The 101692-nt window shown below is 42.5% G+C and overlaps 5 protein-coding genes and 2 long non-coding RNA genes across 17 annotated transcripts; 3 read left to right on the top strand and 4 right to left on the bottom strand.

Moving 5' to 3' along the window:
* Positions 1-6217: 6217 nt before the first annotated feature.
* ap3s2 (adaptor related protein complex 3 subunit sigma 2) lies at positions 6218-23779 on the bottom strand. Its single transcript, XM_006628877.3, has 6 exons — positions 23618-23779; positions 22928-23019; positions 20535-20646; positions 13682-13753; positions 11983-12090; positions 6218-9582 (listed from the first exon to the last, which is right to left on the bottom strand). The coding sequence occupies exons 1-6, from the start codon at positions 23684-23686 to the stop codon at positions 9454-9456; spliced, it is 582 nt and encodes a 193-aa protein (XP_006628940.1). The 5' UTR covers positions 23687-23779; the 3' UTR covers positions 6218-9453.
* On the top strand, positions 23005-27256 carry LOC102685308 (uncharacterized). 4 transcript variants are annotated; one of them, XM_006628876.3, is made up of 2 exons: positions 23005-23147; positions 25362-27256. In XM_006628876.3, exon 2 carries the CDS (start codon positions 25811-25813, stop codon positions 26939-26941), a length of 1131 nt encoding a protein of 376 aa, XP_006628939.1. In that variant the 5' UTR covers positions 23005-23147; positions 25362-25810; the 3' UTR covers positions 26942-27256. The 4 variants fall into 4 exon arrangements, with proteins under 4 accessions (XP_006628939.1, XP_015198965.1, XP_015198966.1 ...); XM_015343479.2 differs by lacking the exon at positions 23005-23147 and adding an exon at positions 23766-24131; XM_015343480.2 differs by lacking the exon at positions 23005-23147 and adding an exon at positions 24419-24451.
* Positions 27257-36583: 9327 nt separating this feature from the next.
* Positions 36584-58988, top strand: LOC102691074 (aminopeptidase N-like). Its single transcript, XM_006628998.3, has 20 exons — positions 36584-37730; positions 39196-39335; positions 39499-39620; positions 42113-42233; positions 42867-43021; positions 43654-43767; positions 44870-45013; positions 45883-45948; positions 46441-46506; positions 47820-47992; positions 49735-49808; positions 50129-50262; positions 51023-51078; positions 51793-51940; positions 52754-52845; positions 54137-54247; positions 54385-54552; positions 55768-55908; positions 56355-56436; positions 57670-58988. The coding sequence occupies exons 1-20, from the start codon at positions 37156-37158 to the stop codon at positions 57826-57828; spliced, it is 2841 nt and encodes a 946-aa protein (XP_006629061.2). The 5' UTR covers positions 36584-37155; the 3' UTR covers positions 57829-58988.
* On the bottom strand, positions 46784-48772 carry LOC138239239 (uncharacterized). Its single transcript, XR_011189719.1, has 3 exons — positions 48619-48772; positions 47790-48008; positions 46784-47280 (listed from the first exon to the last, which is right to left on the bottom strand). It is a non-coding gene; the product is annotated as an uncharacterized lncRNA (long non-coding RNA).
* A 997-nt stretch (positions 58989-59985) lies between the features above and the next one.
* On the bottom strand, positions 59986-66259 carry arpin (actin related protein 2/3 complex inhibitor). Its single transcript, XM_006628997.3, has 6 exons — positions 66168-66259; positions 65607-65682; positions 63576-63708; positions 62838-63044; positions 62251-62414; positions 59986-61812 (listed from the first exon to the last, which is right to left on the bottom strand). Exons 1-6 carry the CDS (start codon positions 66257-66259, stop codon positions 61804-61806), a joined length of 681 nt encoding a protein of 226 aa, XP_006629060.1. The 3' UTR covers positions 59986-61803.
* Positions 66260-66424: 165 nt separating this feature from the next.
* Positions 66425-76064, bottom strand: fam169b (family with sequence similarity 169 member B). 5 transcript variants are annotated; one of them, XR_011189721.1, is made up of 10 exons: positions 75372-76064; positions 74282-74418; positions 73541-73643; positions 73362-73447; positions 72262-72436; positions 70828-71010; positions 69468-69596; positions 68489-68580; positions 67617-67873; positions 66425-66507 (listed from the first exon to the last, which is right to left on the bottom strand). XR_011189721.1 is itself a non-coding variant. In XM_069190652.1 (9 exons), exons 1-9 carry the CDS (start codon positions 75475-75477, stop codon positions 67739-67741), a joined length of 1146 nt encoding a protein of 381 aa, XP_069046753.1. In that variant the 5' UTR covers positions 75478-76064; the 3' UTR covers positions 67524-67738. The 5 variants fall into 5 exon arrangements, 3 of the variants coding, with proteins under 3 accessions (XP_069046753.1, XP_069046754.1, XP_069046755.1); XR_011189720.1 differs by lacking the exon at positions 66425-66507 and adding an exon at positions 66515-67460; XM_069190652.1 differs by lacking the exon at positions 66425-66507 and having other exon boundaries at positions 67524-67873.
* Positions 74899-92927, top strand: LOC107076951 (uncharacterized). Of its 4 annotated transcripts, none has more exons than XR_001478070.2 (5): positions 74906-74930; positions 86931-86985; positions 88038-88093; positions 88378-88485; positions 90758-92927. It is a non-coding gene; the product is annotated as an uncharacterized lncRNA (long non-coding RNA). The 4 variants fall into 4 exon arrangements; XR_001478069.2 differs by lacking the exon at positions 74906-74930 and adding an exon at positions 85551-86471; XR_011189722.1 differs by lacking the exon at positions 88038-88093 and having other exon boundaries at positions 74899-74930.
* Positions 92928-101692: the final 8765 nt, after the last annotated feature.

Genomic DNA, 101692 nt, shown 5'->3' with positions numbered 1-101692 from the left:
AGAACTGCAGTTTCCTGGTTTGAGAAATAACCTTTCCTACTATTCACTAGGGGGAAGCTGTGTTCAATTAATTTAGAAAAGATGTGATGACTAAAGTGAAATGTCTCAAATCAAAGGTGTATGGAGACACGCTGGGGATCTAGTCCAGGTGTGACTGTATGGAAACAGGCTCGGGATCTAGTGCAGATGTGACTACATGGAAACACGCTGGGGATCTACTCCAGGTATGACTGTATGGAAACACGCTGGGGATCTAGTCCAGGTGTGACTGTATGGAGACACGCTGAGGATCTAGTCCAGGTGTGTTTGTATGAAGACACGCTTGGGATCTAGTCCAGGTGTGACAATATTATGACATGCTATGGAAACAGGCTGGGGATCTAGTGCAGATCTGACTACATGAGACATACTGGGGATCTAGTCCAGGTGTGACTGTATGGAGACACACTGGGGATCTAGTCTAGGTGTGACTGTATGAAGACACGCTGTGACATTAGGGTTGAAGAAGCGGACCACTATTTCTGTTGCTAAGCAACAGCACTTGGAATGCACTGGGCAGAAGCTGAGCTCATGGAGGAGTTAACGCCTTGGAGAGGTCTATCTTATTCTAGTTTCACTCACAGGCCTCATCTCAAATCACATGACTAAATAACTTTGTACACACCACTGCAAGGCTGCCCTTATAAAGCCTTGCAATTCTTAGTTTCCCTGAGAACACTCTTTACACAACATACAGTGAGAGGGTGGTCTCCTGGCGCCACAGTAAAGCTGATCAATTCCACTCCGCTGTCTGTGGTGGCTTTGTGGCCTGGCCTACACAGCCTCTCTTCAGGACCTAATCCAGATGTGACTGTACAGATATGATCTACAGCGACTCGCTGAGGACCTAATCCACTATATACTGTCGATACATTGTGGGGTCCTAATCCAGATGTGACTGTACTGTTATGTTGACCTGGACTCCAGAAGAGTTAATAAACTCCGTCAGTGGAAACAAAGTTGGTTGGAGAAGATTAGACAGATTTCTATCAGCTTCTCTTTACAGAAATCAAGTACAACCCTAAAAACCACTATAGCCTTTCACTGATTTTATCAAATAATTACACAAAAAACTCCCCTAATGTCTCCGCAGCATGCCTTGGGTCATAAACCCAAACTAGACATAAAATAAGACCTGTGAATGTTTATGTGTGGGTCAGCTTTAAGGCTAATATTTCTGCAGCATCAACAGATTTTTTCATTTACTTGTTCTACATGAAAAGTATATGCTTCACCTGATTTGTGTTAGAAAACATAATAGCTAAATATCATACCATCAGTAAAGCTGTCTGAAGCCTGTTGCTATGGAACTGACACATCTGAAAAACTGAAACCAAGATGCCATTTATCAGCAAAATAAAACCAGTTGTTGTGTAGAACTGTGTGAAGTATCTTTGCGTGTTAGGTTAATAATTATGTAAAAAACCTAGCTAGAAATGCTGTTCGTCTAACAAACTGTCCAGATTCTAATTATTAGAAAATACCACCAAGAATACAATAAAAATCTTATTATTGCCCGTAACTCAGTACTAGTTATTGCTCAGTCAACGTATTTAAAAATATGTTTATATGTATTTATATATATACAGAAATATCCAAAACACAAATTACTTTACTGTAAAGCAAATTAAAAAATCTTGACTTTCCTGTCCCAGTACTTTTCCACAGCACATTAAGAAGTCTTCCAAAGAAAAGTACAAAACCCCTTTTGTGTCATTTTGACCGCTAAACATCTGGAATTACTAATTAACTTCTAAAAAATCCTACCAAAAGGCTTGTACTCCTTCTAAGCAAGTAACCTTCCCGTCACTCAGAATTCCACTTGGGTTCATTTAAAGGAAGGGATTTGCTGATCCCTGGTGCTTGTGTTTAATTTGTGTATTAGTGTTGATCCTTTTCAACAGAGAATTCTACTGGAAGAGGGCTAAGTAGAGGGTACTTCTGTGCTTTTCAGAAAAAGAAAAGAAAAAACAAACAGAACAGACTCAGTAAATCTGTAATCAACACATTTGCACAAAACAGGGATCACATGTAAATATACAGTATATATTATATATAAATTTGTATATTCTTAATTTATTTGAATGAATTCACTGCAGACTTAGCAGGTATATTGTATATACGGAGCATGAACAGACACAATTTATAACTGTAACAAATACAAAAAATGCAAAAATTATCAAGAAAATTAAAAACCGAATGTACATTTGTCACAGAGATGACATCTAGATAAATTCATTGTGCCGATTAACCTGTCATAACCAGGGTTAACCAAAGCTGTCTTGTGGGGCTCTGTTCTGTTCCGCTCATCGAGCCTGTTTGCTGGGCCCTGAGCCCCACGTGCCACACGGCATCCCAGCCCAACCCACAGAGGTTCAATGGGGCAAGCAGGACACCCAGTGTTGCTCTATTATCTCATCATAAAGCTGTTGTTACCTGAGCAACAAAAAATACCCATCGCCCTGCTGGAATATTGCCACATCAGGACGAGCCCACAGGACAAAGCCAGCAGGTGAGGTCTCAGGACTTGCTCCGTTTTGCAGAGAGTGCAGTCAGGTCGTCCGCGATCGCTCCACGTGGTTTGTGACACTCGTACCCAGACCATCACTCTTGGGCCTCCCCGTGGGCTGGCCTGTTGTCAGCTTACCGTTCTGCACGTCTGCACCACTCGTGCTGACGCCCATCAGGAATGCTCTGCTCAAGACCATGAGCCATCATTACAGAAGACTTCCTTTATTCTTCTCCGCCGGGCTTGACAATCAAGGGGCTAAATCCCTTTTCACTAATGAAGTAAGTGAACACTTGCGCATCAATCATAATCATTCGGTGAATCACGGTCAGCCACAAATGATCCATTGATCAAAATGATGACAAAAACATGTAATAACTATCCAAAATCTATACAATTTATTTTAAATAAAAATGTAATGTAAAAAAAATGTTTCTTTTGATGTTCAGTCTGTATATACCATATTCACCATGATAATCGCAAACACAAGTGGACTGAAAATGAAATATTTATATCCTGTATGTTCAAGCCAGGAAACCTTAAGCCATTTCTCAGAACTGTTGTTCTAACTTTGCTTCTAGCTGAGTGCACTGTGATTAATTGCTTCTGCACAACAAACCTCAAACCAACAGATAATAAATAGTGCCATTTCCTGAACAGGGTATTAATTTTTAGAGCGCTGTGGGTTTAGATGGAGACTCTTGTCTGAACTACATTCCCCAGAAGGCTGTGGGGACTGTCCTGCCATCCTAAGTAAGGTGACACTTAAAGCCAGGAAGCTGAGGCTAGAAAGCCAACAGAGCCTCCATTAAGCAAATACACTAAAGAGATAAGTTAGCAGAGAAGGAAACAACACACTGCTGTACCAACAGAGTTGTGAAAGTGTAAGGTTGTTTTGGTCTAAGAGTCAGATGTTTGGGAGCCAGTAAGCAGCAGTTAAGCAGCCTGGTTGTATTTACAAGGACTAAATAATTCTTGCTCGAAGCTCATTGAAGAACTAGACTTTTATGTTATTTCTTAGAAAAATGTGAATAAAGCCCCATTTTCTACATCCTTATGAAGTGGAGTTTTATCTTGTGCATAGGTCTCCGATTCATGCTACCAGAAATGAGCATCTCTCACAGTTTGTACAGTTTTTGCAGTATTTCAAATCCAGTTATGTTCAGCATAAATGCTCACCACATCAAAAATATTTTTCCACCTTGCCTGGTTTAGACAGCTAAAAACCTTCTGCAATCCTACAGATTTTCAAAATATACGTCATGTCATTTGCCAAACCGCTCTGTACCACACGGTGTTGTGGGAAGCCGGAGCCTACCTGGAAAGCAACGAGCGCAAGGCAGGGTACACCCTGGACAGGACACCAGTCCACCGCAGGGCAACTGCAAGTCAATCACACACTATGTGGAGGCCATGGTAAAGGCCGAGGGGGGGAATTTGGCCCGGACACCGGGATAACTCCCTGCTCTTATTGAGAAATGCCCGGGGAGTTTTAATGACCACTGAGAGTCAGGACCTTGGTTTAACGTCACAGAAAGACAGCGCCCACTACAGTATAGTACCCCCACCACTATACTGGGGCATTAGGACCAACATAGACTGCAGGGTGGGCACCCCCGCTGGTCCCACTAGCTGGTCCCACTGGTCCCACTGGTCCAGCAGCAACCATAGCTTCCCAGGAGGTCTCCCATCCAGGTACTGGCCAGGCTCAACCCTGCTTAGCTTCAGTGGGTTGCCAGTTGAGAGCTGCAGGGTGATATGGCTGCTGGCAGTTTCAAAATATACATCCTGAACAATTTCTCTTAACAACTCAAGTTCTGTGAATGTTTGCATTATTTTCCAGGGCTGCAGTAACAAGAGAAATATACTGGAGAATTGTGAGATTTTAGGTCTATAAAAAGGGAAATGTGTCTCCCTTTTTATACACAAGTGTCTTCATTCCTACAAGCAGCATAAATTATAAATTACAAAGCCCAGCCTAGCTGGAACCCAGACGTCACCCACTGCCACAGCTCACGATGACTGCAACCCCCCAAAAAAGTCTAACTCAAGAAGTCACACTCTGCTCTCCAAATCACACAGCTCTCGTGGCAAATGTGGAATACCAAGAGCTTTTTCGCTCAAAGCTGGGCCTCGACCTGCAAACACTATACAATAGCAGCAAAGGACAAATGAAGTTGCAGCATCATGTAACATTTTAAGATTCTACAGTTCACTTGAAATGAATAATGAGTGTAAAAGCACTTATCCTACCACATCCCCTTCTAGGAACTTTCTGTACCCACTGGAGATAGCAGAACCCAAACCCTCTCCTTTCACACAACTTTCATGCAATATAGCTTACATACCAGGGTATCGGAGGGCTACATTCAAATCCACAGAAGCCCCAGCTGCAATGATTTAGTTTGAGTTAAAACACATGCTGCCCATTTGCACTCCCTTCCGTAAGAGGTTGTGGTGGGTGGGAGCCGATTTTTCTATAACACCAAAAGCAGCAATTTGGAAAAAAAAACAAACCTAAATACAGTACTTACAAACCTGCTGAAAGGGTGAAAGAGCTGTACTTGTGTGAGAGAAATGGACACCGTGAGGAAACTGCAGAAAATCCACAAAACTTGAAGACTGCACCCTACCAGACAGCGTGCCGGGAGCGTGCAGACCTAGAGACTAAGCTCATTCCCAAGGTTGTATTTGCACAGGGAAAAAAGCAGCTGGAAAAAACCATCCTTGCCCAGAGTGGTGATTACAAAGCAACACTCCCAGAACTAAACCACAGAGAGTGGCTTATCACACTGTTACGAGTTGTTTTCTTTTAAATGCTTTATAGTTAGTCACTTATGTTATAGCCCTTCAAGTGCTGGCTACTCTCTAACAACTCTCTAGCCAGAATCCATGTTTTGATTAAAGGTGTACAAAGATGATGATCTTCAATGATCTGGTAAGGGTTCCAGGAATATATAGCAGAAACAAATAACACAACACCTTTAATTTTAAAATATGAAAGTCTCCTGGACCTCTAATAGCAGTTTTTCAATGAATTCTTAGATTCTGAGATGCAAAAGGGCATGATAGCTGACTGCATAGCAAAACATCCTACATAGCATTGCAGTTGTACTCTTACAACCCCTCCCAGGAGCTTGAAGAAATTCACAGCAGACTGACCTGAGAAATATGAGTTTGCTTCCTGACCAGCTGCCACAAGATATCATGCGGAGGACAGCTGAGAAATCCCAGGTCATCGTGCCACACGCCATAGGGGTTGGCACACATTGCTGAGGACACCTGCTCAAGAGGGCCAGTGAAGGCAGAAGGCATCTGAAGATTCTTCATGAGCAGTTATTTGAGAAGGCATCTGAAGATTCTTCATGAGCAGTTATTTGAGAAAAACAAGCCCAGTCAAGAGGACTGTCATGGTGACACACTCAAGGAGCCCAGTTTATCCCTCACAAATCTGGACCATCAACTGCACCAACTCAGATTTGTTTTTTAAATCTGCATGGAGCATCAGCACATGTGAGGAAGGAGTCAGCTTAGCGGCTACATTTTTTCCCCAGAAACTAAAGCCATTTTTTGAAACAAAAACTCTGCAATGGAATAAAGAAAACTTGCAGGTTTAACCCAAATTCTTAAGATTCTCATTTCGAACACAAAGAAGGCGAAAACAAGCAATGCCTTTCGTAGCCTTTAATAAACAGTAGTTCAGAAGTCCAATTCATGTTTTATGCAAGTGGTTCACTTTCCCAAAACCATTTTCCATTACATTTTCTTAAACTTTCCAAGTTCTCTACAGGAGTCGGAGGGTTTCTTTTTAGGATGGTTACCAAAACAAAAATGCCTCGAGTCACCCTACTGTATATGCAAACCACTGCCAATCTATTCCAACTCTTTTCCTGAAGTCACACCTGCATCTGGTTGTTCAGTGATATTCCCTCTCCTCCAGCTGGAGGTATACTCTCTTCTCTCCTTTTTGGCTTTTTTTCCCCCATCAGAATGAACACATTTATTGGACAGAAACACTTAACAAAAGGAGAAAAACAAAATAATAAAATTACTACAAGTTTTAAATTAGAAAAAATACAAAGATTTACATCTATATTAACCCTGAGTCATGATTCTCAGAGCATGATTCAGTCACAAACCTGCAGTTTTTGTTTAATAAATATGTATAGCATACTTGTTTAAACAATACACAAAAACATTGGTATTTTGCACAAAGAAGTCATGCTGTCAGTAACTTGGTGACATGAGACTATGGCTTGATCACCACAAAGTCACACACTAATCCACACATCACCATTAGAGGAAACCAGACAAGTCCGAAACAGTTTTCCAAAACATGTTATTCATTAACCATGTACTGTGAAAAAGAAACGCCATTGCATTCGTTTTTAAGACAAAGCCTGAATCACAAGACAGTCGGACCTTCTAGCACAGAAATGTCTTTGCTACACCCTCCTAAAACAGCTCCTGCTATTTTTATTTTTTTCTGAGGGATGAGAGATACAGCTGCACACCACAAAAGCTATTTTCACATGCCTGACTAGTGCTCGAGCTTAGTTTGGAATTGCAGGGCTTCGGGGGCCTGGAAAGGCAGTCAAACCCACAGACAGGATGGGTTGGGGAGAGAGCTGACAGGGGAAGTAGGTCCAACAGAAACATTCCCACCAGGAACGATTCACTTATTTGCCCTCTGTTCTGGCACATGTGGTACACAAATGCAGCGCAGCCCAGGAAGACAGTTCATTGCAGAAACAGAAGTGAAATGTCAAAGGATCACACAGCACCTATATCAGCATGCAGCAGCAATTTTCTTGGTATAAAGCCTGCCACATCTACTAATTTGCACTGCAGTCATTGCCAGCTAAGAAAAGTTACCACATGTACTTCACTGTGTCTTTGTTTATGGAATGTAGAAAAGCCCTTTTTTTACTTATTAATCTGGAATAAGAGTTTTCCCTTTCTCCTGAGGGAAATAATCATGAAATGTCTCCAGTTTTCACAGTACTATCATTTAGCCTCAATTGTTTCTATTCAAAGGAATACGCAGCCAGGAACTCCGGTCTATATGCATCACTTTACATTGTTACTAGCACTTTCAGCTGCTACAAACATGGTATATTCTGACTGAAGCTTGTCTGTTATTCATCAGTATAATAAAAGACTTCACTGTAACTGCTTCTTTTATATTTCTCCTTTCCCTTCACATGAATCATGGAAAATAACTTTGCCAGAACATAACATCATGTACATGAGATTCCAAAATCCAACAGCAGAACACAAGCGATCTTGTTCTTCACACTGGAAAGTCACTTTCTTGCATTCTGTAAGAGATGAGTGGCTCTTACGGGATGCAGACCAGGGCGTTTTCTCCCCAAAGCTCAACTGCAGTACAGCATTTCAACGTCTAAACAAATACTTCATCTTTAACAGCTCACATCCTCCTTCATCTAAGAAACAAATTACACTTCAGGGTAAAAATAAAAAGTATGAAGAGAAATACTTTCTATCAAACTGCTTTCCTTTAATATTCTGTACATTGCGTTCAGTTACAGATGAGAGTGTTACTTTTTAAAATTCAGCATAAAAGAGGAGTGACAACTAGGTCCAGCATACTGGGGACACAAACAGGAAGCTACAGCTCATAGCCTTGGAACACGGGTCTGTGGGCTCTGTCATACTCATTAAGGTCTTGGAATGATGAGCAAAAAATACGCTTACAGTATCTTTTCCCCAGACCCAAAGGAAGCTACTGCCTAGACGTCCATCTGGCAGCTTAACAAGAAAAAAAAATGAATAGCATGATTCACACACACACTACTGGAACATCAATAATAATTACAGAATCAAAACTCAACCACATGAACTATGTGCTCATACTTTCATGACCTGTGACTTCTTCGAGCACAGGTAGGTTCCTGTGCAGACATCACCAGCTCAAACCAGGTCATGTCAAGCCACCTGTGTGCCCGGGGTTACGTCTGGCATTAACCCACCAGTCAGAGCGACCTGATTCACAGAGCCACCCGGCACTGCGCAGCTGAAAGAAGAGCAGCTCTGAAGGGCCGGCAGGCTGGAGGAGCCACATACACCCCCAACATTAAAAGTAACAAAGAATCAGAACCGAATGGGACTTTCATGATTTTCATGGTGTCTGAAATACACCAGGGCAGCTCGAGACCAGATTCGTGAGTTTGACTCAAACTGCAGTGTTGGCTTAGGACAGAAAAGCGCTCAGGACACACTGGCACTGCAAGACCCTGGGAAGCTCAAATCCAGTTCTTACTGAACACAGGAAACAAAGGAGGATAATTAGTTCTCCGCTCTTCAGGAAGTACGCAAGTTAACCAAGAAAGAAACATCACCGACTTATCAGGTGTCTGTCATACAGCGCTACAGCGCCTTTAGACGTTAAATAAGTCTTTCAATGAATGACTACACTACAGCCTTTTAATCAGCTGTGCCTTCTGTAGAAAAAGAAAAAATTTTCTAAACCAAAAAATATATTTCAAACACTGTAATCACAAAAGACTTAGTTGTCTTGATTTTTGTTTCCCAACAGACATTTATGAAGAAAAGACACTTCTAGCTAAATCTGCTCTGAAATTCCTTTATGCAGTTTAATTCTCAGTTGTGCGTTTGCGTGAATGAGATAAGCAGATCTAGATATTGCTGTATCTGTATTTGTGGTTCCCGTTTAACACATTTTGATAGTGGTGGAGAAGTACATTCGGCAGCGAGCCTCCCAGCTCTGACTCGTTTCCAGTGTGACTGAAAGGACTAGGACTGTAACTAAAATCTGTGATAAAACGATTAAACGTCAGCAGCGCAATAATGACGCTTGGCCGTGTACGGTGAAGATCTGGCAGATGCAGCTGCGACTCCTGGCCACCGAGCAGGCGGCGTGCTCAGACGAACGGGGAGAGGTTGGGCACTTTGATGTTGATGTCCCCGATGTTGATGTTCCGGGGGATCTCGGGGAGGTTCATGTTCTTCACGGCCGACACAGCGCGGGCCGGCGCCGCCGAAAGGCCACCCTGAAAAACCACAGCAGACGAAAGCGCCTCAGACACGGGAAACGTTCTGCTGGCAGAGGCGAGGCAAACAGCCCTCGCATGACAGCCTGGCTTCCACATCAGTACCGATGGAGGCCCATCGAGAAAAGCAGAGGCCAAAACCAACACCTCCCAGTCAAGCCTAATTGCACTTCTCAGTTCTGAGGGTTACCCGGAAAGTTAGTTCCCCCGTTCAAACATCTCCATCACGAAAGCTGCACTGTGAAGCAATGAAACTGGAATGAAAGCAATGGAAGAGGGACGGAGGCGAACCTGTTCCCATGGCACTGTGTGATGGGCAGTGACAAGACTCAGGGTACGGACAGACTCAAGCAGTCACGCACCCTGGCCTCCATCACCCACGCATGGAAGTCGGGGTGCTGTGCATCATCACTGCCCGTAACAATGTATTACACATGATCCCAGCAGTACAGTTGTATGCAAAAGTTTGGGCACCCCTGGCCAAATCACATGTTTTGTTGACATATTTCTGCAAATTTTAATGCAGAGTTTAACACTGAATTTAACACTTTGAAAAAAGTAAAACAGTAAATGTGGCATGTGCAAAAGTGTGGGCACCAGTGTTATTTTCTTGCAAGGTCTTAGAACTAAATTCGCAGAAATATGTCAAGTTTAAGTTGGTTCACTGCAGAGGTTGTCTTAACTTCTTTTCACTTAGAAAATCAATATAATATGTAATCTGGCTAAAAAAGTACAAACATGTATTTTATTGCATACCACTGTATACTCCCAACTGCTCCACAGTGCACAAAACTCAGCTTTCTGAATTCTTAAAATTCCTATTCACCTCCCTAGATGCAAGCTCCCTAGATGGTCATATGAAATCCTAACAGCTCCAGAGCTTTCTAGAGTCAGTAGACTAACCCAGGCTGCAGATGCTTTGACACATTCAACTCTGGGCTTTTTGGTCACATGATCAGCTAATCTGGCTCCTCCAGAGCACAGCTGGTCAGAAACAATTAAACAACTATCAAACTAAACCAGAGATACGATCTTATTACAAATTGTGTAAATCAGAGAACATTAAAACTGAGTTTTGTAAACTGTAAAATCAGTTGTAAATGTTGAACTGATGAAAATTTAAACCAAATTAGCAACAGTCTATTCTAAAGATAGAAATGTGTATCCATGCAATAGCACCCTGTGGTTTAAAATGACTGTGAGTTACAATTACTAGAGAAGTGCCTCCCTATCTAATCTGGCCATGGAGCACTTTTGAGCAGGGAATATTTTGGCAAAACTCATACATGGTGTGGGAGATTTATAGATGCAGATGTTTTTCGGTATTGCTCAGGAGATGATTTGAAACATTTCCTTGTTTTGAATTGTACAAGGAACAAAATATGAAAGCAGGAAGAAAAAAAAACATGACAAACTGTTCTTTTGATAGGAGGTTAGACTAACTCTAGATTTAACTATAAAAATTGAAAAATGAAGCAAAAAAACTTAAAACAACACACTAATATAACAATCGAAAAAAAAGGATGTCCATCTTGCATATAAAAAGAGGAAGGCCAAATTTGTTCAAAAAAGGACTGTTATTTCTTAGCTTAAATGTTTGTAAAAAATAAACATAATTTAGGTAGGTAAAAATCTCTACATTTTGTGTTTTCACAAATTTGTTCTTTTCCCAGAAAACACAATGAAGTAACACTTGAAAATTTTTCAGATTTGCACCTATTCTGATTGTAAGGTCTATAAATATCAAAACCAGGGCTGGAGAGTTTCTCCACGCTGGCCAGCGGGTCCTCACAGGAATACGCTGAACAGGACTGATGCCGGGAGAACCCTGGTTTCAGGAAGAATCACTTCATACTGTACCAGCTCTCCCATTACGAACATATTATAAGTATAACGTACGTGCAACCTAAATACTGTTCAAACATCTTAGTATGTTTATTTCAAATTAAAAACTTGAGCAACATTTTCACAAATGTTGCTAGGATCCCTTTATTTTAACAGGGCAACTATTCTTTTCAAACAGAACAGAGTTTGGCAAAAACAGTCTACTGGAACATCTTAATCAGTACCTGGTGTGATGAACAAGTATTTATTCAACTGACAGGAATTCAAAAACAACACATACTGTATATTTTAACACACTGTTTGCCACCACAGTAAATGAGAGGGTATCTGCGTTTCAGATACAAGGCACCTCTGCCACAGCCAGGAGTCTTATCCTGTGTGTGATAGTGGAGGGGACAGTTAAACTGGCCCAGCCATTGTTATGTGCTTTTGAGTAGCCACATTATGCAGATGTAATGTCTAGCTGAGGCTGGGACTATAGGGAAGAGGTGTTTTGCCTTCTTAGAAGAGCAAACCCACATTCTCGGTGATGTCAGAGGGGAATAATGTGCTTACCTCTGACTTCTCCAGGCGAGTCTGATTCTCCACCTGAGCCACAATCTCATTCATGTTGGTCTCCAGCACCATCCCTCCCATCACCACCTCCTGCAGGATATAGTGGACCTGCAAGACGAAAAGCACACAGATCACCACCACTCACCTCCAGCTGCGTTTGCCTTGTTTTCACCATAGTTGGTCCATCTTTATTTTTAGCATAATTTGTATTGTAAAGCACTTCGAGAACAGTGCTTTTAAAGGTACTATCTAAAATAAAGCCTATTATCTGCAACAGACCTGGTTTTTCTTGCTCACAGGGATAAGATATGAGAAGGGAAGGGCATATAGCCGACTCTTGATCTTTAGAGAAACTCAGAAATTATGTGATAGGCTGCCAAGTAGAGAACTTATAAACCTCAATCAAACCCAACAGCACAAAACAAGACAATGTTACTTTCTGCAATCATCACAGCATTTGGAAAAAAACTCTAAGCATAACCAGAGCATCTTGTGTCAAATCACACAATTCATTCAATTCCCTACAGCCGTGGGCCACCTCTGTGTTAAGCTTGTTCGGGACACCCATAAAGCTTTGTGTAAAGAAGCTTTCATATTCTGTACCCTAAATAAATTGCCTTTTAGTTTCTAGCTGTGACCCTGTGTCCTTGTTTCACTATGGAGTCTAATGTAGTACCCAGGATTCAGACTGTGAACTGGCAATTCCAAACCGGGTGGGTATGATGAAAACAACTGGTGATTCAAAATGTATGAAAAACAAAAACTGGACATAGATTTCACAGAATACATAAAGGACCATTTTTTAAACATCTCTTATCTGAGCCTTTTCACCTCCAATCCCTTAAGAGAGTTCACAAGCTCTTCCCAGAATACCACAGCCTGCAAAGCTCAACTGATAACGCTGAAACTGCCAAAAAGGAATTGTATTATCCAAAGAGGAAATATAAACAACAAACCATTCTCTGGCTCTCATGTCATAACCACACCTGCGCATATCACATGTTAATTAATGCAGGTGGTAATAAAAGGCAATAAAAGGTAAGATAAGGGGTAAAGTTCCATCTGTGAAATGGCTCATTTTCTCTGCCCTCAGTTTCCTTTGAAACCCCCTGTACTTTATCAATTTCCAAGAAACACCTGTGGGGTCAAAAGCAGAGACACAACAAGAAAAGGGCAATAAATCCCTTTGCAACCAAGATACAACCTTATTAAGATTTTAAACTTTGAAATTCTAAGACTAAAGTCAGTTTACGTGTTGAAACATCCCGAAGTCTAAGTAACTCACCACCTCTAATGGGATCTGGTACCAAAAAGATGGCACAGGGATGCCATGGACTAGCTTTGTGAATACCAGACCTTGGAAGAGGGAGTGGCAAACACCCACAGTGCCATGAGTCTGACATTACACACAAAATTCCTGGGGAGACACTTGGAAAATGATAAAAGCAAACTGATCGGCATGGATTCTGAGTGCAGGAAACTATCGCAAGAGGATCCTGGGTGTGTAGACTCTTCATCAAGACCTTGGACCCTTGACATCTGAAGAGTAATGAAATGGCAGTTTAACTTGTCCTTGAATTAACTGAACAAGGGTTGATTGCCTGATTGATTCCAGGACAAGGGTTGAGAGTAGAAGCATTTTGCAGTGAACCTGCAGAACACCACACCTGCATGTCAACAGCCTGATGAGTGCCATTACCTTATCCATGTGGAAAATGAGATCCAGTTCACAGACGTTTTCAAAGCATTTATCAAGGGTTTCCACAAAGACCTGCAACACAGAGAGGATTAATCTGAGTTCATTCGAACATGGACAGTTTTGTTTGAGTTGGGGAACTGAAACAGTCCAGCCCAAGACTGAAAAACACATTCTCTTTCTTGTATATACTTCCACAGATCTAAAACGAATCCACCATTTAACCACAGAGAACTGTGAATTATGCTAAAAAGGGAATGTCACGAGTGTTAGTGGACTTCAGACCATAGAATATCAAGCCTTCCCCAGACACAGAGCAATGTTTCAGGAAGCTTCAGACTCCCTGGACTTCTATAGCTTAACAGAATTTAGTGCACTACACAACTCACGGGTGCTGCTCAAGAGCATCTCTCTGGGGCCAACAGTAATGTTACCCAACAATACATATCACACACATAAAAACTTGTTTTAATCAACGTCAGCATATCAGAACGCTTAACAAAGGAGAAAATTGCAGATTAACTCAATATTAGAAGCTGTATAATTTAACATCACTAAGCCATGTCACTTGATGTCAACCCTATATTGAAAATCACAGCCAACAACCTATCTCTCAGAACCTGTCATTCATCAACAGAGGCAGTGGCAGACCCAAGAGAGGCACAGTTCCCAGTACATCCAACAAGAGTGTACTTACTTCTTCCGATGGAGAAAGTGAAACGTTTTCATTTGAAACAAAAATCATAAAAAACAGAAATATAAAGGCAAACCTTTCTCTCCAGGAGGTTCTTTAGCAAGGCAGAGGTATGGCTAGCAACAAACTAAAGCTTGGCTTTTTTTTTTTTTACACACATAATGCATCTGAGGAGCCCATATTCAGGCAGGCACCTTTCAATTCTAGTGTGACCCATTGCTACATTTTTCAAAGATATTAATGAACTCAGTTCACATTAGTGAGACCCGGGCAAAGCCACAGGAAAAAAAATGATCTCCATTTTTAATTAGAGCTCATTTAGAGTTACATTATCTCCAGCAGAGTGAAATAGCACTCCTCACTCAAGTATGCAAAATGCATACATTTTGTGTTGGTACTGGACTGCTAAAGTTTGATTAATACAAATCTTTAAGCCTTCTGGATTACATCATTTTTATTTTATTAACTTAATAAAGTGAACCAATGGTTCAGGTGTAGGCTTGGCAGGGATAAAACCTCACTCCCTAGGAAAAGAGTTTGATGGCCACAAGAAAGATGCATTAGATCTAAATCCTTTCAGGTGTGTGACAAGGGAGGGAAATGGGAGAAATGGGGAAAATTTAGTATCGCCTGATGTATTAGAACAATGGCTGTCCTTGGAAGAGTAATTTCAACAGAGCAACTGCTGCAATTGCACAAGAACACGATAAGACATGGGAATTAGCTTCTTCTTTCAACAGCTAAGCATACATACTGTACCTTAATCTAAATTAAATGTCAAGATCAAAAGATCAACTTCCCTGGCCAAGTGCAATACCATCTCCCAGACAGCACTGCACACTAAAGTTCGGAGACTTTTGGGATTAGTCATCTCATCCCTTTGGCAACAAGGTGAATTCATTTTTTTTAATTAAAAATTTTTAAAACATTTAAAGACAGAAATTGTCTAAGAACGAGTAGAAAGGCTGTGATGTTTTGGCAGGGCGGAGCGGTGGCTCTGTGGTTCAGGATCTGTGCCCGTGGCTGGAAGGTTGCCGGTTCAGATCCTGTGGCCGGCAGAGGAATCCTACTCTGTTGGGCCCCTGAGCAGGGCCCTTAACCCCAACTGCTCCAGGGGTGCTGCATAAATGGCTGACCCTGCGCTCTGACCCCAAGCTTCTCTCCCTGTCTTTGTGTCTCATGGAGAGCAAGCTGGGGTAGGCGAAAAGACAGATTCCTAATGCAAGAAATGTATATGGCCAATAAAGTGATCTTATCTTATCTATACTCTGTAGCTCACAGGCAGCTTGTTGAGTAAGGCTGTAGAATCCTCATACCTGTACCCCACACGTACAAAGGGCTATTATCCCGAGCTAAAAAAACCCTGCCCCCTGCCCCCTGCCCCCACCCCAACAAGATGAAGGGAAAAGGTGGGGACAGACCCCAGATTTCGTTTAAATGTGTAAATGCACAATTGTAGACGTATATACAGCAGTTCATGTATTCTGTTTATACACTGACCAGAAGGAAGCAGTTCTCTGAAAACCACACAGCCCTCTTGCCTGGTATATATTTTTCAATACATGTACTACTAGTAGACACTGTCATTAAAATGATCACAACCAGGAGGAGCAGGTCAAGTTATTAAAAACCACACCACACCAAACAACACTGAAGATGTGTTGAGGACAGTGGTGTGGGTGGTGACACTGCGCATTCTACCTGTTTTCACCTGGTCTCAGATCTGAATCACCTGGATTTTTCCAGCCAGCAAAGATGATGTAAGTCTGCTGCTCATCAGTTCAACCATACACTGACAGCCTCCCAGAGTCTAGTCATTTGATGAGGTGTTCTAATATGTTGACAATGGTGTGTGGGTGTATATATATATATAAACAGTGTTCAAGAATAAAGGTATATTGATCAAATCTATCTAAAATAAACATTTAATCATTTTTCATCATTTTTACAGAAATTCAATTTTTTTACTGGCTTATATGAAATTCAACAAAGAGCTTCCTTCATAGATGTGTAACAGAAAAAAGCAATAACAAATCAGAACTAAAACTTTATCTTAAGGTAACTGAACTATCAGACAAGTTGTATGTGTTAAAAGACAAGTACATACTGTATCTGTTAACAGAGATTACAAGTTTTATCTTATCATCTCAAAAAATTTAACAACCTTGTAGGAACAATCTATTCTATATACAGCTTTCAGAGCTAATAATAATTAGAACAATAAACAGTACGATGATGTCTCAATTCCATGAAACACATAAAGGGCTTTGCTTTCTTTAAAACCCATTTTCTGTTTGCTCTTCACCTGCTGTCTAAATGTGCATGCAGGATTCATTATCATTGGCACTCAAATATACATTTTATTTACACCTAACGACAACTTGTCAATTGTGACTTTAGCTTACTGCATTAATGAAGTAAAATCAAGGATGTGTGAAAACGTTTTGTCACTCAACTCTGATAAAACTGAGGTTCTGTTGTTTGGAGGTAACAGTACAGATAGGACTGCTATAACCTCAGGTACCCAACTCTGAGGGTTTCAAATTTTCCCTCCAAGATTCGGCACATAATCTAGGCGTCATCTTAGACGCAAGGCTCACATTTAACTCTCATGTTAATGCAGTATCGAAGGCATGCTTCCTACAGTTAAGAAATATTGCAAAACTAAGGCATTTTCTCTCCAATCAGGCCACAGAGAGACTAATACACGCTTCTGTATACAGCAGATTAGATTACTGTAATGCCCTACTATCAGGCAGCACCTATCGCACTTTCAACACCTTACAGCAAATTCAAAATGCAGCAGCTAGAATTGTTACCAGGAGTAGAAAATACAACCACATAACGCCTATACTTAGCTCTCTTCATTGGCTTCCTGTCAGGTACAGGGCAGACTTCAAAATTCTTCTACTTACTTATAAGGCTCTCAGAGATCAGGCACTTGTCTATCTAATTGAGCTTATTAATGTATACAATTCAAGCCACCCACTTAAATCACTGAACGCAGGTCTTCTTCTTATTTCACATAACAGCTGGTGGTAAAGCCTAAAGCTACAGGGCCCCTAGTTTATGGAACAGTCTGCCAGCCTACGTACAGGATGCCGAGTCAATCACTGCATTGCAACTACGGCTGCTGGGGCTGTACATGCCATTGTGTGTCTCAGTGTTGGCCTAGGGTAGATCCAAGAGGGACATCGTGAATACAGCTATCGTTTAGGAGGATTTGCTGGTCAAAGAGATCTGCATGGAGTACTGGTACACAGAAGGACTATGACAGAAGGCTAAATACTCCACACTTAGTACTTTTCTTTAACTGTATGATGTTAGCATGCCCAGAGGGGTTGGGCAGCCAGTTGACCTTGGACCCCTAGAGGTTTTTTTTTCTCCTTCCTGACAAGTTTCCAGTTCCTCTCCTGTGTTGTCTTCTGGATTGTTCTCTGTGTTGTAATGTCATGTAGTGTCACATAGCTTTGTTATGTGGCCCAGTGTTGAACACTCCACTTGCTGAGACTGATGGTGATGTGACTGCAAGGCACTACATCAGTCAGGACCTGGGACCACACCTGCTGCCCCTCCTGCACACTCATACTGTTATAAGCGGATGCACTGCTTGCCAGACCCGTGTCTTCCAGGGCAGAGCTTTCCAAACTGTGTGCCCTGACAAGGTTATGAAATCAGAAAAGATTGTGCTTGAAAAGTGAGGATCAGGAGCTCTGTGGAGCTCATGCCAGCTTTAAATAAAATAATAATTTAACTAAACTCAAATGTGTCTCATTACAATTGTAGTCTGAACTCAAAATAAATGTTATGTCTCGCTGTATTAAAACTTACCGTAAATAATCATTTGACGAACGATGAATGGTTTGCAACAATAAATGTGCTGCAAGCTTAAAAAGTTATAAGGTATCATATTGTGAAAACACAGAAGTCACTTTCATCATGGAAGATAAAGAGGTAGAAACTGAGACACCTATTATTTTCCATTTGTTTGAGTAAGCAAGGCTATTAATATCTGATAACAGAAGCTTGCAAATAAGACCTTTAATCTCAAATAAAGTTTGAATGCCATTCCATTATATAAACTTTACAGGAACAGGCTGTTTGGCAGAAGACAGCAGGTTTTAAATTATGCAGGTTTTCCCTCACCGCTTTGTTTTGAGATCACATTTCGCTCCTGAATTGAAAACATGTTCAGATATTTTGTTGAATTACAAATTGAAAATAAAAAAAACAGATGCGCGCCTATTTAAATGGAATATTTTTCATCAAAACTAGAATACTCATACATGATGCTTTTAACACTTTCAAGAAGTTAAATATAACCTAGAACAGCAAAAGAGAATCAGAAACTAAATGATTGCGTAAGCATTCACCCCCTAAGCTATGGCAAATATGTTCAACGTGCATCCCAGAGTCATAAAATGACAATGCAAACGCAGGGCAAAGAGCTTTCTGGTCTGAATCAAAAGCGTTTAGTTCTGGCACAAACCCAACACCGCACATCACCCAGTCCACAGCTTCCCTCCTGCCAAGCATTCTGGGGGCAACGCAGGGTTGGAAACAGGCGAGTTCCCCAGGGGGGGGGGGGTCATTTAGGAGAACCACATTCTCCAGAATCCCACGGGAAAGGACCGAATTGGCGGCACCTGGAGGCTTTAGCTCCTAGGCCAGTCAGAGGCTGTCTTTTCACAGACCCTCGCGGTTTAGTGAGACAGGGAGTATTCAAAAAGACAACTCAGAGATAAAGGTTTTTGGTAAGCACTACAAGCCAGAGGGGATAATGGCGGGATAAAACTGGTAGCAGCCTCGGCCGTTTTCCGGGCCAGGACCCTGCGAAATAAGAAGAGGGTTAACGAGCGCAGCTGGCCAAGCGGAATCAACCGAGAAAGGTTATTGCCGCTGCTATCCAGGGAAGACAATACGGTTCAAGTGGAGACCCCCTGCCACGCTCTCAGAAAGGGCACTATGTCATCGTTCTGCTTCTCATCAGCAGAGACCAGAAAACTTTCGGGTTTCGGGGGAAAACCGCAAAGAAAAACTGAACCTCAGAGGAAAACCTGATACTGAGAGTCTGGTGAAAAGCTGGCAGCAGCTCATTCACAACTCGCTGATGCTGCGTCTCCACCTAGAACTGACTCAGGGCGGGAACACTTACGAAATCTTCTTTGCCCCCTAAGAGAGGTCAGTGTGAGTATTCACAATTTGATTAGAAACATTCTCTTTAAAAAATGTACATTCAGCAAAATGAGACATCATTGGAAGCGGGTGCACACTTTTGCTTGAATGGATTCATATCCGCCATATCAAGGTATGTTATACAGGAAGGGATGTCTGAAACATGTCTGAAAGAACGCAGATCTCACATTATAGGGAAGACTCATGAAGAAGCTAATTACAGTTATCACAGCTGGTCATTCGATCGGTACGGTATATGTTTTTTTTACCTTGTGAAGCTTTTTACCTTCTGCATGACAAGTGGCTTTATTTAATCAGGCGGCATTACTTCATGTCTTTAAAAAGAATTCGCCCTGTCCAAAAATAAAACTGCAACTACTGCACATCCTGTTCTCAGTCAGTCTTACTGGTGTTGCTGCTTTATAAGAACAGTAATAATCATTTAGCATCTCATAAAGCACAATAACCCTACAGTTTATTGTTCACAGGAATTGCACAAGAGACCTTTTTCCAAGGTTGCACTGTTCTGCTGACAGTAATCCTTCTTTCACTGCAGCTCTAGGGAAGCAACAGCAAATAATAAATCTGAAAAGGTCTTTTCCAGTAACTAATCAAAATACTGCTTATGTAATTGCGCCACCTTGTGGTTATGCAGGGAACACGAGTTGTTAAGGATTTTTATAACACCCAATTAACTTCTTTTTTAAAACTGTTTGAGTGAATTATTATCCTTTCTCATTAAATTTGATTATTTTAAAACTTTTGCAGCTATTCGTCACTTGGGAGCAAAAAACTTTAAAACACTGTCTGATAAGATGTTAAGCAACTTGTTTAACTAGGAATCTTAGCAGTTATTACTTTAAAACCTAATGAAGGTGAACAAGAGGAAAAAATATAACAAGGCTTATTAGCCCTCTCCTGTCCTCACAGATGGGAAGTCTGTATTCAAAGCTCACCAGGATGAACAGCTAAAAGTATCATTCATACCTGTATCAGATCGAGAATCCCGAGTTCACTTTCCGAGGAGTCCACACAAAAGACGAAATACAGTGTGGCATAGTGTCTGTAGATCAACTTGTAATCAGAGCCACCTATCAAACTGCAAATCGAAACAAAAAACAAATTCACATTGCTGCCGTACATCATAGAAACGTCCAGTTTGATTTAGCCAAAAACAGAACAATTCAGACATTTTTCCATAATGGCTATCAACATTTAATCTAAACTTACATTGAAAATATTGTTTAGAAACTTTAAACCAAAACAGAGAACATGGCAAAGCTAACTCACACCAGATACACTTACAAAATACTGGTAAAATCTGATTAGGCGGGGTTTGCCATGGATGCTGAACACCAAAATTGCCTTCATCATCTTTCTTTTTTTAATTTATTTTGAATGATACAGCCAAAGCTAATCTAATCTCAATGTAGTGGCAACTACACTTGGTAGGCTGGTGGTGCATACAGGACTGACAATATAACTTCTTTCAAAACCCATTCACAGAAATATTCTGGAGAATAAATCAGTCTGAACATTAAGTATTATTTTAATTAGTGTAAGCTATTATACAAAGTAACCTATATACAGTGCCTATAGAAAGTCTACACCCCCCTTGGACTTTTTCCACATTTTATTGTGTTACAGCATGGAACCATGACGTATTTAACTGAGAATTTTAGTCACTCGTTAACACAAAATACTCTATAATATCAGTTTAAAAAACACTTTACTAAGTTAGTTAAAAATGAAAAACAGAAAATTATTGAATGCATAAGTATTTACGCCCCCGCCAGAGTTAATACTTGGTAAGACCACCTTTGGCTGCAATTATAGCTGTGAGTCTCTTTGGGTAAGTCTCTATCAGCATTGCACATCCTGATACTGGAAATTTTGCCCATTCTTCTTGACAAAATTGCTCAAGCTCCATCAAGTTGGATGGGGACTGTTTGTGAACAGCAATTTGTAAGTCATCTCACAGATGCTCAATTGGACTGAGGGCTGGGCTTTGACTGGGCCACTCCAGGACATTAACCTTTTTGGTTTTAAGCCACTCCAGTGTGGCTTTTGCTGTATGTTTCGGGTCACTGTCCTGTTGGAAAATTAATCATCTTCCAAATCCCAGTGCTCTTGTAGATTGCAGCATGCTTTCCTCTAGGATTTTCCTGTACTTAGCTCCATCCATTTTTTCTTCTATCTTTATGGTCCTTTAGTCCTTGCCGCAGAGAGGTCTCCCCAAAGCATGATGCTGCCACCACTAGGGATGGTGCTCTCAGTGTGATGTGCTGTGTTAGGTTTGTGCCAAACAAAGTTCAATTTGGGTCTCATCAGACCATAGAATCTTCCTCCGAATTGTTGAATCTTTCACATGTCTTTTGGCAAACTCCAGTCAAGATGTGATATGAGTTTTTTCCCCAACAGAGGCTTTCCTCTTGCCACCCTTCCATACAAGCCAGATTTATGAAGTGTGCGTGCTGCTGTTGTCTCCTGCACAGTTTCATGGAGGACTAACTCCTTCAGAGCTGCCGTAGGCCTCTTGGTGGCCTCCCTTACTATGTCTCTTCTTGCCTGGACACCTATGCGGAGGACGGCCAGTTCTGGGCAGATTTACAGTTGTTCCATATTTTCTCACCTTTTTAATGATGGACTTCACTGTGCTTTTAAGTATATTCAATGCCTTGGAAATTTTCTTATATCCTTGCCCCGACTGGTATTTTCCAAGAACCTTGTCTCGGATCTGCTTGGAATGTTCCTTGGTGTTCATGGGTAGTGTTTCCTTGGAAATGCACAAAGTGGGGAAGCTCCCAGACCTTAACTGCCCACAGGCAGACTCCAGTCAAGTAATTATGTGACTTGGAGAAGAGATCTGGTTACTTCAGAGGTAATTTAGGTGTGTCAAACCAGGGAGGTGAATACTAATGCATTCAATTAATTTCTGTTTTTTATTTTAAATTTATTTAGTAAAATGTCCAGCTTTTTTTTTTTTACTTTGACATTATAAAGTACTTTCTCTTAATTCTCAGTTGAATAAATCCTGGTTCCATGCTGTAACACAATAAATGTGAAAAAGTCCAAGAGGGTGAAGACTTTCTATAGGCACTGTACAAGACAATTAATGAACTAGAAAAATAACAGTTTAAAAATAGTTCTCATTTTCTGTATGGAACTTACAAAAAAACTGACAATATTATAAAGGTCATAGCGCTGTTATCTAAAGCTGACTTGCACGTGAACAGATAGAAGGAGGTTGAGACACTACAAGTGAAACAACACAAGGTATAGAAATGACTGTATAAATTCTTCATCGTATAAAAAGCGCAGGTCTTGCAGCAAGAACCCAGCGCCCATGTTTACTTACGCACGCCCCAGACAACACACACCTTCCTCCTTCCAAGAAGTTGCACACGTTGTCGTCCCGCTTGGACACCAGGTGGAAGGTTTCCCTGATGATCTGCTGCTGCATGTCTTCAGGCTGCAGAAAGCACGTAAAGGCATTCCAAAGAATACAGAACAACGACAGCACCGAGCACTTTAAACGCTGCCATATAACGCACTCAAACAACAAAACTGTCTTCGGGTTGGTATTCTTGCTGTTTTAAGGTAAGATGCCACCTGGTTGCACTAAGCAAACGCCCAGGCCTCTCCTACCCTCCAGCATCTGGGATACAGGCACTACGGTTGGACTTCTGCCTCAGCTTTTAAAACCTCGACAGTGATTTAACTATCATTTTGGAAGGATATGAAGTTCGACCTTAAGATCAGAGAAATGAAGCCAAAACAGTTCATTTACCCGTTTTTAACAGACAGAAAGCTGTTGAGATAGAGGCTACATTTGACATTGCAGCAGGTCAGCTTGAATATCCTGTCTTAAAATTATAACGGAGCTAAATATTATACAAAGAAGCGATTTCACCAAAATCAGAAAAATATATCATTGGGGATGTGTTTTCCATCTTGGCTATCTGCATTTATTCTTAACTTAAACGGCAAACGGTTTTTAGAAACTTTAAACCAAAAACAGAGAAGACAACACAAAAAAAAACGATTTAAGACTGATCAGATCCACTTACAAAATACTGGTAAAATCTGATGAGGCGTGGTTTGCCGTGATTATTGAACACCAAAATTGCCTTAATCATCTTTTCTTGTTTCAACGACTTCTGATATATATATTGACGAGAAAAATAAACACATCCACCGCACAGCGGATATCCGTCCCCAACACAACGGTGTCATGTAAAGTGTGTCCGACTAGAAACACTACCGGCAAAGCACAAAAGCAGCGATTGCTCGCAAGTTTAGATTTACGCTAAACCAATCCTTCTATTTTTAAATATGTTTCATAATCTGCTCTGTATATTAAACATATATTATTTTCTATATCTAGTATGACGTCGCTTAATAATAAGGAATGAAACTCCTATCGATGTTAGTCTTATAAAATATTAAGTAGTTTCATTTCTTGTTGAAAGGTTATTCCAAAACATTGTTACATCGTGGACTGTTCTGACGGTGGTTTGGTAAAAGGGAGCTTTTGAATTATTTGTAAAAAGTAGTTTAATCATAAAACTATCGTAAGTGAAGGTGGGTTGAGATCAGCGATTATGCCGGTATAATGAAAGGAAAGTTATCGGGGCCGCGATCGAATACGTCACAATAAATAACTTGTATTTTTTATAGTTATACCGAAGAAAACTATAGAAGAAAAAGAAAAATATGGAAACTCATAAAAGTGTTTGATTTTGTTTAGATTTGATAACGTAGATTACATATATCGTGACGTAGGACCTTGGTTGGTTTCAAAGTTTAAAAACCAATGGAAAACACTAATAAATTCATACTCTGCATTGCTTTTTTAATGTTGTGTTTAATTGTGCCCACTAATTACACTAGGTAGCCAAAAGGTAAGTGTTTCAATATCGATAACTTAATTACATTTAATATTTTAACATCCTCTATTTTTTCTTGTTTGCTTGCCGTTCGCTGACTGCTGTCAAGATTATCGACACAGGGCGGGTTATTTATTCTAAACTCAATTTTATAAAGAATAGTATTTTTCTGTAATTTCAACAGTATGAAAAGGGATTTAATATCTGTTTATTTCACATAGATCATTACATCAATAATGTCGTTTATATAGTGGCTTTTAATCCAAAGGATCCTAAAGCACTTTACATGTAGAAGGGAACCCACTTCATCCCCCACCTACACCTAGATCAAATGTGGCAGCAATCGTCCTCTTGCACAGCAGATCAGCTGGTGAGAAAATTTTCGACTGAATTAAGAGGGAACTCTAGGGAGATTGTCCAGATTGTATGAACCCAGAAAGGAATTTAGTCAGGACATCGATGTTGACACCCCTGCCGTGGCGGCTTTAATGATCCAGTAGCCAGGACCTGGTCCGGCTAAACACTTGATAAGAGGGAGGAGAACTGCTACAGCGCAGTGTCCCTGGTCACTGTGAGCAGTGCTTTGGGAATCCTGGTTTAAAGAAAAGTACACCAACTACTGGTCCACCACCAGTCTCTATACAGTGGTATCTCCAGCACTGACCAGGTCCAGCCTTGTTAAACAGCTGAGATCTGACAGGTTCCAGCTTGAAAGTGGAAAAGCTGAATGAAATAGACATTAATACAGACATCGATACCGAAGCCTTTTGTATTCTTTTTAACAAATATTAGCTGTGTTTTGATATATATTGTATTTTAACCAAATTAAAAACCATGCTTTTTAAATAGTCATTATTGTGTGTGAATGCACAGAACCAAATACTGGACCTACAATTTTGATTTTCTTCTTTTGTTTTCACTTAAGGATCTTCAGACCCATGACCAGTGATGAATTTTAAGAAGGATAATAAGTTGCTCTGCATCAGCCCATGTTTTTCTCGCGACACTCCCCTTTAAACACCGAGCCGCACAGCGTGATGAGAAAGAAATCCCTCAAGAACCATTTGAAATTCAGTTCCTGATTTTGATCAATCACTGTCATGCAATCCATTCATGGCTGAATAACCGATAGCACTCCTCTCAGTTATTATGCCCAGAGTCTCCTCGTTCAGAAGCAAAGTCACACAGCGCACCCTGGGACGAGCCTACAGCTGTTCACCATCCAGGTTCAAGACAGAAGAGAAGTGCCTTCAGTGAAGAGATTGCACAACACCTGAAACCTCTCTGAAGGGTTCAGCGAAGCCCTTTCTGCTCCTGAAGGGAGGTTCAGGTGTCTAAACTGGACCTGCTGACAGACGCAGCCACTTGCATGTCATGCCTCCCAGGAAAAGAGCTCTGCGCCCCGTCGGCCGAAGCCGAATGCCCAAGCCTGAGCCCAGCTTCTTCCCTTTCGACCTGCTGCCGCTGGAGTGCCAGGTGCACGTGCTGTCCTTCCTCGGCGAGGTGGACAAGTGCAGCGCGGCGCTGGTGTGCTTCAGCTGGAGCTGCGTCGTGCGCTCGGGGAAGCTGTGGAGGGTGGCGGACTTCTCCCGGCGGGGGGCTTTCCACGCGGGCCAGGAGGGGCTGCTGGTGTCCAGCCGCGAGTTTGAGCGGTGGAAGGCGTGGGTCCACCACTATGCCCACCACCTGATCTCCCGGGGGGCCAGCCTGCTCACCCTCAAGGCAAGTTTCGACCTGGGGGACCAGCACCACAAATGGGGCGACTTGCTGTCCAACCTTCTGGAGAGCATCCACTGCAGAGACCTGAGCCAGGTGGACCTCAACTGGACGTTCACCCTGCTGGAGCCCCTGGATCTCCGCCTGCAGCCCGCGTCCGGGTCCAGCTCGCATCTGGAGAGCGTCACAAAGGCGGACCAGGTCAATAACTTCCAGGTCCTGCTCGCACAGCTCGCCCACAGCTGCCCCCGCATCACGAAGATGCGCCTGCAGTTTGACTGGTCCGACACCTCGGTCTCGCTGTTGACCCGGTTTCAGCACCTGCGCGTCCTGGAGCTCAAGTACTTCTGGGTTTTCAAAGGGGTCAGCCATAGCTCTCTGGAGACGCTGAGCAAGTCACTGCCCAACCTGAAGTCCCTGACGCTGCACGTGTTGGTGCCCCTCAGGAGCCTGGGTGTCTCCTACAAGCTGGAGTCCCTGTCCCTGGAGTTCCTGGACGTGACTCAGAGCCGGGGCCTGGTCTTCTCTTGCCTCAACCTGCCCGCGCTGCGGGAGTTTCGTGCCAAGAAGATCGTGCGGGGCATCACTCTGGACCGTCGGACCAGGCTGAGGATACAGAGCCGGTGGCCGTGTCTGTACCAGGTGCTGCGCGAGGGCGCGCCGAAGCTGCAGGCCCTCAACAACGAACGGCTGCTGCCCAGCTGGAAGGAACAGAGTTACCGGGAGCTGGCCTCCCTTCTCCAGCAGTGCTGCTACTGCCCGCAGCACCTGGACAGTTGGCTGTGGTGACCAGACCTCCCTGGGAAATCACTGGGGCCGCAAGGCCATTGCAGTCATTCGCTGACAGCTACTACCGGCCTGGCGAGCTCGCCTGGCTGCACTGTGACGATCTGACATTTCATTAATCAAGTCTCATTTAATTCCATCTTAAAGATGGAAAATCGTTTTTTTTTCCTCCTTTTTTTGCCATGTTTTACTTTGAAAAACAGAGTGTTGAAAATAGTATTTTTGATAATACTGAAAGATCGGTTTGCCCGGCATTATTCCTGTTTTTGCAAACACTGTATTTCATGTTAATAAAATTCTGCTGAAGTTTTACTGGAACACACAGTGTGTCATTCCAAGGCCTGTGAGCACACTACGCACTACACGCTACGCATTTAGCAGTATTCAGATTTACCATCCTACAGATCGCTTCTCCAGACAGTGTCCCATGTGAATAAATGAGAAAATCAAAACAGTCTCGTAATTATATTGTTACGTTAAACCACAGAGTGATTCATGTAACACAGTGATTGAAAACAATGTTTTCCGAAATTCCTTTCCTAAAAGTTTTCTCAGGAACCTGAGATCCCCCTTTGGGTGCCAGCATCCTATTGCCATATTGCATTTGTATTGTTAAAATTTTTTCGCACGTTTCCCTGCTTTGTCATTATAAAAAGTGGTTTTCTGGAATGAAAGGCTTTACTTTGTTTACTGGGGCAGTCTAAACGTAGTGCCTTAGTTAAGCGTACAATATCAGTACCTCACCTCAAACTGAGCTTCCAGTGAGGAGTCCTGGGCTTAACCTCCACCCTGCACTGCTACCTCAACAGTGCACTGGGCTGCTGCCAGATTGTTGAGAGCAGTCACATTTAGTCTATATGACCCAAATGCCATCCAACACAGTACTGTTCTTAACCTGAGTGTTCCTCTGCTTTTAATTTTTTTTTCCCTTAACATTATCCTTGTGCCTAAAAGGTTTGGTCTGGCGTCAAGCAATGTGCAGAGTAATCCAAAGTAAACGGACAAGGAAACCTATTGCTGGAGTTTTAGACAAGTTTGTGTTTTAGAAGTGTGGATGCTTCAGTTATTTGTAATATATACGCACTCGATTCGGAATTAACAAATGTTTCAAGACTTGGCTGTCTGGGCAGCGGGTCCTACCTGTGCTGTGTCCAAAGAGGGACAGCTAGGGCCTGCAGACAACCCCCAGCAGGACCACTCATCTTGATCCACTGTGAGCTCCAGTGCACATGACAGGAGAGGCTATGGCATCACTGCAATCCTGAAAGCCACCTGTAGGTGTCACTGCTGTGCCCAGAGGAGCCTGACTAATAACTCACATTACCAGACTTCTGCCACTCATTCTCTGGCATTTGGTCACAATCACCAGTGACATGACCCAGGCTCGGCTGAGCCACATCTGGGCATTAGAGTGAATCAGGGCTGCGAGAAGGAGCGGCTACTGCTTGAGCCACTTGAATGGGAGTCCCATCAAATTCAACAACCTAGAAAAATGTTGTTTTTCTGCAGTTCGCCTACCGGTCACACCTGGGAGTGGAGGATGCAGTCATCTATCTGCTACACAGAGCTAACTCTCACCTGGAGAAGACGGGGAGCATTGTGAGAGTTATGTTCTTTGACTTCTCCAGTGCCTTTAACACCATCCATCCACCTTTACTGAGAGATAAGCTAAGGGCGGCGCAGGTGGACACTCCCCTGCTGTCCTGGATTATAGACTATCTGACCTGCAGGCCACAGTATGTACGGCTACAGAGCTGTGTGTCCAACAGGTTGTTAGCAGTACTGGGGCTCCACAGGGGACTGTCCTTGCTCCATTCCTGTTCACCTTTTACACCTCTGACTTCAGGTACAACTCTGAGACATGTCATCTGCAGAAGTTTTCGGATGACTCTGCAATTGTGGGGTGTATTAGAGAGGGGAGGGAGGAGTAAATTAGGAGCTTGATTACCAATTTTGTGGAGTGGTGTCATCTTAACCACCTCCAGCTTAACACCAGCAAGACCAAAGAAATGATCTTCAACTTTCGAAGGAATAAGTCTCCGCTGAACCCTGTTTCCATCCATGGTGAGGACATAGAGGGCGTACATTCCTACAAGTACTTAGGGGTACACCTGGATGATAAGTTGGAGTGGCCTGGTAACACTGATGCCCTGTACAAGAAAGGTCAGAGCCAACTCTATTTTCTTAGGAGACTCAGGTCCTTTGGTGTGTGCGGAACACTGCTACACATTTTTTATGAATCAGTGGTGGCGGCGGCCATCTTCTATGCTGTTGTGTCCTGGGGCAGCAGCATCATGACAAAAGATGCAAATAGGCTCAATAAACTCATCAAGATGGCTGGCTCTGTGTTGGGGATGAGCCTTGACCCCATGGAGGTGGTGGCGGAGAGGAGAATGCTGACCAAGCTCACAGCCATCATGAACAACACCTCTCATCCGCTTCATGGGACTGTTACTGGGCAGCGGAGCACATTTAGCAACAGACTGCTCCAGCTACGGTGTTCAAGGGAACGTTTCCGCAGGTCTTTCCTCCCGGCGGCTGTCAGGGTGTATAACACTGCCCTAGGCTAGGACTGTTAGCCCTTAATCTGCTCCTCTATGGACAGCATGTTTACTCCATTATACTTTTTGGACAATCAGTCTATATAAACCTATGCACATTTTGCACATATTTTATTGTTTTTACGGTGACTATGATCAGCACATTTTGCACACACCTATGTATTTATTTATTTGTATTTATTTTGTTGTCTTTTGTTTCATAACTATTCTGATGTCTGTTTTGCTTGTCTTGGGCTGGACTGCTGTAACACATCAATTTCCCTACGGGATTAATAAAGTATTATCTATCTATCTAAATGGAGGGGAGTCTTGTTTTCAGATGCTAAAGATCTGATACAGAGAAACTGACCAGTGATGCCACTGACGTTTTATGGAAGTATATGGAAAAACATCTGGACTGTGTAGAACATGAGTGGGAAAACTCCTCCAAAAAAAGAAGTGTGTACCAGCTTGCAAGGAATCTCACTTGAATTCTGTGAAGTGCAAAAACAATGTGAGTAGGCCCTGTAGCAGCTGTCCTTTCCAAGTCCAAGGTCTTCAGATCTCATTGAATTCAGGTTAAGCAATGTCATGATTGCACTCTTTTTCTACCAAAAGATTTACATCAGCTGGGCAATAAAATGGTTGATAAACAAAATCCTGGTACTCCACAGACATAGTGCAATACCAGATTCAAGTGAAGAGCTTGTTTCTCCACGTTGTCCCTAACGCAATTTTCTCACACCCATCGCAACGTCGCAAAGGGGGCGGGTGCAGACATTGCAGAGAGCCCCCCTGTGGAACATCTCCATGTTCTCTTCACTGCCAGCCTGACCGCATATGCTCCGTGTGCGTGGTGTAGTACCACATGTCACCACCAGAGGTCTCCCGTCTCATCCTTTTTTAGAAGAAGAGAGGCAGATTCGAGTAAGGTATAAACCGGCACTTACAGTATCAAGGCGTCTGTTTCTGCAGATTTATTATATCCTTTTTGCATAGCTTACCCTTTAACCTATCACAGCTGAATAGCTCGTTTAACGTTCCGCGTTTGTGACTCATCAGGAGACGAGAAGCCAAAGACTCCCGTATTTATCAAGGTATTTACCGGCACTCCCATAAACCTGTAAAGAGAGGCATTGCTTTATCGACAAAGCTAAGCGCTAGCTTCACCAGAACACACACATACCTTCATGATTCGGTAATAATCAATTAAAAAGGCATCTAAGAGGCACCAGCACTGAAACATCACAGAGTCCTGTTTTAAAATGAATGGTTTATTTCCAAATGTAGCTGGTAGGGTATTGTAGAAATCTGACTCTGGGCTGGGGTCATTAGTCCAATTCCTGACCTGACTTAAGTGCATTTTAAACCCACACCTTCTGTATGTGACAGGTCAGAAATAACTGGTGTAGGTGACACATCAGGAGTAACTGGATGGCATTATCAGGAATATCCACTGTGCCATGGTGCCAAGTGGAAATATTTTCTAGGAGTACAATGCGGTTTGTAATTGTAACTCATAAACCCCCAATCACGGTAAAAAGACAGGGTGGCCATCGCCATACACGGACTTTAAGACTCTCTGTAACAGCTGGAATTCAGGACATTGGTGGCAGATACACCCTATGCTCTCACTGTGCTGTGATACCTTGCATCGCTGCAGGGTTAAAAATATATATAAGCATTTTTTCCCAGTTTCAGCTAGGGTGGCACATAGCTAAAATGCAAAGAGACTTCCACGCGACTTCATAGGTCTTTCAAGAACAGTTCAAAGTATTATTAGAAGAAATAATTGCTAGAAACCGGAAGACTTCTCAGATTGATCTGCATAATTTCTGAGTGGCATGTTTTGAAGAAACCATAAAATTTTGTTCTAATCTCGCAAAAATAGACTCAGCACATATAGCTCACGAAAGGGCATTTTGAATGTATTTTTTTTTCCAGAAACTCATATTTTACTGAATAATATATCCATTATTAAACATAGTTGCACAGATGTCGATGTTTCATAGAGGTAGAGACTTAAGTGCATAGTCCAAAGAAGGAAAAAATGCAGTCAAGCCCTTAAAATGAACACTTGAAAAGAAAAAACATGAACACGAGATCATTTTCAGATTGAGTAAAAAATAGCAAGCTGATGAGCTAAGAAAGAGGTTCACACGATCTGCTTATGCAAACACCCAACAACAGAAAACCTTCAGCCTGAATCACATCACATACAGTATTAAATGATCAGTTTCACATGACATCTGTAGAACTACATCAAAAATCAATTAAATATTCACCAATTAGCACACACCAGCATGATTTGAAGGTTCACAACAAGCTGCTTGAACCATAAAAATTAACTTAGAAAAGGGATAATCCTATAGCCAGCAACCATATCACCCTGGAACTCACAACTGGCACCCCACTGCAACTAAGCAAGCAAACTATGTGTGAGCCTGGTCAGTACCTGGATGGGAGACCTCCTGGGAAAAACTAAGGTTGCTGCTGGAAGAGGTGTTAGTGGGGCCCACAGGGGGCGCTCACCCTGCGGTCCATGTGGGTCCTAATGCCCCAGTATGGACACTATACCGTAAACAAGCGCCGTCCTTCGGATGAGACGTAAAACCGAGATCCTGACTCTCTGCAGTCATTAAAAATCCCAGGGCATTTCTCGAAAAAGTTTCGGGTCCTGGCCAAATTTCCCATTGGCCTTTACCAATCATGGCCTCCTAATAATCCCCATCTATGAATTGGCTTCATCACTCTGTTCTCCTCCCCACTGATAGCTGATGTGTGGTGAGTGTACTGGTGCACTATGGCTGCTGTCGCATCATCCAGGTGGGGCTGCACATTGGTGGGTGTGGAGGGGATCCCCCTTCCCTGTAAAGCGCTTTGAGTGGAGTGTCCAGAAAAGCGCTATATAAGTCTAAGCAATTATTATTAATTTGAAAGGTTTAATTTTAAGGAACATTAATTCGGCAATTAGAAATCAAGCACTAATCATTTTGCATTTCCCGTATTCTCTTCAAATTCCTTGATTTTTACAAAAATAAATATTGTGGCAGGATGGGAGGAGGAGGGCTTCTGGCCAGCGCGGCTTGACCTTCCGGCTTCTGGTGCGGTTGCGCATTGTTGTGGGCTGTTGGGTTGTCATGTAAATAGTTACAAGTAATAGGTTTATTCCATGCTGAAAAAAAGAAGAAAGAAAACACAACGTTTCGGCCGTGGGGCCTTCTTCAGGTGTGTGTATGTAAATAGTTATACCCAGTTTACTACCTTTTATACCTGTATCCACTTAACCACCCTATACTGGACAGTGTGTACCTGTACCCCAAGTGGCCCTAGTGTGTTAAACTCACGGCGCGCTGTCTTTGTCTGCTGTTGTCTTTGCTGCTGTGCCGGCAGTAAAGAGCCGATTCCAGCCTGAACTGCTGTCTGCATCCTCGCCGACCCTGTGTCGCTTCAGTATATTTGTTCAAGAAATCAAAGTAGGCAGCTGCGTCAACATGTGAAGGCTGCGAAGCAGCAGGTAATGGTTTATTCCATGCTGAAAGGAAAAAAAACAGATACAACGTTTCGGTAGCCGTTTCTCCCCATGTTACAGAGTGGTAAAACTAGATAAGATCGATACATAAGCCCTTGACACAACTCTTCCAGCAGCTGCTCGAGAGATGGGGGGGTTGTACCCAGGGTAGATGATATCTACTGTCGTGCCCATCAATAAGAAGGTTGAGAAAACTGAACTTGGTAATTATAGACCAAAAACTCTGACTTCTATTATATATGAGATTATGGAAACAATTATTAGACTCAGACTAGGAGATCACCTATTTGTATGTAGGATCCTAGGAAACAGTCAGCGTGTGTTTAGAAAAGGTAGGGATTGCTTAACAGGCTGATTAGAGTTCTTTGAACAAGTGTAATTAGTGGAGTGTCATAGGGACCAGTACTCTTCCTAATTAAATCCGTTAAGGAAATTCTAGTCAAGTTATTAAATCAATCAAATTTACAGAAAATACCAAAACAGGAGGATCGACAACACTATATTGGAACAGAAAATAAAATTTAAAAATATATAGATAAACATCACACTTTGGAAACACCTGGCAGATGTCCGTTAATGTAGTGAAGTGGAGGGTTTCGCTTGCCTAAGCAAGAACGAAAACTAAATACAATCTGGGAAACGCTGAAATAGAAGAAGCTCCTCATGAAAAAGCCTCGGGCGGCGTTAATGTTAACATTTTGTTCACATCTTCCTCATATTGTCTAGAAAGAAGTAATCAAATAAAGCCATACAACATGTTAAGATAGATAAAGGTGTAGGATTTAAATCAGGTGATGTTATGTTGAAATTGTATCATACACTAGTAAGACCTTGTGGAGAATATTGTGTATATTTGTGGTCACCATGTGTAGGAAACAATGTCGCTCTGGAATCAGTCCAGACAAGCACAACAGATACATTCTGGGGGATTAAGGGGCTGAACTACACGGACAGGCTGAAAGAACTGAACGTTTCCAGAACTGAATACAGAAGAAGAAGAGACCTAATACAAGTATTCAAAATCCCAAAGACCTTTCAAAGCGGGCACAGCAGGCACCTTCAAAAAAGAATCATGAACCTTGAGACACAAGTGGAAAACATAAGGTACAAGTTTATTAGAAATTAAGAACGGGAGACTCCTTTTTACTCAGAGTCATGAGAACACAACTGTTCTTATGTTCTTATTTCTATGAACTGGGTATTTTACTGGAGGAATCTGAGTCAAGTACTTTGCTTAAGTAGATGTTTTTATAAACAAAGTAATTTTGGTTGGTTTATAGTTCATTAAGAATTAAGTAATCTAAATAATTTTGCCACTTAATATGTTGGAAAAAAAACAAACCTAAAAAATTGGTAAGATAAAAAATGTAAACTTTAATATGAACTTCTTAGGGACTCAAAAGAAAAAGTGGTATTTCAGGACTTCTGATCGTGCTACATTACCTCTGCTATTTTGGACATCAAGCCTGGAGACTTCCCAGCCCCCAGTACAATATAAGCCGTCTCCAGAGAGCTGTATCATGGAATGCCATTTTCTGACGTTTTTGTTTTAACAAACCTCACTTTTTGTCCGCTGCGATACGGCCCGACTAAAGCAAATATCATACGTACATTTAGTCAGTGGTTTGTAATCTGAACCCTGCTTTTAACTGTGTTACTTTGGGTTGAGCATTGCACCATTCTTATTTCGCAAATTCAGATTTGAAAAAGGACTAAACTGTTAACTTTTAACATTTAATGTTACATTCAGTGTGGTGGAAAATAGTGGATTCAAACACCCATTAAAAAGCATAATTACAAATCTTGTATTTGCACCATCTTATTTAAGTTACCTTTTCAGGTGATATTTAAGATTAATGGAAATGAACCTGCAAAAACAAGCATGTTGACCATTGAAAGCCTTGATTTGTCATGTTCAAAATGGTAAATGCGGGTCGTCGGTCTTTGATTTGGTCTTGATGCTAACGGGCTAAATCTACATTTGTCGTTCTTTGCTGCAAATTTCCAGTGTTCCACAAAAGGGTATAGAATCATACAGGGCCTCTGAAGTTTAGATGATGGCTGATGTTAATTTCCTTAGTACACGATTTGGTTTAGAATCACTGTCTCTGCCACTGGACAGCTTTGCGTGACATTTTTCTATGTCACTGTGTGTCTGTAATTAAATAATAGATCATCATGATTAAATCATAAAGGAACACTGGCTTCCCAAAAGAAAGAGCTTATGGTTTCTCACAAGTCCTATTATTTGTTTTAACTGGCATATTTTGTTGTATAAACTATTTAAGAAAGAAAAAGACACATTCAAAACATGTAACGGAGCAAATGACAAAATTGCTTGTCTTAACAAGATGCAGACTTGCTTTTAAAAGACTGTTATATTACTGCTTTGGGCTTTTAACACTGAACAGGACTTAAGCTGGGATGTATTAAACATTTATTGTCATTTTTCAGGAAAACGAATCTGTCTTTTAAAATTATGAAAAATAATACTGAATTGACATTTACCCCTTTGAAAAACAGATTCTTTCATATGAATTTTTTTAATTCATATTATTTTAATTTTATAACCACAAGATTAAATAGGTCAATATATTCCAAAGGCATTTCTAGAAACTGCATACATTTTTTTAATTGTTATTTAATTTAAAATCACATTCAATTTTAGCTTACAAAACCAAAATAGATACTACTTAAGATGGAAAAAGGAACTTAATGCACTGAGAAAATTTATTTGAAACATAATGTTTCAAATATATAGTGGAAGATTCCAGATCCTGTCACGGGACATACTGTAGGAGCCACCAAATTCTTGAAATTATAGATGCACAAAAAAAGACACGTTTAATGCAAAACTTTTTTCCCCAAAAGTTAATGCATGTGAAAAGGAAATACTTCCTCCACTTTATTTTTTAGTGCAAAGTACTAATGCTTTTTAAACTTTGCACTTCAGATATTAAGCAGTAAATTGCTACTGGAAACGGCAATAAACATAAATGGCAAAGCAATTCATCAGGCACAGCTCTTGCAGTAAAAACCAAAAGGGATGAAAAACCATGACACACGTGATATTATCAAGGGTCTCACAGCATAAGGTATTTCTTTCAGAGTTAATGGAATTTTAATAAATCGTGGTCCTGTATAAAACAGTTAGGAGTATAACATTTCCATTGTGAAGAACAATTTGGATTACAATGATAAACTTTCAAGCGCTGAAAGGGATTTATCACAGACTGGATCTAAAAGCTAAATGTTGAACATATTAACTAAACATGAATAAAATGATCAGTTATTTTTGTAAACTTCAAGCAATTTTAGTTGGGTAGGAGCAGTGGACAAATTGGTGAATTTGCCATGTGTTACACAATTTTCATTATTATTAAAGAATGTTTTGTCATTTTTTTGCCACGGTATTTTCCTACTAATCTCCACTTCGCAGCACTGTGAAAAAACAGGTTGCTTTTTTTCTAGTTGAAAAGAAAGACATTTTTTCAAACAGCTGTTATCTGTTTAGTTTTCTTTCCCAGCAAAAAAAAAAATAACAGCAACTATGAAACTCTCTCTTCTGACTTTGTGGTCGTTAATGAAAACACATGCTCCTCATTTTCAAATACAGAGAAATAGACAGGGACCTTTCATCGTTCATAACTGGCCTGTTGTTCACATAAAGTCGTGTTTCCTGTGAAGATGTTCGGAGGAAAGTCTGAAGTGGCCAATTCTAGCTTTCCTGGAAAAAAGAGATCTCTAGAACTGGAAGGAACACAAGAAGCAATTTTCCCTCTTCCCTCCTCCTTTGAGAGGGGTGGTAATTAAAAGATGAAAATGCGTTTGAGCTCCTTTTGAAAGATGGCAGAAGGGATGGGGTGAGGGTCTTTACTTTTTTCACCTCACCCAGGATTGGTGGAAGAAAAGCAAACTGCTTCCAGATGTGGGAAAACCCAAGAGCCGCTCTCACTTCAGCTAGTCCTGGTTTCCTCCTTAACCCAGCGGCCTCCTACAGTTAATGCCTAATCTATTAACAATAGCACACATACATATGTGTTTATGGGAGGTCAGCGCCCGGGACTCCAAGGTACAAAGCCAGCTGCACAGCCAAGCCTTGCTCCAGTTCAGGGCTCATCTTCAGAGGAAGCAGGGACGCAGACATGTCCAAAGGATTCTACATCTCCAAGGCCTTTGCTGTCGCTGGTCTGGTGGTGACGGCCTCAGCGGCCGCCTCCATTGTTGTCATGGTGATAGTGTTCCAGCAGCAAATCCTCAGAAGGCCGCCCACACCTCCCAGCTTTCCGGCCACCACCAGGGCCCCCACAGTGGACACGAGGGACATGATGCGACTGCCCAGCAGTCTGAGGCCCGAGAGCTACAGGGTGGTCCTGCAGGTCCACCTGTTTCCGGATTCCAACAGCACGTTTCACTTCACGGGGAACTCCACCGTGCAGTTCAGGTGCCTCCAGCCTACCAGGCAGATTGTCCTCCACAGCCACAAGCTGAACCTGACCCAGCTGGCCAGCCAATACGCGCTGCTGACTGGCCACACGGCCAACACACCCAGGGTGGTGCAGAGCATCCTGAGACCTGAAACCCAGTTCCTGGAGATTTTGCTGGACAGGGAACTGGAAGAAGGGAAGACCTACGAACTCTACACTCAGTTTGCAGGAGATCTGGCGGATGATTTAACAGGCTTCTATCGGAGTGAATACACGGAGAATGGAGAACAGAGGTAAGTTCTTCTGTTGTGGTAAGCGGGTAGAAGTTGTTTTCCATTTGCTTCTAAAGATTAATTTTGCCTTGCCAGTTAATTGCCTTACTTCCCCATCTTGAAGGTGGTGGTGGTGGAGAAAGAAAACAGTCTCTAAATGGTTTTCAGAATAGAGACTTCATGAATTGCAATTTGTGTGCTCCATATGATCTTATAATTGAACATTTTATTTCATACTGGTTTCATTTTTGCACCTCTGTAGAGCTGCCACAAGGAACTGTATTTCTGATATAATACAATAATAACATAAAATGTATACTTCATAATCTTTTATCTTAGGTGTATATAAGGTCTTTCATATAATTTTCCAATATAATTTACTGTTTTATGTTACTTCTCAAAAATGTCAAAAATTGTGTGTCAAAAATACACAAATAAGCTTTTGATTTTTACTATGAAACCACTTTTCAAGCAAGAGTTTCCAATGTAGTTGCAGTCTAAATGTAGTTTACACATGAAACTATGCAATAAACCTGACGGTAAGTGTCACAATACTGCTAGGTATTGTGTGACTGGGCTTAATGCCGGCACGTTTGTTTCAGCTGACAGATTTGCTGCTTTGAAAATCCTACAATCTATTGTAAAGAATTTCAACTGTTTCAAGGAAAGGTAAACACACACACAGTAAAGGATTAAAACGTTTTTCCATTTTATACAGGACCCTTTATTGTATTTTTTTTTTTAATTTGTATTAGCATTCCTGTATGATGATGATAATGATGATGATGTGTAATTAAAATCTAGTTGAAATGGGTAATTCGCACAGTGGATGCCTTTCTTGCTGAAATTTATCCTCACTCATATTTTTTCCAGTTCTGGGTTTGTGTCAAGTGTTATGGGTATCGTTTTCTTTAAAATATTAAATTGTTCATAATAATGATGTTTGGAATTATGATGTTACTTTTTAACGGCAAGGCACACTTTTTGGCACTCAAGGTTTTATTTTATTTAACGTGATTCATAAGCCAGGCCGTTAGAATTTAGGATAAGAGAAATTTGTCTTTATTCTCAGGAATTGCAGCCTCAGCTGTAATTAAACCCCCTTTCTTCAAGAAAGAAGGAAGTAGGTTCTTTTTTAAAAAAAAGCAGCTGTATACCTGTTTAGTCTGGTGAACATTTTTTTGTATAATCTATCTGTTCATTTTCATTTTCAAAATAGTATTTTTTGACAATTGCAGTGCTATTTTTCCATTAAACAAACCCACGCAAACGGTTAATTTTAGTCTAATTAAGTGAGCTATCAAAGACTAAAGGAAAATTAAATTGCAAACCAAACGACCAGAGCTGAGCAAATGACACCAGTTCCATGAATTTTAATCTCCTATGATGATCTACGCAGTTGTTATTTTTCGTTCTTGTACACTGTCATGAAATGAATTAATGGACAAAGTAATAAACTCATCCAAACGTATTCTCTTTTCTCTAGGTATATTGCTGCAACCCAGATGCAGCCCACTGACGCCAGGAGAGTCTTTCCCTGCTTTGATGAACCCGCAATGAAAGCCGTGTTCAATATCACCCTAATTCACCCGAAAGAGACTAAGGCGCTCTCAAACACTGCCAGCCGTAAGATAATGAAACAGAATGCCTTATTCCATTCTGCTGTGCCAAAAAAGAAATATGGATTTGGGATTAAACCAATACTTATCAAACAAAAATACACCCTAATTTAATTTGCATCATGAATTAAAAATCCTTATTTTTCTCTTTTTTTTCCCGAATTTTACAGAGACAACGCAAAACAATGACTATTTCATCACAGAATTTATACCAACACCTAGAATGTCGACTTACCTCCTAGCATTTGTGGTCTGTGATTTTGATTATTTTGAGATTGGACCTAATATGAAGGTAATGTGTCTTTATTACCTACCTTTCTTCATTGTCTTGTTATAATGAGTGAAGCTTGCTTAATTGACTATAAACCCAGCCCTGGTAAAGGTCTCCTGGAGTTTGTTCTACAGAAGACCCCCGGTTGCTTAATTGAACTTCAATGCCTAATTTTAACATACTTACTAAATCTTAACCAGTTGATGTAGAGGCGAATGCTGCCCCTTAATGATTTCAGTTCTGCACCACAGTAACATTAGAGTATTTACATACACTCAGCACTGTGGGAAATAATATATACAGCATATAATAGTACAATACACAAGAATGGTATTCTTGTAATTACTACATCAATGTTTTACTTATTTTTTGTAATGTATGCTCAAAGTGAGTCTCAGCATGTAACTATGTACCCCGGTGTAGGTGTACAATCGTTAAGGTACAAAAGCAGAAAAACACTTAATGAAAAAGTGAAGTAGACGAGAGCTGTAGTATGATTTCTGAGATCTAATGAGAGATTATTTGTCATCTAGTGCACAGAGCCCTTAAAAGCATTCCACAGCACTTTACAAACATAAAATGAGTTAAAGAATATGAATCATGCGATATGTGAATGTTAATCAGCTTTGATTGTCTCACAATAATAGAAAGCAGAGCCAGTATAATTCTGCCATAGTAAACAGGCCACAGACGTATGTCTTTCCCTTATTAGAAAACAGAATATATATAGAGAGAGAGCTTTTGTTTTCAGCTTGCTGTAAACAGGAACTAAGGAAGCATTAAAAAGTCATCTAAAGAGCTAATCTGCTGCTCAGTTTGGGGGTTTCTGTAGTTCATGGACATTGGACAGCTCTGGTGCACTCTACTGCTGAATGAACGGTTTGATACTCAAGTTTACTCTCCTGGCACGTTTCCCATTTCCTAAACACGCTCACAATTTTGTAGTGCGTGTAAGGAGCTCATGGTGTAGTGCTGTCTGTGCTTTTTATCAGATAAAAAATCTATAGGTTGTAAGTTTCTGTTGGTTTTATTTAATTTTCAACAGAAATCACTCTGAAGCAAACAGACGCAGTGTAGCATTCCTAACCTCCAGCACTGCGGTGTCTTCTGCTTCTCTCGCCACAGTTTGTCCCCACAGAGTCTGGTTTCAAGCAGCTCCTTAAACACTGGGAACAAAGGAGCGAAACAGATTGCTGCTGTTCTGAAATAAATCAATAAGTCTTTCTTCAGATGAATGTGATTTGATCTCGTGAAGCGCAAGAGTTCAACCACCATACTTACCCAGTGTTTAGGTTTTTAGGCAAATACAAACAGAAGTATTAGTATTCACTAAGACACAAATGCTATCAACACAGAACTCTTTTCCTCCTCAGGAAATTAGAAGAGAAAGTCAGACCGTCTGCTCAGTTGTAGGAATGTTGTATGTTATATACAGTAAATGTATGTATGCATATATACACATACACACATTAAATCCCTTAGTAATGGGGCAATAGAAAACAAAAATAAGAAAACTCTGCGTCTGTTTTGCAGCATGTAAAGTACTATTGGCTGGGTCCCTTCTTGACAAGATGGGATTTCCATACAAAATTCTTGCCTTTGAATAAAGTGAACCATACTTCACTTGGACACTTTTACCAGCAGAGCTGTGGTAACACAATACACTCTGCTTACAGATCACACTTAAGGTCTGCGTTAAAATAAGCAGATGAGAAGAAATAGTAGCTACACCAGGAACAAGAAAGGGATCCCAATACAGCTGGACACGTTTCCCCAGACACCACCTGCTCGTTGACTGTCGAATGTAATGGACACAGCCACGCGCTGAGGCTCCACGTTGTACTTTGGTTTCGGTTGTTCTCAGTAACTGCTCTCTTCTCCTCGTAGGCCAGACTTCCCTGAGCTTGACTTCTTAATTAACATCCCTAAATACGCTTTCCTATTGGATGTTGTTATTCTTTGTAAAACTGTCTAAACCGGGTCCTTCTGATTAGATAGAAAACCTTGCAGAAAAACAATGTGTTTAATAAACTGACAGTTCATCTGACAGATAGTTATAAATTGATAATATACTTAATAAGAGCAGATACAGAGCTCTGATGGATTTACACATCACAATGCAGAGTAATATGACCTTCCAGGAGATCATAATGCATACCTTCCCATAGACGTTTTTGGTCATTTGGATTATTTTGCTTTAACATTCAAAATTTTAAGCATTTTAATGCTTTATTTTCTAAGTCCAAAATCAGTATATTAGGCCTTGAGTGCAGATTGTGTTTGTGGCATGCAAAACAAACAACAGGCCCATTTTTGTCTGCAGTTTAGTGATGTTAAGTGAGGCTGAGTCTTGTGGGTTTAGAGTAACAATTCATTTTCTTGAGAATATTCTTCTCCTTAAGCCCTCTGTATAAAATAGAACTGCTGTGAGATTTCGGGGCTCAGTTATATTACTTCAAGATGCTTCAGATACATAGATACAATGAACTGAGTTTCTGTCCATTGTGTTAAAGATCTGGGCTCGACCTGATGCGATAAATGCAGGCCATGCTGCCTATGCTGGGAACATCACTTTGAAAATCGTGGAGTTCTTTGAAGATTACTATGGCGTACCTATCCCTCTGTCCAAATTAGGTACGTTTTTGTAAAAGAAACTGAGTATATGGGCTCATTTTGAGAGTATTAAACTCTACAATGAAAATGTGAGAAGAGTATACTAATGATGCTGATCTATCGCAAAATAACTGACTGACATGTTGAAAACCCACTCTGCAGGCAAGGAAACTTTTTGCCTTAATACAGTAAAATAAGTCCACAAATCTCTAAACAATATTATTTTTAGAAGACGCAGGTCAACAGGTTTTTGAAGGGTACCAGAGATTCTTTACTTCAAAAATGATAATTTGTAAATTCCACACATTTGAAAGCTCACAATTATTTTTACAAGTTTGATGACGATGTGCTGTACCAGATGCACGCAGGTACACAGAAGGAATTATACCAACTGGTCAAGGGTGAGCTTTAACACCTTGGCTTAATAACGTGTCATAATACATCAAAACATCTTGAGCAGTCATTTACTCGTGTACTCTAAATTCAAATAGCCAGTCTGACTTTGTATCACTAGCTGTGAAGGAGTTTATTTACAGCCTAGTTACATTCACTAATTGCAGTAAATTTACTAAATGGAACAAATAATTAACTGGGTGATAGTGTCTTGTTTTCATGTTTCTTTTCCCTCATTTCTGTGTCCTGAAATGCCTGCAGATCAGATTGCTCTGCCAGACTTCGGAGCAGGAGCCATGGAGAACTGGGGTCTGATCACATACCGCGAGACAGCTCTGTTGTATGACCCAGAGGTCTCCTCTACAGGAAACAAGGAGTGGATTGCCACAGTAATATCGCACGAACTGGCCCACCAGGTACATCAGCACATGTCCTCTGCTTCGTGTTTCACCTGTGGTTCTGAAGAAGTCTATTGAGCCGAAGTAGTCAATGCCCTTGAGGGATCTTCATACTGGAGTCAAGACTTTCCTTTCAGTCCAGGAATGTACCTGATTTCTGCTCACTGATTCCAGAGCAATAATGTCTAACACAGTGACCAGAATTGTACACAATGTTCCATCTGAGGTCTTACTAGTGCAATGTACAATTTCAAATCACATCCCACAATTTAAATCCTACATTTTAACTGTGTTCTAACATTCTTTTTGCCTTTTTTGCCTCTTTTTTAACTACCTTCTATCCAGCAGTATTTTTCAGCATGGGTTTACTTGACTCTCTTGAGTTTGCCTGTTTTTTTCTGTAGTTTATGACTTTTTTGTTACTATCAGTAAATCTTAATACAGTCTGTTTCTAAATGAATAATGTTTTTGGAAGTGATAGCTTCAACAATGTGGCTGAGCAGTTCCAGACTCCCACAACTCTTTGTGCGTGCTGCTTAGTTCCTGTGTCCCTCCTCCGGCCCATGTCTCACTGTCGATCCTAAAGATGAGCCCTGGGCTGACCTCGGCTCTGTTACTATTCTAACGCTGCTGTTATTTTCCTTTTGCAGTGGTTTGGAAACCTTGTTACAATGAAGTGGTGGAATGATCTCTGGCTGAATGAAGGTTTTGCCACATACGTCTCATACCTTGGAGCGAATCACATCGAACCCACCTGGAATATTGTATGTGATTCCTTCTCTCTTACACTGACAATGCAAGCAGTGTTGGTACAGATGTGTATGCAGAATCTCTTACATTTCTTTCCATCTGAGGAATTTGTTCAGAGAGCCAATTTTATTTTTCTGTGCTCAATTATTTCTTACCACTAGATAGTCTATTGAGTAGCACAGTCGTAAGTTGGTCAGTACAGCAGCCTCTTGTGTCTGGGGTCAGTTCTGGCACAGGGAGTCTTCTGTGGAGAGAATGCCTGTTCTATTCTCTTCTCCACAAGGCGCTCAGGATTCCTCCTTGCAAAAAAATGCTGGCTGTGTTCACTGGTATCTCCTGAAGGTCTCCATTTGCTTGTGTGTGTGAGCAGACAATGATGGACTTTACTCCTGTACTCCCTGTGCCTCTAGTATAGACTCCAGGTTGCCCTGAACAGGAATGAACAGATTTCTGCTAATGAACACACGGATATCATCTTATTGCTGAACTAGTCCCTGATTCTCATTTTCCTTGCTCCTTCATTTTATTTTGTTCATGTTGGTCCCATGGTGCCTCTGTTCAGAATGAGGTAGGGCTGTGTGAGGGAGTGTCTTGGTGCAGAGATTCTTCAGGTGTGTCCGCACTAATGCCTCTGTAGCATAAGAGAAAATAGTACTCCTCCCTCATTCCCTAATGGAAGAGCTACTCAGCTTATTTTTGTTTCTTCATATTTTAAACTTTATTTAACCAAAAATGACCTGGCCAAGAGGTTCACACAACAGCAACCTGATAACATGAAACCAAGACAGTGAAATTAAAAGATTAGTTTAAAATAACTGTAAGCAGTTGTACATTTTGCTCAATGGTTAATGTAACCCTGTAACTCATGAGACCTTTGGATACGAGGTTGCATAGTTTTAGTTAACTTCAGCAGCTTCAACAGGTCACAGGCAAGCAGGGGGAAGCCAGTTGTTTCTGGGGAGTAGGCTGGATCTGACAAAACACAACATAAATACAGCACTCGCACAACAATGTCACCTGCAGACACTTCAGCCAGGCAGTTGCTTTTGTTACAGCAAGTGGAACCGTTGTTTTTCTCCGGTCCCAAGCCTTTTTGCTTCCTTCCTTGGTTTCCAGAAAGACCTGATGGTGCTGAATGAAATACAGAGTGTATTCCAAGTGGACTCCCTGGCAACCTCCCACCCCTTGAGCTCCAGAGAAGTGGATGTCAACACCCCTGACGAAATCTCCGAGCTTTTTGACTCCATCACCTACAGCAAGGTCATGCTCAGCTGGTCCAGTTACAGTTAATTGTATTACCAGGGGGTTTTGTGTTAAATGAGATTGCATCACTAATTGAGGCTTGTCTTTTGGGCCTGTGCACTGCTCTTCCACATATGCAGTGTTTTAGGTCACTGGACTCAGACCTCAGAACACAGTAATTAGCTGACAGACCAATCGAACCGCAAAACAACATTCTCCAGCGATGAAATCAATTCCCTGGTCTCTTTGCCACCACCTCGCACGCTGCCTGTCAGGCAAAAGGTCATGGTTTTGATGCTTGACTGGCAAGATGTTTCCCTGAATTGCCTCCAAGCATGCAAATGACTTCTGTGAAGGTGGCGCTTTGCTGTCGTCCCTCTGGGGTGCAGATGGTTTCTTCCCGAGGTGCTGCGGTCTGAAACTGGTTCCAGACGTGCTCCAGGCCAGTGCCACAGTGCTGGCAGATGTGGGTGCACTCTGTATTCCCAGACAGGGCGGGCTTCTTGGCTGGACAAGTCTGCTGGGTGTTGAGAGTATCTCATTCCCATGACCGTTTTCCCTGCCAGACAGGCCCCCTGCAAACTGTGTTGACAATAGTTTCTTCAGTCTTATTTTCTCCTCAGCTCTTGTCTGAGTTAAAACCATGGCTTTTGGAGACCTTAAACATACAGTAAATTACAATGTTATTGTAAATTAATTAGAGTTAACCACACTTACTCTGTGAAACAGTAACACAACCAAACAATTAGTCACAGGACTCAATATGCCGCTATAATGTACATATTAAATATGTTATTTATCACCCTTCCTTGGTTGTTAGTGAGTCAAGGTCGGATGCCATGTTTTCATTCTGTAGATGTACAATAAATTGTGTTTTGGCTCTGCAGGGAGCCGCGTTGTTGAGGATGATGTCTGAGTTTTTATCGGAAAAGGTCTTCAGAGCTGGGACAAAGGTGAGACTGAGTGTGTGTCATATCCCAGAGTTCAATTTATGGGCAGCATTACACAACACCACTTGTTTCCCTTTGAAGTGTGGCCAGCGTTCAATATCCTACATGCACTAATGTAAACGTAGCATACTTATGCCACGTATTATTACAGCTACTTGAAATTATTAGTTTTTCCAGTTTTGCACAGACTGAATGATGAAGATTCTGCTGTGAATGTCAAGGATATACAGTACCTGCACCAATATTTTATTGCTAAAATATGTGTATCTCCCACAGAATGAGCTGCATACTATATATTACTAGTATGTTATATAATATATATGCTGCTGTTTTGGGTTTAAATAAATTCCTTTGGACACTCATCTGATTCAAGGGGAGATAAGTGAGGCTGCAAAATGTCAAATTCGCCGGAGACTAAGCTGTGATTTCTTGATTATGTATGTTTATTTTTCAGACACCTTATTGAATGTTCACACATAATATTTATCTTTGCAGACATACCTAGAGGCTTTTAAGTACAATACCACAGTTAACAAAAACCTTTGGGAACACCTACAGAAGGTAAGTTTAAACAAGGACACACTTGAAAAGTGTCTGTAAATAAAGTCTCACACTTCACAAATAAAAAGTGACACTAGTTTGGACACATAAAAAAAGATTTTCTGAGCACAGACGTTTGCAAAACATTATATGTATATTGTAAGGAGATTGCATTCAATAATAACTGTTAGCATTCGTAAAATGTGGGAGCAGTTGATTTTTTATTAAAAATATGCTTATTTATATTTTAATAAAGAACTACATTTAGAGCACATAGTATGAATAAACAAGCTTTTAAACCATTATGATCCACTGGTGTCCCACCCACGGCGTAGCCTGCCATGTGCCCGTTGCTTGCAGGGATAGGCTCTGGCTCCCCACGACCCCGATTTGGATAAAGCAGTGAGAAAATGGATAGCTGGATGGAGGGATTTTAAACAATTCAAGTAAAATTCACATGGGCTAATGACAAAGAGTTACTAATGTAGAGCCCATAGCACAACCCCAGTGTTTACTAAACTTGTATTCCTAGAATATTGCTCAGTGATTGACTGCTTGATAATTGCTGCCTTTCATCCCCCCTCCCCTCAAAATCTGTCTCCGAGGGCCCCCCTTTTTTACAGCCATTCTCTTCTCTTCTTTTCTGTTTTCTCACCCCTCTGTGTCCTCCCCCTCCCTCCTCCGGCTCTCCTCCCCAGGCTTCAAGAGGCTCCACAGCTCTTCTCTCCTGCTTTCTTCTGCTCAGCCGGGAATTAACCTCTGCTTGCACCCCGAGTCTGCTGCCTATGTTAACCTCTGCCGAATAAAACATATGTATAAATACACGTTTTCTTTCTTTCATATTTTTATTATTGTTTAATTCGACATGTAGTTTTAAATCACTTTAGACACCTGGCGATTGCAGGAAATACACAGTACGTTCGCTTGTAGATGTGCAGTACTATGATTATAACGTTCAATACTTCTGCTACATTTACTGCTAATGCTACTACAGCTGGTAGCAATGTAGAGGTATGTAAAATAATACAATAATATCTGTTTCAGTGCCATGTGTAAAAGATGTTTGATTTTATTATATAGGACTGTACTTATAGTCGATATGCTATAAGCATATCATTCCTTACATCTTTTAATCCAACTTGATTGGTGAAATGGAAAAGGGCCTGAGGGTTTTTTCCACAGTGGACTATATTCATTTAGAGCTCTTCGTCTTCTGCGTACAAGCAGTTGCACCAAGTCAGACTTTAGCTGTGGTATTGCAAGGTGTCTCTTCAAAGGGGCACGTGTAACGCGCAGACACTCACTGCAGCTCTTTCTGATTTCTCTGCTCCAAGGCAGCAGACGAGCACAAGTTGCAGCTGAAGGTTGGGGTGGAGGCCATCATGAGGACCTGGACTGAGCAGATGGGCTACCCCGTGGTCACCATCAACACCACCGATGGAAGAGCCTCTCAGCAGCACTTTCTCATCGACCCAGAAACCGCTCCTCCACAGCCATCCAAAGCTGGGTAAATATTGCATTTCCTGAGCAACACAGAAAGCGAACAGCTTGTTTCAAGCCAACGTGCTGCAGGCCAGAACTGGAGTTCTGTCCCTGTCAGTCCCAGGTCTCCCCGGATCCCTGCCTCACTCTATCTACAAGGCCCCATGCTCAGCAGATTCAAGAGTTAAAGTGGAATAAAAGGTGAGCAGCACTAAGTCAGGCCTTGGAAACGTATTAAATCTGTGAAAGGGGGTTATTTCTTTGCTGGTGAGCTGTAAGTAAAGTGACCCTTCTCCACAGTCCTGCTCATGATTCACGGCTGCAGCAGGCACAACTCTGGGATTTGTAGAATAAAGGCTGTGTTTGTCCCCCATCTGTTGGTAAGCACTGTCCTGCCTGGTTGTTAGATGCTCATCCCAGAGGTTCACTGTGCAGCCGAGAGAATGGAGAGAATGGAGCCGATGAGCAAATTGCTTTGCTAAGGGAAAAGTTAATTCAGTCAAACTGGAAAAGTCCAAGGTGGGAATTTATTGAAAGAGAGGACTTCCTGATCACTCTACTGGGACTTTGTTGCAGACTTTCTAATCAGGAGAAGGACTGACAGTGAACTTGACCTGATCCCAAAACAAAAAAAAAAAAGGTTTGGTTTACCAGACAAGTCTCGTGTGTTGACTGTCTTCGCCTCTGTCGCCTCTGTTAGATGGGGGGGCATCTCGACCTCTTCATCTTCCGCAGTGGAGGTCAGGGGTCACAGTTTGGAGAAAAGGGTCCCGCTTCTCAATTCCTACACATTGTTAAAATGTAAAAAAAATCTTGGGCAGAAATAAAAAAAACACTGGACTATTTCCTACAGACTGTCATGGAAATATAACTGTCAAGGAAGCCACAAGAGAGAGTCCTTACCTGAGTAAGGTCTTTATTTCAATATTGCAATATTGGGAGCCCTGCTGCCACTTTGCAAAGTGCAACCAGAGACTCAATTTGTTACAAGCAGTACAGGGTTTTTATAAGACATTGCGCTGTAAAAAAGCTCAGCGCTTTGTCCCTTCAAAAACTTCCCCTTTCCCTAAGACAAAACAGATTACATCATAGAGCGAGAGAAGAAGCACTAGATTTGTTATTCAAAGCTAATCAGTTACTTTTGGCTAATTCTAACGACCCAGACAGCATATATTGTTTTGGTACATTGTCTTCTAAAATAACCTAAACAGTGTACTTTGTTGATGCACTGTTTTCTAAAATTCTGCACGTACTGTAGCACAGCAATTACATCCTTGAAATATACTGTATTATCTAAAAGCACCAATATATTTTTTGCAAAGCTCTCTACATTTTAAGAATCAATTTACTTATTAGATTTCCACTTCAAGACTTTCCATACTTTTACTGAGTTATACTCTACAACGCAGTGATGAGGACAGCATGGTTACCACAACAGCTTATATAGTAGCATTCAACACTTGTTGTGTGACCCTTCTGAATCTGATCTAGTGTAGTTCTAGTGTACTGAAATATGGGGAAAGGAAATGTCCAAGGAAACTGAACTCAGTTAACTTTAACAAGGCCTCAGTCCAGGGTGAAAAAAGCACCCTTTCCAAATGTGAGTTGCTTCTGTCATCTTCTGTGAGACTAAAGCCGTCATCAGTTGGTGAAGGGGTGATCATAGTTTCTTTTGGAGGTTGCCTTATTGCCCGGGTGTGTGCTCAGACAAATAACGGTATCACTGTAGCTGTTCTCATGGTGATTTGATCTCTTGCTCTCTCACAGTTACAAATGGCACATTCCCATGACATTGATGAAGTCAAGAAAACAAGGACAGAAAATGTTGTTTTATGAAACAGGTTAGAATTTTCTCTCCGACCTTTATTTCTCTGTGTAAGACCAAACCCCTTTCTGCTTTCATCACCTCCACACTTGACAGAAATAATGCAAACGGAGGATTTGTCTCTGATGAAGTTCATTTTTATAACAGAGTGATGATCCTTCACCTGGAAGAGAGGAATCATTGGAAATTTCCCTAATCCCCTAATTCCCACAACCTCATATATAAAAGAAATAGGGCTTCTTACTGATTTTTTTTCTTGCCCTTTTCATGGGTAGGTGTTACATTAGCAATTGGAGTTTTTTTTAATTGTTGTTCTGGTTTGTTTCTCTGTGTCAGGCTCATTTCCAGACTTTCAGTGCAAAGACACCGAGTGGCTCCTAGCGAACATCGATTGCGCTGGTTATTACAGAGTTAACTACGACTCCAACAACTGGAACAAGCTGCTTCAACAGCTGGAGAACAGTCACACAGTAAACAGCCTTAATGTTTTTGATGTGTATTGAGTGCATATGCTGAGTATCAGATGTACAGCTATGGAGATCCTGTTGTACATTTGAGGAGTTTTGTTTCAGTGGAATAAAAGAGAAAATGATGCATCATATTTTGGAATCCATTTTCAGATATATTGCAATATTTTACAAATGGCAGAGGACTTGCAGATGGAACCAATATGTGCTTAATGTCCATTCCGATCCAAGTAAACATATTAGAGCTATCCTTTTGTCTGTACTGTACGTCTCATTCTGTATTGTAGAAAGTATATCAATATATTTTTGCAACCAATATTTCATATTGCCATATAGCGTATATCTAAAATACGTTTAGAGATGTATGTCTTTTCACAGGGCTGAGCTCACAGAGATAACATGACAGAGTTAAAGCACTTTCGTTTATTTCGTTTTGAACCCTGTGTGATTTTTTTTATAAACACCATTGAAGTCCCCTTTGGTTTGCAATATTTCCAGCTTCAAATAAAACATAAACAAAATTCTTCTTTCTCATGATATAGTTGACCAGATTGGTCTAAGTTCATCGCACAAAACAGGCTTCCTTTATGAATTCAGCTTCCCAGAATTTCAAGCTCTCAAACACAACTGACTAGGCTTAGCACAGTTTATTTTTGAAAACTTTATCCCGAACAGCTGCACAGAACAGCACTTGTGATCATGCTTTTAGCCACTTCTGTTTCCTCTCCATATTTAACCCATCTCATTTTTATACCTTTTTCAGGTAATACCAGTCATCAACAGGGCCCAGCTAATTGATGATGCCTTTAATCTTGCGAGGTAAGTTAAGTTCTTTTGTCAAAAGAAGCTCAGTAACAATAACAGTAGCTACACTTTGACAAACAGCTCATATCTCCGCAAGGTTCAGGTTCCCTTGAGTTCCCACCTGAAAAGGCTCCTGTCACTCAGTCATCACATTGCCCTGTTGCCCTCCCTAAAGTTATTCAGTGGTACCAACGGGTCATGAGTGTCTGGAACAAGCTCTCCAGCCGTGTTAATGAAGATAATATACTGATATTCTGCAAGAAGCAACCCTGCTTCCAATTTATATTTACAATAACAGTTACCAGAAGTTCACTATTATGGTCTGTTATTAATCTGAAAAGACAATTTATACCGTATTTGCAAAAAAAGCATCCAAAATTGGGCAGAGTTACAACCCTTGTAAGTCCAAAAGTCATTTCATTCCTTAAATGTTTTAAGCTCCTTTTTCATTTAAAATGAGAAAATGTGTTACAGGAACAGAGCTAAGCTATTCACCCTTAATGACTCTGGAATTGAAACTGACCAGCTTTTAATTGCAGTGTGATTACATTTCTGAGGGAAGGCTTATTTTGCTTCATTATAAAGTGTTTATGCTTTCAGAAAATTGAAGAAGCATGCAAAAGACCTCACTGGTGGGATAAAAACTCCAGAAATCCTATTGGGAAAACTATCACAGCTGCTTTTTTTAAAATGATTAATGAATATTTGTTTTTTTTGTCCTTTATAAAGAGCAAAGCACATCAATACCACCCTTGCCCTGGACACAACCAAGTTCCTCTCTAATGAGACAGAGTACATCCCTTGGCAGTCAGCTTTGAATAATCTGGATTATTTCTTCCTCATGTTTGATCGCTCTGAAGTTTATGGGCCACTGCAGGTTAGTTGTTTTCTTTTTGTTTTTATGAGTGATCAACAGTATATATTGTAGACCATTGTGCCATTAAGATCCCAGACACTGAGGGCGATATTGGACTTGGATGGCATTTCCATGACCTGCAGAAGACCTCACAAACAAAAGGCGCATGTTCTTTGAAGAATCTGGAATCTGACATTTCTCTCTTTATATCAAACCCAGAATGTCGTGATGGGATTATTATTTTATTCATTATGCTTGTGCACTTTTTTTATTAGTTTTTATTAGTTTCCCCCCTGCTTGAGTGAATATAAATCAGTTTTACTGTATGCCAAACTAGTTTAATATGACCACAATACCCAAGTGTGCCAGGGCTTGTCTTAATAATTCGACATACATCAGTACATGTCTCCATTAATAATCCTCACAGTAATACCTGGGTTATTGAATTGACATCCAGGAAATAACTGTACTCAGCACAAAATATAAAACATATGTACACTTACAGACGCATAGTTATTCACTAATTCAAGCATATTAAATATTGTCTGTGAAACCATACTTAGCAGCAGTTCCTCCAGAATGTTAATTGAACACTCATTCATCATAGCTTGGGTTATTGGCACTTTTGTTAGATACTGTACGGTGCTTAACCTCTGAATCCTGTGGAGGACGGATTCTAAAATGGCCTTTGATGTTTTTCAAGAGTGTTTACACAAATGAACTTGATTCCAATTTCAGATCATATTGAATGTTTACAATCCATTTAGTAACCAAAGGAGTATGGTCTGTATCTGCTCTACCCATTCTGTTTTTTTCTGCTTAATTATTCTGCAGGCATACATAAGGAAGCAAGTTATCCCTTTGTACAACTACTTTGAAAACATCACTGCTAATTGGACAAGAATTCCAGATAATCACATTGACCAGTAAGTGACATTATTTCCTTTATATAAAGGACAAGACGTTCAAAAATGAGAGGCTCCATTTTAATTGCAGACAAAACTAGTCTTGCAGCACAGAGCATAGCAATGGATCAGATCAACACTGTGCCACTCATCTGTGGACTAAAAGTCTCAACTTCAAAACCGGAACAGGCAAAAGAATTGATGTTTGTGTTTTAATTTTCTAATCCCTGAAACAGGGCTTCTGAATGACTCAGTCAGCAGAGGCACTCGAACAGAACACATATAGTCAAGACAACTCCGCTCTAAGCCTGTTCCATCGGGCTGCAGTGTCCACACAACTGGCGCACAGCCATACCCCCGCAGTACTGGGGGCCTTGGCTGCCCCTGCACGAGGGAGTCCCTTGACCTGTTGGTCACCTGTGAGTCTGCAGTGATGTCACTGGGAGCCGCATCTCTCCTCCAATCAGTGTTAACTCACCTGTAAGACACTGTGGAGCTCAAGTGCAAGAACTGGGGAGCCTTGGCTCCTTGCCCTCCCTCCACCATATACAATTTCTTGTATTAGGAATTTGTCTTTTCACATACCCCAACTTGCTCTCCATGTGACACACAGACAGGGAGAGAAGCTTGTGTCAGAGCATAGGGCCAGCCATTTATACAGCACCCCTGGAGCAGTTGGGGTTAAGGGCCTTGCTCAGGGGCCCAACGGAGTAGGATTCCTCTGCCAGCTGCGGGATTCGAACCTTCCAGCCACAGGCACACATCCTTAGCCTCAGAGCCACTGAACCACCCCACAAGCGCTCTACAAGCACTATAGCCATGAGCCAAAGTCATGAGAAATGTCTGATTCCAAATTGGGTATAAATAAATCGCTGATTCCAAATTGGAGGCTGATGTTTAGTCTGTAACAGCCTACGGCAACTTTGGATCTTTCGGGATCATGAACAATTCAATTCTGTGTTTGTCACACAGATCGGAGAGGCGATCGTTAAAGTCTAAGTTCCATCAGCTTCACACTTTTTTAAAACACTTGTGCAGAACAACCTATCAGTGTCACCTCGACACAGGAAGTGTGAGAACCTGCTCCACAACCGCCCCTGTGAAGTCACACATTCAACCATCACTCAACCCATTTCCCTTCTGCCTGCCTAACACTTTCTCTCAGGGTTGTGGTCTTGGCTTTGCTGCCTGGAGAAAAAACAAATGCAGAATGAAACTAGAATACTATACCGTGCTACTTAAAAACACTACTTCACATGTGTTTCAGAACATAAGAAAATTGTAGTAACTGTCTTTTTGTTCTTCATCTCAGGTACAACCAGGTGAATGCTATCTCCGTCGCGTGCAGCAACGGGGTGCCTGAGTGCCAGGAGATGGCCTCTGGTCTCTTCAAACAGTGGATGATGAACTCCAGCGCCAACCCGTGAGTCTGCTTCCGCTTCAGTTTCGATGCTCTTCTCTCTGTCCCGCCTTGCTCGGAGCTGGTGTTTTCAAAGCGCTTCCATTTGTCTCCTCCCAAATGCTTCCCAAACCCTGCCACCTGCCGCTGGCCGGCGCCAGGATTCACCCCAACCTGAAGAGCTCAGTCTACTGCAGTGCCATTGCCGCGGGGGGAGAGAGGGAATGGAACTTTGCCTGGGAGATGTTTCAGAACACAACCGTGGCCTCGGAGAGGGACAAGCTGAGATACGCGCTGTCCTGCTCCAGGAAGATCTGGATCTTGAGCAGGTTAGAGGAAGGGAAATAAAACAATCCTGCCATTCTGCAGCTCCCTGCATACATCCCAAAGACACGTTCTCTTTTCCATTGAATGCATGGGTCGGGTGGGAACAGCAGAATCATATTGTTTTTCCGTGTCTGCAAATCACAGCAATGACATGTTTTCTGGCCATAGAAAAAGAACAATAAATCTATATAGGTTACGTCAAATCACCACACACAAAGACAAAACGCCAAAAATGATTTACTGCTAGAACAGAAATATAATTTCCTTACATTTGCACTGTCTTAAGCAGTCTTAAAAGGAAAGCACTGTTCAATTTCTGAACATGTCTCAGCTAGAGAGCTATTAAAAGACCCCCACCCAACACACACACTTCAGTTTTTCTTTATGAGGACCTCCCAGTGTATTTTGATTTTCTTTTCTCGACTCTGCCAGAGATGACTCTAGACTGAGGTCAAAAGCAGACCCCAAACAAATAACTTTAGCTCTAACAGAATTAAAAGGCAAAGTAATTTATGGAGACATATCATTGTGTTTATCCACAGTTAATATCATTATGAGGTAATTCGTTTAGATTATGTATCCAGTTTAATACTTAAACATGCTCACAAGGACATTATATCCTCATTAGTTCTGTGCTTTTGTCTTCTATGAGTCTTCAGCTGTTTTTCTGCCTTCTTAGCTTGCTGGAGAAAGGACTTAAATTTAAGAGTGGGTTTAATAACACTAATGATTATACATTTTTTAAACTAAGTCCTAAAATGACTTAAAAATAAAGACTTTTTGTACAGCAGATCATAGGCTCATGAGACATTTCATCTTTTATGTTTTAAAATATAGATAAACTAAAATGTCTAAAACAACTTACAGTGAGTACATGTTTATGGTTCAATTAAACTGTGGTGCAGAATACTGTGCTGATCTGTTTATTGGAATGTGACCTTTCTGCCCATTTTTCCTTTTCCTTGGAAAATTCAGTATGCCCCACAGATTCCAGTGGTTTTAAAAATCAAATCAAAGAAATGATAAAAGGCAATCATATTCTGGGAATGACACAACGGAAAGGAAAAAAAGGCTAATCAAATTTCTTTCTTATTACTTTTTGGAAACCTCCTACACATGACAAATATCCACTGAACAGAAGGAAAAACATGACAGAAAAACTTACTGAGGTTGTAAAGAGGTGTTGTGCTCATGTAATCTCTGAACCTGTGCTGCAGATACCTGGAGTACACCCTGGACCCGGAAAAGATCAGGAAAATGGATACCACTTCGACCATCAACTACATTGCCAGAAATGTAGCAGGGCAGTCCTTAGCTTGGGACTTTGTCCGAGCCAAGTGGTCCTTCCTACACGGAGAGTGAGTCTGCCTCGTTTTTCCCATCATTTCGTTATAGGAATAGGAGAGATAGAAAGCTAAATCACGAGCTAACAAATACTTAAGATCATACCCTAACATGGACGTAATACATGATGTATTTGTATTTGTACATCTAAACTAGCACTGTAGGCAAGTAATTTCAGTTGTTAGATTGCAGTTGTAAAGTGTATCATCGAAAGATAAATGCTCGGTTATATTCTGAACAAGCTCAGTCACACCTATCTGGGAAGATACAAGAAGGCAGCAAGCATACCTGACTCCCTTATAGGAGGCAGTATTTTTTATGACTCCCCTTTCTTAAGGAAGCCCAGCTACAGTAACTATTATTTTGATTGTCGTGAGCTAGAAGGTACAGTAAACATGCAGCAATGTAAATAGTTTGGAAGCTGTTTGTAGACTCGGTGCTGTGCTGTTCCTCGTTGCAGATACGGAGGAGGAATAATGTCTTTCGGCAGCCTGATCGATGGCGTGACCCAGCGGTTTTCTACGGAGTTCGAACTCGAAGAGGTAAAGCGACAGGAGAGTCTTAACGCAGCACAGCACGCAAAGTGATCTGTCCGCCCCTGTGAAACTCACACGGGAGATATCTCCTGTGTAAACCCAGCCTCCTGCGAATAACGAGCGAGGCACACTCACAGCTCACACACGGACAAAAATCTGGGAGCAAAAAACAGGATGAAAATATCTATTTATCCAAGTGTTACAGTTATTGTAGGTCCACCAAGCTCATTGGAATGACTGAGCACCATGTAAATGTGTAGCTCAAAAGTCAAACTTTGCTCTTCTTTGAAACTGCACAAGGTTCAAATGCACCCCTAAGGATTTCACCCCTAGCACGACTTTGTTTTAGAGGTACCTACTCACACATGGCCTTATTTCATTATAAGTGCTGTCTTCTCACACACACCCAGATAAACACATCGCAGAGTAGATTCCCTGCCTGTATGTTTCTAACGGTCAGACACAACTTGTTACACATGTGAATGGATTGCCCTGTGAGACAGCCCACTCTGAAGACCATTACAGGTCAGAAAGGTGGAGCTGCCTGCTCCCTTTGTATTTGACAGGTTCAGTATTAGTGCTGCCCTAGTGCAGCTGTGAACTGGGCTCTTGTATTTGCTGCCCTGTGCCTTTAGACTGTGCCTTTCTCCAGCTCTCACCTTTCGGATAAGGGATGGGTGGACAAAATGTTCCATATGTGTGAAGGTTTGTTTCTTAAAAAACAAGGACAGTGAACACAAATCTGAACTAATTCTTGCCCAGTATGCCAGGTCAATAAGATCATTCCTGACCCCATCCCAGATATCGCAGAATTAAACCTTGTATGTACTGCGATGTAAAATTATTTTTTTTTCCAATTAGATCAAGCTGGGTTTTTTTCCCTCTAGGCAGGTGTACAGATTTGTTTCACCTTTGCTGTACCCCTCTGAAAAAAAAAACCTCCAGCTGCAAGCACAGAACATAACAGCCTCCCCAGCTATTGAAGCAGATCCTTCACTGGCAGGGCACCTTCAGTCTGGCCAAAGAGGCCACTTCGAGAAGAACGAGGAAAGCAAAAGAGCCTTATAAAAGAAATGACTCACAACTGTGAGAATCGTTTCTAGTAAATGAAATGGGAAATAAAACCTTAGCGAATGAGTAAGTTAAACCCGGCTCAGGACTGTACCTGGACTGGGCCGCTCTGTGAGGCTCTCTCAGGGGTTTTCTAATCGCACTCCCTTCCCCCCGTGTCCCCGGCAGCTGGAGAACTTCAAGAGACAGCACGAAGAGACGGGCTTCGGCTCGGCCGCGCGCGCCCTGGAGCAGGCCCTGGAAAGGACCAAGGCCAACATCAGATGGGTGAAGCAGACCAAGGCCTCCGTGCTGGCGTGGTTCCGCAGAGAGTCTGGGGACTACTGAGTCACACAGGTCCTCGCCACACAGGCTCCTCTGGACGGAAAGCAGGACCACACTCCAAAGCTGTGTCTTCTGGGGAGCTTTCAGAGCTGCCACTGGGTGAAATTTAAGCGTCTAGGGGGAAAAAAATCACTGAAAATATTAGTTATTTCATGAACTCTACAAGAAATAGGAGAAGTGAGAAGTACACAGAGACACAAGTCACTGTTGTCACTTCAACAGACTTAGAGGATCTTTGATTGTGTTTGGTAATCCGCAACATCACTGGAAGGGGGTGAATATTTCCGCAGGGCGCTATATACATCCGAGCTGTTCTCCCAAATGCCAGCTTTCCAAGGTCAGTCCCTTTCCTTGTTTTTTTCTTTTAAAATCTTACTGAAATGTTCTAAAATCGTGCTTTAAATAGGAAACATTTAATCTATTCATCTAAATCTTTTTTTTAAAGACATGGCCTTAGAGCAGAGGGTGTTCATAGACGCTCCTGGCAATTCTGGTCCTCAAGTCTGATGTTATCAAAAATCCATGAAGAACGGATTGTTTATTTTTTATTGCCTTAAAATGGGACTAATTTAACAGAAGATGCACTTTAACTACCAGTAAAGGAACAAATATTAAATCATGACCGGCACACAGAAATAGTACTGTTCAGCTGCAGTCTTAAATTCCTTCTATTTTATTCTGCAATTGAATATGCTTTTGTTCTGTTTAAACTAATGGTTTTCCATTTCTGAAACGGATTTCCTGTAATTCACTCATTCAGCAGGGTATATCTTACTCCATCTTCGCTACAAATATTGAACTTTCAAAAGAGTTCATGGCAAATCTTCGAACCTAATTGCATGATTTGCCACAATCTGAAAATGGCGTGCAAATAAAAATTGTCAGAACCCATCTTATTCTCTTTGGAATAGATGCCAAAACTGTATAGATAACTATTATATTTAAGATAAATATATATCTCTAGAGATATACATCTCTTAAGTCTGAAATCCTTCATGCTGACAGTTATATTTTTCTGACGTTTCTCAGTACTTATTTTTGCACTCCCTGTTTATGGTTATTAAATGTATATAAAAAGTTGTAAACATATATATTTGCAATGATTTTTAGATACAGCTTCTATCTGCAGCTTTTCGGAGAAAATAAAGAATTATAATGGTCTTTGTTGCAGTCTATATTTTCATTTGTGAATAAACTGTACATGTTTTTTGTTATATTGAGAAATATGTAATGCCACTATTTAACCACAGCACCGCCCTGATAGCCACATTAGGTCCCAGGAGGAGTAGAAGTCATAATCGGTGATTTGACCGATACTGAAGATTCACAGGACTCTGAACAGGAGGTCCTGAGCCGGCAGGGGTGAGGATGAAACCCAGGGGTCAGCAGACCCTGCACCAGGAAGATACGATGCCCTAAACCTTGTGTGAGGGCTGGCACAGATGCTCAGTAAATAATAATAATAATAATAATAATAATAATGTTTCTTTATCAGCCCTATACAATTTCTTGCATTAGGAATTCATCTTTTCGCATACCCCAGCTTTTCTCCATGGAGACACAGACACACAGACAGGGAGAGAAGCTTGGGGTCAGAGCGCAGGGTCTGCCATTGTACGGCGCCCCTGGAGCAGTTGGGGTTAAGGGCCTTGCTCAGGGGCCCAATGGAGTAGGATTCCTCTGCCGGCCACGGGATTTGAACTGGCAACCCTCCAGCCCCAGGCACAGATCCTGAGCCACAGAGCCACCACTCCGCCCCCAAACATGCTGTAACCATGGAGCTGCGTTTCATTTAGAGATGGGGAAGGACTACTTTCTTTCTGACAACACCCTTAAGCAAGCTGATAAGTTCGTCTGTCTGACGAACAGTGCTAGGTTTTCAGACATTAATAACAATCACCACGATATACAGCAAATGGGTACAAAGTTGCCAAGGCTGACTTGGCAAAACACAAGAGAGAAAATGTGAAGGGATCACTTTAATAGATTTTGGAAACGTTTCTCTGTAAACTGTACATGCCGTGAGACTAATTAAACTCTTCCTATAGAACTAAGAACAGGAGGAAGTGATTGTGAGTTTCACCTTCCTTAGAGACAGACAGGGAGTGATGTACAAATTCTCTCATAAAAGCTAACACAACAAAGTCCTGGAGCAAAGACTAAAGGTAAAAATTAAGTGTTTAATTCACAAAACTCAGCAATACCATGGTGAGAGTTTACACATTGTAACTGAAATATAAGCATTTATGATGAGCAACTTCAAGGAGGTGCCTTGAAGATTCACCTTCTTCAGAAGAAATTTCCACGGGACTGAATTCCCAAGGCCCGTCTTTGAAAACGCTCTAAAACATCCTTCTAAAAAAGTACAGATTGACATATAGGGTGCTTGGGAAAAATAGCTGGTCTGGGATTCTGCCTTGCTAAGTGATGGCATCTGCTGCACATACAGTACAGCAGTGACCATGGCCAAGACCAGCACACTGTCCTGCTGTCTGTCAAGGCTGGGTGTGTGGAAAGACATGGCCAACAGCCGCAGGAAGCTGCTTAGTGTCCAAGTTGGCTTTGTCTGGGAACATGTTCCCCATGGTTCCATTTTCCACCAAGCCCCACAACTCCACTGTGCCATCTTAGCAGCCAACTTAATTTCTAAACATCCTGTATAAAAACAAGAATCTCACATTTGCTTGAATTTAACTGTGATGTGCTGCAGTCATTTATAGCAGTTTAAAGGACAGCTTGACACTCAGATGATTCTCCATGAAAGTATAGAGGTAAACATTTATTTATTCTGAAGCATCATTAAATACGGTTGTAGAAGTATACATAATCTTGTGTCCTTAAGAGTTACAAGCACTGTTATTCTCCCTCAGATAAGCAGTAAGCATAAACATTTCTAGTAGTCTGCAGCAGATGTGTATTACACAAAATAAATTTGTTTCAGACAGTCCTTAGTAAATTGTTTCATTAATCCATTTATGATCCAATACAATGATATTAACAGAAAATCATTTTCCAATAAAGTAAAGACAGCATGAAAAATCAGCAAAACACCAAGATGGAAAACTTTATTGTGAAGATGAATAAAACTGGTTGTAGGGCGGAATGCATTCTGTAATACTGAGGTGACTTCACTGAGTTTAACGTATTTTACTGAGAGAGCATGTGGTTAAAACTGAACTCCAAGCTTTTAAAGTTTAATTACACCAATATGCTATTAAATGGTCATATTTTACAGATTCAATAAAATGAAAACTCCACAGACACAAGAGCAGCAAAGACTTTCCCTGCTGGAATATTAATAATAATAATTGCTTACACTTATAAAGCACTTTTCTGGACACTCCACTCAAAGTGCTTTACAGGTAATAGGGATCCCATCCACCACCACCAATGTGCAGCATCCACCTGGATGATGCGACAGCAGCCATAGTGCGCCAGAACGCTCACCACGCATCAGCTCTCAGTGGGGAGGAGAGCAGAGTGATGAAGCCAATTCATAGATGGGGATTATTAGGAGGCCATGATTGGTAAGGGACAATGGGAAATTTGGCCAGCACGCCGGGGTTACACCCCTATGATATTGGCTGTTGGCTACTGGTAGCCCAGGAGAGGAGCTGCTGCTTTCTTCAGACATTAGCAGTGTCCATGATTTGGGATCCATGAGTTCAGACACCAGGACTATGAGAGTGACCCATTTATTTGTGATCATGTGCCAGAAATTTTGTGCCGAGGGGATGCTGTCTGAGGGTAATGTCTTAAATTTTACTGGCTGTATTTAGAGACTCCAGAAGACAATTCTTATCACTCAGCAGTTCAAAAAAATATCCTTGATTTGTGTTATCATGATAAGCGTTATCATAGAAGAAACCTGGTGATTTTGTCAGGTTATAAACTGACAAATGTAACAGCTGTTGGAACACGCACGTGTCTGATACAGGCCTGCTGAAACGGAGCACCTACAAACTTCTGCCATCCACATCAATCCTCCTGAAAAACAAAATCAAAGATGGAATGAAACCCTGAAAAGTGTGTTCAGTAACACACATTTAAAACGTGGCTTAATCACTTTTCCTCTTGGTGGAATATTTCTTTTGGATATTTGGTGATAAGGAAAGAAATCATTTTGCTCTCAGTGAGGATGAAACTGGAAAAATCCTACCACCCCTCATCCAACATTTTATCGTTTCTCGCCCTCATGAGTTACACCAAAAATAAATACGAAACAACGTATATGCAGGTGTTGCTGCCTAAGAAAAAACACAGACTGCACTCCAAGTGTATTTACCACCAGGAAGAAGACTTCCAGAAATGCACATAGAAATGAAACTCCCTTTAGGATCTACAGTAGATTAGTATGTCAAGAATAAACAAGAAGATGTTGGTATGCCCCAAAAACGTCACCAACAATAAAACAGTACTCCTTACCCACTCATCGTCCTCCGCGCCCTCACCCGGCCCTCTGTCTTTCACAGCCACGCCCACCCCTGCTTTGTTAGACATGATCTTGTCCGTCCAGGAGGCCCCTGTCTTTCCATCACCGGCAAAGTTGCACTTGGTCACTGAGCCACCATCCAGCTTGGCTAAAGAATCTGCAACACATTCACACTTAAAGGTTAAAGTGTAAAGTTGAATGGTAGATGGAAAAAAACAGGTTTAGTCCAAACCACACCATGCTGAAAATGTATACATTTTAATTTTAATCTACAGTACAGACACAATGCACATGCACTGCACTTTCAGTCATTTGAAAACCTACTTACCTGAGCAGGAAGAAGGCCACCAAAGCAGGGCTTCAGTTTAAATTTCATCACATTTCAGCATGTATATCCGTGCTCACAAATGAAAATCACATTTTAATTTTGCTGACTTGAACAACTAAACCTGACATTTCTCATTTCCTTCACCTACTAAGAAGTATCGTGCTTCTTTTCATTCCCAAACTGTGTTCTTCAGGAGTTCCTCTCATGGCAGCACAGTTAAAGAATCAGGTCTTCCGCCGGTCGGACACTTACAGATGAACGGCCCGTCCCCCTCGGTTTTCAATCGGATTTCCTGGCCCTGCTCCAGCTCAATCATCTCCATCTCTCCCTCTGGGATCCAGAAGGCCAGAGACTGGCTGGGTGTGTGCTTCTCTGTCACCTTCACCAGCTCTGCCTTGTTAATCAGAGCCCTCAGCTCCTCGTCTGACAGCCGGTCTGTCACCCCTTTTGCCTCCACCTCTGGAAATCAAAGACATTCCTTTCATCCCTCTAACATCAGCTCTCCTCTGCTTCAGAGTGTAGATACAGGTATACAGCTCTGCAGTCTGCTAGCATCTTCCATTTTCCATGCTGATGTGCTACTATTCTGCTCCCCCTCACATACAGTATTTGCAGACGATGATTTTATTGGCCTCTATCTGAAACAGGGACGTTCGTTTATGTAGTAATTCAATACAACCCCATACAAAAGTAATTATTATTGAACGCGATCTCGGTCTCAATCTGCAAACCAGACATTTTTACAGTCTAGACCGCACATCGCTGAATTGAATTTTCTTTTAATCCACACATTTCACAGATCAAATGCATGTGTTAAACAGATGCAGCAGTGTTTTCAAACCGGCACAAGATGCACGCTCTTTGAAAGTCGCCCACCAGTGCTCAGGCATGACAGAAAGGGTCCGGAAGAGGCTCACAGAAACCTACAGATGTCACGCTTTGAGTGCCTGATGGGAATGAGGAATGAGTGCAGGAGTGAGGAAGACTTACTGTAGGATGACATGAGGTAGCCCGTGTTCACTTTCTGGCTTTCACTGAAATTTGGTTCAATTTCATTTCCCTTTGCATCAAACTTCCTCCTGTGGGCTTGGCTGGGTTGGATGTATAGAACATAGTAGCGATCCTGCACACATCAAGCAGGGAGAGGCATCAGCGTGTGCACGGCCTTCAGTCACTTCAGTGATAACTTATTCTTATTTAGCTACTGCTGATACATTCCAGCTCCGCAACCACTGACTGCTCAACAGCTACCGGTCCGAACTTCAGCACCGAGCGTCTGATCTTTACGTTACTTGCTTCAGGTGGGAAAGTAAGTATGGAAGCCCAGATGGGAAATTTGCTTTGCAGACAGGTAAAGACATAACACATCACACAATACATCTAACATACAATGCACTTAACAGATGTATGGTGAGAAAGGAAACAAATATAAAGTAAATGTACAGTCAATTGTCCAAATTCAAGCAGGGTTGAATGCTGTGGGAATAAAAGATGACTTATTTCTATTACAACAGCCACTGTCTTTTTTTTACATTTGTCAGATCTTCCTCCAACACTGGGACCACACCAATTAACTGGAAACACACAAAATCGACATTACTTACTACACGTAATCCACAACAAACTTATCACTTGACTCATGTCAGGTTGACTCATATACAGTACAGGTGACCGTAACCTGTGCTGGTCTACTCATGTGGAGAGTGCTTGCTCCAAAGTTCAGCAGCGCTTATATTTCCTGCGAAGACCAAGAGTGTTTGGGGTTCGACAGGAAGTAATGCTACTCTGCTACCGTGCTGTAATCGAGAGCATAATCAGGTATGGCGTTTCAGTGTGATTTGGTTTGGTCATCCATCTGTTCATTTTAAATCGCAAATTACCTGCCTCATCCAGACAGCTTCGAAAGTCATGGGAGTGAAACAGCTCCCCTCCCTGCAGACAATCTTTGAAAAATCCCTAATCAAACAGGCAGGAAAAATTATATCAGATCCTTCCCACATCCTCAACTCTGAATATCAACTTCTTCCTTCTGCAAACGTTTCGGGGTTCCCAAATGTAAGTCAAACAGATACGAACATTCCTGTGTTCCACTATCCATTAAAGCTGTCGACGTAAATGTCAAGGATAAACACAATTCTTACAACCCACTTGAGTGCAATATGTTTTTGTGAGGTGTTATAAATGTTACATGTTGTTATGTGTTATACTGTACACGTGCAATAGAATGACATGCAATGTTTTTCTGTTTTTTTTGTAATAGTATAAAGTGCAATGTTTTTCTTAATTTTTGTAATAGTAAAATGTGCAATGTTTTTCTTCTCTCTTTTTTTTGCATTCTATTCTATTTAAATGTACATTTATGTGTCCCAAAAAATGTTTCCCTCAGGGGACAATAAAATCTTATCTCTTATCTCTATCTCTGACACAGCATCCCACCGCTGTTAAAATCCAATAGGCAGACAGCTCTTTTTTACTCATCTGAGTATGATAAGCCTTCAACACTTTACACATCGAATCAGGATCACAGATTTTCTAAAAGAAGTTGGGAATTCACGTTCTCTATATCTGGCAATAAAAAGCTCAAACGCTGTTCCAGACGGAGTCCACCTGTGCGAGTCAAGAAGTGGAGTTTGTGAAAGACCCTCAGCCGAGAGGGAATTTTCAATCGACTGAAGCGTCTGGAGTCCGCGATGCACTGTCCTCTCAGAAACATCTTCCATGTCTAGGCACGAGTGTCGCCTGATCTTTAGGGAGTTTTAGCAGGGAGAGACTACCTTAAAACACATTATTTCAACCCTTTCACGTCTGAGGATCTAAAGGTAGCAAAAAGGGTTTTTTCGTTCCCAGCTGACTCCACAAGTAAGGGGGAATAGTGAGCGTGTTTGAAAACGGGATATAACCTTCCAGACTCGAAGGATGATTTACATTTATATCCCATGTCCCCTGCTTACGAACATCATGACGTTAAAGCTATGTTGCAAGACTGGAAAAAAAAAACTACACATGGACAGTCATACATACCTTTCGGCCACCGGCGTCCGAGATGACGTGACGGGACACATCAACCAACTTCCCTTCCAGAATCACACCAGCCCCCCTGGGGAGATCAAGACAGCACTGACCCGCCAGAAAGCCACCGCTGCAGTTTATTAAACGTGTCGGTGCGACAGTGTAGCCTCGGTTGCTACATCGCAATCGGACTGCGCAGTCTTCGATGCAGACACACCTTTTTAGCACCTGAACTAAAACGCAAAACAAAGACAAAATAACTTACGATTTAATGCATCGCTTCCTGTACGAGTCTGCCTGAAAACTACTTTTTTAAATCCGATATGGTGCCGCACTGAAAATGTTTTTTTTTTCATTTTCTTGCAAAACTGAGGTGAATTAAGATTTTCTGCAATTGCTTTCATCCTATTTCAAAAAAGACGGCAACTCACGATTCAACACCAATTACGGTATACCTCCACGCAACTCACGACGTAAATCTGAGCCCCCGTTGTCTAGTCTAGTCGATATTGATGATGGGGGGAAAAGTTTGCTGGAGCCTATTTACAGTATACAGCACTGTAGTGGGTTTACCTTTGATAAGTGGAAGGCTGCCACACACTAGTTAGCTTCTCATTGTTGACGGGTTTGTTCTGCAACGCCGTGTTGTGATAAATGCGACTCATGGTACAAATATTATTTTTAACTATGTAAGAAAGCAAAAGACTATATTTTCCCTGTATTTTGTCTTCCCACACCTAACTTAACATCACGCCCCGTTCCTCCTACAAAGGGAACAGACGCGTAAGGCCTTAAGGGGTGGCGGGTATCGTGCCGCCTTCACATCTACACCTGGTTGCGACTGTTTCAGTTAAATCGCGTTTCCCCTTTTCCCCTCAATTCACAGATCCAGAATGGCAAGCTCACAGGATTTCTGGAAAACAAATAAAAACAACCAGTGAATACTAATTTAATTAGTCCCCCTCCCCCTTTAATATGGTATGCTCCAATGAACGAGTCGCCATTCTCCGAAAATTTAAAGACACATTTCTGTAAAGCGTTTCTACCTGTCATGCTTGACCAGAACGATACCCAATAGAACTATTGTATGTCGTTATTTATTATTAATATTATATAAGTGAATTATTGACAACATTTTAAGAATGCCCCACTTATGCATATCTAATCAATATAAAAAGGGTGTAGAAAAACATTTTTATACAAAAAATAGTTAAAAAATCCATGCAGCTCTAGATGTATTTATTCCAATGTGTTTCCTGCATAAAAGAGCTACTCATATGCATGAACAGTAAAACCTCAGAAATTAGACAATTGCTTCTGATCCTTGTCTTTTTGTCCTCATTTCTCCCTCTCAGGAATTTCTCTTATCTGGTCAGATCTCAGCTGCTAAGCAAGGCTGGGCCTGGTCAGTCCTGGGCTGGGGGGCCTCTAGGGAAGACCAGGCTGCTGCTGTAGTGCTGTTGGTGGACCAGTAGGTGGCACTCTTTCACATTCCCTCTTCCCTGGATCAGGATTTCAAAACTTGCATCCCAGTATGGTAAAAGGGGACACTGTACTGAAAGAGGTGCTGTCCTCTGAGTTCCTTATAAGTTGGTCATTAAAGATCCCCAGGCCCTGTTCAAAAGAGTAGGGGTGTTGACCACTGTGTTTTGGCTACATTCCACACTAGGCTGTACAGTCTGGCCTCCCTGAAGTCCACCTCGATTCCACTGGTGAAGCGGTTTCTCACCTCTTCCCAGTGTGCTGTGATGCGAGGCTGCTGGTGCAGAACAGCAGATTCACTGACCCGGTGTAGGGCTGCACGTCAGTTGGGGTTGATGTGAGTAAAGGGATATGGCTTCCTTTGGGGTGAACAGTGCTGTGTAACTGTGTGGAATGGAGTTCTTATTATCATCTGACAAGCAGTCAACAGTTCCCACGGGCAAACTAGAATAGTATTGTTTATTAAAAATGCCAGACATGTTTCAGACTAGTGAATAGGGAAGAAAACAGAATCAGGGCTCAATTTGCTTCATGTTTTACCTTCAGAGGAGCAAACCAAAGGATTGCTGGTGTTTCTGGCTGCATTTGTCTTGGGCCCGATCATGTTTCTTCTCATCAAGCTCGGATTATTAAAGCCCATCAGACCCCCTGTATCCCAGCTCCTACTCTGATTTCTTGGCTCTTTTGGAGACTGTGTTTCCTGTAGCATCGGGCCCTGTCCGTTTGTGACCCCTGCCTCTCGGGGTTTCACACCCAGCACTGCCAGCTCTGGGTAACGGTTGGTCAGATTCAATCTGCTGGAATTTGTTTGAAAAAAAAATGGAAATATATTATCTCAGTAATTGTATTTTTATAATATGATAAAATAATAATAATAGTACATGATATAAAATATAATTTTTTCCTGGCAAGAATGTATCAAGCTGGTTGTAGAAATTCTTCCTATTTTATAACTGAGCTGTGTTACTAGTTTTTGTTATTGTTTACATAAACCTCTGTAAAATGGTACTTAACAGTGCTTGTGCTAATCTTTAGTTTTCATAGGAAAATAAGAAAACTCTGTTAAACCTACTTATGACTCATTCATAATGATCAATACACTGTAACTATAATAATCAAATAATCTAATGTTATCTAATTAACTGGTTTCAAGGACAAAGAGACACAGTTACTCCATTAAGAAACCCAGGTGTTCTCCCAGTTTCACAGTGTTTACTAGAAATGTCAGTATTTTATATGATTGAGCTTCCTCATTACTTTCTGTAGCATAACTGTAAAGAGGCAAAGTTCAGCTTATTGAGGAAATTAAAATGTTACATGAACACAAGACTGGGTTGGAAAACTTGCACCTATGCTCTCCACCTCAGCAGCTGTGCAGGAACTTAAAAAAACTACAAAGACCTAGACTACACCTTTGTCAGCTTGACCACAGCAGTTTGCTCTCCATCATCCAATTTCAACGGGCGGCTCCCAGATGGATCAGCATTCAGCACCTCAGCACTTCCTGGTGAAGGCAAAGTACAGATTCACTCATCAAGTGGGATTATTTTAACTGTTAGGAAGAAGGAAGAAGCAGATATGTCGCACACACCTCAGTTATTGTTCTTGTACTAGGGTCTTGAAACCTTTAACCATTTTTGAAAGGTGGCAAGATGATGCACAGAGGAATTGACAATAAGCAAGCCAAGTTGCCTCCTTGATTAAAGTGTAGCACCCTAGAATACTGCCTGTACAGATCTACATTCACAGAGTAAAAGCACATGGACTTCTGATGGTAGAGAATTACCAGAGGCTTCCTCAGCCTGATGGCTGTTGTGCTTGAAAAATATAGTTTACAATAAACAAGTTACTAAGGCAATTTGTTTTATGTGTAATTTAAAAATGTGTAACTGAAAATTATTTATTTTGAAAGAAACATGCACATATTGACAATTTAGACACAATGCATGGATAAGAAAGAAAACTGGCACAGCCAGACTGATCCGGAGGTAACCACGGACTTCTGTCTTGCTCAGAAATGTTCCAAACAAAATCAAAGTGCTTAAATTTTACAGCTTATCAAAATGAGAATGATCTGTTCCTCTAAAAAAGAGGAGTAAATTATCTCTCAATCTACCATAAATGGTCCATAATATGAAAAAGTTGAATATTAATTATATTGCTGTTTGAGATCCTTTGATGGGATAAATAATAGTAACCACAAGGGTCTAAGGGCCTCTAAACCCAGCCACACCTCAATATCAGCATCCCCGCAGCCACTAAGACAGCTTACTGTATGTTTTTGATCTTTCTTTTACATTTCTAAGCTTTCATGGACCCGCGGTGGTCCTGAGCAGGCATTCTGGTCTCGCCTGCGCTAGAGGTGATCTTGTGCACGGGTGCGAGCCTCACGGTGTGCAGCTGTCCCCTCGGGCCGGGCCCGTAGCCACACGCTGCTCCTCTGGCTCCAGCCCCCAGGGGCCTCCACCTCGAACAGGCGGTCCCGCAGCTCCTCGTGGGCCAGGAGGAACTTCCTGCACACTGCGGGACACACAGACCGGTCAGGACAGGGCAGCAGGCTCTCTCATAGAGCCTCAGGGACGGCATCAGACAGCTGTTGTTTGCTGTTGTTTTTTGACCAGTTTGTCCAAGTACTTTAAAATATTTTATTACATTAAGAAAATACAGTGCACTGCATTCGGCGTATGTCACCACAATAACAACATCCTGATGAATCTCAGCCCTACCCTGTACAAATGTCATGCATTAGCAGTGACCACTGCTGTGATGAGAGATACATTGTTTTCTCAATCTCGGAGGCGTCATAGAGAGTTTGCGGTTCTATTTCACTTCTACAGGAAATCACCTTGAATTCTGTTATTAAAGTACTGTGTACTGAGTGTAGCACACAGTAGGCTAAGATGTTCTTTGTCAAGATGTTTTCACAGCTCTGAATTGTAAGCAGCTTTTGGATTGAGTCTCACCACAAATGTCTCTGACAATTATGTTCACAGTTTGCTTATTGAGTCACTTCTTGAATGGATGGTACTCTTATGATCTTAAGACTGCAAGCCAGAAGAAACTGAGTAAGGAGAAGAACAGGAGGCACTGCTTTAAACAAAGGCCTCTGGAAATATGGAACAAGCCTCCCAGCCATGTTGATGAAACCGATAACATGGCATCTTTCAAGGAAACAGCTGGATGAGATACTGGACTCTAGTAGGTGCAGAAAAACAAACAAGAGGCTGAATGGCCTCTTGTTTAAAAACCTCCCATTAATAAAATGGAAAGACTAAAGGTCCAACTCTAAGTCTAAGGCCTTAACACAGCTGTTGCCTTTATTATACTCCTTAAACAGTGTCAACATAGTTGAACGAAAAGTAATAATTACGAGTGCTGCCCCCATCCCACCTATCTGTTATAAGCAGGACATTAAAACCCCAGTATGGGCTATCTGTGCTGGTGCTAAGAAGGTCTAGAGAGGATGCATCACTATCTATATCTGCCCTTGAGACAATTTACTGAACAAGCACGCAATTTCACAGCCGATCAAATTTCATGAACCACCCTCTGCAATGCAAACGAAATATCAGAATTACCATCAGAGTTGGCACCCAAGCAGCCAGCTACAGGCATGGGGGAGAAGGCTTTGCTTCTGAGCTGCTGCAGACATGGCTAAAACCCATTCCAGAATTCACCAGAGGCCGAGGGCTGTCAGATCCTGTCAGCACAGAATAGCTTTACCATCTACCATGAATTACGAGCGATTTACCCTGATACATGCTGGCAGAAATCGGACAGCTGATCCCCAGGGCTTCCTCGCTGGCAAAGGAGCTACAGAAGTCCTCCAGCATGCCCAGGGCCAGGCCTGCCCTGCGCCACCGTCTCCTCACAAACAGGGTGTCCAAGACGGGGAGCGTGTAGCTCTGGCTGGTGCAGCTGTCACACAGGCTGCCTGGAGAATAGGAGGTGTGTGTTTGGAAGACAGGAATAACAACTGCAGGGGGACGTGAAGAAGACATCAGTGACGTGAGAGGCGTGCACTGCTGAACTCTGCTAAGCTGCACAGCTTAAAAAGGAAAAGGAGGAGGCTGCGAGGATTGGTCTTTTTCACCCAAGTATACAGATTTACTTCTAAAGAGGAATCTCTTATCTGGACTGGGAATGTAAGGTATTTATTCCTACTGTTTTCACTGGGAGCATACAGTACATCTACCCTCTGTATCTGACAAGGCGTAGAACAAATCTTGTCAGCAGGATTTATATTATATATCCCTCAGGCATCCAAAAGTATGAGAAAAAGACTTTGAGCTGCCAAGTTCTGGTTTATGAATGAAGGGAAATCTGAGATCAGCCAAACTTGTCTTGTTTTCCTAAGCTATCGGAGTTCTCCCCTGGTCCTTGGGTTTCCTTCCCCCTGGACTCTTAACCACTGTATTTGAATCACCTCTTCACTTGATTAGTCTTGATTACCACTGTTACCAGGTCTTCACTTACCTGCAGGTTTCCAGGACCAGGAATGCGTATCAGTGATCTAAGCCCTGCTATACATGTTCGCTACAGACCCAACCTGTCACGATCGTCATCCCTCCTCTTAAGGGCTCTCTGACCCTTTCGTATTTCACTTGATTATGTGCACCTGCCCCCTGTTTTGTCTGCCAATATATAAGCCTGGCGCTCCCCCTATTCCAGGCTCAGCATTGGAAGATGGACGCCCAGAAGCCCGTCTACCAGCGGGTCCAAGAGAGACCTGATGGCATAGACTTCATCACGGCCTCCTGACCATCTGAGTGTGGGGCTCGGAGCACCCGGCCTCATTACCCTGTTTTTAATTCCCTGTTCCTTTTCCGGATCCCATTCCGGATTTTAACCTTGTTTGTCTTGGATGGTTCTCCCGGCACCTGGACCCTGGACTGCGCCCCGGTTTGCCATTTTGGACAGTTTGGACTTGTTTGCCTGCGCCACGCCCCCCAAGCACCGGATCACTGTCATCACGCCCCCATGTCCGTCATCCTGTCCCGATCCCCATTGTGTTTTCCCTGTTGTCTTTCTCCAGTTATTTCTGGATCATACCGTCTGCATAGGGTCCTAACTACGCACTTCACGGGAGCCTGGACCGGCTCCCGTTACACAACCGAAACTAACTAACCCAGCCTTACTGCTGTCATCTGTGATCAACTGTTAACCCAACCCGTGCGACAGGCACCTTTCCTCTTGATGGTGTAAAAGCCAGCCGCCTCCCCGTCCCGCCACAGGATTTTTCCCAGCTCCCCGGCGGGGTGAGGCGTGAAGTAGATGTCCTCGTCCACGGGTCTCTCCAGGGTCCCGAAAACAACCTGGCTGAGGAGGAAGAGCACCACCCTCTCTCCGATCGACTGCACCTGCAAAACCCCGCAGGGTAACGCACAGTACAGCCAGCATCTCACCTCTCATGACACACGTTGACTGATCGTTTCCAACCATGGGTGCAGCACACACAGGCCTTCTCAAGGTATGCAGGGTTGTGCCTCTTATTTTAAATCAGTAAAAGCCCACTTTTTTTTCTCCTGGGAGAAACTTATAACATTGAACTACTGAGGCTGTTGCACCAATCAGTGATAACGTACCGTAGTTATAAGATGCAGAGCAAAGCTTTGCAGCAGGGAATTAGATGTAGGTGCCACAGCTCCCAGATCCTTTACAGTGTAAGTCCCGATGACAGGTGGCCTCCTGCTGTTCAAACTGTAGTTTGTTTGCCTGAGTTTCAGTTCCATTTGGAACCATCTGTACATATTCATCAGTTCCCCAATCTGGGTCCTCCAATATACAAAGCACACTCTTCCGACAAAAGAGTCAGGTCAGGTCAGACAGTAACATCCAAGCAGTTCCACAGCACAAAGAGTCACAGCTGGCTGGGTTGCAGCTTGTTTTATGAGGACAGAGGTGACCCTGCGTTTTAATATATAAAACAATAGAAGGTCACTGGTGCTTCCTGAAGGTGTTCTATCTGTTTGGATACTGACAGCTACCAGATTTGACAAGCGCATCTGGCTGTTTCTAGAAGGATCCCAAGGAATCCGTTTCAATAACATTGGATCTTCTGAAAAACAGCTGGATGAAATCTTTGGATAAAACATTAGATGGAGTCGACGGGCCTCCTCTGACTTATAAAACTTTGTAGCATTCCCACAGGGTAGGTTGTATCGCAGAGGCAGATGGGCGGATCTAACTGTAGGATTATTTCAACCCCTCCACAAATCATCTAAAACTCAATCTCATCCATATGCTGAGCTCAGAAATGATATCGCTAGACAATGTCAAACTTACCGTGACCAGCCCAGCTCTGGAGGGATCGGACGTCTTCAGGACATCGTCCAGAGGCCACCATGTCCCGTCCAGATACAGAGCCAGCACTGCACCAGCAAGCAGAGAAAAGCACTTTTCTTCCTCCACGAAATAAACGACCTGCAACTCGAATGTCGCACAAGTCTGCGGCCAGCACTAACCTTGAGTCTTGTTCTCGGGCCTCAGAAGAGCCAGCACCGCGTGCGCCGGGTCGTCGTCGCCAAACAGCGAAAGACGAGACACATTCGACTGTTCGATTTTCACCTGTTGGTCAAGCAGAGCTTCAAGGACACAGTTCCTATTTGTATCTTCGCATGAAGCAAAGAATGACATGGAGGCTGGTGTGGAACAATGAACTGTGTATTAAAGAAAAGTTCGTTTGTTCAGCTCGTTAAAATACCGATCTGACACCTTTCTCTCATGCTAGCTTTCTCCAGCTGTCCGCCCGCACTGTAACATCCAGATGACTCCTATAACCTTGGAAACTGGGTAATAATAATAATAATTGCTTACACTTATATAGCGCTTTTCTGGACACTCCACTCAAAGCGCTTTACAGGTAATGGGGACTCCCTTCCACCACCACCAATGTGCAGCCCCACCTGGATGAGCCACCGTGTGGACTATGGCGTGTAATTACAACATTTATACATTCCTGCAGTATATCACTTTACTACAGTGCCTAGTCTTCCCACTTCTGAAGGTGGGTTTGATTTAAATGAGCAAGCCACCTTCAATAACACGCTCACCCTTCCACAATCGAACAAGCTCGGCCACACGGAGCCCCCTTCCCAGAGAAACTCTGTCGAATTCCGTGACAAGATACTATTTTGTCAAACAATAGGCACACACACACACATCTTTCACTTGAGAGTTCATCCTAAAAAAAAAAACTGTCTGACCGTCAGCCCTTCAGGAAGCACAAACCATTCAGTCTCAGAAGCGCTGTTTGATTTCAGTCGTGACAATACTTCCTCTGAGGTTATCTTCAAGGTCTGGTAGCTGACATCAGACAGCCTATCGACAGGATAGGCTTTACCTAACAACACAATCTTAACGTTAACGGGGATAATGAGATTTTTTACACACAGGTAACACACTGTTGATACCGAAATTAAAAACAAACATTGCTGTCACACGGTTTGTGTTCGTTATTTAATTTGAAGAATAAACAAAAAATATAGTTATTCGCTGTGGAGTCTATTTTTGCAGACACGTAGGTTTTATTTTTAATAGAAGCACGGTATTTTAAGACTTTATTTTGAAGAAAACAGGACAAGTGGAACCAGAAAGCATTCTGAGGAGAGGAGAGACAACGTTTCGGCTACAGAGACCTCTGTAGGGGAAAGCCAAAAAAGCGTGTTTCTGCTTTCTACATTGAAGTGTGGAATTAACCTTTACGTGCTCCTTTGCAGTTGACCCAATTCCTCACTTGAACCTACAGTATGTATTTTAAAGTCGGAACTGAAAAGCGACTTGCATTTGTAAGGACCGATTAACATTATGCACACACTTCTGTCATAACAGTACCACCTGCGTCACCAAACTAAGGTAACAACATGCGTTCTTAATTAATGAGGAGGGTGCCAGAATTTCGCAGAGGCTTAGAGTTTGATAAAAGCCGGGAGCTGAGTGAATAAATGAATACCACCTGTTACAAAATCATGAATCTGTTACGTAATCGCGTTCTGTTACAAGATCTGTTTTAGTTTTAAATTCCAAAATTACTTAAAGAGTGCAATGCACAACCAAGACATCCCGCCGTCGTTATTTTTGAACATTAGTTACAAACACCGTTGCAAAACAATCTTTCATTGTTTGCGTTTTCATAAGTAACAGAGAATGACAGATCTTACGCTGAAGCTAACTGGGCTGGAACGAGATCGCAGAATAGCTTCTTACATTTGTTGTTTCTAGTTAATGCAAACCACTATTTCACTACGCGTGCTTTATTGATATTATTTTAGAAAGTTAGCTCTTGTCTCTTCTTACCTCCCTGTAACTCTTTTGTCGTCGTGTGGGTTTCCATTTTACGTGAACAAACTACCTTACCTCCCTGCGTAGCACAACAGCACGATCTGCTGATGTAAACCGGCATTACTACTGATCTCCTGTCCGGGTGCGATATTGTACTGCCTTTCTGTCGGCACAGTGTTCAAAGCAACAGAACGCATATGTCTATGGTGATTCCTTCAGTATTTTCCTTCTTATGATATTTTTATCCAGGACGATTTCAGTTGCTGTAATTGTCATAATTCCAGTATACACATATTCAAATGTTTTATTTATTTTTTCTCCGTGGGTAAACAGCGTGCACGTTTTTCTCTGGTTAAATCGTCAGTGACAGTGTTAATGATTTCGTAATCTGAACAGGTTTACTTTTAAGTACAGCAAAACATTTCCGAGGTGAAGATCCTGAACGATCGATGATCGGTCTAAATTTAAGCTAATTCTGTGGGTTGAGCTCTCCGTGTTTTCGGGAACCGAAAATGAGATTTCTGGCGAGGTCAAAGCGCAGCTGCCGGCTGTGGTGGTTGATGCCCTGATGCCCTGATGCCTTCAGACCAGCTCCACCCGCGTAAACTGTTCGCACCGGATTATTCTCACGCAGCACGAGCTGGCGCCCAGCTCTCATCGTGGCACAAACAGCACCGCCGGCAGAGCGTGGCAGGTCCGTGACGTCATGTGGCCGTGGTTGGCGCTGAGGGTTAAGAATAGCCCGAGGATCTGGGTCAGAACAGGACATCCATTCTCCAGTGACGCTCGCCGTGTCGGGAGGAACTATCCCCATATTGACAGTTTACAGGAATCCTTGTAACGACCGCTAGTATCGAGAGTGGTCCTGTCTCAGATGTTGTCAGGGTGAAATTAGATGACAATCTACAACAAAAAGACCACCAATCCATAATGCCACCATCATCATCAACATAGATGAATGCAGTTCCATGACAGACCGCGGGTAACGTGTCCTGCTTTCTTCTGCTGTACATGCGCAGTCTCTACCATGTAACACAATCCTCCATCTCCATGGGGATCATAACCGCGATTAACTGGAAGCACCAATTAACTAATTAATTAACTAATCTGTCTGATTAGTCCCCTGTGCTATCGTCTCGCGGCTCAACGACATTGTACTTGGGTGCGAGGGGCCTCGGCGAGTCCCCTGGGTGCCTGAGGTTGGGTCCATCCATTTTCTAACTGCTTTGACCAGTACAGGGTCGTGAGGGCACCGAAGCCTGTCCTGGCAAGCAATGGGCACAAGGCAGGGCACACCCTGGACAGGATGCCAGTCCATCACAGGGCACACACAGACACAGACTCACACACTATCTCATCAGCGCCAGTTGTCCAGACGCCAGTTAACCTGCCAGTATGTCCCACAGGACTGTGGGAGGAAACTAGAGCACCTGGAGGAGAAGCGTGTAAACACGGGGAGAACATGCTAACTCCACACAGACAGCACCCCAGGCGCTGAACCCAGGGACCCAGCGCTGCGAGGCAGCAAAGCCAAGGTTGTAGTGCTGCTGAAATCAAGTGAAAAGGTGAAGTGTTAGTTGGGCCAGCAGGGGGCGCTCACCCTGTGGTCCACGTGGGTCCTAATGCCCCAGTATAGTGATGGGGACACTATACTGTAAACAGGTGCCGTCCTTCGGATGAGACGTAAAACCGAGGCCCTGACTCTCTGTGGTCATTAAAAATCCCAGGGCGTTTCTCGAAAAGAGTAGGGGTGTAACCCCGGTGTCCTGACCAAATTTCCCATTGGCCCTAACCAATCATGGCCTCCTAATAATTCCCCTCTATGTATTGGCTTCATTACTCTGCTCTCCTCCCCACTAATAGCTGATGTGTGGGGAGCGTTCTGGCGCACTATGGCTGCCATCACATTATCCAGGTGGATGTTGCACATTGGTGGTGGTGGAGGGGAGTCCCCATTACCTGTAAAGCGCTTTGAGTTGAGTGTCCAGAAAAGCGCTATATAAGTGTAAGCAATTATTAATTATTATTATTATTATTATTAAGTATGTCGTTCCCTTGCACATTTCTGCTGTGACACGTCTAACAGTGGTATTGTCACATTGGCCTGAGTGCCTGCACTGTGTACAGCCGTCACCACTGCGTGTCCACAAGCACAAGCTCACATTCCTGTCGCACGGGTTGTCACGCTTGTAATCATATCACAGCTGTGGGTATCACTGGTCTCTCACTGCTCTGTGTGCGTGTCCGCTCCGTGCCTGCGTGACTTTTTTCAGGATGCTCCGTGTGCAGTTCGAGAGTGTCCTCTCTCCTGAATGTTTGAGTGCAGTGGCCCACGGCGAATGGATGTGAGATGTGTGTTTGATGTTTGCCCATCGGTCCCGGCTGAGAGAGGAGGCACCGGGCACTCTGCTCGTGAGCAGGTGGTGGTGTGGATGCCCAGCCCTTCGGAACTGGGAGGACCAGAGCCTGGATGCTGCAGGCTTCAGTGCTGTATGCCTGGTCCCTCCTCCCACTGTTGTGTTTGGTTTCCGTAGCGTTTCAGTACAGTTTGATCATTTTTATAAACGGCCAATTTAAACAATTAACAGTACATGTGGTTAACTATATCGAAGTGAGTATATTTTGTGCTGTGGAGTGAGGTTCAGGTTAAATGGAAAAGACAGGAGACTGAGACAGTAGTGCTGTCAAGGTGCGAGCGAGGCCGAGAAGCACGACAGATGACAAAAAAAACAGTTGTACAACTTCTCCACATGCTTCAGAAACCGCCTGGTTCGCAGCAGCCCTAAATAGCGGTGTAGTATCTTTTTAAATATGGAGCGCGGTGCAATGATGCAGGGGATGCTCTAGCAGGGAAGATTTAAATGTTTTTTTTTTCACGTTCTATACTTCTGTGATGCTCAGGGACGTACAGGCTCAACAGCGTCACGAAACACGTCAGCAAGCATCCCGGGACATAAAAAAGCTTGCAAATTAAGTGCGTCACGACTCCCCTGCCTCACCGTAGGAACAGCTCGCGATCTATTGTCGTGACTTTACAAGGGAAGATACGAGTAACTGCAGATCTTGCACCCGAAGCGTAGTCCTCTGATATAATCATAGGTCGTGCAGATTTCCTCGAACAGTCGTACCGAGAGTCTTCTCTGCTACGTGTTCGGAAGGGCAATTACTAAGATAACCCTGCAGGGGCCCAGGAATACACTCTGCAGGGATGCAGCACGCACAAAACTCGGATCTCCCCCTCCCTGTGCTATGAGAGACGCAGTGGAAAGCACAACAGATGCTGTCCGAAACCAGTTTCACTTCAAACGTCTGCCACACGGTGGCGGTGAACCCTAATCGAAATAAATTCGAGTGCCACATCATAACAAGTTCGGTTCTGTTGTCACAAATATATACGATACTTAAATGGAAGGACAGTTAAAAGCGTGAACGGCAGTTTTTGTCTGTTGTTCTTTCAAAATCCTGATTTAAAGGTCACCTAGGATCATGCTTGACTCCACAAAGGTGAACTGTAATCTCAGCCCACCCATGCTGACGCAGCTGCTTACTTGAATACGCTAAAATGTCGGATTTTATCAATATGTTGTTGTTTTTTTTAATATGAACGATATAGTGTTCAGCACTGATGCAAACAGCTCTTCGGTCCCGAGTTCCACTCCCGTCTGGGAGCCTTCTGCGTGGAGTTTGCATGTTCCACCTCGTGTCTGCGTGACAGTCCTCCAGGTGCGCTGGTTTCTTCTTACATTCCAAAGAAGACAGGAAATATGCAGCAACTTTGAAAAAGCTAAAGTTCAACAGCGGAGGGGGGAGAAAATGTCGGAAGATGGAAGCCATTGTTGAAAAAGGAGCCAGAACCTGCATAGAGTCTGCAACAGACATTAAATGATACTGAAAAACATGCGGCAGAGGGTTTGTGTTCAGAAGAGGACAAATCGGAATGTTTTATTGTGAAAGCGAAGTGTTATGTATAACACAAACTCAGCACAGCACATGACACAATCAGTACCATCCCTGCTGGTAGCAGACCGGAGGCAGCGTTGTGTTACAGTTCTGCTGCCCTTCGGCAGGGACTGGGAAGTTTGTCAGGATTCAGGGGGGAAAGGGTGTTACAAAGTACCAGAAAATCTTACAAGAAACCTGATTCCATCTGCTCCAGTCCTAAACGGGGGATGCAAGTCCACCTTTCAACAGGGCACTGACACAAAGCACAGGGCCAGATCTACACTGGAGTCACCTGACAAGCCCAGTCAGAATCCCGACCTGAGCCCCGAAGAAGATCCTTGACGGGCCTTGAAAACTGCTGTCCGCCAAAGATCCACAACCAAGCGGACAGAGCTGGAGCAGGTTTTCAGAAAATCACGGGTGCAAACCGCGCTACCCCCGTGTGCAGAGTATGTGCGGACACATGCCAACAGACCTCCGGGTGTCATTATTGCCACAGGCGCTGACCCTTCTTTATTCTAAACATGTGTACCTTTATTTTGTCGAATTGGATGAAAGTGTGAGGGCTGGCAGCACAGCGTGCCGACAAGCACCGGCGCAGTCAGGGAGCGCTGTAATGTTACTGCAGGTGCTGGGCGGTCCTGCCCCAGTTACTGAACTAGACAAGCTCGGCGCCGGGTGTCCCATTTAGTCCCGTGGACATATTTCTCTCTGCCGCGATCCCCAGGGCGAGGGGCCCCCGCCGGCCCCCGCCGAGAGGGAGAGCGCGGGCGGAGCCAGGCCAGCCCCCCCCCCCCCGCTGCAGGCACACAGCGCTCTCCCCCTGAACAACATCCTCAGCTGTGGGGGTTTGCTCTCCTTCGGCAGAGCTCTGGGACCCAGATTCAGATCGTGCTTCGAGACCATCTTCACGTGCTCCGTCGGAACCTCGTATATGTGTTTTGTGCAAGCATGCCTTTTCGTGCTGCATTCCTGTTTGTAACTTTCTTCAGGGACAGAACAGGGGCTCCAACGAGCTTATGGCTGTTTTTCATCTTTTCGGACATTTGCCTTGTTAACTTTTTCCAAGCCAATTAAAGATGATTTGGGAGGATGTAAAGTCGCGCACTCTGGCGTCTGAAATCCTTGACAGAAATGTTCACCTCTGTGGGGTCCGTGTTCACCGCAGCTCACAGCCTCTAGCCCTCGCTTTTTTTAACCCTGTCGCTGTTATATTCCGGCACAAAGCAAAAACCACAAGCTTCCCACTGGGAAATAGCCGGCGTTCCTGGAATTCTGCACTGAAGGAGAGGCCTTCACTTCAGTTGGGAGTCCGGCCTCTGCGATGTGGAGGCTCTATCGTTAAAAGGGATCGATTGTCACTCAGCTGTTAAATTGTTGAAGGCCCTTGGCGTCTGTGTCTCTGTAATCGGGCCATGAGGGTTTAGACAGACCGGCTTAGATTTAGCTTGACACCTGTGCAAACTCCGTGTGGCGAATTAAATCACAAGGATATAACCTATCAACACACACGACCTTCGGATGAATTTACAATATCCTCATTCTCAGCTGTTGTTCCGTGACATCATAGAGGGTGAAGTTGTAGACGTTTTTTTAGGATCACCTCCCAGTCTGTTATTTCGGTGATTTGTGAATGTATTCTTTACTCCTCTCTCTGCTGTGTTTTTATCAGGACAGGATAACATGCTTCCCGGTTTTGACATAAGACTCAAAGGCTGTAAGAAAAGTTACAAATCAGTTGTCCTTTTACCTTATTAATCTCCACGCCTTGAAGCCAATGCCAAACTAAAAGGCTTTACCTTGGTTCAGTTAGCGATTAGATACACTAGACGTTCTGAATGGCCTCCTCTTGTTTACAAGCATTCTGTTCTATTATGTTCTTATGTTGTTCTTATGTACTCTTATGTAATCCTGCCACCATGTAGACGTGCATTGTCCTGCTGGGAAGTCGACAGCTGCTGTGGGCTCAAGGACATCTTCAGCGTATTGCTCAGTAGCAGGGGTGCTCTCAGTCTGCACCTGACATCATCAGACTGTCACCGCCCAGTGGCTGGTCTGAACAGAAGAACAGCCAGTATCACACTCACCAAAGCCTTTCCACACACACTGTCTGCTCTCAGGACGATGGCGATGGTGAAACAGCATGCATCTGTGAAGGAAACTTTCCCCCACTCACTGGCCCAACCTCAGATGTACTCTGGACCACAGAGGATGTTAACAGGGTCTTCTGCATTTGGCAAATGCAGATCGTTTTCGTGTAGATTTCATGGAGATGCAAACCACAGTCACCAGGCTGACTTGTGGAATGCTTTTTCCTGGAATTTCTCAAGCTTGTGCCCCTCACAGAGCCAGTTTCCTGGTTTCTCTAGACCAGTGTGCTGATTTTTAGGGCAAAACATTTCATTCTCCAGGCAGCTTCGCTCACAGACAGGCGCCTTCAGCCATGCCAATAGCAATCAGGCAAACTTCATCACTCAGATGGAACAGGGTTGTGTCTTTCACCATTGTCATGTCTAATAAAATCAAGTCTTTTTTTAATGGTAATTTAAACAGATTCTTGATCAACTAGACTCAGATACCAAACACCATCAATTACATTAATTTCCATTCTATTCTTTGCAAAATATGTCCTAAAATACATACAGCATAACCACACATTCCGGAAAAGTTTCACAGAGTGATGCTTATATTTATGAGCTAAATGAGCAGAGGCTGTAAGAATCAATTCATGACTTTCTGAGTAGTTTAGCATATGATATCCCACACAGTGGGATGAAGATTGACGAGGGGCTTTTTTACAGAAATTGGAATCAGTTATCTTTTATTATATATCCACTCAATCTGGAATGATTGTGCCTCTGTTCTTCGGCAGCAACTTTTGCACCCACTTGGGAGAGAAGGAGATACGGAGACATGCTTGTTCAACACGTCCACCTGAGAGCCTTTCACATTTTGACATGCAGCGATCTCGACGGCACCAGACAGGAGGACAGCACCTGCCTCTCGGTGACATCACTGCACACCTGCAGGCACACAGCACATCTGTCACGCCCTCTGCAGCCAGAGGGCGCTCCTTCTCTGTCCTGTCCCTAGTTTCCGGTCTGCTGTCCTTCCTGTCCCTCTCTTTCCCTTGGGCTATATATTTCTGGGTCTTGCACTCTGTCCTCGCTCAGCATTGAGGTTCGGATGTCCTGAGACCCGCCTAGCACCAGGGCGCCCCACGTCCGCTCCCTGAGGGCATAGGTTTCTATACGGCATTCCTGAACTCTTTGCACTAATGAGCCCGGGCCTTTTTCCCGTCTCGCCGCTACGCATATGGGTCTTTTTCCGCTCTCCTGCTCCCCACGGTTAGTCCCTTTGGACGTCCGTGACAACATCGCTCGCAGGAGTGCGAGAGTCCTGGGTGACTAACCCAACCCTACCCCTGGCCACCCTGCTAGTGGCCTTTGGGAATCCCAGTCACAGCTGGCTAGAGATATGACCCAGCCTAAAAGTGATCCTGCTGTTAAATGCAGTCACCCGAGCTAGCAAAGAGGACCCGCTGAACCCCCTGTGTAGTTTCTGGTGGCTTTGATGGAAATCCTCACACCCTTGTAGTGTTTCATCTTAGCAGTGCTGAGGACAGTGTCAGTAATCTTCCTTGTACCAGCTGTGTAACTGCAAATCTCTTGTTCCTTGGCTCCTGTGCAAAATAGTAGCACATTCGTCCCATTCAAAAAGCATGCAGAATCATTGTGTTAATATTTTTTGTCTCATTTTGCGAGATGAGTGCATATCGCAGTTCTGCAGCTGATTTGCAATGATCGCCTGTACTGCATTACTGTACCTGCAGTGCAGGTTTCCATCAACAAGTTAATGATTTCATTAGGTCTCTGGTGCATCTCTGCAGGTGGTTGTCTCCTTAGCAGTGTGATGTATTCACGATCGCCTGTATATTTAAGGATTGTGATAGTGCATATCACTCAAGCACATCTATTACAATGTGCTGAATTACAATGTACGTATGCCTATAATTATGAATTATTGCAGTCGAAATTCACTGGGTAGACAGACGAGATCAAGGGCAAGGGAACGGTAGTGGGAGAGAAGCTACCATGAACAGATATAGAGAAAGGTTACAGAACTGTCTATCTCACAGGGGTGTGAAAGACTGCATAACCACTCTCTATGTAAGCAGTTGTATGTTTCTCTGTGAGATGTTTTTGGCAAAAAAAATGTCAGCTGAAATTAATAAAGAGGAATGAGTAAGAAATGTATTTAGGGAAAGAAGAACATGTTTAGTGCACTTCTTAAGATGTTTTGCTGCTGCAGCATGCATTTGTTTGAAAATGTGTGGCTTTTCTCAGCAGGGCTGATGGAGCCACGTCTCCTCTGACTCCTTGTGGTGTTACTGGAAATCCCCCTTCTGCAGCACAGACAGCCTGGCATGCCTGAGCACGGGGTCAGGCATTTCGCATGCACTGGCTCTGTCCTGAGGTAGCTCTCTGTAATCTGCCAAATTAGCAGAGCACAACAAGCCAGTCACAGCATCTGGGGCTGAGACAGAGCCGAGCTGAGGCAGTTCCAGAAATAGACGCCTTGGGCAGGGCAGTCCAGGGGAGTCTGACCAAGCAGCTCTCACAAGCTGCACAAGCTGCATTCCAGCCCTGTCCTCATGCTGCTGTGTTTGTCTACTGACACAGGTACACACCCCACGGGCATTTGGTTTCAAATGCAAATTAAGAGCATTTGAAATGAATGACCCAGCAGCTTTCATAGGCTGTACCGTAGTTTGTTTATTTATTTGTATCCCAAATGTGTTACTAGCAGGGCTTTGCACGCACAGAAGAGTATTCGTTAATTAGTTTATTTTTTGTATGCCTGTGATTTATTCATTAACAAAATTCATAGAAGCAAAGTTAGTGTCAGTGTAAATTTTATATTAGCATTTTGCTCAACCAAAATGCAGCCCAGTGATTTGAACAGGCACAGCCAGTGATGGGGGCGAGAGAGTGGAACAAGCAGCCCAGCCATGTTGTTGAAGCTGATACTGTACTTCATGAAACTTGATCACCCCCTCTGATCAACAGGCTGCTTCACCAAACACACAAGATGGGCCGATCATAAACCTGCAATGCAGCAGACAAAGGTCTCAGCTTTGTCAAGCAGAATGTAGAGAAATTAGTATAGTGTTGAGGTTACAAACAGACATATAAAACAGTAACAGTGTACCTTGGTTACTGTTTCAATATCCCAGTCACATCCCTGTGTTTTTTTAATGAGGGATGTATTTCATTATGCTAATATAGTAGGTAGCTGCAAGACAGCAACCCTCCACGTATCCTACAAGACTCCTTCAGTAATTCTTGCGGGACATCTGCAACACATTTAGGACTTCATTCAAAGGGCACTTTGTTTAAAAGTAGGTAGGACACTTCAGATTCCCTAATGATAACACTCCTAACGATAATACGATAATAATCGTTGGGCCGGAACTCTGGTGTTTTGTGTCGGCTCTCCTCGGAAGAGAGGCTCCAGCCGCCATCGTCAGGTCAATTAGAGTTGATACACATCATCTTTTTCCTCGCCGAGCAGGGTCAAAACAAAAACAGGCGCTCATTAACATGCGTGGTCTGTTGGTGGTACACATGCTCGTTCACACCCCAGTGCCACCAGAAAATGAAGGCATCGGGAGCCAGTCGAGGTAGGTGGGCCAGCCCTCTCCCGCCTGTGTGGGAAAGCGTTCACGAGGCCTTAACAAATGCAAGCGGACAGGTGCACCTCTCGGTGTGGCAGTGGTGTAGCTCCTACGTGTTGGATGGCCAGCGACTCGATGTGTTTCTATCTGTCAGTGACCTGCGTGTTATTTTCATGGCTCTCTCTTTTGTTGGAACCAGTGGAATGTTACACAAGCTTAACTATCCCTGTCGGAACTGAGGTAATCATTAATGTTTTTTCATCATTCTTTTCTTCTTTTCTGGGAGAACAGGCCAGTAATTAAAAGCACAACAAATGCTGTCAGGGATTATTCTCCACTGATGGGTTTTGATTGCCCTTTTTTTTTGTCTCATAATTGGACTTTCATAATAGGATGGACCACCAACGTCCAGCTGGATTTGGTCGGATTTCATTTTCGTTCAGGATTCTCCCAGCAGAGCATACTCATAAGCGAAACGAATTCTTCAATGGTAGGCAAAAAAAAATGTTTTCAATAGATTATTTAAATGAAAAAACCAACATATTTTCCCATTTGCTCAGCCATGCCTAGATTGAGTGCATTTCTTAGCTTTTCACCTTCTCCTTGAATCATTTACAAAGTCTTTTTTTCTCCTCTTTTTCCATGCTATTCTTTTTCGTCTCGGGGGCAAATGAGTTGTTTTCCGGCTGGCCCTTTGTTGTAGTAATATAGTGTAACAGACTTTTTGATTGACATCTTTTTTGTTTTACATGCTCATTGCTCAACCAGTGAATTTAATTGGGCATTTTAGACTTCCTTTTTGGGAAGTCCTTTATCCTGCCACTGTGAAATAAGGACAGGGAGAATCACATTTCTTGGGAACCTACTGCTTTTCCAGAGGATTGGTGTGATTCCTTACAGTGCCTTTGCCATTTGCTCACTTTTGTCCTAAGGTGCACCAGTGTCTTCTACCTGAGTGGACGAATTGATCAGTGCTCAGCTGAGATCCTCATCTTGTACAGTGTGAAAGAGTCCCTAGCAAGCAACACTGGATCCTGTTTATTTCCTGTTTTCATTTAACAGGGGCTGATTTCCAAGTCATTTTTTGCAGTCAGTAAATGCTTTTTTATACCTGCCAGGAGCACAGCTTCTTTGCAAAAGAAAAGTTTGTGAAATGCAATTAGAACGTATTTCTTGCCCCTTGTCTCAGAATGAAAAGCTGGTTTGGTGAGTTAAAAGTCTAACTTATATCTTGCTTATGTTTTGTTTGAATAAAGCCTTCTTCCAGCACAAACAGGTGACCTTCATCTTCCATGTCTCCTTTCACGGAGCCCCAGAGACATGTGTGACCACTTTTGCTCTGCAAAAACGTATTGCCAAAATCTTTAAGTGTTGTCACAGGAACTGCATGAGCCAGGATTTCTTTTTATGAGAAGCAGGCACAGTGAGAAAGTGCATGCTGCCCTCATGTGATGTCAGGAGTTGGTTTCATCCTCACATTGCCCACTTAAAGCAAGGTATGTGCTGGCAGCTGCTGCAGAAAAAGTATTGGAGAGCCAGCTCGTGACCCTCCTAATAAAACCTGTCGGAGGCATTTGCACAGGCAGTAGGATTGAGAATGATGTGTGACAGCTCACTTCCTTTAGCAACTCTTGCTATTAATAGGTGCATCTGTACTCTGCAGAGAACGCACCATGCTGTGAGTGCCAGGTCTCTTTGTTCTGCTGAACATTTTATTTGAAAGTAGATTGTCTGATATTGGTCTAATTCTTAATCACTAAACTGCTCTGCAGGCGAGCTCGCAGGCCCCACTCTGCAGTAACCCTTGCCGTAGATTGGAAGACAAACAGAGGAAAGCTTTGATCTCTTCTTTTTTAATGTGGCATGTGTTTCTTTGTTAAGGTCTTCGTGATCTGCAGGAAATTCCACAATGCATTAGTCACCAGCGGTCTCCTGATGTGTCTTTTGTTGTCCAGGTCTGCAGGAGCTGAGGAGAGGCATGACAGTGGGTGGCACTCAGCGCACGGACAGGTAGCAGGGGCAGAGTGTGGTCTAAATGCTGATGTGGCAGTATTGCCAAAGTATCCCGCATGTCTGCTTATTTTCTAAATCACTCACTTCTTTCGCTGTTCAGATAATGCCCGCAGTTTACATTCTGCTTTGCAAGTTCCCTCTGTACTTTACTATGCTTTTGTTGTGGTTAAACTTTGTTATGCAAATTCTATTTTTACAATGATATGTCACATTAAACATTTATTAAGGTATAGAGATAAGATCTACAGGACCAAAATGCAACACTTGGAGAATTCTGTATTCCTGCAGGTTCCTGTAGGTATTAATTACCATACACATCCATTACATGTTTGGTGATACACATAATAGACATCGGAACAGAGGAAATTTGTTAACACTTGTGTTTGTAAGCAGGCCTAGTGTTCTGCATCTTTTTGGCATTATTTCCAGGACAAGCTTAATTGACCTGATCTCTACAGTGAAGACGTGGCACAAAGCAAGTACACTCTCACTGGTCACACTAAACACACCGCCAGGAAACAGGAGTTCGTTAATCTCCTCAAGATTGCTCAGATTTCACATATTTTAGAGGTGGTTCAGTATTACTTCCAACAGTTTGGTGGAGAGTGCTGACACCCTGAGCTGGGAGCTCTTTGGAATGTTGAAACACAATACCAGGAAAATGAACAATAATGAACTTCACACACCTGAATAAAATACCCAAAGGCACCTTGAATTAGACGCCTGTAGACGGAGGCTGACAGTATCATATACAGCACTCTTCAAGGGTTGGGTCACTGTCATTTTAATGAAATTCCTCAGGCAGTGATGGGGATGTGATGTGGCATACGGACATGAAGAAAAGTTAAGGGTGGTAGAGGGTGATAGGACTACACTTTTTACAATTTGTTAACCCCTTAGGTTAAAGTCATAGCTTCACATGTGAGTAATAAATGACTGTGCAATGATAGGAAGGGAATAAACGGAATCTGCTCTTCGCTGCCAGGTCTTGCTACAGTAGCCATGCACGGCATCTGCGTGTTCAGAATGTGTCTGTCTTCCTGCCCCAGGTCAGCACTGTGCTCCGATTCCCCCTCCACTCCCCTGGCTTCCCTGCACCCCGCAGGTAACTTTCATCCCACCTCTGTCGGAGATATTAGCCCCCGTAGCTCATGAAGAACTCCTGTTCCTCTGCTACCGGCTCCAACAACTGACTTAAGCGCACGTTGAGCTGTGGGTCGTTATCCTGTTGTCTTGATACGTCTTCAGTGTTTTTTAACTACCTGTCTGATTGTTTAATGGTGGCCCCGAAAACGTTTAGCAGGCTCTATTCCTTCATCTCCCTTTCCAAGCTTTGATGTTTACATTGGCTTACAAACCGGATTTATTTTAGTTTGTTTTCCCCCACAGCTTTGAAGATGCCATCACTGCTATAAACCTGAACTCTGCTGCAATTAACTGTTGTTGCTGTCGAAGATGTTGATGACCATCAACAGAAATCTGCTTGTTCCTGGGAAGGTGAGATTACTTTCTGGGTGGGATGCCAGTCCAGTAGAGGGGGCACACACCCAGGGGCAATTAAGACACACCTATTAACCCCTGCAGCGTGTCTTTGGCAGGTGGGAGGAAACCAGAGCACCTAGCAAAGCACAAACAACAGAACTGGAGTGAACAGCCCAGAATGGAGCCATCACCATATCTTGAGGGTTAGAATAAAAAGTGCGTGAGAGTTCGGGCTCCAGGTGGAAGTTATAGTAACCACGCAACTACTTTATCACAACAGCAGGTGGCGCCAGTCACATAGTCCCAAATGCTTCATCTTGAAAGGTTAAAGGACGAGATAGGGTGGTCATCTGACTATACCCATCTCCTTCAAGAACAAAATATGAGCAGTATTGAATCAGGAATTAGTAGATCTAGGGGAGTAAAATAATTAAATCCATGTGTTGCACTGTATTTACCACATCGAACCTTCTTTTCTATATTTCAGTTTCCAAGTAATCACATAGACTAAAAACACAGGGACACAAAAGATGAAAAGGTTAATCTGTTACGTTTCCGAGAATTATCGGGACTGAGACTTAGCATTAAAAGGAAGAAAAGAGACAATGAACATTCACTGTCATGGTAAAAACAGGAAAATCCTAGTGCTCTGAGCTCCTCGTTCCAAAGAATTGGCTGCAAACAAAGGAAACAGTACCCTGAAAACTGATGTCACAGTGGTTCTGAGTTTTACTGGTGATGGAAAATTTCTGTGAGTCATTAATATGTTTATAAATTAAGTATGCTTATACTTTGCCAATAACCTTTATGATTCATGAAAAATGACACATCAAGGAAATCCTATCTTTAAAGTTATCCAGTATTTTAGGTTCCTGGTATCTAATTTGTGTCCTAGTAATATTTGCGGGTGTATTAGATGACACCAAATAAGATGCATGTTAATTAGTCAAGCTACAAGAGTCCTTTACTTAAAGGAGACGATAAAGGTCACTTATTGTAGACACTAAAAACAGATTGATGAAAGCCTGGAAACTTGATGAATAAATTCAGCAGATAATGCCAAGGTATGTAATTAAAACCCATGTTTTAGCCTGAAAATGGGCTGAAACCTAAGTTATTGAAATCTACCATATCTTTTCGGGACATGTTGGATTGTATTGCCTAAGGGAGTTGATATTTTACTGTTTAAACAAAGAGTTCTTATGCAGTAAATAAGAACATGAAAATGTTACAAACGAGAGGATGTCATCGGGGCCCACCTACCTTGTTTGTTTGCTTGTAGCTAATTGATCCCAGGATTTCACTCAGCCATTTCTTTAAAGAAACCGTGGTATCCGTTTTGACAGTATGGTTTAGGAGTTTGTTCCAAACTGCCACAGTGTTCTGTGTAAGGAAGGACATGCCTACTGCTCTCAGGTTGAAATGCACTTCTGTACATTTACCAATTGTCTGCTCTGGTTACTCTTTCACTCTTCAATCTGAAAACGTCTCTGTTGAATTGACTCTATCAGTACCTGAATTACCTCATAGTCTTCTCTGTTCAAGACTAAAGTGATCCTGTTCCTTAAACCTGACAGCGTCGGACCAGAAAAAACACCTGTTCGGTCTTCTTTGGACTGATTCCAAAGCACTTTGTACATTGTCTCAGTTGGTTCAGAGAATGAAACAAACTATTATTTGTTTTAAGATGAAAGACATAACATTATAATGTAAAACTATGGAGAAAAAACTTGTTTCCATAGCCTGAGTGACACTTGGCACTCATCCAAATCATATATATTTATGCTATAATAACTCATCATGAAGCCTTCCTCTAAATTTGTTTGACACACAAAAGCCATTGAACCAATGCCTATCTACATTAAACTACAGCAAGTCAAACAGTGTCTGATATCGTAACCTGATATCACAAAGCCACACTGCATTATCTGCATGGACTGCCCTGACTTTGAATTAATAAAGGGAAAATTACAGGCATGCACAGAATAAGTGAACACAATTCCATCTCCTTCATTGATGTCTGTAGCAATAACAACCTGTGTAAAAACGCAGGTTGGACTGACTGTCATAGAGCAGCCCCTGTAAACCCCATTACTTGTTAAAATATTTATTGCTTAGGAATGAACTGTCACTTGGTACAATCAATTTAGCTTCGGATTGCCTTTAATACCTGCTTGACAGATGTTTGAAGTACTTAATACAAGATATGCCTATGGATTTAAAGAAATTTCGAAGCACAGTAGATGAAGCGAATGTAAGAAAGTGTGTTTTCATCTACGTCTTTTAGAATCCAAGAATCCGTGTTGTCCAAGAAGATGCCCTGGCTGGAGGGGATCCCGGGTCACTCAGCGAAGAGGACCCCAGGGAGGCAGATGGGTGGAATGACCTCTTCTTATCTAAAGCCTTTCTGACGTTCTTATGAAAGCTTTAACTTGGAGTTGCAAACTGACAAGCTGGCGAAATCACCGGCTTTGAGTTTTCCAGTTGTTCAAGATAAAATCAGGAATTCAGGGCCGTCACTGACTTGTTTCGAACTATAATCTGCTGCAGCATCATTCCGATCCCCACATTAAAGTGATTTTATTGGGCCCTGAGAACCAAACACGGCTTTTATCTGGCGATCAAGAACTGGGAAAACGTTAACCCGTATTCAGCGACTGATCCGTAATTGCGAGGAATAGCTTGAGGCGATTTAGCTAACACACCAGTTTTCCATATAAGCAGCACAAAGACTGAGGATCTGATGCATGAGGTATGACACAATCATGATACATTTTGGATTTTCTTTTACATATTCACTTAAAATGTATTGTTTTCATTATATTCCTTTATTTGTTTAATTCATCGCCGATTTTCAGGGTCCAGCTATTTAGTCTGGTGACATCTCTACTAGAAAGGAAATCATACATCGTGCTGTTCAATTAAAGGGTAATTATGCCCCTTAAAGGCATACCCTTACCCTCAAATGGGTAGGACAGAAACTGTTATTGTATTTCTGTCATTTGTCACTTTAATGCTGCCAGCTGTACCATTCTAAGGCTCACAATAATATTTCTCCAGTGCTCATCTGGCTTGTTTTGTGTGTAATAATAGGAAACCCAAATACATCTTTGCCCATAAACATGGTCCTCTCTCCCAAAGAAGTTCTCCGACTGTTTGCTTTGCTCTTCCCATCTCCTGTAGCTGCGGCTTCCTGTCTCTCAGCTCAAGCTCCTCGAGGTTGGCTTTTTTACGAGTTTGACAGCCATGGACGGAGAGCCGCTTTGTGAAACTGGATTGCTTGCTGTAATTAGTGGCTCAGCCCCCCGTAATGTATTGTTTGCTTATGCCGTTCGTTAATCGAATACAGGGCGACATACTGTTCTAGAATGTCATGAGAACAGTAGATTCAAGTCTCGGACAGCCTCGGGTTTAAGAGTGGAATGTTTTTTTATTATTTGTATTTAATAATAAACATTCCTCTCGTTCCAGATTCGTGTGTCAGCGCTCACGCTGTTAAGGACAACCAACTGTTGGCTTCGTACAAAAAGAAAAAGAGAATACGTTCGTGTACTGGTTACTTTTATCCGAAGCGGAGTTCAAAAAGAAAGAAAAAGTTGTTTGGATTTTTTTTTTACAGTCTTCATTTACAAGACCCCTCCTCCCCCCCCCCACTAACCGCAAAGCGTCGGGCTTCACTACTCAGAAGGAGTGATTTGCATGTGAAAAATCTCATATCGGTTAATAAGGGAAGTCGTTTCAGACCCGTTCTCACAATCTGATTGGCAGTTATCAGCTCCACATTCTCACGGCATCGCTGGTAATGGATCCTCCAGTGAATTCAGTTTCCACGGAAACTAACCTTAACCCTACCTTGACCTGCAGTTTGCTCTCATCTCTTGAATTCCAAGCCCATCGACCGAGGTGACTAAGCCCAAAGACTTGACTGGCGGACATTCACGTGGTTACTGGAACGGGTCTGATTAAAGAGATAAATGCGATAGCTTTCCGCCAGTCGTCAACACCTGCTCGCACCTTGTGAGATGCCCTGCGCGGTCCTTCACCACTCATTCCTTCAGCTTACGTTGTCGTTGCAAACTGATCTGCACGTATCTTTGGAAAATTCGATTTTAATTCAGTCTGATACGCATATGAAATTGTGACTTCCAACAAAAAACGTTGGAAAAAAAGTAAATATCTTTTGCATGCTTATTAGGTGTGAATTTGAATTAACGGCAAACAGAATCAGCTAGTAATGCGGTTTTCGATATCAATATTATTCGTCTAAGTGTATGTACAGTGCCCTCCAGATTATTGTCACCCTTGGTAAAGATGAGCAAAAAAAGACTATGAAAATATCTTTGTTGTTTATCAGCTTGATCTTACACTGAAAATATGAGTGAAATCTAACCTTTCAGTGAGGTAAAATTATTCAATAAAAAAAATCCTTATAAAAAATAAATATTTTTTCTCAAAAACACATGTGTCACAATTATTGGCACCCCTGCATTTAGTGCTGTGTGCACCCTCCCTTGGCCAAGATAACAGCACTGAGTCTTCTCTTATAATGCTGGATGAAGTGGGAGAACACATGTAAAGGGACCTGAGACCATTCCTCCATACAAAATCTCTTCAGATCCTTCAGAGACCTTGGCCCTCGCTTGTGGACTCTCCTCTTCAGCTCACCCCACAGGTTTTCAATGGGGTTTAGGTCAAAGGACTGGGCTGAAAACTGCAAAACCTTGATTCTGTGGCCAGTGAACCATTTCCGTGTGGATTTGGAGGTATGCTTTGGATCATTGTCCTGCTGGAAGATCCAGCCCCGACCCAGTCAGCCTCCTGCAGAGGCAGCCAGATTTTGACCTAAAATCTCCTGGTATTTGATGGAGTCCATGATGCCGTGTATCCTAACAAGATTCCAAGGGCCTTTGGAAGAAAAACAGCCCCACAACATCACAGATCCACCACCATACTTCACAGTGGGGATGAGGTTCTTTTCTGCACCTTGACACTTTTTACGCCAAACCCACCTACTGGTGTTTGCTGCCAAAAAGCTGTATTTTTGTCTCATCTGACCATAGAACCCAGTTCCAATCAAAGTTCCAGTGATGTTTAGCGAACTCCAGGCCCTAATATTTGTGGTTTGACGACAGGAGAGGCTTTTTTCTTGCAAACCTTCCAAATAGTTTGTTGGCATGGAGGTGGCGTCTAGTTGTAGTTTTGGAGACTTGGTGACCCTAGGATGCAACCACCTCCTGCAATTGTGCAACTGTGATCCTTAAAGAAAGTTTTGCCTCTCGAACCATCTTCTTCACTGTGTGTGTGGGCAAAATACACTTGTGTCCTCTTCCAGGCAAGTTCATCACAGCTCCAGTTGTTTGAAACTTTTTAATTATTGCCCAAACAGTGGAGATGGGTATTTTCAGGTGTGAAGCCATTGTCTGATTTATGGAGGTCAACAACCTTTTGTCTCATTTTATTTGTGTATTCTCTGGTCTTCCCCATGTTGATTGATGACTAAGGGTGTTTGGCCTGCGTGTCACCTCATATTTATACCCCAGTGAAACAGGAAGTCATGGATGACCACTTAAGAGTTCCTAAAGACTCAGGTGTGCTTAAGAAAGGTAAAATATGAATGGGAATAAATTTCAGTCAGATTTTGTTCATAGGAATTTCTAGGGGTGCCAATAATTGTGACAATTGTGAAAAATGTTGATTTTTTTATAAGGATTTTTTCTTTGAATAATTTTACCTCACTGAAAGGTTAGATTTCTCTCATATTTTCAGTGTTAGATCAAGCTGATAAAGAACAAATACATATTTTCATAGCCTTTTTTGCTCCTCTTTACCAAGGGTGCCAATAATTCTGGAGGGCACTGTATATATTTAAAAAAAACTACACTGGCTAATGAAATGTGAGAAAAAAGGAAGAACAAAAATATCCAAAAATGTTCGGCCTTCGTTCAGACTTTGGATCCTGCAGTGTTGGCAACATTGTACATCCACAATTGCATAGACAAACAGTAGAGCAAGGTTTTGAAAATAATAATCCCATAAAACACAGCCATGATCGTTAGACGTTTAACTGAATTAAGTAGGGTTCCGTTACTATTGTAACTGCCAATAAAAAAAAAACAATCAGTAAAAATTAGTTTTACATCATATAAAGTGAAATACATAGCTTAAATCTCTAATCTTTATAGTGTTGTAAAAATGTATCAAATACAGCCTATTTATAGAAAAGCACGGCGCCCGCAGGCAACACTGGCTCAGTGGTGCTTTCGGTGCGTTGTGGATGAATGGAGATGCAGAATCCCGATCCATGTCTTTGAATGAAACTCCATGCCCCGTTTTCCTTTTCGCCGCCGTGGACCGTGTGTCATAGGCAAAATATGTGCACATAGAAAATATGGAGTGGGTACTCGTTTTGTTCCACGTTCCGGATCTGCTAATGGCTGTTTGTCCTGTATCCTTAGCAAGGCATGACCTGGTTCCTCTTGCACCACCACAGCTGTGCGCAAAACGCCAAGTAAATCTCCTATAATAAGCGGTATATTAGTACTGTGGGAAGTGATACAGGTGGAGATGTTATTCTACAAATTCCAGATGCTTTCGGGTTCTCGTTCAAAGGGTTATGAAATTATCGGCCGAGAGCTGGGTTAGCAGAGAGGTCTGTCGGCCTCTCTCTGGACGGATAACACTAGAGCAGTACTGGATTGATGTGATATATAAACATGCACAGTCTTAGATATTTTACGAGCCCTTCAAAAGAAACAGCCTCTGGGCATGTTTGTTTCCTAAAGAAAATTCGTATGGACGATAATTTCTGTGCAACCGTCTGTTTCTTCGTTCATTTCTATTTAAATTACCATAGACGCACATATTTAAATCTGAAATCTTAGAATCTAAAAAATCTCAATCCTAAATCTAAAATCTAAGATTTTATTGAAATTTAAATTTAGGATCTAAAAGCCCAAATCTGAATGACAGAAAGTCGGCCGGTACACCTGTGCTCTTGTTGTAACATGGCGGAGGTCCCGCTGGTCTGCCGGAGCTTCACACTTACGGGGGGTCAGCGAGGTGGGCACTCAGGGGTGACACGGGCGAGTGTCCGCGACGGGGTGAATAAGCAAGCAAGCAAGCAAGCAGGCAGGCGGAAGGAAAAGTTGCAGAAGTCTGTTCGCCCAGTCTCTCATCCTGTTTACCTTAGTTTAAAAGGTCAAGGAATGGCGCCATTACAGTCCTACACACGTAAAACCGAGCCTCGTTAATGTTTTTTTTTTTTTAATCTACATGCAGAATTGAACGTGGTTTTTGAAATATGTGGTCTTACTTAGAAACGGGGGGGATATTTGACACGGAGCTGGATGTGGCGAAGTGTGCACCGTATTTTATCTCCTTAGCAAAGGAGATGGAAGAACTTTTCAAACAAATGACTTGCATTACCCCTGTAGCGTGAACAAAGACGCTTTAGCTGTTGTAGATATTCATCTACTAACAGCAGCATTTTAACAGCATGTACTGACTAGGCAAAAAAACAAAGCCTGTGACCTTATACTCTAAGGTGAACCCTCCTCGTTTGTTTAACCTGGCATAATACAGGCCTATGGGTTAACACTTAACAAAACGCAGAGAGGAGAGGATGGTGAGAGAGTTCCCTGCGGACCCGCGCGACGGCCCAGTTTGGATGTGGTGTGGTGGCCGGGCTCGCTCGGGGAGTATCGGCAGGGCCAGCTCTGCCCACCAGGAGCAGGGCTGCCACAGCACGCAGAGAGTCCCGCCGGTGTCGCGTTTGGCCCAGCCTGCCCCCCCCCTCCTGCTTCCTCGGCTCGGCGCTCCTGCCGGCCGTTGGGGGGGGGGGCGTGCTGGAGGAAGACTGGGAAGGGACAGCGTGGAGCGGCGCTGGTGCTGCTTTCGGCAGGGAGCGGCATAAATCTTATCACAAAGAGATGGTGTCATGTCTTGGCCCTCACGCCGCAACGCTGGGAAAGATGTCAGAGTCCCCCAGTTGTTTTACATTAGTGACTCCAAATGGGGCTGCCACAGCTATTCAACAATCGCCAAACGAACAGAATTTAATGTCTGCAGTGACAGACCTGCACAGTGAAAGTATCGTTTGCATTCTCCCACACTCGAATACCCAAATAAGGGAATAATAATATCCCATGTCAAGTCTCCTTTCCACTGTGGGATTCGTGTTTAAAGTGAAGCCCCCCTCTATTTCAGCCACTAGCAACCTATACTTACTTATTTGTAACTCTTCTTAAACAGTCATGTTCATATGCTGCCAAGTCTTGGATAGGCATTGAAACGGACAATAAGTTGGAGAAAACTCACAAACAGGGAAATTTGCAAACAGGAACAAATGGTCTGTACTGCAAAACTACAGGAAGCAGTGGGACTGGCATTATAAAGGCAGGTGTTGTAAGGAGGGATATCTTCAAATGCCATTTGTGTCAATTTTTCCAGCAGACTTCCGGTGAAAACCTTTCAGAGACCTCTCTGTGTGTTGGTAGTTTGAGGAGCTTAACAGCACCCACATGCTGATATTACCCACCTGTTAGGCTGTAAACAGGCAATCCTCAGACTCTGCCTCAAACAAGTTGCATAACAGCTTCTCAGAACATTTTTACATACTGTAAGAACTGTTTCAAAACAAAAAGAGGCCATTTGCAGTGAAAAGGGTGATCTTTCAGTAGTTAATACATCCAGGGAGTTCATTGTGCAAATTCTTGAAAGTAGACAGGGTATCAGCTTGTTCCAGACTCCCACAACCCTTGGTGTAAGGAAGTGCGTCCTGTTCTCTAGTTCTGAATGCACTTTCCCATTTCCACTTGACTCTGGATTCCACTTGTGCAGTTCATTGAAGTATTGAGGCCTATTTCATACCTTAGTGATTTGGTTTCTATCTATGGGTACTGTACTCAGAATTAATTATTTTAATAATTAATTGCATGTATATAGAGATTTTCATCCCAAAGGTGCAGAAGGGAGAATTTGAATCACCTATTGAATTAAATGGGAATTCTAGGGAGGTCAGACTGTGACATCCCAAAGTGGAATTTAGTTAGGACATCAGGGTTAAAGCCACTACTCTTAGAAACAGTGCTATGGGTTTTCAATAACCAAGTAGTCAGGATCTTGGTTTAATGTCTCATTTGAAGGACAGGATCTCCCAGAGCACAGTGTCCCCAGTCACCACATAGGATCGTCTGTCTGGGGGTTCTGGTACAGAGGGAATTCTGCCAGAATTTCCAGACAAATGCTCTAATACACTTCAGTGAGGCACTGTAGTCATTCTCTTCCTACTTCTAAAGCACTTGGGTTGAAAAGTGCTGTAAAGAGCAAAGAGTTATGAATTTGTATGAATTATTTCTGTCATGCGCTCCTTCAATAGCTTTCAGAGGTACAGAAAATCTTTTCTATAACACTGTCTTTGAGGTCTGCTTGAAGCAAACACAGATGAATGTCTTTGTGTGACTTTTCCAGAGTGGCACAGTAACAAACCTGAGCCTACTGAGACCAGAAATCAATCAAGTCACATCCTGCAGACTGGTGCCTCATTTCTCAAACAAAATCAGCCGATTGAGCGTCATGTGGAGAAAAGAGAACCAGGCTGTATTATCAATAGGAGCACACTTACTGACCTTCTGTGTCTCCTGGGATAGTACAGTGAAACAGGCTTCAAAGCAGGCCTGAAGCCCTCCAACTATCCAGTTAAAGAGAAGAAAAAAACACAGAACTCATGTATAACATCACAATCAACAGGTTTACAGATTGGAAACAAAAAGTCACTTAGTCAATGCCTCATGTGTACCTGTCTGAAACCTTATCAGGGCCCCTCAGCATAGTCCAACTAATTAAATGACAACGGCCTAATGTGTTTTTGGAAACTTTTTTCCAGGAATTATGGTGTCTGCACAGGCACGAATGACTAAGGCTGTGGTAAAACCTGGAACGGCTTAAACCACATTGTAACTGGAATCTTCGCTCCGAGTGTGCGGGACACGAAGCCACACTGTGGCCTCCTTGATATCTGGGGGAACGTCTGCAGGTGATGACCGCGATCTTCCTCCCCCCCCCAGTCGCTTTTCGAGGTGCCGAATCGACCGCTCCAGCTCCATTTTGCTGTTGTCAGTTCTGTAGCTTTTCAAACACCTTTCGGCTCGGGAACATCCGCTCCTCCTGCATGCCTCTCTGTCTACAGTGTCGTTAAGCAGACAGTGATTCATCAGGTAATGAAACACAAACCACAACAAACACTGCAAACAGGAGCCTTGCTCTGGTGAGGTCATCCTGTCCTGGCTTGCTGGATTTTGCCCCATAATTGAGCTTCTATTCCAACCAACATGACAACAGAGATTTTGTTTGCCAAACCTTCACCAGAATGGTGCCTCTAGAGCAGGCTAGGTGAGTTCAGCGAGCGGGTACTGCAGGAGGTGTTACCTACAGTAAGTATTCTGTTGGGCTACAGCCTCTCATATGATAGGGTGTTCCTGATTCATATGCTCATAAAATAGCTTCAGAGTTTTCATTAATTACCTACCTCAGGCATGCCTCTCAGGTGAAATACCACTGTGGGAAAGCCTCAAGTGTCCTACTGCAAATATTGCAGTAAAGTAAGCCCATGTCCATTATGATAAGCGCTATATAAGTGTAAGCAATTATTATTATTATTATTATTTTATTATTATAGTTTGCAATGGTGTTGATCATGGCTTTCTGCACTATTTTGGAGTTTACTATGGTAGAGTTCTTTAACTGTTATCATCATCGCCCAATCCTACAGCACTTAGTGGAAGTAAATTCTGTAGGACTTTTGCAGAGTAAACTGTGGTATACCATTACTTACCAAAGGTAATTATGGTTATTAGAGAATATTACAGGGATTGTTGTAGTGGTTCTTTATCAGGGCTAGCTGTCCTGATCTGCAGAGAAAATACTTCAGCTGTGGAAGGATGACATGTTACTGCACATTTCTGCATGAAATTGCACATGAATATGCGTGTTTAATTTTGTCGACCCCCCCCCCCAGTTAGAATTTGCCTGCTATATCAGAGCCACTGCCTTCTCTGTCATCCCCATGTCACCAGTGGGTGAGCTGCTGTTTTCCAGGATGGTTCTGACATGAGGGGTGTGGGAGTCTGGAACAGGCCTGCCAGCCATGTTGCCAAAGCCGATAACCTGGCTTGTTTCAGTAAACAGCTGAATGGGATGCTGGGATCAATTAGCTACTCGCTAGCACATGGCCGAAATGGACTCCTCTGGTTTGTGCCTTCGATATGTTCTTGCGATGGGGACCAGCGACTAATAAGAAGGTTCTCCAATATGTATTGTCCCCTTTTCATAATAAAATGTTTTTTGCACTCTGTTTTTGAAAGTTAAGTGTTTAACATTACAACCATGTTGAACTTTACAAAAGCCTTTAATCTGCTGAAGAAGAATCAAGAGTATCAGGAGGATGAAAGAAGCCTAAGAAAGCTGAATGATGAAAGGACGTAAGCCCACTGTGGAATGCCTTGTTTCCTGACATCCAAAGGTGCTAAATAAATTTTGGCTACAAAGGTGCATTTTAGTGGAGACTACAGTCCACAACTGGAGACTGCATTCAGACTTTTTGAGTCCATATAATAGGATCACCTTTTTTAAAGTTTGTTGAAATGATTCCTCTTGTCAGCATTTACAGGGACCGCAAACAGTGCTAAATGTCAATGGTGAGTGGAGGCTGAGATGAAAAACAAAATGTGCAGTGGGACACAACTGCAAGCAACAAAAATGTCTGCTTCCTACTTACTCTTGCATAGTATGATAAAATACTGGCATTTAAAGTTAAACTCTTAACTCACATTTATAGGTTGTTACCACCTCTTTCATTTTAAAAAATCATTTTGAACTACAGTAAAAATCCCTTTTTTTGTCTGACCATCTACTGTATCTGTCTGTCTGGGGGGCTGGCGGTCTGCACAATCTCCAGGCAAACGTGATGTCTAAATTCTGTTGGAGATAAAAAGAGCAAGAGTTATAAGCCCTGCAGAAGTGCCCTTCATCTACACAAACAAAACTCTCATTCCCCCTGACAGCAGAGAGAGAACTGTAAATAACACCGATATCACCATCAGGTACCTCATGAGTCATATTCAGCTTTTAATTCAAAAGCTTAAGCTGTATTTAGCCTCCCATTCAAATCTGTGATTATGATAATAGAAATTGACACATAATTGTTTCCGCATTGATGCTCCTGTTTTAACTGTTTCATGCTTGTCTGATGATTGTGTGCACTGTTTCACATATATTCATCTAGATATTTGACGTGTATCCGTCAAGTACATGTGAATCGCAATAATTCTCTTCACACAGACCGTTGCAAGGGGATTTGGAGTTTTAGTTGCTGATGGACTGATTGTTCAGGTGGATGGTAATAGTGCTGGCAATCACACCTAAACTATGTATTACATTTCTCCAGTGAATATCATCTAAAAGCACAAAGTGCGTGCAACCAACCAGTTCAGGCAAACGAAATCAGGTGCCTATAGTCTGAATCAAGGCACTGAGGACTTCTCTCACTGTATTTCACAACACAGCTGGGTGAGATGCTTCCATCAATTAGCTACTAGCAACCAAATTGCTTCTTCAGAATCTTTCCTATGTTTGAGGCAGGATTCTGTTACCCATACCAAAGTCAGTTAACCTGTCATTTCTTATTATTCATTACATTGAATATTACATTGCAATACCCTTGAATTTTTTTCACACTTACAAACATATCATGTATAGCCAAATATAAAACTTTAGAAGCTTACTAGTATATATATGATTGCAAGAGCTGGCCATCTTGGTGAAGAATGGAAATGGAGTAAGCTATACGTGATTACTGAAAGGTGCTGTGTGAAATACTCTGTTGTTTGGGGCGAAGACGTAGTGCAGACATGCTCGGAGTGCCGGGAGAGCCGGCTCATTGTCAAGTGGCTGCTCCAGGGCTGATCCGGGCGAGGGCGCTGACTCAGGAGCACGCGCTCGACATCGTAGAAAACACTCGGCTCAGCAACAACCACACAGCTACTGCCACTGACCCTGCACGTGTCCAGTTTGTGCTACGCTGAAAGCTTGGAGGCTGTGCTTCACCTCTACTCATGAAGGACTGAGAATTGGCTGCTTCAATTGAGGTCAACAAACTGTACAATGACACAGTTTGGTTACATGACAATGTTACACGGACGGTTGTCAGTCATCTGGTCGAGCACAG

The sequence above is a fragment of the Lepisosteus oculatus genome, chromosome 5 (genome assembly GCF_040954835.1).
Source record: "Lepisosteus oculatus isolate fLepOcu1 chromosome 5, fLepOcu1.hap2, whole genome shotgun sequence".
NCBI classification, from domain to species: domain Eukaryota; kingdom Metazoa; phylum Chordata; class Actinopteri; order Semionotiformes; family Lepisosteidae; genus Lepisosteus; species Lepisosteus oculatus.
This window is presented reverse-complemented; position numbering and strand designations above follow the sequence as displayed.

Bases quoted from the DNA above. Each gene is read 5' to 3' on its own strand.
- fam169b (XM_069190652.1), bottom strand. From the start codon at position 75,477: ATGCCGGTTTACATCAGCAGATCGTGCTGTTGTGCTACGCAGGGAGGT. The intron at 72,437-73,361 runs GTAAGTTTGACA...GGGGTTTTGCAG, and splicing joins CCAGAGCTGGGCTGGTCACG to GTGCAGTCGATCGGAGAGAG. The intron at 67,874-68,488 runs GTGTAGTCTAGG...AACAAATTCCAG, and splicing joins CTGTGGTCAAGCTGACAAAG to CAGATTGAATCTGACCAACC.
- LOC102691074 (XM_006628998.3), top strand. From the start codon at position 37,156: ATGTCCAAAGGATTCTACATCTCCAAGGCCTTTGCTGTCGCTGGTCTG. The intron at 50,263-51,022 runs GTAAACAGCCTT...TACCTTTTTCAG, and splicing joins AGCTGGAGAACAGTCACACA to GTAATACCAGTCATCAACAG. The intron at 51,941-52,753 runs GTTAGTTGTTTT...ATTATTCTGCAG, and splicing joins AAGTTTATGGGCCACTGCAG to GCATACATAAGGAAGCAAGT.
- arpin (XM_006628997.3), bottom strand. From the start codon at position 66,259: ATGAGTCGCATTTATCACAACACGGCGTTGCAGAACAAACCCGTCAAC. The intron at 65,683-66,167 runs GTAAACCCACTA...TGATCTCCCCAG, and splicing joins CAGCCTTCCACTTATCAAAG to GGGGGCTGGTGTGATTCTGG. The intron at 62,415-62,837 runs GTAAGTGTCCGA...AATGTGTTGCAG, and splicing joins GGGGGACGGGCCGTTCATCT to ATTCTTTAGCCAAGCTGGAT.
- ap3s2 (XM_006628877.3), bottom strand. From the start codon at position 23,686: ATGATTAAGGCAATTTTGGTGTTCAATAATCACGGCAAACCACGCCTC. The intron at 23,020-23,617 runs GTAAGTGGATCT...TGCTTTCTGCAG, and splicing joins TCAGATTTTACCAGTATTTT to CCTGAAGACATGCAGCAGCA. The intron at 12,091-13,681 runs GTAATGGCACTC...TTCGTCTTGCAG, and splicing joins TCATTTTCCACATGGATAAG to GTCCACTATATCCTGCAGGA.
- LOC102685308 (XM_006628876.3), top strand. From the start codon at position 25,811: ATGCCTCCCAGGAAAAGAGCTCTGCGCCCCGTCGGCCGAAGCCGAATG.